Genomic DNA, 113,855 nt, shown 5'->3' on the forward strand with positions numbered 1-113,855 from the left:
GTGGTGTGGAGCAGAAAGTGGCTGGAGGGGCCAAGGCTTAATAAACTGAAGGAAAGGTGAGCATGTGTGTGTGTGTGTGTGTGTGTGTGTGTGTGTGTGTGTGTGTGTGATTTTTGTTTCCTAACGGTAACCTTTGATATTTTTTAAGTATTTATTTATTTATTTATTTACTTATCTGATGCACTAGGTCTTAGTTATGGCTCTCAAGATCATCAATCTTCATTGCTGTATGCAGGATCTTTGATTGCGGCATGCTAACTCTTAGTTGCAGCATGTGGGATCTAACTCCCTGACCAGGGATTGAACCTGGGCCCCTGCACTGGGATAAGGAGTTTTAGTCTCTGGACCACCAGGGATCTCAAGTTCTCTCTTCTTTTTTTTCACTTTTTGGCTGCACCATGAGGCATGCTCAATCTTAGTTGCCCAACCAGGGATTGAATCCACACTCCATGCAGTGGAAGCACCGGAGGGTAACCTTGGAGTTTTAAAAACAATTTATTGAAGTATGATAGGTCTACCATGACTCAAAGAATCTGCCTGCAATGCAGAATCACCCAGGTTTGATCCCTGTGTTGGGAATATTCCCTGGAGAAGGGAATGGCTACTGACTCCAGTATTCTTACCTGGGAAATCCTGTGGACAGAGGAGCCTGGCAGGCTACCGTCCATGGGGTCATAAAGAGTCAGACATGACTGAGCGACTAATGCATCACTGAAAAGTGCACGTATCAGAAAGGTACAGCTCAGATCTTTTCCAACTGAACTCATGTGCGAAACCAGCATTCAACCTCTTAACCCCAGGCCTCCTTCCAGTCACTGCTCCCCAAACACTAATTTAGCCTGCTTTTGTATGTTCTACAGTACACATGGCGTGGCCAAAAATAAGTAAAATTAAATTTTAAAATCTCAGGTAAAGAAACAGGTTTAATGATCCAAAGGAAAAAGAGAATAAAAAATGACCTGACCAGTTTGGCCATGAGGGAATTCTGTTGAGAGCAGTTAAAGAGTTCTGGAGAGTCTGGGAACAATTCATGAAGGGGCACATAGATAACTGAGCAAACAGAACCAACAGAGGAAGGAGGAGGAGGAAGGTGAGGAGAAGCAGGAGGAAGAGGGAGAAGAGAAGCAAAAATTGGAAGAGAAAGAGGAAGAAGAAAAAAATCTGAAAGAGTCCAAGCAGATGGGTTGCTTGGCTGCTGAGTTCAAAAATTAGTTCAGAGTATGTAATCACCATAAGGGGCTACCCTGGTGTCTCAGACAGTGGGTTCGATCCCTGGGTCAGGAAGATTCCTCTGGAGAAGGGAATGGCAACCCACTCCAGTATTCTTGTCTGGAGAATTCCATGGACAGAGGAGCCTGGAAGGCTACAATCCATGGGGTTGCAAAGAGTCGGACACAACTGAGTGACTAACCCTTTCACTTTTTTCACTTTCAATCACCATGAACCACCATGCTCAGTAATGGAGCATACTTACAAAGGCCTAATGAAATATAACCCCTATAAATTGAATAAAAATGATAGTCCCATTCTGCAGGAAGTAGAGGGGAGAGAAAAATGTGTAGGTGTTATATCTGTGTGTTTCATCATAGTAATTCAACTGATGATGTCTCAAGATATTGAAGAATAGACATTTGGGGTTTGTTCCCTGGTGGCTCAGCTGGTAAAGAATCCGCCTGCAATGTGGGAGACTTGGGTTCGATTCCTGGGGTGGGAAGATCCCCTGTAGAAGGGAATGGCTACCCACTTCAGTATTCTGGCCTGGAGAATTCCATGAACTGCATAGTCCATGGGGTCGCAAAGAGTCAGACATGACTGAACAACTTTCATTTTCACATTACATGTTGGTAAATACCAGATGAATGTCTGAGAGTGGAATGCAGGTTGGGGGGAGTTAGGAAGCAGAGAAGACTGCTTGGCTTTCCAAGTCTTATAGTACAATATGTCTTTTTTGGATTTGGCTGTTCACCCTGACATAGGCCATCCTGACTTGACATGGTTTTGCAGATGAATGTGACAGCCCCAGCTTAGGCTGGTCTGGGGAACGACAGGGATGCCTGACCCTGACCATCCAGAGCCACCGACACAACAGACAAGCAGATATAATCTCCTTTCCCGGACACACCCATAACATGGAGCAGTATCCCACAAACAAGTGTGGTCTGTGCAGATACCCAGGGCCACAGACGAAACAGAAAGAGCATTGTAACAGCTAAGGTCAAGGTTAACCATAGACTACCACCTTCATTCTCTCCTTCACTCATTTTCCATAAACCTTCCACGGTGAGTCTCTTGTTGGGTATGAATTTAAAACTGTAACCGCAGATGTCTAAGCAATGTAACTCTATTTTCTTGCATTTGCACAGGTTAGGGTGGATTAAGTCGTGGAAATAGGTGGGTCTTACATAACATAGAACAACATAGTAGTTTATTTTCTGCTCCCATCATGGGATGCGGTAGGGTGGTAGTAATCTTAGAGCGGTAATCTTAGGGTGGTAGTCCCTAAGATTCATGGACTGAGGCAGATGGGAGCTCTTCCATCTCTATAACATGTGACCTTCAAATCACCATGGGTATCATTTGCCCAATCAGCTAGAGGAGGAAGAAAAAGGTAGAGTGCCTGTGCGGGAGATGGGTTAAGGCCAGGGTTACTTGTAGCACACATCACTTGTGATCACATTCCATGAAGCCAAAGACAATCTCATGGCCACACTGGGGAACCTAGGAAATGTAACTGAGTCATGCTCCCAAGAAGAAAAGGAGATGGGTATGGAGAAAGAGTTAGTGGTCTTTCCCCTAGCTATTCAATTTATTTCTACTGACAATTCCCATTCCCCTTGACTGTGGAAACTTAATTCCACTAAGCCTAAGGTTTCTGGGTGTGCATTTGGGGTTGTCTGTGAAGCTAGGGCCCCAGAAGAAACCCCTGAGTGTTGTCGATGGGATCATCCTTGATCTCTATTTTCATTCATTCTGGATGGAGACTGTGTTGTCCCTGGTTTCCCTCTGACAGTCATTGTCATTCAGGCACTTGGCATTCTGTAAGCCTCCACCTCCTCCTCACCAAGCTGGGATGTGAGATATTCTACTTGGCTGTCAGAGACCATTTCTTCCTAGACCTCCACACCATACAGCCTATTTTCTTTGATATCTTAAAGCCTCTGTGGGATTTGTATGTGAAGTGGGAATATAGGTATTAACCAGGGTCTTTGACACCCTGCCCCTTCCTGAGATGCAAGTTATCAGGGGCCTTCTGATGGATATACTGGCATCTAGTCTTTCTCTACTTCCCTATTCCATAAATAGGCAGCCATTTCCATTTCAGGATTGGGGGAGAGGCAGTCCTGATCAGCTCTGCTGGAAATTCAATTATTTCGTTCTTGAGGTCTTTCTTTCCTAAGAGTTTGGCTTTTAAATCTCAAAAGTTGGAGGAGGTTTCTATTTTTCCCTCCCTTCTCTGAGACACTGGAAGCCTGGAATTCCAGTTTGAATGAACCTAGAGAACATTAATTCAAATTTCTAAATATCATTCTATATTGGCAATTATTATATCTATTTTACAAAGAAATCAGTTTTCAGAAAATTATCTTGTTCAAGGATATACAGTTTTTAAAGTGTCAGAAGTGGGATGTAGACTTACATCCACCAGATTTCTATGTCTCTGTGCTTCACCATTAGGTCATTCTGATTTTCACCTGATTTGGGAAACACATAGCCCCTAGAGAAACACAGACAATGACTCAGAAACACACACACGTACACACAGGAGAAGCTGGAACATACCCTTCGATTTTATTGGTTTAAATAAATATTTTCCTGAAAGAGCAGCCCAGTATCAAGGAGCTTAAGGCATCTAGAGCATCAAAGTGAAGATCCCCAAGATGGTAACAACAGAGCTGGAGGCCAAGAGCATAAAGTAAAGTTTTCCTGGGCTAGTGGGTTGCTTGCATGTTGAGCTCCTTGGCTGGTAGGTTTTCTGGCTAGGGAATATCCAGCTGTTGGTTTCTTGCATGGTGGCTGATTTGGCTGGTCAGTGTTTTGGTGAGCTGGTCTTGCTGGGGTGGGTGAACCAGTTGGCTATTGGGCCTGAACTTCAGACAAATAGTACTAAGAAATAAATGATGCCTAAACCGATGAGTATGGCGAATACATCCAGCCAACCAGTTCGGCCCGAGTTGATATAAGCTTCTTCCCATTGGCTTTTCTTGTTGGCCTCTTTGGTCTGTAGGAATGGGAGCTTTAGATTTGGGTTTCTGAGTCCAACCTTGTCAAACCCTGGGTAATGGCTAGACATCTCTCCGGTCAGGAGAGAAAACCCCTCCCCATATCCCAGGACAGGAGCAGATGCAATGGGGACAGCAAGAGTGCACCGTTGAGGACAGCAAGGGGGCGGGTACAGCACAGGATGGGCCCAGGCACTGGTTTACCTTTCCGCTGAATACGAGTGCTGGTATTCCTAGGGGAGGGAATAAAATTAAGGCCACGACGGTCAAACACGTGTACTCCGGGGCATAAAATAACAATTCATCTTTCGTCTGTTTAACCTCTGGTGCTGCGGCATCTGGAGCCCCGGGTGGCGCGCCTGGGGCCCCGGGTGGCGCGCCTGGGGCCCCGGGTGGCTCCCCTGGGGCCGGGGCCGGCGCGCCTGGGGCGGGGGGCGGCGCGCCTGGGGCGGGGGGCGGCGCGCCGGCGTCGGCGGGTATCGGGGTCATGATTTTTCTACCCTAAAAGACTCCAAGTATCTTCAAAACAGAGCCAAACCCACTACACCTCCCCTTGTTGTATCCAGAATCCCAATACTCAGACCCCAGACCATCAAGGGCCAGTACTTCACAATGGAGAAATCAGAGCAGGTCCTGATTGGCTGCCCGTGTGAGGGGGCGTGGTCCCGCTTTACTCAGTTCCTCCAGGGTTCAAGAGGGTGGCTGCGTACTGAGGTGCTTCAGTCGTGTCCGACTCTTTGCGACCCTGGACTGTAGCCTCCCAGGTTTCTTTCACTTTTCACAGGGTGCTCCATCCTCGGTCAGGACACTGACTCCGCCCACCCTGATAGGCATAAATTGCAAGCCGTAAGGTTGGCTTCCGGCTCCTGCTTCCTGCAGATCCCTATCTGCATTCAGGGCTGGAGCGAGTACCAGGGACCCCACCCAAGAGCTGTGGGAGTGAAGAAGTAGACAAACCTCGTAAGAAAACTAGGCGGGGGCCTTCCCTTGGTGGTTCAGTGGTTAAGACTTCCCGGCCTGGGTTTGATCCCTGGTCAGGGAACTAGATCCCATATGCCACAACTGAAGGTCTTTTTTGAGTTTAATGCCATCAAATACATATTGATGGAGTGATGGAAATAAGAAATCGCCATTGTGATAGGCAGAATCTAAGATGACTCCAAGATTCCTGCTCTCTGGTGCATATACCTGCTCCCAGTTGTCATTAAGCATCAATTTGTGTGCTGCTGTAACTAAAATCCCCAATCAGTTAATGGTAAAATAGGGAGAATATCTTCAAAGGGTCTAACCTTATCAGATGAGTTCCTAAAAAGGACTGGATTTTACTGGCAAAGATTCCAGGCAGGAGGCAGCTTAGAGGCAAGGAAGACTCCCCAGCTAGCTTTAACTCAGAAAGGATCACGTGGCAAGAAATGCAGGCAACCTTTAATTCAGAGTGGCCCCCAGCTGAAAGCCAGAAGGGAAATGGGGATTTTAGTTTTACAACAAATAAGGATCTGAATCCTGCTGTAACCATGATTCATTTGGAAGCGTGTCCTAGTTCCAAATGAGAATGCAGGCCAACACCTTAATTTTAACCTTGTGAAATGGTGAGCAGAGAACGCAGCCATTCTGACCTGCACAGAACTCTAAGTTAACAAACTTAACTTTGTGGAAATTTCTTATGCATCATTAGAAAACTGACAATCATTCAAACACCATAGTAACTACTAACTCAGGTGAGAACCATCAATGGAAGCTAATGCCACTGGGTTTTAGCTGATATTAATAGTTCCCTTGGTTTTAGAGGAAAGTGAAAGTGTTAGTCACTCAGTTGTGTTCAACTCTTTGTGACCCCACTGACTGTAGCCCACCAGTCACCTATATCCATGGGATTCTCCAGGCAAGAATACTCGAATGGGTAGCCATTCCCCTCTCCAGGGGATCTTTCCAATGCAGGGACTGTACCCAGGTCTCTGCATTGCAGGCCGTTTCTTTCTCATCTGAGCAACAAGGGAAGAGGGTGTGATTCCAGCACTGGCATGAACCTGTGTGCCTTTCTTCTTTCTGGTTAAAGAACTCTTAGAAGGATAACAAGGACAATCTCAAAAGAATAAGCAGCTGCAGGAAAGCAGATTCTGTTCCACACCATGAGTTGGCCTCATCCAAGTTTATATCTAACCCCAGAAAATTGAACAAACTTTAAGACACTCAGACTGCAACATTATTACCATGTCCTATGACTGTGATTTTTAACTTCAGTGTTCAGTTTTGATAAGACATCTAACTTATTTCAAGTGTCTTAACAATACTTATTTCCTTTTTTTTCATTTATTTTTATTAGTTGGAGGCTAATTACAGTATTGTAGTGGTTTTTGCCATACATTGACATGAATCAGCCATGGATTTACATGTGTTCCCCATCCTGAACCTCCCTCCCACCTCCCTCCCTATTCCCATCCCTAATTTCAAGTGACTTCACAATCGTTGAACTGATATTCTTTATTTCCTGAATGAGAGATGTGCTTTTGAATTTTCAGCTCAGAAGGAGAACTGTACGCATGGTTTCTCTTTTCTCACAAATATGTGAATTAAGAAGAGAAAACTAGTTCTCTCCCACCGAAGAAATACTCCCTAAGAACCCTCGAGAGACCTAGATTTCTTACTGAAATGAAGAGTTTGGGAATCTGAGTCTCACTGAAATCAAGAGTACACTGAATCTCCTATTTTTTTAATAAAATATTTTTATGGAAGTGCATAAGCATGCCTAACCATACATGTATACCAATACACTTTCACACACAGCATACTCATGGAACCTGCACCTGAAAACAAGGCCCAGACCAAAAGACCCCCCCCCCCATGGCCTCTCCCAGTTACTTCTCCACAGATGAGAACCTATACCCTGATTTCCTCTCCCTCTTTTTAATAACTGCTTTGGGGTCATATCAGGAATTACAAACTTTACTATGGGGACCCTCTAGTTGGATATAAAGATGATTTCCATCTGTTGGCCGCCACAAAGAATCCTGCCAAGAACACCCATGGGCATGCTTCTCTGTGCAAGTGAGCAAGTACCACTTGACAATGGGTCCAAGAAGTGGGATGGCAGGGCCAACGTATAAGGACTCTGTGGTCATCATGCGATGATGACTTCTGCAAGGGCTTCACTAGGTCACACTTCCAATTCCAGCGTGTGAAAGGATTCTTTGTCTTCTTGTCAGCACACAATGTGCTGGGTGGGTGAGAAGGTATACAATAGCTCTGTATTGCTTTAATTTAGATTTCTATGATGAATAGGGGGGCTTCCCAGGTGGCTCAGTGGTAAAGAATCCACCTGCAATGCAGGAGATGCATGTTCAATCCTTGGGTCGAGAAAATCCCATAGAAAAGGAAATGACAACCCACTCCAGTACTCTTGCCTGGGGAAATCCCATGGACAGAGGAACCTAGCGGGCTACAGTCCACAGAGTTGCATAAGAGTTGGACACAACTCAGTGACTAAAAGAAGAAGAAAGAGATGAGTAGGGAGTTTGATCATTACAATGGATGGAGTTGTGTCCCACAAAATTGATATGTTGAAACCCTAACCCCTAGTGTGATTATATTTAGAGATAGGAATTTTAGGACATAATTAGGACTAGATGAGGTCATGAGGGTGGGGTAATCCCAGTGGGATTAGTGCCCTTATAAGAAGAGACTGAGAGCTTGCTTCCTTTCTGTCTACCATATGAGGACAGAGTGAGACGGTGGCTGTTATCTCTGCAACTAGAGAAAGCCCACGCAGCAATGAAGACCCAGCATGGCCAAAAATAAATAAATAAAAATTGTTTTCAAAAACAAAGGTTTAAAAAAGAGAAATGAACTTCATACATGCATCAGCTTGGGTGAATCTCTAAGGCATTATGCCAAGTGACAAAAAGCCAGTCTCAAAGGTTCAGTTCAGTTAAGTTCAGGCACTCAGATGTGTCCAACTCTTTGTGACCCCCATGGACTGCAGCACGCCAGGCCTCCCTGTCCATCACCAACTCCCAGAGTTTACTCAAACTCATGTCCATTGAGTCGGTGATGCCATCCAACCATCTCATCCTCTGTTGTCCCCTTCTCCTACTGCCTTCAATCTTTCCCAGCATCAGGGTCTTTTCCAATGAGTCAGCTCTTCACATCAGGTGGCCAAAGTATTGGAGTTTCAGCTTCAGCATCAGTCCTTCCAATGAATTTTCAGGACTGACTTCCTTTAGGATGTATCTCCTTGCTGTCCAAGGGACTCTCAAGAGTCTTCTCCAACACCACAGTTCAAAAGCATCAATTCTTTGGCGCTCAGCTTTCTTTATGGTCCAACTCTCACACTCATACATGACTACTGGAAAAACCATAGCTTTGACTAGATGGACTTTTGTTGGCAAAGTAATGTCTCTGCCTTTTAATAAGCTGTCTAGGTTGGTCATAACTTTTCTTTCAAGGAGTAAGCGTCTCTTAATTTCATGGCTGCAGTCACCATCTGCAGTGATTTTAAAGCTCCCCAAAATAAAGTCTGTCACTGTTTCCGCTGTTTTCCCAGCCATGAAGTGATGGGACCAGATGCCATTCTTAGTTTTCTGAATGTTGAGCTTTAAGTCAACTTTTTCACTCTCCTCTTTCACTTTCATCAAGAGGCTCTTTAGTTCTTCTTCTATTTCTGCTATAAGGGTGGTGTCATCTGCATATCTGAGGTTATTGATATTTCTCCTGGCAATTTTGATTCCAGCTTGTGCTTCATACAACCCAGCATTTCTCATGATGTACTCTGTATATAAGTTAAACAAGCAGGGTGACAATATACAGTCTTGACGTACTCCTTTCCCAATTTGGAACCAGTCTGTTGTTCCATGTCTAGTTCTAACTGTTGCTTCTTGACCTGCATGCAGATTTCTCAGAAGGCAGGTCAGGTGGTCTGGTATTCCCATCTCTTGAAGAATTTTCCACAGTTTGTGGTGATCCACACAGTCAAAGACTTTGGCATAGTCAATAAAACAGAAAGAGGTGTTTTTCTGGAACTCTCCTGCTTTTTTGATGATCCAACGGATGTTGGCAATTTGATCTCTGGTTCCTCTGCCTTTTCTAAATCCTCACTTGAACATCTGGAAGTTCACGGTTCATGTACTGTTTAAGCCTGGCTTGAAGAATTTTGAGCATTACTTTGCTAGTGTGTGAGATGAGTGCAACTGTGTGGTAGTTTGTGCATTCTTTGGCATTGCCTTTCTTTGGAACTGAAATGAAAACTAACCTTTTCCAGTCCTGTTGCCACTGCTGAGTTTTCCAAATTTCCTGGCATATTGAATGCAGCACTTTCACAGCATCATCTTTCAGGATTTGCAGAAGTTCAGCTGGAATTCCATCACCTCCACTAGCTTTGTTCATAGTGATGCTTCCTAAGGCCCACTTGACTTCGAATTCCAGGATGTCTGGCTCTACGTGAGTGATTACACCATCATGGCTATCTAGGTTGTGAAGATCTTTTTTGTGTAGTTCTTCTCTGCATTCTTGCCACCTGTTCTTAAAATCTTCTGCTTCTGTTAGGTCCATACTGTTTCTGTCCTTTATTGAGCCCATCTTTGCATGAAATGTTCCCTTGGTATCTCTAATTTTCTTGAAGAGATCTCCAGTCTTCCCCATTCTATTGTTTTCCTCTATATCTTTGCATTGATCATTGAGGAAGGCTTTCTTATCTCTCCTTGCTATTCTTTGGAACTCTGCATTCAAATGGGAATATCTTTCCTTTGCTCCTTTGCCTTTCACCTCTCTTCTTTTCTCAGCTATTTGTAAGGCCTCCTCAGACAGTCATTTTGCCTTTTTGCATTTGTTTTTCTTGGGATGGTCTCGATCACTGCCTCCTAGACAATGTCATAGATGGACAACCTCCATCCATAGTTCTTCAGGTACTCTGTCCGTCAGAACTAATCCCTTGAATCTATTTGTCACTTCCACTGTATAATTGTAAGGGATTTGATTTAGGTCATACCTGAATGGTCAAGTGGTTTTCCCTACTTTCTTCAATTTAAGTCTGAATTTGGCAATAAGGAGTTCATGATCTGAGCCACAGTCAGCTCCCAGTCTTGTTTTTGCTGACTGTATAGAGCTTCTCCATCTTTGGCTGCAAAGAATATGTCAGTCTGTTTTTGGTGTTGACATCTGGTGATGTCCATGTGTAGAGTCTTCTCTTGTGTTGTTGGAAGAGGGTATTTTCTATGACCGGTGCGTTCTTTTGGCAAAACTCTGTTAGCCTTTGCCCTGCTTCATTCTGTAGTCCAAGGCCAAATTTGCCTGTTACTCCAGGTATTTCTTGACATCCTACTTTTGCATTCCAGTCCCCTATAATGAAAGGACATCTTTTTTGGGTGTTAGTTCTAGAAGGTCTCATAGGTCTTCATAGCACTATTCAGCTTCAGCTTCTTCAGCATTATTGATCAGGGCATAGACTAATAAAAGATTAACACTGTGTGATTCCCTTGACAGGGTCCTCTCACAAAGACAAAACTATATTGTCAGGTCAGTGGTGGCCAAGGGCAGAGGAAGGGGAGGATGACTGTGAAGGGAGAGCACAAGGGAGATATTTTGGGGGTGATGAATCCTGATTCTGATGGTCGTTAAATCCACATCTAGGTGTATAAATGTCATTGAACTGTATACTAAGTCAGCTTTACTGCATGCTAATTTGAAAATTCAATCAAAGTGATAATGTCATTACACACTCATAGCTAAAATTTAAAAACCTGTTTGGAGTCAGGTATTTGGATAATGTCCTTTAATTTGTACTTCAGGTTGGTCTAATGTTTTCATCACACTTAGATGGAGATTATAGGTTTGAGGAAGAACATCCAGAGGTGAGTGTACCCTTCATCACATATTATCAAAGATCATCGTATTAACATGATTTGTCACAAATAATGTTAACCTTGATCATCTAGCCAAGGTAATGCTGACTTTTCCTGGGGAGGACTCTGAACTTTACAGACCCAAGTTGGCTGGGAGGGGGGAAGAATAGGTCCCCAGCTTAGCCCAAGGGCAGAAAACAGACAGGTCACAGCCAGTCACGCCTCATCTCAGAGAATACTCCTGTAAAGGTTGGAAATGAGAGGGCACCTCTCTGTGGCCTGCTCTGCTTGCCCTCACACCCAGTGTCTGCCTTAGGAGGATCTGAGGTTCCTGGAAAATCAAGAACCTGCTGCTCCCCACTCTCCATTCTGCACAGGGCAGCCAGAGTTTCTCCACAACCTAAATCATGTGACACCTGTCTCAGGTTGACATCCTCCCATAGGTTCCCGTGGTTCACAGGATGAAATCCCAATCTCGCACTCCGATGTCCAAGCCCTGATTGATCTGCTTCTGCCCCACCCCCCTCACACTCTCCCCTCAGGTCCCCCCCAACTCCAGCCACTCAAAACTCACTCCCAACTCAGGACCTTTGCACTTGCTGTTCCCCTGCCTGGAGCCCTTTCATTTCCCATAGATCTCTTCATGGCTATCTCACCCAGCCAATCTCAGCTCAGGTGGCCCCTCTGCTGAGAACTCTCTCTTTTTCCACTTGTCCTCAGTGCCTCTCTATTTATTCCCCTCACAGTCATCGGTCCACCCTGAAGCCACCTTGTTTATTTGGCTGTTGATCTCCATCTCCCCTGTGAATTGTGAACTCCAGGAGAGCCACAGTCCTGTCTCCCTTGGCCACCACTTGTTCCCTGGGGGCTGAACATGGGGCCTGGCACACAGTAAGCTCCTAAATTCAAATGCAATCAATGGGGACTTCCCTGGTGGTCCATTGGTTGAGAATCTGCCTTTCAATGCAGGGGATGCAGGTTTGATCCCTGGTAGGGGAACTAATGGGGCTTTCCAGGGTGGCTCAGTGGTAAAGAATCTGTCTGCCAATATAGGAGATGTGGGTTCGATCCCTGGGTGGGGGGGATGCCCTGAAGAAGGAAATGGCAACCCACTCTAGTATTCTTGCCTGGGAGACCCCATGGACAGAGGAGCCTGGCACGCTACAGTCCTTGGGGTCACAAAGAATCAGACAGGGCTGAGCGACTAAACAACAACAAAAAAGGGGAACTAATACCCCACATGCCTCATAGCTACTAAACCCCAGAACCACAGCTACTGAGCCTGCGTGCCACAACTAGAGAGCTATGTTTCGCAAGGATAGATCCTACATGACTCAGTGGAGTTCCCACGCGATGCAACTAAGATCTGATGCAGCCAAAATAAATTAATACTTTTTAAAGACCCACAAATATGTTCAATGGATTAATAAATCCTGCCTTTCACATGCCTGGAACCAATCAGAGGCTCAGTCAGGAATATACTTGTGACTTAGACTCACATTTTCTATATGTTGAACCAGTTAGGAGTTCCAACTGGAGGATAAATGCCAATAACTGAAATCCCACTCAATTCATTGAGAAGTTTCCTGGGTGACAGAACCCAATATTCCTCTAATAGAGCAGAAATCTGGACTAAACATTTGGGACTCTGCCCTTTATATTTCAATCGAAGTCAATATCAGTGATTAGAGCCCGCCCTGATGGCATCACACCCTGAGGTATTCTCCAGTCCTGAGGAATTGGAGGCATGGCCCTTTGGCCTTAATGAGGTAAGCGGAGTGCTATCTAGAAAGAGTGCAGTAAGTTAAGGGGTTGAGCTAGTAGGATCCAGTTTGGACAGAGAAGGGGTTAAGAGGGAAGGGAATTGGTTAGGGAATGTAGAAAAAAAGACTGGCAGGGGACCAGGCTCAAGTTAAGGGAGGACCTGCACAGGGGAATGGAGAGGATTAAAGGGGGAAAACGAGAGTTGTTAGGGTGAAATGCTGCAGGTTTCATGGGAAGGTCATGAGGGGGACAGAGAGAGTAGTGAAGGATGGGGTATTTCAAGGAGATAGATGTCTTTATAGCTGCAAAGTCTAGAGGTCATCAGGGAACAATAAAGCATTCTGGAGGGCAGGGATAAGTTAAAATTCACAAGGGGCAGAAACAGTGTTATGGAGGACATGGATAGGGTCACTGGATCTTGGGAAGAATTGTGGGGGATGATAAGGGGAAATCAAGAAGGGAGAGAAATCAGGCAGCTCTACCTGAACTATATCAAGAGAAGACACTGAGGCAGCATATTGGGGGCAGTGGGGTGATGTGGGGGGCCACTGTGCCCGCATCAACACCTGCAGGGTGGGAGGGAGTTGTTTACAGTGCAAGTACTGCACCAGTTCTCAGCAACACCTGTGTGTCCAGTGGTTAGGTACCAGAGCAGGCATCTGTGGTGACCAAAGCCAGTGGTATGCACACCCATGTATTTGGCAGGCTAGCTGCAGGTGCCTGTGTAGTGGCAGGTATCAGATTGAGACACACACTTGGGGCAGGGGCGAACCATCAGCATTGGCATTTTTAGATATAAGCCTGCAAACCATATGCAGAGACACAAACAAGTTTGAAAATTTTAGTGAAGAAACTGGAAACTATTTGAAGTGAAAGAGATTGGAGAAAATCAAACAAATTCTAGAATTGAGAAATATCAGGAATTGTTCTGCCTGTGCTTTATTGACTATGCCAAAGCCTTTGACTGTGTGGATCAGCACAAATGGTGGGGAATTCTTCAAGAGATGGGAATACCAGACCACCTGACCTGCCTCCTGAAAAATCTGTATGCAGGTCAAGAAGCAAGAGTTAGAACTAGACATGGAACAACAGACTGGTTCCAAATAGGAAAAGGAGTACGTCAAGGCTGTATATTGTCATCCTGCTTATTTAACTTATATACAGAGTATATAATGAGAAATGCTGGACTGGATGAAGCACAAGCTGGAATCAAGGTTGCCAGGAGAAATACCAATAACCTCAGATATGCAGATGACACCACCCTTATGGCAGAAATAGAAGAAGAACTAAAGAGCCTCTTGATGAAAGTGAAAGAGGAGAGTGAAAAAGTTGACTTAAAACTCAACATTCAGAAAACTAAGAATGGCATCTGGTCCCACCACTTCATGGCAAATTGATGGGGAAACAGTGACAGACTTTATTTTGGGGGGCTCCAAAATCACTGCAGATGGTGACTGCAGCCATGAAATTAAAAGACACTTACTCCTTGGAAGAAAAGTTATGACCAACCTAGACAGCTTATTAAAAAGCAGAGACACTACTTTGCCAACATAGGTCCATCTAGTCAAAGCTATGGTTTTTCCAGTAGTCATGTATGAATGTGAGAGTTGGACCATAAAGAAAGCTGAGCGCCAAAGAATTGATGCTTTTGAACTGTGGTGTTGGAGAAGACTCTTGAGAGTCCCTTGGACAGCAAGGAGATCCATCCTAAAGGAAGTCAGTCCTGAATATTCATTGGAAGGACTGATGCTGAAGCTGAAACTCCAATACTTTGGCCACCTGATGTGAAGAGCTGACTCTGGAAAAGACCCTGATGCTGGGAAAGATTGAAGGCAGTAGGAGAAGGGGACGACAGAGGATGAGATGGTTGGATGGCATCACCGACTCAATGGACATGAGTTTGAGTAAACTCTGGGAGTTGGTGATGGACAGGGAGGCCTGGCGTGCTGCAGTCCATGGGGTCACAAAGAGTCAGACATGACTAAATGACTGAACTGAATTGGGAATTGTTATGAATTCCCAGCATCCCATTGTTATGAATTCTCATCCCATGGATGAGATCAACAGGAAATTAGACATAGACAAAGAGAGAAGTGGTGAGCAGAAGACAGGTCAGGAAAAAACTAAATAGACCATAGTATAGAGGGGAAAGAAAAGGAAGAGATTGTGTGCCAGGGCTGATTCTAGGCACACTATCAGCTGCAGGGCTTCTGGCTCCTGGCAAGCACTTGTGGCTGCCAGGTCTTGCCCCAAGTGCATGGCAGTGCATGAGCCAGCAGCATGAACTGACTTGGCTGGAGGGGCTGCCACAGGGGATCACAGACATGCAGGCCAGTGAGAAGAGAGGGTTCAGGGGACTGGGCTGACAAGCAGCTGTGGGAGCCCTGGCTCTCCATGTGCATTCCTGTGGCCGTAGCACCTCACAACAGGCAAACAGTTTCTCCATTCTTGAAGAATATTTTTGCTGTGCTTGATTTTTTTTTTTTTTTTTTTGCTGGCAGTTGATGGATTTCAGACATTGAAGATATCATTCTAACCATCTTCTAAGCTTTGTTTCCTTGCTGTTTAAAAATCAGCCATCAATCTGTCATTTCACTGAAGGAACCTTTTTTAACATTTTCTCTTTGCCTTGGTTTTCTGCAATTCTCCTAAAATATAACTAGGGGTGGATTGTAATTATTCTGTTTGGGGTTCATCAGACTTCCTGTGTCAGTCCTCAGTCTGATGTCAGTCATCAGGTCTGGAAAACTCCTTGTCATTATGTCTTCAAATGTATCCTATATGCCATTCTCTTCTCTTCTTTCTGGGATTCTAGCCATATGTACGACAGACCCTCTTCCTTTTTTCCCCCTCCATTCAGTTCAGTTCAGTTCACTTTAGTTGTTCAGTCGTGTCCGACTCTTTGTGACCCCATGAATTACAGCACACCAGGCCTCCCTGTCCATCACCAACTCCCGGAGTTCACCCAAACTCAAGTCCATCCAGTCGGTGATGTCATCCAGCCATCTCATCCTCTGTCGTCCCCTTCTCCTCTTGCCCCCAATCCCTCCCAGCATCAGGGTCTTTTCCAATGAGTCAACTCTTCCAATGAGGTAGTCAAAGTATTGGAGTTTCAGCTTCAGCATCAGTCTTTCCAGTGAACACCCAGGACTGCTCTCCTTTAGGATGGACTGGTTGGATCTCCTTGCAGTCCAAGGGACTCTCAAGTCTTCTCCAACACCACAGTTCAAAAGCATCAATTCTTCAGTGCTCAGCTTTCTTCACAGTCCAACTCTCACATCCATACATGACCACTGGAAAAACCACAGCCTTGACTAGACAGACCTTTGTTGGCAAAGTAATGTCTTTGCTTTTTAGTATGCTGTCTAGGTTAGTCATAACTTTCCTTCCAAGGAGTAAGCATCTTTTAATTTCATGGCTGTAGTCACCATCTGCAGTGATTTTGGAGCCCCCCAAAACTAAAGTCTGACACTGTTTCCACTGTTTCCCCATCTATTTGCCATGAAGTGATGGGACCAGATGCCATGATCTTAGTTTTCTAAATGTTGAGCTTTAAGCCAACTTTTTCACTCTCCTCTTTCACTTTCATCAAGAGGCTTTTTAGTTCCTCTTCACTTTCTGCCATAAGGGTGGTGTCATCTGCATGTCTGAGGTTATTGATATTTCTCCCGGCAATCTTGATTCCAGCTTGTGCTTCTTCCAGCCCAGCGTTTCTCATGATGTACTCTGCATATAAGTTAAATAAGCAGGGTGACAATATACAGCCTTGACATACTCCTTTCCTGATTTGGAACCAGTGTGGTTCCATGACCAGTTCTAACTGTTGCTTCCTGATCTGCATACACGTTTTTCAAGAGGCAGGTCATGTGGTCTGGTATTGCCATCTCTTTCAGAATCTTCCACAGTTTATTGTGATCCCCACAGTAAAAAGCTTTAGCATAGTCAATAAAGCAGAAATAGATGTTTTTCTGGAACTCTTTTGCTTTTTCGATTGTTGTTGTCATTGTTCAGCCACTAAGTCATGTCCGCATGACTTTGCAACCCTGTGGACTGCAGCACACCAGGTTCCTCATCTCCAGGAGTTTGCTCAAATTCTTGTCCATTGAGTCAGTGATTCTATCTAATCATTTCATCCTTTGCCACTCTCTTCTCCTTTGGCCTTCAGTCTTTCCCAGCACCAGGGTCTTTTCCAATGAGTCAGTTCTTCGGATCAGATGACCAAAGTATTGAAGCTTCAGCATCAGTCCTTCCAATTAATATTCAGGGTTGATTTCCTTTCAGATTGACTAGTTTGATCTCTGTGCAGTCCAAGAGACTCTCGAGAATCTTCTCCAGCACCAAAGTTGAAAGCATCAATTTTTTGGCACTCGGCCTTCTTTGTGGTCCAACATGTGAAAGCAACCCAGTGTCCATCAATAGATAGATGAATAGAGAAGATGTGGTATTATATACACACACACATGGCTGAGTGGTATTCCACTGTGTGTGTGTGTGTGTGTGTGTGTGCATGTGCACGCATGCTGAGTGGTATTCCATTGTGTGTGTGTGTGCACACACACACATACTGGGTTGTGTCCAACTATTTGCAACCTCATGGCCTATAGCCCACCAAGATCCTTTGTCCATGGAATTCCCCCAGGCAAGAATAATACTGGAGTGGGTTGTCATTTCCTTCAAATATATATAGCGAGACAATAGAATACCACTCAGCCCTAAAAAAGAATGAAATTTTGACACTTGCAACAGCATGGATGGACTTGGAGGGTATTACACCTAGTGAAGTAAGTCAGACAAAAAAAGAAAAGTGTATGTCATCACTTATATGTGGAATCTAAACAACTGAATGGTTATAATAAACCAGACTCACAGATACAGTAAACAAAGCAGTGGTGGTTACCAGAGGGAAGAGGAGGGGCAAGAAGGGAGAATTAAGAGGTACAAACTACTAGGTATAAAATTAGGAAAATTTTCAGGGATATATTTATAGCACAGAGAATATAGTCAATATTTTATAACTTTACATGGAGTATAAGCTATAAAAATTTTGAATCAGTATGTTGTGCACCCAAAACTGATATAATATTGTAAGTCAACTATATTTCAATTTTAAAAGATAAAGGAAAAAATCCTATCTGAATTCATTTATATTATAATGAAGCTAGTTATCAGTTGAGGTGATTCAACACGTTGAGGCTTACAGTAAGTCTTCTTACTCATAAACATGGTATTTCATACAGGACTTACAGAACTTTAGCTTTATTATAAATGGACTTTTCTTTCTATTGTATAATCTAACTTGTTATTGGGGTAGGAGAAAGGAATTGAGTTTTTAATGTTGACATTTTGGCTATCTTACTGAACTTTTTGGTGTATAACCCATCATTTAAGAAGCTTGAATTTTCTATGTAAAATTTGAATTTTTTAAAACAATTTTATACTTCATTTTATATTTTTTATTTTAGTTCTTTGGCTAACCTATCTGGTACAATATGAAGCATAAGCAAGCATCCTAATTGCATTTTTATTTTTGCATGAAATTGTTCTAATGTTTTACCAGTCACATAACTAGATTTCTAATAAAAATTCCATCTGTTCAAAACATTTTCTTCTAATCTCAGCTTGCCAAGATTTTTTAAATTAAAAATTTGTTGATTATATCAAACATTTTCCAGCACTGATTAAAATTTAATTCAGCACATTAACAAAATTATAAACCATCCTTGTACTCCTGAAAAAACCTGATTGGTTCACTATCCATTGCAGTTGACCCTTGAACAAGGAGGAAGTTAATCTAAGTATGACTTAAGAGTCAGTCCTCCATATCTGCAGTTCCTCCAATTTGCAGATTCAACCAAACATGAACCATGTAGTACTGTAGTACTTACTATTGAAAAATACCTGCATATCAATGGAGCTGCACAGTTCAAACTCATGTTGTTCAAGTGTAAATTATATTCTTTTAATGCATAGTGGATATCATTTACTTATATCTCATTTTGTGCCTCTATTTGTAAATGAATTTATTACTTTCCATTTTGGGGCCAATCTCTCAAGTTTGCACTGGGGCTGTGCTGGCAATATCACATAGGCTGAAGAGCATTCCAGGTTTTTCTGTTTTTTTGTTTGCCCTCTCTGCATACTGGACCGTCTGAGTCAGTGTTCTAACTAATCCCTGATGGTCTCTGAGCTACTGTTCTACCAGTCTCAGTAGTTATGTGCTTCAGGAATTTTTCGGTAGAATTGGTCCTATTAGGAGACTCTTGGTGTCACGTTTGTTATGTTAAAAGCTGATCCCTTTGCTGAGGCTCTTAATTTTTTGAAAACTTGATGCTATTTCAGCTGAAAAAAATTGGCAAGGCTATTTAAAAAATTGAGGGAAGCCATTTAAGAAATTGAAAAGTAATCGCAAACAACATTGGGTAGTTGTGACTTTCAGTTCTGTATCGGTTGAATTTATGTGCTCTTTTCCCTGTGTACATGGTGGTTCTATTTTTCTCCAATTTTTTTTATTAAAAAAAAAAAAGACTCCAAGGGATCTTCCCAACCCAGGGATCAAACCCAGGTCTCCTGCATTGCAGGTGGATTCTTTACCAGCTGAGTCACAAGGGAAGCCCAAGAATACAGGAGTGGGTAGCCTATCCCTTCTCCAGTGGATTTTCCCGACCCAGGAACCAAGCCAGGGTCTCCTGCTTTGCAGGTGGATTCTTCACCAACTGAGCTATCAGGAAAGCCCCTCCTTGTAGGCTAGCTGCTAGGATCTATTCACAGCTTGGCAAAATTCTCTTGGCCTTTGCCCTCCTTCATTCCGTACTCCAAGGCCAAATGTGCCTGTTACTCCAGGTGTTTCTTGACTTCCTACTTTTGCATTCCAATCCCCTATAATGAAAAGGACATCTTTTTTGGGTGTTAGTTCTAAAAGGTCTTATAGGTCTTCAGAGTGAAGTTGCTCAGTCGTGTTTGACCAAAAGACATTGCTGTCAAGAGCAATATTGCATAGGAACCTGGAATGTTAGGTCCATGAATCAAGGCAAATTGGAAGTGGTCAAACAGGAGATGGCAAGAGTAAATGTCGACATTCTAGGAATCAGCGAGCTAAAATGGACAGGAATGGGTGAATTTAACTCAGATAACCATTATATCTACTACTGTGGGCAGGAATCCCTTGGAAGAAATGGAGTAGCCATCATGGTCAACAAAAGAGTCTGAAATGCAGTACTTGGATGCAATCTCAAAAGTGACAGAATGATCTCTGTTCATTTCCAAGGCAAACCATTCAATATCACGGTAATCCAAGCCAATGTCCCAACCAGTAATGCTGAAGAAGCTGAAGTTGAACAGTTCTATGAAGACCTACAAGACCTTTTAGAACTAACACCCAAAAAAGATGTCCTTTTCATTATACAGGACTGGAATGCAAAGGTAGGGAGTCAAGAAACACCTGGAGTAACAGGCAAATTTGGCCTTGGAGTATGGAATGAAGCAGGGCAAACACTAATAGAGTTTTGCCAAGAGAACACACTGGTCATAGCAAACACCCTCTTCCAACAACACAAGACTCTACACATGAACACCACCAGATGGTCAACACCGAAATCAGATTGATTATATTCTCTGCAGCCAAAGATGGAGAAGCTCTATACAGTCAGCAAAAACAAGACCAGGAGCTGACTGTGGCTCAGATCATGAACTCCTTATTGCCAAATTCAGACTTAAATTGAAGAAAGTAGGGAAAACCACAAGACCATTCAGGTATGACCTGAATCAAATCCCTTATGACTATACAGTGGAAGTGAGAAATAGATTTAAGGGACTAGGTCTGATAGACAGAGGGCCTGATGAACTATGGACGGAGGTTCATGACATTGTACAGGAGACAGGGATCAAGACCATCCCCATGGAAAAGAAATGCAAAAAGGCAAAATGGTTGTCTGAGGAGGCCTTACAAATAGCTGTGAAACAAGAGAAGCAAAAAACAAAGGAGAAAAGGAAAGATACTCCCATTTGAATGCAGAGTTCCAAAGAATAGCAAAGAGAGATAAGAAAGCCTTCCTCAGCAATCAATGCAAAGAAATAAAGGAAAACAACAGAATGGGAAAGACTAGAGATCTCTTCAAGAAAATTAGAGATACCAAGGGAACATTTCATGCAAAGATGGGCTTGATAAAGGACAGAAATGGTATGGACCTAATAGAAGCAGAAGATATTAAGAAGAGGTGGCAAGAATACACAGAACTGTACAAAAAATATCTTCACAACCCAGATAATCATGATGGTGTGATCACTCACCTAGAGCCAGACATCCTGGAATGTGAAGTCAAGTGGGTCTTAGAAAGCATCACTATGGAAAAAAAAAGAAAGAAAGAAAGAAAGAAAGAAAGCATCACTATGAACAAAGCTAGTGGAGGTGTTGGAATTCCAGTTGAGCTATTTCAAATCCTGAAAGATGATGCTGTGAAAGTGCTGCACTCAATATGCCAGGAAATTTGGAAAACTCAGCAGTGGCCACAGGACTAGAAAAGGTCAGTTTTCACTCCAATCCCAAAGAAAGGCAATGCCAAAGAATGCTCAAACTACTGCACAATTGTACTCATCTCACACGCTAGTAAAGTAATGCTCAAAATTCTCCAAGCCAGGCTTCAAGGATACATGAACCAAGAACTTCCAGATGTTCAAGCTGGTTTTAGAAAAGGCAGAGGAACCAGAGATCAAATTGCCAACATCCACTGGATCATCGAAAAAGCAAGAGAGGTCCAGAAAAACATCTATTTCTTTTTCATTGACTATGCCAAAGCCTTTGACTGTGTGGATCACCACAAACTATGGAAAATTCTGAGAGATGGGAATACCAGACCACCTGACCTGCCTCTTGAGAAACCTGTATGCAGGTCAGGAAGCAACAGTTAGAACTGGACATGGAACAACAGACTGGTTCCAAATAGAAAAAGGAGTACGTCAAGGCTGTATATTGTCACCCTGTTTATTTAACTTATATGCAGAGTACATCATGAGAAACGCTGGGCTGGAATCAAGATTGCTGGGAGAAATATCAATAACCTCAGACATGCAGATGACACCACCCTTATGGCAGAAAGTGAAGAGGAACTAAAAAGCCTCTTGATGAAAGTGAAAGAGGAGAGTGAAAAAGTTGGCTTAAAGCTCAACATTCAGAAAACTAAGATCATGGCATCTGGTCCCATCACCTCATGGGAAATAGATGGGGAGACAGTGGAAACAGTGTCAGACTTTAGTTTTGGGGGGCTCCAAAATCACTGCAGATGGTGATTGCAGCCATGAAATTAAAAGATGCTTACTCCTTGGAAGGAAAGTTATGACCAACCTAGAACAGCATATTAAAAAGCAGAGACATTACTTTGTCAGCAAAGTTCCGTCTAGTCAAGGCTATGGTTTTTCCAGTGGTCATGTATGGATGTGAGAGTTGGACTGTGAAGAAAGCTGAGCGCTGAAGAATTGATGCTTTTGAACTGTAGTGTTGGAGAAGACTCTTGAGAGTCCCTTGGACTGCAAGGAGATCCAACCAGTCCATTCTAGAGGAGATTAGTCGTGGGTGTTCATTGGAGGGACTGATGCTGAAGCTGAAACTCCAATACTTTGGCCACCTCATGTGAAGAGTTGACTCATTGGAAAAGACCCTGATGCTGGGAGGGATTGGGGGCAAGAGGAGAAGGGGACGACAGAGGATGAGATGGCAGGATGGCATCACTGACTCGATGGACATGAATTTGAGTAGACCCCAGGAGTTGGTGATGGACAGGGAGGCCTGGTGTGCTGTAATTCATGGGGTCGCAAAGAGTCGGACACGACTGTGGGATTGAACTGAACTGAAAGCACACCTGCATTCCTTGGCATGTCGTCCTGTTCATCTTCAAAGCCTTGAACAGAGAATCTCCCTCCATCAAAACCACACTCATACTTTGTATCTGACTTCCTCTGTCTCTGACCTCTAGAACCACATTTAAACGCTTCATCATGTGTTTAGGTTAGGTCCACCCAGATAATCTTCTTAAGGTCAACTATACCAATAATATCACAGGAATGATATCCCATCATAGTCACAGTCTCAGAGATTCTATAGGATTGTACACTAGGGACAGGAATTATTTTTGCAGTTGGGGGGGCACATTAGAGTTTTGCAAACCACAGTCAGATAATATGATTTTGTATGATTTAAATCCTTTGAATTTGTTAGTTTTATGACAAAGGATATGGTCCATCTTGATGAAGTTCCATGTGCCCTTGAAAAGAATATGATCTGCTTTTGTTGGGTGGAGTGTTCTATAAATGGCAATTATATCTAATTGTTTGATAATATTCAGTTTTTCAATGTACATGCTAATTGTCTGTTTGTTCTATCAGTTACTGAGAGAGGAATGTTGAAGTCTTCAAATATAATTGCAGATTTATTCATTTGTTATTTTTTTCAGGTTTTGACTCATGTATCTTGAAGTTCTGTTAGGCGCACATACAATTAGCATTCTTGTCCTCTCATTGAATTGTCCCTTTTTGCATTACTTAATGTCCCTCTTTATCCATGCTAATTATCCTCACTCTGATATCTCTGCCTGACATCAATATAACCACACATCTCTGTTTTGTGTTTGTGTTGCTACCTTCCCTCCTCCCAATCTTTACTTTTATCCTATATGCATCTTTAATGTTAGTCTTATAGACAGGATATAATTGGCTCTTTTTAAAAAATGAATTCTGAAAATCTTTATAATTTTTGTGTTTATCACATGTGCATTTAATGTAATGGCTGGTGTGTTTGGCATTAAGTCTACCATTTTATTATTTGTTTTATTTGTTCCCTCTGTTTTTTGGTCCTCTGTTTTCCCTTTCTGACTCCCTTTTGGATTACTTGAGTATTATTTTAGTACTCCATTTTAATTGATCTCGTGATTTTTGAGTATATGTCTTTGCATATTTTGTTCGTGGTTGCTGTAGGGAGTACAATAAACATGCTAGCCTAACCAGAATATTTCACAACTCAGGTGGAATATAGCAACCTCCCACCATGTTGGTCCCTTCACCCCCTCTCCTTTATGTTTTAAAAAGTTAGCCATATGTATTACATCTACATACAATGAAAATCTCATCAATGTTATAATTTTTGCTTTCAACTGTAATACACATTTTCAAGAATCAAAAGGTGACTAGTCTATCATGTTTACCCAGATCTTGACCATTTCTATTGCTTCTACTTCTTCCTGACATTCCAAGTTTTCCTGTAGTATCATTTTCCTTTACTAAAGAATTAACTTTGGTTTTCCTTTTAGAGCAGGTCCATGCCAATGTATTCTGTTGGCTTTTTTCATCTGAAACTATCCTTATTTCACCTTTATTCCTGAAGGGCATTTCCCTCAGAGACAGAATTCTAGATTGACAGTTCTTTTCTCTCAGTACTTATAAATAATGTTTCTCTTCCTACTGAAGGTCTGATTTTTTTTTTTCTTTTAAAGAGACAGCCTTTATTTGAAATATTTTTACAGTGAAGAATTCAAAACATGGTAAGTTCTGGAACTTATTGACCTGTATTTAAAAGGAACTGTTAACAAAGATTCATCAGAAATAATCTGAACAAGCAAGAAAATACAGTTAATACTACTGAAACCTACTAAAAATATTCCAGGACATATGGTTTCTCTGACACAATAATACCTCTTAAGTACTGTCACAGATACGAAACTGACTGCTTTTCTAAACACACAGCAGTACAGTTAACAACATTCAATCACTTCTGTTCTTTCTTGACTATATAAAAATTAAAATACCAATTAAAAAACTAATACAGTCTTATCTTTAAATGTTACAGATACAATTTTCATATTTTCAGTCAATAGTGGTGTGGCTTCAGAGATTTATCATTCACGAGCCAAACAACAATCTGCTCAAAGGGAACTGATAGTCTATAGGCTCACAGTGCAAATGAAGAGTTTGGGAATGAAGCAACTGACATTTCTAAAACACAAAACAGACAAAATTCTTAGGAGACACACGGTAAGTTCTTCTAAGCAGCTGGCCACAAAACTAGAACATTGGATAATTTCACTCGTGATTTCAGTGGGACTCCAGATGTTTCCAAACTCAGCTTGAATGTTCACCTTCGGCTTTGTATTTTGCTTTTTCAGTTTCACTAGTGACACAAACATGATTCAAATCCCTGAAGGATTCATTATAGTCGAGGGCACATCTCACAAGGAACTTGTCTGGAATCTCAAATCCAACAAAGTCTGGTCTATATCCAACACTTCGAGGGGTCCTTTTCACCAGCAAGCTTGCAACCTTGACCATCTTTGGATTATGCTGCTTGACCAAAGAAAGGAAAGTTTGCATTGTTTTGCCTGTGTCCATTAAATCTTCAACAATCAAGACATTCTTGCCAGTTAAAGTTGAGAGACCATCTCCTCCAACGACTTTTATGTCACCTGTTGACTGGTCACTACAGTAATTACAGGATTTATCAGTCTGATAAAAATCCACAGTCATAGGAATAGATCTATCACTATTTCTGTTCATGCTTTGATGTAATCCAGCAAGTCAGCAAAAAATTTATAGGCCCCCATTGAGTACACACAGGGCCACGATGTGATGGCATCCCATCTCCATCACAACTCGAGCAAGCCGCTCGGTCCTGTCCATTATTAGTCCACAAGGAATAAACACCCTTTTCAAATCCTCAGCATAATGGCTGGGTATACAAAATAAATCTAGGTCATAACCTGGTTCATCATCACTAATCACGACGCTGGGGCTGCTGGTCGCTGTAACGGAGCCAGCTGGCGCACGGGCTGAAGGAAGTATGGGGAGGAGCTGAAGGTCTGATTTCTGATAAGACATTTCAGTCATTTAAACTTTTGTCACTCCTAGCAAACTATTCAAGAAAGTTTATTATCAAGTTACATCAAATTCAGAACTGTCTTCTTGAAGAAGTATCAACCAAGCAGTATTGGTAACATATGACAACCCATCACATCAAAGAAAAATCATTAAGAGGGTTTGAAGAGGCGATTGTTGGGGCCCAAGGGTGAACTCGGTGGCCGCTTAACGCCCCCCGCCGCCTGCCCCTCCCGGTCATTGCGGCCAGTTGGGGGTCCTGGGGTCCGTGGTCACCCTCGGCTCCAGGTACCGCATCGGGGGTGAGTGGCGACACCAGGTTCATGGCCTCCGCCGCGGCTCCGTCAGCCTTGGTTCTCAGGACCTCGAGTCTGGCGGCGGCGCCCAGCTCCTACGGGGTCTTGCGAGGGGCCCTCCCGCACCCTGCCCACACTGGCAGGTACTTCTGCCTCGCGGGCTCTGTGGGCCTCAACATGTGCTTGCAGTTACGCTTTCAGAAGCCTGATGAAGCCGCCAACATTCCAAACCACCATTATGGCCGACTCCCAGGAAGCGGGGAGCTGAGAGCAACGAGCCGGCTGATTCGCTAGCGTGCCTGGGCTCCCTCTGCGGCTGCGCTCTCCACCCTTAGCAGCGCTCCCGGACTGTCACTGAGACACGGCGAGAGAGAATGAGGTAGGGGAAATGACGCGATTCCGGGAACAGAGACGACTTCAGTTAAGACCCAGTTCAGTTCAGTTGCTCAGTCGTGTCCGACCCCATGAACCGCAGCACGCCAGGCCTCCCTGCGCATCACCAACTCCCGGAGTCCACCCAAACCCATGCGCATTGAGTCGGTGATGCCATCCAACCATCTCATCCTCTGTCATCCCCTTCTCCTCCTGCCCTCAATCTTTCCCAGCATCGGGGTCTTTTCAAATGAGTCAGCTCTTCACATCAGCTCGCCAAAGTATTGGAGTTTCAGCTTCAACATCAGACCTTACAATGAACACCCAGGACTGATCTCGTTTAGGATGGACTGGTTGGATCTCCTTGCAGTCCAAGGGACTCTCAAGAGTCTTCTCCAACACCACAGTTCAAAAGCATCAATTCTTCGGCGCTCAGCTTTCTTTATAGTCCAACTCTCACATCCATACATGACCACTGGAAAAACCATAGCCTTGACTAGACGGACCTTTGTTGACAAGTAATGTCTCTGCTTTTTAATATGCTGTTCTAGTCATAACTTGGTCATAACTTTCCTTCCAAAGAGTAAGCGTCTTTTAATTTCATGGCTGCAGTCACCATCTGCAGTGATTTTGGAGCCCAGAAAAATAAAGTCAGCCACTGTTTCCACTGTTTCCCCAGTTAAGACCCATGACCATATTTAAGAAACTGTACATCCTTAAAACAAAAACGGAATGAACAGTATGTTATAAAAGAGAAGGCTACCAAAAATTTCGGGACGAAAATGTACAAGCTCACGGTGCATATTAATTTAATAAATCAGTATATTTCAGGAACATGAGACTGGATTATAAACTGGACATTAATTGAGTAAGAAGCTGGAGATCTTAAGGATATACTGTGGAAGGCATATAGTTTTTCAACCCACAAGCAAAAACAATGATAGTCAGAAACTTCCAGTGAAAAAATAACAAGGAAACCAAAAATAAAACAACAACTGTACAGGAACTCATCCTTCAAATACCAAACAATGTAAAATGTTGCAAAATTTTGAACAGAGGGTTGGAATGTATGAAAGTGGACTCTATTTCAGGGTCCCAACTAGTAACATGCAGTTCTAGACCTTGGAGCCAACCAGAAGGAAATCTAGTTATAGCGCAAAGCATTGTGATATATTGAGTAACATTTAAATGATCATCATGAAAAAGCTGAAAAAAATCATTAGAAATCATTAACCTTTTAAAAATTGAGGTTAAATACACATAAAATTAGGGCTTCCCTGATAGCTTAGTTGGTAAAGAATCCACTGGCAGTGGATCCCAAAGGTCCGCTGGAAAAGGGATAGGTTACCCACTCCGATATTCTTGGGCTTTCCTCGTGGCTCAGCTGGTAAAGAATTCACCTGCAATGCGGGAGACCTGGGTTTGATCCCTAGGTTGGGAAGATCCCCTGGGGAAAGGAAAGGCTACCCACTCCATATTCTGGCCTGGAGAATTCCATGCACTGTATAATCCATGGGATCGCAGAGTCAGACAGGACTGAACGACTTCCACTTTCACACATAAAACTTGCCATTTTAATCATTTTCAAGTGAAACACCCACTGGCATTTTGTGCATTTACTTTGCTGTACAACCATCACTGCTGCTCAACTTCAGAAGTTACAGATCCCAAACGAAAATGTACCCGTTTAAGTAGTAAATCCTCATTTCCCCCTCCCCATAGTCTCTGGCAACTACTTTCCCCCCCCAGCTTTACTGAGAGATAACTGAGATGAAATTGTGTCATTTTAAAGTGTACAGTGTGTTAGATTGATATCCTTTCTATACTGTAGTGTTAATATTATTACCAGTGTAGTGTAGCTAACAACTGCATCACAAGAGATTATCAGTTCTTTCTTGTGGAGAGAACATTTAAGATCTACTCTCTTAGCCATTTTCAAGTATGTAGTACAACATTATTATTTGTAATCACTGCATTGTGCATTAAATCCTCAGAAATTATTCACCTTCTAACTGGAAATTTGGTCCTTTTGAGCAACATCCATTGACATTTATTATTTCCTATTTCCATATCTTGGCTATTGTGAATAATGTTGCAATAAACACAGGAGTACAGACCTTTCTTCCAGAGCCTGTTTTTATTTCCTTTGACTATATACCCAGCAGTGGGTTGTTGGATCATATTTTTAATGTTTTAAGGAATTTCCAAACTTTTTTCCTTAGTGACTGTACCAATTCATATTCCCACAAACAGTATACTAGGGTTCGCTTTTCTCCACATCCTCACTAACCTTCATTATTCCTTGTCTTTTTGATGATAGCCATTCTGACAGGTGTGAGGTGATATCTCACTGTAGTTTTGACTTGCATTTCCCTGGTATTTAGTGATATTGAACATCTTTTCACGTGCCTGTTTGCCATCTGTACATCTTTGGAAAAATGCTTATTTGGGCCGTCTGCCCATTTTTAAACTTTTTATATTGAGTTATATGAGTTCTTTATATATTTTGGATATTAACCCCTTTTAAGACATATTATTTGCAGATTATCTTCTATTCAGTAAGTTGCCTTTTCATTTCATTTATTGTTTCCTTTGCTATGCAAAAGCTTTTTAGTTTGATTGGGTCCCATTTGTTTATTTTGCTTTTGTTTCCCCTGCCTGCAGAGACAGAGTTTAAAAAAATATTGCTAAGACTTATGTGCAAGAGTGCCTTTTACTTCTTTTCATTCCTTGATTCCTCTACTAGGACTTCCAGCATTATGTTGAATAAGAGTGGTGAAAGTGGTCACTCTTTCTTGTTCCTGATCTTAGAGGAAGAGTTTCAACATTTCACCACTGAGTGTGATGTTTGCTGTGGGCTTGTCATGCATGGTGTTTATTGTGTTGAGGTTATTCCTTCTATACCCAATTTATTGAGAGGTTTTTAAAAGAAAGTATTATTATGAAGGACTGTTGTATTTTGTCAAATGCTTTTTCTCCATGTTTCAAGATTATCATATGATTTTTTTTCTTTCATTCTGTTAATTTAGTCTATCCCATTTATTGATTCGTGGCAACTGCTTTTCTACTTTTGTTCTGTATGATGTTGAATATGTCTTGCTTTAGTAATTGACAGTGATGCTGCTTTCAATGTCTTCTATTCTTCTAGCAACTCTTCTCGTGAAGTGCTAATACTCTTAGATAAATTTATTTCCTCTGGACAGATTTTCTTTTTGCTGCCATCAAACATAATTTTATTAACTCACCATTGGTAAATGCTTTCCTTGCTTGACTCACAAATGAGCCATTCAGAAACCTACTTTGGTTGCAACCTCATTTTCATGTTTTCCTTTTTTTTGTGAAGAAATTCTGCTGTGATGAGATATTCCTTTTTTCATTTTTAAATTTTTCTGAATATTTATTTCCTGTGAGTGAGGGATATTGCATTGAGTACTTAGTCTGATAGTGTCAACATGTAGTGTAATCTTTCAGCATAGTCACATTATCATCACATAATGAACACAATGTTTTGCCATCTATTTCAATAACACAATAATTTGCATTTAAAAGTCGACGCTTGGAACTTCCTTAGTGGTCTAGTAGTTAAGACTCCATGCCACCATGCAGTGGGGATAGAGGGGGGCAGGGGGTTCCATCCCTGATCAGGGAACTAGATCCCACATGCCACAACTAAAGATCCTTCATGCCACAATGAAGATTGAAGATCCCATGTGCATCAACTAAGACCTGGTGCAGCTAAATAAATAAATATTTTTTAAAAAGAGAAGAAATTTGTTTTGTAACTAAAAAACTTCTGAAATAAAAATCTCTAGACCCAGATGGTTTCACTGGTAAATTATTACCAAACAAATAACATAATTTCCACACAATCTTTTCCAGAAAAATAGAAGAGGAGAGAGTATTTCCCAACTCATTTTTTGAGGCCAGCATTGTCTTGATATTAAAAGCACATATAGACTATGGATAAAACACTACAGACCAATACATCTTATGAATATAGATGCAAATTTCTCAATGAAATATTAGAAAATTTAAAATAGAAGTGTATAAATAGAACACACCATCTCCAGCTGAGGTTTCTCCAAGACTGCAAAGCTGGTTCAAAATTAGAAAGTCAATCAATGTAATCCACTCTATGAACTATTGAAAAAAGGAAAACCACATGATCAAGTGATGCAAAAAAGGCATTTGAGGAAAGTCAACATACATCTACAATAAAAATGGCAAACCAGAACTAAAGGAAATGTCCTCATCCTGAAAAGGGCATCTACAGAAAACCTCTAGCTAATATTATACGTGGTGATGAAAGTGGGAAGACTTTCTGCCTTAATATATGCAACAGGTAAGGATGTCCTTCTCACAATCCCTGTTCCATGTCAGACTGGGAGTCCTAATCAGCACAGTATGTCAGAAAAAGAAAAAAGAAAGGGCATACAAATAGTAAAGGAAGAAATAAAAGACTACCCTTATTTGCAGATGACATAAGTGTCTAAGTGGAAAGTCCCAAGGAATCCGTATACACACATACAAAGTTAGAATTGATAAAATGAGTTAAGCAAGATTCAGGTTGCAATACATTTTCAGTAGCCCCCAAATAAGCAATTAGTTGGGTGTGAATCTAAAATGTTACGTTTACAGGCTGTGTGTGTAACTTTGGCTGCTGCTGAAAGAAATCAAAGATGTCTGAGAATTCCCTGGCAGTTCAGTGGTTAGGACTCTGTGCTTTCACTGCTGAAGTTTCAGGTTTGATCCATGGTCAGAGAACTAAGATCCCACAAGCTACGTGGAATGGCCGAAAAAAGGAAGAATCAAAGAAATCCTAAATAAATGAAGAGCCTTTCCATAGTTGTGAACTGGAAGACTCAACATCTCTCCCAAACTGACAGGAAATTTTAATGCAATTCCCACTAAAATAAAATAAAAAAATTGCAAGATTTATAGATCTAGACAAGTGTTGTCAAAACACTTCTGAAAAAAAAGAATAGAGTATTCACATTACCCAGTTTTAAGAATCACTATAAATCTACATTAATAAGAGTGTGGTATTGGCAAATGAATAAACACAGGTCAACAGAACAGAATGAGGGCAGAATGAGACCCACAATTTATTTATTAGCCATGTTTGGTCAATTTATTTAGAAATGTGTCGAAAGGCAACTAACTTATCAAAGAAATAATCATGTTTTATGGTGTTTAATTGGACCACCATATGTAAAACTCAACTAATCCCAATGAAAACTTCACATCTTATACAAGTATAAACTCAATAAGTATCATAGATCTAAATGTAAATTGTTAACCTATCAAACTTATGGGAGAAGACACAAGAGAAAACCCTGAATTAAGCAGAGTTCTTAGGCCTGATACCAAAACACCTCCAGAAAAGAGGAAAAAAGTAACTTAAGCTACACCAAGGGCTTCCCTGGTGGCTCAGCTGGTAAAGAATCTGCCTGCAATGTGGGAGACCTGGGTTCAATCCCTGGGCTGGGAAGATCTCCTGGAGAAGGGAAAGGCTACCCACTCCAGCATTCTGGCCTGGAAAATTCCATGGACTGTATAGTCCATAGGGTCGCAAAGAGTCGGACAGGACAGAGCAACTTTCACTTTCACTTTCAAACTACATCAAAATTAAATCCTTTTGATCTGCAATGGATACTGTTAGAAAATGAGAAGATTAAGCTACATACCTAGAGAAAATATTTGCAAATCATACATCTGATAAAGAATTTTTACACAAAATATACAAATGACTCTCAAACTTAACTGTAATAAAAACAACCCAGTTTTTTTCTTTATGGAAGAAAGACTTGAACTGACACTTCATCAGAGAGGATATGTGTGTTAAGTCATTTCAGTTGTATCCAACTCTTTGCAACCCTATGGACTGTAGCTCACCAGTCCTCATCTGTCCATGGGATTCTCCAGGCAAGAATACTGGAGTGAGTTGCCATGTCCTCTTCCAGGGGATCTTCCTGATGCAGGGCAGGAGGCAAATAAGCACATAAAATGCTATTCATTCTTGCAAAGATCGCCATTTACTGCTGAAGTACCAACTTGTTAAATGATCCCTCTCAAGGTGTCTGAAGCAACCTAAGACTCCTAGGCTCACATCACTCTGCACCAAGTGGTGTCTCTCACTTGCTGGGATTGATCAATCATCAGAGAGAATAGGAGGAGTCTGAACTCCTTCAGACCAATCAGCAGTCAGATGAGAACTGGCTTCCTTAACCCCAACACACAACCTCCAATCAGTCAATAGAAGTAGAATGATAGAATAGGAGGCGGGGTCTATCTGGTCTCCATGGTAATCCCTGGCAGATTGGCTTGAGGGACAGGCCCTATGTTACCTTAGTAGTAGAAGGAGACCCATATATCCTAATGGAGGTGAGGGGGGCAGGGAGAGAATTTATGGGATGACAGGAGGGAGAAAGAGAGCTAGAGGGAGTGGGGAATGAAGGGGCAAGAAGAGTTTAGAGGGTAGAGAGGGGAGGGTGTAGAGAATTATTTAGGGAGAATGGATTTTGAAGAACTGGAAGGTTGTAATTAGTGGAAGGAGAAGAAATTCAAAGGATCACCAAGCTTATTTCAGAGACAGAGGTGTTAGGAGGAACAGGTCAGGTCTTTAAAAGGGGACAGAGAAGAGGCTATGAATGGACAAGCAGAGGACTCAAAGTTTATAGTTGCTCTAAGAAGGTCTCAGGGGAGCCAAGTGAGAGGTTATTGGGGAAGGGAGAAGGGAGGAGTTTAGGGGTGAACAATAAGGGTCAAAACAGGACCATGACAGATTCATAGGGACAAAATGAGTGATATAATTATAAAAGAGACAAGCAAATAGCTAGTAAAGACATTACAGATATTATAGGGTGAAAGTTTTTAAGGAGACAATGGAGGTTTTATACATGAAAAGTGAGTGTGCTAGTGTTGAGTGAGGGTTTTCTTAGTAAGGTGGTTTATAGGAACAAAGAGAAGGTTGCTTGGAAGATGATGGGAGTGTTAATGGAAACAAAGTATGACAGTGGGTCAGTTGAGGTACAAGGAAGCCAAGTGAGAGTCATCTGAATCAGTAGGGATTTTTGTGGAGACAGTGGAAGGGGTCACGTGAGACATCCTGTAGGGACCAGCAAGCCAGTTATAGAAGACAAAGAAGAGCCTATTGGAGATGGGGGAAATGTTACAGAGAGCAGAGAGGGGTTATAAGGCATGAAGTAGGGGCCACAGGCTGAGAGTTCTGGGAACAGGAAGGTATTAAAGAGGATAGGGAGATGCCAAGAGAAGACATGGTGGGAGTTAGAGGGAGTTGGTGAGAGTTTTCAAGGGGGTCAGTGAAATTTTTATAGGAGCCAAGAAGAGACATGTTGAGAGGTCAGAGGAGACATTAGAATTCAGAAGCCATATGAAGCTACATAACCCACTCCCTGCCCCCAGTCATCTGAAATTGAGTCTGAGGAGACCCCCAGGGACCACTTCTTGCTGTCGGTCTTGGCCTGCCATATGTGTTGCCCCTTAGGCACCATAGCCTTGTACTACTCTTTACAGGTGGGGATTCGAATTATGCCAACCCTCGCCGTCCCCTCCCTCTCCATCCTGGCCCCAACCCTGAACAAACTGTATCCATGTCCTCCCTCCTGTTTCTCCAGATCCTACCCTGTGCCCCTACAGACCCATGGCTCACCCCATTCAATAATCCTTTTAAGTCCAACTATTCCTGCTCCATCTCTCCCGTCCAACTCAGACAAGGAACCACATCAATAACAATGAACTTGCCTTGGCCACCAACTCCTCCCAGAAAGCCTTCACATTTGCAGTCTCAGCAATTGTTACAGCATCTGTCTGCCTGGTCTGCGTCGTCCTAGTCTTCATCTCAATTGCAATCCTACTATTCGTAATTTCTCGGTAACCTCCTCTCCAGCTCCTGAAAAAAAAACACCAAATATATTTAAGTGTGACTTACCGTGGCTCTAAGTATCTATTTGGCCAAGTGGGACACCATTTCGTGCGTTTGTGTGTGCTCAGTCACTTCAGTCATTCCTTACTCTTTGCAACCGTATGAACTGTAGCCCGCCAGGCTCCTCTGCCCATGGGATTCTGCTAGCAAGAATACTGGAGTGGGTTGCCACATCCCCTCCAGGGCATCTTCCTGACCCAGGGGTTGAACCCACGTCTCCTGCATTGCAAGAGGATTCTTCACAGCTGAACTACCAGGGAAGCCCACACCATCTCATGGTTGGAAGTAAAAGATGTTGCCAGCCTGATCCAGCACCTTGTGGTGGCTGATAGGGAAAGGAAGTGGGAGCTCAGATAGCTCACTGGACCAGAGATCAACACCAATTCTGGACCCTACCAGGACACGGGCCATGGGAGACAAGAGAGGGCATTCTTTCCCCAGGGCAGCCTCCCCTCCTGCCTACATGCATGCATTCATGCCATAAATCTACTTATGCCAACCAACGGACTTGACTGTGTTGCATGACTCTCGGGACACAGCAGTCATCACTACAGACTCAACCCCATCCCCTCAGAACCGTTAACCAGACAGCGACACTCCAGAGTGGTTTTGTCTCTAGTGGGGGAAACACAGGGAAATGGGTTATAAATGGCCGCACCTAACCTGGGGCACTTGTGGTCTACCAGAAAACCAGGGAGTCAGACATCTATCAGTGAACTGGTTAAAATTAGGGCCAAATTAGGATTGTAGAGAGCTTCTATAACAGCTTTGGTTGCCTCCTCTCCCCACCAACACCAATGCTTGTGATTTAATCATTATTCAACAATACTGTGGGGGCATCCATGATCTACCAGATGCTGTGCTGGGAACTAGGGAACTTTCAAGAGCAAAATAAACAAGACTCCTTTCTGATGGAGCTTACGTTCTAGTGGGAAGAAAATCATAAACAAAAAGATCTTTAAATAAACAAGATAATTACAGTGAATGGAAAATGCTATAATTTTGGAGAAAATAAAACAGGATAATAAGCTAAAGCAGTGCCAGTACTGGTCCACCAACTGCTAATGGCCTGCTAATGGCGTGCAATGAGGTAAGTACTGAAATTGCTAGGAGATGCTTAGAAATAGCAATCTGACATCATCACATCCAAGTATACGATCAAGAGTCTCGTCTTATTTAACAAGGTGTAGACCAAAAGGATCAGTCCATGACAGACTGGAGATATCAAAAACAGATAACTACTTCACAACTGGGCTACTGGGCAATATACAAATAAAAATTATTAGTTTGAGAAATTAATGAGAAATATGAATCCTGCTATTTGCCACAACATGAATGGAACTTGAGTGCATTATGATAAGTGAGATAAGTCAGACAGAGAAGGACAATGTATGGTATCACTTCTGCGGAAACTGAAAAAGCCAAATTCACAGAAACAGAAAGTAGAATACTGTTTTCCAGGAGCTGGGTGATGGAGGAAATGGAGACAGACTGGTAAAAGTATCCAGACTTTCAGTTGTAAGATGAATGAGGGTGTAAAATGTAACACGATGACTATGGTTAACAGTACTATTGTATATATCAATACTAACACTTGCTAAGAGAGTAAGTATCCTCACCAGAGATAACTACAGAGGTAATAGATGTGTTAATTAACTTCTTGCTTAGTTCCTAAGCCATGTCTGACTCTTTAAAACCCCATGGACTATATAGCCTGCCAGGTTCTACCTGTCCATGGGATTTCTCAGGCAAGAATATTGGAGTGGGTTACCTTCTCCAGAGGATCTCCCCACCCAGGGTTGAGCACGTGTCTCCTGCATTGGCAGGCAGGTTCTTTACCACTGAGCCACCAGGGAAGCCCTATTAATTAACTGACTGTGGTAATAACACCACAAAGTATATGCATGTTAGATCACTATATTTTACCCTTTATATATATTACAATTTTATCAGTTATTCCTCAATAAAGCAGGGTAAAAAATTTTAATAAAGCTTTAACCCTAAAGTACCAACTATCACATTTGCTCTCAGTCCATGGGGCAGAACTAGTCTCACGGCCTCATGTGAATGCAAAGGCATCTGGGAAATGTCGTCCCAGACTGGACACCCAATGCACACCTTCCTAAGATGCTCCTTGAGCTGAGATACAGAAGCCACAGTGTGACAGCTGTTCCAAGAACTGTGAGAACAGAGTTCCCACGAGTGGGAATAGCAAGTGGAAAGGTCCATAAGCTGGAATGAGCTTGGCAATTCAAGGAACACAAAGGAAGCTAATGTGGCAGTAAGTAATGTCACACATCTCCCACTCTCCAATATAGGTGGGACTCTCTCCTCCTCCTGGTAAGAATCCTTGTAAGTGCTTATGAAAGTCCCAAAGATGTCCCGCATCTCCACTTCTCCTGAAGAGGAAACTCAACACCGGTTCTCACAGATATGCTCACAGGAATATTTACAGACATACAGCCACCCACCTGCAGGACTTCCCAGCTCCCCCCACGTCTGGTTCTGTGATGGATGATGCAGGAGACACAACAGTGACCAAGACAGACCTCAACCTTGCCCTCAGGAAATCCACAGACCAACGAGGAAGGCAGGGCTATGGGTTGTTCTTTCATTCAGCAAACTTTTATTGTGTAGCTGTTGTTGTGCCAGGCACAGAGGACATATTGCTGCACAAAACATTTCTCCCACGAGCTCCCTGGTATGATTCAGCCTTGTCATCATCTGCCCTGGTCCATGCCATGGTCTGTCTCTTCCTCTGGTCCACCCTCCACAAAAACATCAGAGTGTTCTTCACTTAAAAAAAATTAATTTCTGACTTTATTTAGATAAAGTTTTCAAATTTACAAGCTGTATAGAAAGAGTCTGACAGACCCCCATGTACCATCTGGATTTAACAGATGCAAACATTTTCCTATATTTGCATCAGATCTTTTTTCTTAGAAATAAAATGTTGTTGGTATAAATTAAGTTCATGTCCTCCCCTTCTCTATTCTATTCTTCCCTCCCTCCATATCTGGAAGAAACCACAGAACTCCTGCTGCTATAAATCCATCCTGTGTGTATTTTGCACTTTGACTTCATATGTGCAGGTACACACACACATTTCGAGACAAGATGACAGAGTAGAAGGATGTGTGCTCATCTTCTCCTGAGAGAATGCCAAAATTGCAACTCACTGCTGAATATCCATCAATAGGAGAATGTTGGATCCCACTAAGAAAAGATACCCCATGTCCAAGGGCAAAGGAGAAGCCATAACAAGATGATAGAAAGGGTGAAATCACATTTAGAATCAAACCCCATACCTGCCAGAGATGCTCAGAGGGCTCAAACAAAAGTTTGTGCACACTGGAACCCAGAGACCCCACAGAGACTGAGTCAGGCCTGCTTTTGAGTGTTTGAGTGTCTCCAGAGGAGGCATGGGTCAGCAGTGGCCTGACACAGGGATAGGGGTTCTGACTGCAGCAGACCTGGGACATGCTGTGTGTGGCATAAGCCCTCTTGGAGGAGGTTGCCATTAGCCTCACCACAGAGCCACCAAGCAGACAACCTACAAATGGCACAACAGTTATACCAAAGAAATTCTCTAGGACCCACAACAGATTTCCCAACCTGGGGATCCAGCAAAGAGACTGAGAATCCCCAGGGAATTTGACTCCAGAGGCCAGTGGCATTTCACTACAGAACTTCCACAGGACTGGGGAAACAGAATCTTGGAGGGCACAAACAAAACCTTGTATGCACCAGGACCCAGGTGAAAGAAGCAATGTCCCCACAACAGACTGAGCCAGACTTGCCTGTGAGTGTCCAAGAGTCTCCAGCAGAGGCATGGGTTAACAGTGGCTGCTGCAGGGTCAGGGGCACTGAATACAACAGTGCAGGCATAAGCCCTTTTGAAGGAGGTCACTGTTACCACCATTACCACCATTATCCCCACCATAGTTTGGCCTCAGGCCAAACAACAGGGAGGGAACACGGCCCCTCCCATCAACAGAAAATTGGATTACAGATTTACTGAGCATGGCCCTGCCCATCAGAACAAGACCCAGATTCCCCCACAGTCTCTCCTATCAGGAAGCTTCCATAAGGCTCTTATCCATATCCATCAGAGGGCAGATAGAATGAAAATCACAGTCACAGAAAACTAACCAAGCTGATCACCTGGACCACAGCCTTGTCTAACTCAATGAAACTATGAGCCATGCCATGTAGGGCCACCCAAGACAGATGGGTCATGATGGAGAGTTCTGACAAAATGTGGTCCACTGGAGAAGGGAAACTGCTTCAGTATTCTTGCCTTGAGAACCCCATGAAAAGTATGAAAAGGCAAAAAGATATGGCACTGAAAGATGAACTCCCCAAGTCAGTAGGTGCCCAGTATGCTACTGGAGAAGAGTGGAGAAATAACTCCAGAAAGAATGAAGAGACAGAGCCAAAGCGAAAACAACACCCAGTTGTGGATATGACTGATGATGGAAGTCAAGTCTGATGCCATAAAGAACAATATTGCATAGGAACCTGGAATGTTAGGTCCATGAATCAAGGTAAATTGGAAGTAGTCAAACAGGAGATGGTAAGAGTGAGCATTGACATTTTAGGAATCAGTAAACTAAAATGGACCAGAATAGGCAAATTTAATTCAGATGACCATTATATCTACTACTGTGGGCAAGAATCCCTTAGAAGAAATGCAGTAGCCCTAATAGTCAACAAAAGAGTTCAAAAAATGCAGTCTCAAAAATGACAGTGACCTCTGTTTGTTTGCAAGGCAAACCACTCAATATCAGTAATCCAAGTTTATGCCCCAACCACTAATGCTGAAGATGCTGAAGTTGAGTGGGTCTATGAAGACCTACAAGACCTTCTAGAACTACCACCAAAAACCAAAAGATATTCTTTTCATCATAGGGGACTGGAATGCAAAAGTAGGAAGTCAAGAGATACCTGGAATAACAGGCAAGTTTGTCCTTGGAGTACAAAATGAGGCAGGGCAAAGGCTAACAGAGTTTTTCCAAGAGAACACACTGGTCATACCAAACCCTCTCTTCCAACAACACAAGAGATGAGTCTATACATGGACATTACCACACAGTCAATACCGAAATCAGATTGATTATATTCTTTGCAGCTGAAGATGGAGAAGCTCTATATGGTCAGCAAAAACAAGACCAGGAGCTGACTATGGCTCAGATCAAGAACTCCTTATTGCAAAATTTAGACTTAAATTGAAGAAAGTAGGGGAAACCACTAGATCATTCAGGTATGACCTAAATCAAATCCCTTATGATTATACAGTGGAAATGACAAATAGATTCAAGGGATTAGGTCTCATAGACAGTACCTGAAGAACTATGGACAGAGGTTCGTGATGTTGTACAGGAGATGGTGACTAATACCATCCCCAAGAAAAAGAAATGCAAAAAGGCAAAATGGCTGTCTCAGGAATCCTTACAAATAGCTGAGAAAAGAAGAGTAGCTAAAGGCAAAGAAGAAAAAGAAAGATATACCATTCTGAATGCAGAGTGCCAAAGAATAGCAAGGAGAGGTAAGAAAGCCTTCCTAAGTGACCAATGCAAAGAAATAGAGGAAAACAATAGAATGGGAAAGACTAGAGACCTCTTCAAGAAAAACAGATACCAAGGGAACATTTCATGCAAAGATGGGCTCAGTAAAGGACAGAAACAGTATGGACCTAACAGAAGCAGAAGATTTTAAGAACAGGTGGCAAGAATACACAGAAACTATACAAAAAAAGATCTTAATGGCCCAGATAACCATGATGGTGTAATCACTCACATAGAGCCAGACATCTTGGAATGTGAAGTCAAGTGGGCCTTAGGAAACATCACTATCAACAAAGCTAGTGGATGTGATGGAATTTCAGTTGAGCTATTTCAAATCCTAAAAGAGGATGCTGTGAAAGTGCTGCACTCAATATGCCAGCAAATTTGGAAAACTAAGCAGTGGCCACAGGACTGGAAAAGTCAGTTTTCATTCCAATCCCTAAGAAACGCAATGCCAAAGAATGTTCAAACTACTGCACAATTGCACTCATCTCACACACTAGCAAAGTAATACTCAAAATTCTCCAAGTCAGGCTTCAACAGTACCTGAACTGAGAACTTTCAATTGTTCAAGCTGGCTTTAGAAAAGGCAGAGGAACCAGAGATCAAATTGCCAACATCCGTTGGATCATCAAAAAAGCAAGAGAATTCAAGAAAAACGTCTTCTGCTTTATTGACTATGCCAAAGCCTTTGACTGTGTAGATCACAACAAACTGTGGAAAATTCAAGAGATGAGAATACCAGACCTCCTTACCTGCCTCCTGAGAAATCCGTATGCAGGTCAAGAAGCAACAATTAGAACTGGACATGGAACAACAGACTGGTTCCAAGTCGGGAAAGGAGTACGTCAAGGCTGTATATTGTCACCCTACTTATTTAACTTATATGCGGAGTATATCATGCAAAATGCTGGGCTGGATGAAGCATAAGCTAGAATCAAGGAGGGAGAAATATCAATAACCTCGGATATGCAGATGACACCACCCTTATAGCAGAAAGTGAAGAGGAACTAAAAAGTCTCTTGATGAAAGTGAAAGAGGAGAGTGAAAAAACTGGCTTAAAACTCAACATTCAAAAACTATGATCATGGCATCCAGCCCCATCACTTCATGGCAAATAGTTGGGGAAACAATGGTAACAGTGACAGACTTTATTTTGGGGGGCTCCAAAATTACTGTAGATAGTGACTGCACCCATTAAATTAAAAGACGCTTGCCCCATGAAAGAAAAGCTATGACAACCCTTGGCAGCATATTAAAAAGGAGAGACACTACTTTGACAACAAAGGTCCATCTAGTCAAAGCTATGGTTTTTCCAGTAGTTATGTATGGATGTGAGAGTTGGACTATAAAGGAAGCTGAGCACCGAAGAATTTATGCTTTTGAACTGCAGTGTTGGAGAAGACTCTTGAGAGTACCTTGGACAGCAAGCAGGTTCAACCAGTCCATCCTAAAGTAAACCAGTCCTGAATATTCATTGGAAGGACTGATGCTGAAGCTGAAACTCCAATACTTTGGCCACCTGATAGAAAGAACTGATTCATTTGAAAAGACCTTGCTGCTGGGAAAGATTGAACACAGGAGGAGAAGGGGATGATGGAGAATGGCATCACTGACTCGATGGACATGAGTTTGAGCAAACTGGGAGTTGGTGATGACAAGGAAGCCTAGCATGATGCAGTGTTGTTGTTTTAATGTGTAGTAGTCCTTAGCTCCCTCTGCAAATGTTTACAGCTCTTCACCTTCCAAGACTCACCTTCTGGGTCTCTCAGTTGGTCCAGCTGATCTCTTCCTCCATCTGCAAAAATTGGATTGGCCAAAATGATCATTTGGGTTTTTCTGTAAGATGTAAGATGTAATGAAGAAACCCGAATGATCATTTTGGCCAATCCAATATATTCTTCACCTAGTTTCTGGGGAAACACTCTCCATTCTCCTCCTAAACGCTGGCAGCTCTTTCACAGTCTCTTTTACAGGTTTGTCCCCATCCTCTGTACCTGGTCCCCTTGAGGAACAGAAGGTAACCCAGAATGTAAACACCACTGGACCCAGACACTTTATAACAAGAGGGCCACAGAACCCAGACACCTCCAGACCAGGCCTCTGTTGGAGGAAGTCATCAAGAGGATGTGACCACCAGGTCAACTCCAAAATAAACTTGGGCAATCAGAAGCTCTTTATCCCCTCTTCTGTCCTAGGAATATATACTTTGCCCACTGCTGCCACAGTGGGAATATTTCCAAGGACGGTAGCCTTGGGAGAGTAAGGTGTTGTTGAGGCCATCTGGACTGAATATGTGACTGAACCCAGTTGAGGTCTCTATTTAAACTTTTAAGAAGGTGTCCCTGGTGGTTCAGTGGTAAAGAACCTACCTCCCACTGCAGGAGGCACAAGTTCGATCCCTCATTGGGCAGGATCCCACATGCTGCGGAGCAACTAAGCCTGGGCACCACAACTACTGAACCTGTGCCCTAGAGCCTAGGAGCCGCAACTACTGAAACCCATGTGCCCTACAGCCCATGCACTGCAACAAGAGAAACTACCATAATGAGAAGCCCGCACAGCAATGAAGACCCAGCACAGGCTAAGTAAATAAATAAAATTAATTTTCTAAAATAAAAATAGATAAACTTTCAGGATTCTGGCAGGCAGGTGCAGAGACCTACTCATCCTCCAACTGCCCAATACCAGCCTGGTAAGTAAGTTTCTTTGCCTATCAAAGCTTCCACCGGACTTCCCTGGTAGTCCAGTGGTTAAGACACAGTGCTTCCAGTACAGGGGTGGCAGGTTTGATCCCTGGTCGAGGAACTAAGATCCCACATGCTGAGCAGCATGGCCAAAACAAACAAAAAAAATTCCACTCCACAGTCTGGAGTGGCCTGCCTCTTTCTTCAGCCTGTCCTCCACCTATGGGGGCGGGGGTGGGTAGGGGGGCCAGGTTCAGATTTCACTTGGGCAACTCCTGAGGTTGTGACCCAACAGACACCCTCAAAAATGGGTTAATTCAGGCACCACTGAACCCTGATAACTGAAGAACCCAGAGCTCAGGGACCTCTGTACCTGGACACCCTTGTAAAACAGGAGTCAGCTTGGGGCACTTGGGTACCTCCAGATCTGTGGTGATTTAGTCGCTATGTCATGTCCAACTCTTATGACCCCATGGACTGCAGCCCCCCAGGCTTCTCTATCCCTGGGATATCTCAGGCAAGAATACTGAAGTGGGTTGACATTTCCTTCTCCAGGGTATCTTCCCGACCCAGAGATCAAATTCAGGTCTTCTGCATTGCAGGCAGACTCTTTACCAACTGAGCCACCAGGGAAGCCCAGAACTTAGTGACCTCTGGACCTAGTCACTTTTGTAAAACAGGAGTCAGCTTGGGCACCTCCAGACCTGGACACTCTCAAATCAGAAGGCCATCCTGAAGTTTACTCTCCTTCAGACATCCACCAACATCCTTGACTCAGCTCTGTACTCTTGACATTCAGAACCTGGAGCCCCAGGAATGCAGAAATAGGCCTGGTTGCTGCATATTCTAGGGCAAGTCCAAGAACGAGGTGAGGACTGGCACTAAAGAGCCACCCCCTCAAGAGATGTGGGTCAATCAGGATGCTAGACAGAGGGCTGGCCCAGAGGTAAGGTGGGCAGAAGCTTTCCTTTGGGGTGATTTTAACCTTGTGCACAATTGCTAGGGCAGTGAGGCTGTTATTTACGGACAGAAACACAGGTGCAGTGATGGGGGAGCCCCTCGGAGAAACAGAGCATGACAGAGGTGATGCAGACAGCAGGATCTATTGAGAAGGGAGTATTGGGATATCCATGGATGGAAGAGGACAGGAAAAACATGTTATCAGAGGAGACAGGGGATCCAGCAGCATTTAAGGAGTCTAGTTCATGACAGTGAGGAAGGATTGAAAGGACACTGTGGGGAAAATAAAAACACTTGGGGTTATGGAGGAGACAGAGGGTATAACAGGACAAAGCAGTTATGTCAGGACAGAGGGCCCATGTCAGGAAAGACTGACTATGTCGGGGCAGGTGGGCAGTTAAACTGGCTCAATGAGGGCTGTCATTGGAGGTCAGCGGCCTTTTTAAAGAGAAAGTACAATCTAGGACTTCCCTGGTGGTCCAGTGGCTAAGAATTCACCTTCCAATGCAGGGGACATGGGTTTGATCCCTGTTTGGGGAACTAAGATTCCACATGCCACGGAGCAACTAAGTTCACACACCACAACTACTGAGCCTGTAGGCCACAGCTAGAGAGTCCAAAAGCTGCAATGAAAGATCTCAAAGGATGCAGCAAAGATCTCAAGTGCCACTACTAAGACCCAATGCAGCCAAATAAATAAATATTAAAAATAAATTTAAATTACTTCTCTGGTGGTCCAGTGGTTAAGAATCCATGTTGCAATCCTGGAGAAATAGGTTTGATCTCTGGTCCAGGAAGGTTCCACATGCTGTGGGGCAACAAAACCTGTGTGACACAACTATTGAGCCTGTGCTCCAGAGCCCAGAAGCTGCAACTACTGAGCCCACATGCCTAGAGCCTGAGCTCTGCAACAAGAGAAGCCACTGCAATGAGAAGTCCACGCACTGCAACAGAGTAGCCCCAACCTGCCACAACTAGAGAAAGCCTGCATGCAACAGCAAAGACCCAGCACAGCCAAAAATTAATTTATTTTAAAATAATTATTTTTTATTAAAAAGAGAAAGTACAAACTAGATGGTCACTGGGGGTGTTCTGAATGATCAGTGGAGAGCATTCATAGAGAGTAACAGTCAGGGGTAATTGTGGATTGCAAAGACTGTAGCTGCCAAAGAGATGTTTGATTGGTGTGCAAAACTCAGAGGTTACTGACAGGGAGGCTCTAGGGATGTGTCACCAGGACTCACTTGTCCCTATTTGGTTTAGCAAGTCAAGGATGTCAGTGTGAAGGCTGTGAGCAGGGACCAAGGCAGGCGGTGTGGCCTTGGTGGGCATATTACAGTAAAGGGAACATCTTACAGGAGGTCATTGTGGGGTGACAGGGAAATTGTGCCAGGTAGCATCAAAGGTCATTGGGAGGTACTATGACTGGCTCTTTGTGAGGCTGTTAGTGAGTCAGCTGAGATTTCCTAGGAGCTGGAGAAGAGCTTCATATATGATGCCATTAATGAATTCCCCGAGATTAAAATATAAGAAGATGCATCTTGCAGGCTTTTCTAGCTAAGATGTTTGGAGAGGTTTTTGTCACTGTCTTGAGATGTGTCTTGTTTTTCTGTTATGTACCTGGATATTTCTGCCTAAGTTTACCCCAAAGTTCTTGTAGCAGCTAGAAGGTGTCCACCAGAAATCATCCAGGAATAGGTACACCTCTTGTGTTAGCTTGCTAGGGCTGCCAGGAAGAAAAACACCACAGATCAAGAGGCTCAAACAACAGATGATCATTTGCTCATGATTTCAGGGGCTAGAAGTCCAAGATCAAGGTGCCAGCAGGCTTGCACCTGGGGCTTACAGATGGCCACCTGATAGCTGTGTCCTCACATGGCTGTCCTCTGTGATGTCTGTATCCTCATCTTTTTTTTAAAAAAATTCTTTATTTTTTAATTGAAGGATAATTGCTTTACAGAATTTTGTTGTTTTCTGTCAAACATAAACAAGAATCAGCCATAGGGATACCCATGGCCCCTTCCTCCTGAACCTCCCCCCCATCTCCCTCCCCATCCCACCCTTCTAGATTATCACAGAGCCCCTGTTTGAGTTTCCTGAGTCATACAGAAAACTCCCATTGACTATCTATTTTACATCCGGTATTGTAAGTTTCCAGGTTACTCTCTCCATACGGCTCACCCTGTTTCTGCCCCCGCCCCAGGTCCATAAGTCTGTTCTCCATGTCTGTTTCTCCACTGCTGCCCTGCAAATAAATTCATCAGTACCATCTTTCTAGACTCTGTATATATGTATTAGTATACAACATTTATCTTTCTCTTTCTGACTTACTTCAGTCTGTATCATAGACTCTTCTTTTAAGGACATCAATCATTCTGCATTCAGGTTCACCCTAACAACTCCATTTTAAATTAATTATCTCTTTAAGGACTGTACAGTCCATGGGGTCACAAAGAGTTGAACACAACTGAGTGACTTTCACTAAAGGCCATATATCCAAATCAGTCACAATCAGAGGTACTGGGGGCCACAGCTTCAACATATGAACTTGAAGCGGAAACAACTGCCTAGAACAGCTCTCTGAATCCTGGGGACATGCTTTCAGAATTACAAATAGGAACTATAAAGTGGGGGCAGACCCGGTTTCTGCACGGACCTGTATGTGTGTCTCTTTAAGGAAGGAATGTATCTGTGGCTACACGACCCTATGTGGCAGTTTGTGAGTGAAAAGGCTAGAAGAGAGGATATTGAAGATTTATACAGTATGAGGCAAAGAAATTCATGGAGAGAGAAACTAAGGGAACCAAACATACAGCCTCAACTGAGCAGGAAAGCAGTCCTCTGAGCCTTAGCCTGTCTTTCCTGTGGAAGAAGCCACCACAGATCCACAGAACCTTCCCAGACCCTAAGACACAGCCCAACTGAAGGATGTCCAGATGCTGGCTGAGAAGCCAGCAGCAGACAAGGACCCACAGGCTCCACAGACGTTGAAAATCCAGGGCAGCCTCTGGCTGAGGATCACACAGGCTCCTCTGCTGCCCCCGTCAGCTTTCCATCCCTGGCATCCTGGCTTGCCTCACCTCTCTCCAAATGCCCAGCACACCGCACCCACTGTGTCCCAGCCTCAGGGCCAGCACCAGCCTCTGGGGAGCCCTCGTGCGAGTCAGAAGAGGTGCCCATTCATCTGGGCAAGCGAAGCAGCTCCCATGCGCCCCCTGCCAGGTCAGGTCATGGGCAATGGGTACAAAACCGAAACAGCTCTAGGTGGCAGCCCTGCCCAACCACTGTCACTGACCCCCATGTGCTTCTTCCTCCCCACCCCACCCCACAACCTGCAGACCCAGAGAGCCACCCTCCAGGGAGACGTGTTCTGAGCCCTGGTCTGCTCTCCCACCACCCTCTGCTTCAATGCCTGTTCTGCCATCTGCACTTCCATCACCTTGTTCTTGATCGTTTTCCATTGCGGCTGTGGTCATGGACCAGGAGCAGGACTGGCAGGTTCAAGGGTCTCCAGGGCTTCCCACCCACTCCCTGTCCTTGAGAAGAACTCTTAGCCCTTCTAGTGACATAGATAAGAGGCTAGGGCTCATGATCTCCCCAAGGAAAGTGACACCACACTTCCAAGGTGGCTGCAACACTCCTTTCAGCCACCCATTCCAGGATCTGGATCAAATAGCTTATGGCACTGTCTTAGCTCCTGAGGTGAGGATTTTCTGCACTAGCAAGAGTGAAGGGAGGGAAGAGAAGAAAGTGCCTCGAGTGGGACTAATGCTGCTTGGCCTGGTTGGTCCTCCAGCTCTAGGCACGCATTCCAGTTGCCTGCCAGTATGGGAACTGCCTGCCAGCCTGCACTCAAATCCCGAGTCAGGACCTGGTGCTGAAGCTAATGAACCTGACTTTGCCTCCGTTTCCCCAACTGTACAATGATAGGACCCTCATAGATGCTGTAGGGATTAAGTGGGTTGACAGAGCTCACAGAGCCGCAGCAGCATATAACTACTGTGAAAGCGCTTGGTGTTAAAATAGCTGATTGCAGCGTGACAGAGACAGCGGCCCCTCCTGCAGAGTGAAGGCGGTCGAGGCTTTCTCTCTGGTTTGATTTTTCCCCTTGGCATGACAATGCTCAGCAGCTCCACAGCATAGCCAGCTCTGCACTTGCCTGAACACACCTGGGCTGGACTCAGAGGACCTCTCCTGGCAACAGAAATTGGCAAAAGAGGCCTCTCCCTGTGATGTAGAGCACCAACCAAGCCAGCAGGACTTCTGAACTACGGGGGCTTCACCCTAGAGTTCACAGCCAGTCTGTGTCCTCTTTTCCCATCAGACATGCAGCCCTTCCCTGGAGAGGGACTCATTCAAGTTCTTACGTAGCAGCAGATATGCCATGGACCAGAAAACATGATCAGTCAAAGCGATGTGTCTCTTTATCTATACAAAGGAGAAATTATAACACGACGGGGCTGAGGACACAGCTGCAGGTATGAGACCAATTCAAGATCATCTGCAGAAAAATATATTAGTTACTCCTTAACAGAGATATGTAAGATCTCACTTATGTGCCTCCCTTTGTGGAAAATAAAAAATTGTTAATTGGTAAAATACTTATACTGGGTTTTGTTTGTGCCAGACTCAATCATCCAACCTCTAGAAGAAAATTAGCACCCTCCTACTGCAAGTGACACTTGTCACATGTTCCCTCTCATGAGCTACAGTTTCAACCTAGCAAATTAGGGTCTTGTTTTTTTTTTTTCATTTCTTTTCCTCTCTTAAAAAATTATTTTCTTGAAGTATAGTTGATTTACAATGTTGTATTAATGTTTTGGTTGTTGTTCAGTGGCTCAGTCATGTCTGACTCTGTGTGACCCCATGGACTGCAACATGCCAGGCTTCCCTGTCCATCACCACCTCCCAGAGCTTGATCAAATTCATGTCCATCGAGTTGGTGATGCCATCCTCCATCATCCTCTTCACTCCCTCCCAGAGTTTGCTCAAACTCATGTCCACTGAGTCAATGAAGTCATCCAACCATCTCATCCTCCATTATCCCCTTCTCCTCCTGCCTTCAATCTTTTCCAGCATCAGGGTCTTTTCCAAGGAGTCGGCTCTTTGCATCAGGTGGTCAAAGTATTGGAGGTTCAGCTTCAACATCAGTCAGTGAGATATATATATATATTCTTTTTTGTATTCTTTTCCATTGTGGTTATCACAAGACATTGACCATAGCTCCCTGTGCTAATCAGTAGGATTTTGTTGTTTTTCCATTCTGTATGTAATAGTTTGCATCTGCTAATCCCAAATTTCCAATCCATCCCTCCCCAACCCCTTTTCCCTTGGCAACCACAAATGTGTTCTTTGTCTCTGTGAGTCTTGTTTCTGTTTCACAGATATGTTCATTTGTGTTATATTTTAAATTTCACAAATAAGTGATATTATATGGTATTTGCCTTTCTCTTTCAGACTCACTTCACTTTGTATGATAATCTCTAGGTCCATCCATGTTGCTAGCATTATTTCATTCTTTCTTATGGCTGAGTAGTGTTCCACTGTATATATATATACAACTTCTTTATCCATTCATCTGTTATGGACATTTAGATTATTTCCATATATTGGAAAGTTAAACCATCCTCTTACACTGGAAAAAATCAAGATTGTTAAAATGGTCATACTCTCCAAACCAAACAAATGTTACTACAAATTAATTTGATCCCTATCAAATTACTCATGATGTTTTGCACAGAATTAGCCCTAATAAAATGACCATAAATGACACAGAATTGCCAAAGCAGTTCTGAGGGAAAAGGACAAAGCTGGAGGCATAGCCCTTCTGGAAGTCACACAATACAACAAAGCTATAGTAATCAAAACAGCATGGTGTTGGCACAAAAAACAGACATATGGATCAATGGAACAGAATAGAGAGCTCAGAAATAAAGTCACACACCTACAGTCTATTAATCTTTGACAAAGGAGTCAGGAATATACCATGGAGAAAAGACAGTCTCTTCAGCAAGTGGTGCTGGGAAAACTGGACAGCCACTGTAAATCAATGAAGTTAGAGCATTCCCTCACACCATACACAAAAATAAACTCAAAACAGCTTAAAGACTTAAATAAAGGCAGGACACCATAAAACAGAGAACATAGGCAAAACGTTCTCTGACATAAATTGGAACAATCTTTTCTTAGATCAGTGTATGAAGGCACTAGAAATAAAAGCAAAAATAAGCAAATGGGACCTAAGCTTTTGCACAGCAAAGAAAACCATAAACAAAACTAAAAGACAATCTACAGACAGGGAGAAAATGCAAACCAATGCAACTGGCAAGGGCTTAATTTCCAAAATATACAAATAGCTCACGTAACTCAATAAGAATAAAACAAACAACCAAACAACCCAAACAAAAAATGGTCAAAAGACCAAAATGGACATTTCTCAAAGAAGACATACAGATGGCTAATAGGCATGTGAAAAGATGCTCAACATAGCTAACTATCAGAGAAATACAAATCTAAACTACAATGAGGAAGCATCACACACCAGTCAGAGTAGCCATTATTAAAGTCTACAAACAATGAACGCTGGAGAGGGTGTGAAACAAAGGGAACCCTCCTATACTATTGGTGGGAACGTAAATTTGGTATAGCCACTATGGAAAACAGCATGGAGGTTTCTTAAAAAACTAAAAATAGAGTTACCATATGATCCAGCAATCCCACTCCTGGTCATATACTCAGACAAAACTCTAATTTGAAAACATACATGCACCCCTATGTTCATAGTGGCATTCTTTGCAATATCCAAGATATGGAAACAGCCTAAATGTCCACTGACATGTGAATAGCTAAAAAAGAAGCAATAAATATACACATACAACAGAATATTACACACTCATAAAAAAGGGATGGAATAATACCATTTGGAGCAACATGGATGGACCTAGAGATTGTCAAACTAAGTGAAGTAATTCAGACAAAGACAACATATCATGTGACATCATTTATATGTGGAATCTAAAATATGATGCAAGTAAACTAATTTACAAAACAGAAAGAGACCCACAGACATAGAAACCAAACTTAGAGTTACCAAAGGGGAGAAGAGGTGGGGAAGGATAAATCAAGAGTTTGGTATTAGCATATACAAGCTGCTGCTGCTAAGTCACGTCAGTCATGTCCGACTCTGTGCAACCCCACAGACGTCAGCCCACCAGGCTCCTCCGTCCCTGGGATTCCCTAGGCAAGAATACTGGAGTGTGTTGCCATTTCCTTTCCAATGCATGAAAGTGAAAAGTGAAAGTGAAGTTGTGTCCAACTCCTTGAGACACCATGGACTGTAGCCCACCAGGCTACTCCGTCCGTGGGAGTTCCCAGGCAAGAGTACTGGAGTGGGCTGCCATTGCCTTCTCCGCCTATACAAGCTACATACATGAAATAGATAAACAATAAGGTCCTACTTGTTATAATATATATAATATATAATCTAGCACAGGGGACTCTATTCAATATCTTGTAATAACCTATAATGGAAAATAATATGAAAAAGAATATAAATATTATACATATAGGTATATATATATATAACTGTACCTTCTCTGCTGTATAGTGGAAACTAACACCACAGGCTTCCCTGGTGGAACAGTGGTTAAGAATTCCCTTTGGGACACAGGTTTGATCCCTGGTTCAAGAAGATCCCACTTGTCACAAGGCAACTAAACCAATGTGCCACAACTGCCGAGCTCATACACTAAAGCCGGCAAGACAGAACTACTGAGCCCACGTGCCCTACAGCCTGTGCTCCAAAACAAGAGAAGCCACTGCAGTTAGAAACCCACACACTAGAGAAAGCCCTCACATAGCACAGAGCCAGCAAACTATATAAATAAATAAATAAATATTTTAAAGTAACATGACATTGTAAATCAACTACACCTCAAAGAAAAAAAGCTTTGTGAAAATTCCTAATGGTTGAGATGAATAATCATATCAGTCTTTTTGCTTTCTTTTTAAAAAAAATGATTATGGACCATCTTATACTGAAATCTAAAGAGAACAGATATTTTGTGTTTTTATCCCCATAATTTATTCTCCACAATGTATGATACTTTATGACCCAAACCCATGCACCAGAACTGTAAGGTGGATTGACTACATTATTTAGGTTGAGGGTCAGTGCCACAACCTAAGTATCACACACAGACACAGACACAGACACAGACAGACAGACACACACACACACACACACACACACACCCCTATTCTGCTCCCATTGCATTGGCCAGAATTTAATCACATGGCCTCTGACTTTCTCTCAGAGAACCTGGAAAATGCAGTCTTTACTATGGGTGGCCAAGTGCCTCAATAAAATGAGAATTTCAGGATTGGGGACCACGCATATATACCACCTTAACTCTAGTCTAGAGGAATAAATACATCATGATATATGAAAACTGAACAAATACATCTGTGATTTTATGAAGATTGAGCATCAGTAATGAGAAGAAAAAAATTAAAATGGCAGTCGGAGAAAGCGCATTGGGATGGATCTGACCGACTTTCAATTAATCTAATGAAAAGCCAAGATGAAAGTGTATGTGATTACCACATTGAACACAAAACCTTGTGCTGGTCTGATTTTATCTGGCCTCGGGTGTTGTCTGTAAACAACATTCCATGACTTGATGTTGTGTTAGGAAAGATTCCTTCCTGTTAACACAAAACAAATGAAAAGGCTGAGGTGGACAAAATTCTTCTCTCCCCTCTGGTACATTTACAGAGTCCATGTACTTCTCAACATGTCCAGTTACAGCTGGAATTGCTGTTATCTGTGTTGACTGAGAGGACTGAGAGTTACTCAGGTTTAAAGCTGGCTGCACTGTTCTTGAAACATATCTGGAGGGCCTTCCCTGGTGGTCCAGTGGTTAGGACTCCAAGCTTCCACCGCAGCAGGCACAGGTTCAATTCCTGGTCAAGGAATGAAGATCCCACATGCCGAGCAGTGTGACCAAAATAAATAGATAAATAATTTTATTAATGTATCTGGAATATTGAATCAGTGTCTGTGTTTTTTAAATACAGGATGAATCATTTACAATCTGGGGTCAGGGAAACAGAGCTGTAGTCTTCACCTGGATGTGCAATATCCAAGCATTTAGCTTCTTACGCTCTAAAGAAAGAAATTTAGTTTTGCCTTTAATATCTCCTTTCTTATGGCTGATTCATATCAATGTATGACAAAACCCACTGAAAAATAAAAAATTAAAAAAATTAAAAAAATATCTCCTTTCTTTCAGAAATTACTACTCTTTACTAATTTAGGGGGGATTTATTGAGATATAATTCACAAAACTATAGATATTTCAAGTATACAGGTTGGTAAGTTTTGACATATGTATACACACCCATGAAACCATCACCACAATCAAGGAAATGAAAATATCCATCACCACCAAACTGAAAATAGCCCTTCTAGTAAAAGAAAAAATTAGAGGAAATATTTCCAAAATCATTTCATTAAGCCAGCATGATCATGATACTAAAATCAGAAAAAAATGTACCAAAGATTACAGATCAATATCTGTTATGAATATAGATATGAAAATTATCAAAGAAATAATAGAAAACCAAAAACAAAAGTATATAAATTGAATACAGCATCATCCACTGGGATTTCTCCGAAGAATGCAAAGTTTGTTCAATATTAGAAAATCAATGTAATCCACTATATGAACTGTCTAAAAAAAGGAAAAGCACACGATCCATCGATACAAAAAAGGCACTTGAGAAGAGTCCATATCCATTAAGATTAGAAACTCAGCAAACCAGAACAGGAAACTTCTTCATCCTGATAATGTCTACAGAAAACCTATAACTAACATCATATATGGTGGTGAAAGTGCAAAAGCATTCTTCCCTCATATATGCAACAAGGCAAGGGTGTTCTCTCATCACCCCTATGCCGCACCAGACTGGAAGTCCTAATTAGCACAATAAGTCAGAAAAAGATGAGGGGGTGGCGAGGAAAGGGCATAGAGGACTTCACTGGTGGTTCAGTAGTAAAGAATTTGCCTGCCAATGCAGGAGACACAGGTTCAATCCTTGGTGCAGGAAGATTCCACATGCTGCAGAGCAACTAAGCTCACGTGCCACAACTACTGAGCCCACATGCCGCCACTACTGAAGCCTGTGCATCTAGAGCCCTTGCTCTGCAACAAGAGAAGCCACCTCAGTGAGAAGCCTGTGCACTACAACTAGAGAGTAGCCCTCGCTTGCCACAACTAGAGAAAGCTCTCATGCAGCAAAAAAGACCCAGTGCAGTCAGATAAATAAACTTTAAAAGGGCATACAAAAAGATATTAAAGCTACCTTATTTGCAGATGACATGATTCTCTATGTAGAGAAGCCCAAAGAATCTGAAAAAAAAAATTAAAATGAAATAAAAACTCCTAAATTTGAGTTTAGCAAGATGCAGGTAGCAATATCAATATTCAAAAATCTACTGTATTTCCATATGCTTGCAATAAACAATCAGAAACCAAAATTAAAAAGTGTTTTTAAAATACCATTTCCAGTAGCTCCCAAATAGGCAAGTAGTTGGGTGTAAATCTGAGACTTCCCAGGTGGCGCTAGTAGTAAAGAACTTGACTTCCAATGCAGGAGACACAAGAGATGCGGGTTCGATCCCTGGGTTGAGAAGATCCCCTGAAGTAGGAAATGGCAACTTACTCCAGTACTCTTGCCTGGAAAATCCCATGGACAGAAGAGCCTGGCAGGCTACAGTTCGTGCGGTTTCAAGAGTCGGACACAACTGAGCACACACACATTGGGTGTAAACCTAATGTATCATATGTATAAGTTGTGTGTGTAACTAGATGGCTGATAAAAAAAATAGAAGAACTAAACAAATAGAGAGTTTGCCCACAGTTGATAATTGGAAGGTTTGACACCTCTTTCAACTCATTCTGAAATTCTTATGGAATTCCTTAATATATATATTTTTATTGAAGTATGGTTGATTTACAATGTTTCAGGTACACAGCAAGGTGATTCAGTTATACATATACACATATATTATTTTTGAGATTAGGCAATTCCTATTTAAAGACAAAAAAGATTTGTAGATCTAGACAAGCATAGTCAAAGCAATTCTGAAAATTAAGAATAAAGTTGGAGTACTCACATAACCCAACTTTAAGAATCATTATAAAGCTACATGAATAAGACAGTACAGTACTGGCAAATGAATAAACACATAAGTCAAAAGAACATAATAAGGAGTGCAGATAGAGATCCACATTTAATACAGCCATTTTATTTAGAATGGAGTGCAAAGGTAATTTACCAAAGAAATAGAAACAGTTTCAAAGAAATAGAACAGTGTTAGGTTAATTGGACCACCATATGCAAAACAATGTCAACTAAAACTTCACATTTGAAACTCAATATAGAGCATAGATTTAAATGTAAATTGTATTATAAATCTACTAAACTTTAAGATTAAAACACAGGAGAAAATCTTCCTGACCCTGGTTAAGCAAGTCTTAGACATTATACCAAAAGCACCTTCATAAAAAAAAATAATTTCGATTCCATCCAAATTAAAAATATGATCTGCAGTGCACACTATCAGAAAAGGAAAAGATGAACTACAGAACCAGAGAAAATATTTGCAAATCATACATCTGACAAAGGACTTGTATCCAAAATATATAAATGACCCTCAAACTTAACTGTAATAAAAACAAAGCAATTATTTTTAAATGGGCAAAAGAGATGAACTGACCCTTCATCAAGGGGGATATATAGATGTTAAGTAAACACATGAAAAGATGTTAATTCTCCCAAACAGCAGCCGCCACTGCTGCAGAACCTGACTCAAATCGTTAAATGACCCCTCTCAAGGTAGCTGAAACAACCCAAGACTCCTAGGCTTACATCACTCTTTCCTCAAGCGGCGCTTTTGCCCTCAAGGCACCTTGGGAATTGATCAATCACCTGAAAGAGTAGGAGGAGCCTGAACCCCTACAGACCAATCAGCAGCCACTTGAGTACTGGGTTCCCCAGCACACACAACCTCCAATCAGCCAATAGAAGTGGAACTACAGAGGCGGAGCCTGCCTGGTCTCCATGGTAATCCCTGGCAGGGCGGAGTGGGAAAGAGGCTCTATGTAGTCTTGGTAGTACCAAATCCAGGTGCCCTAAAGGAGGGAGTTGGGGGGGGATTAGAAGAGGTAGGGAGAGAATTTATGGAGTGACAAGTGCCAGGAAGAGAGTTAGGAGGGATAGGGGAGAATCAGGCGGAAGGAGAGTTTCATGAGCGGGCAGAGAGGGTTTATTAAGAAGAGAAGTATTTAGAGACAGTACCAGTTTAGCAGAACAGGGGGGTTGTGTAATTAAGAGGAAGAAGGAGTTCAAAGCTGGTTTCAGAGGTAGAAAGAAGACGTTAGGAGGACGCAAGGCAGGTCTTTATAAGGGACAGAGAAGAAGCTATGAGGGGATAAGAAGAGACTTCGAGTTTACAGTTGTTTAAAGAAGGTCTTAGAAGAGCCAAGTGAGAGGATACAGGTGTGGGGGATAGATGAGGGGAGGAGTTTACAGGTGAACAACAAGGGTCATAACCGGACCGTGATAGATGCTTAGGGGCAAAAGAGTGATATTATTATAAAAGGGACAAGCAGAGAGCTATTAAAGACATTAAAGTATTATAGGGTGAAAGTCTTTAAGGGGACAATGGAGGCTTTACACATGAAAAGTGAATGTATTAGTGCTGAGTGAGGGTCTTCTTAGACGGCTGGTTTATAGGGACAAAGAGAAGGTTGCTTGGGGGACAATGAGGGTGTTTATGGAAACAAAGTATTACAGTGGGTCAGTTGAGATACAAGGAGGTCAAGTGAGAGTCCTCAGAGTCAGAAAGGACTTTAGGGGGACAATGGAAGGGGTCAAGTGCTGTAGACAGCAGCAAGGCAGTTGTAGAAGACAGGGAGTAGCTTACAGGAGATAGAGAAAATGTTACAGAGAACAGAGGGGTTATAGGGCATGGGGGTGTGGAGAAAAGAGGGTCTGGGAGTTACAGGGTAAATGGATTTATTAAAATGGATAGTAAGGTTCGAGGGAATACAGTGTGAGTTTGAGGGAGTCAGTGAGTCTTTTAAAGAGTGTCAGTGAAGATTTTATAGGAATCAAGGACAATCAAGGAAGGAAGTTATAGGGAATAGTAGGGTCCAGAAGCCATACTGAGCCATAACCCACTCCCTCTCCCCAGGCATTTGAAATTATGGCTGAGAAGCCCCCCAAGGACTACCTCTTGCTGGCGATCGTGACCTATCTCCTGTGCTGTCCTTTAGGCACTGCAGCCTTGTACTATTCTTCCAAGGTGGGAATGCGCATCGTGTCAGTCCTCACCCTCCCCTCTCTCTCCATCCTGGTCCTGTGTGTGTGCTGGTTGCTCAGTCGTGTCCAGCTCTTTCCAACCCCATGGTCTGTAGCCCACCGGGCTCCTCTGTCCACGGAATTCTCCAGACAAGAATACAGGGGTGGGTAGCCATTCCCTTCTCCAGGGGATCTTCCTAATCCAGGGATCAAACCTGGGTCTCCTGCATTGCAGGCAGATTCATTACCATCTGAGCCATCAGGGAAGCCCTGACCCTGGATAAATTTCATCCCTATTCTCCATCCTGTTGGTTCAGACCCCACCCTTGCAGTGCCTTCACCCCTCCAATAACCCTTTTAAGCCCATCTCTTCCTGTTCTGTCTCTCCTATCAAACTCAGACAAGGAGCTACAACCGTAGGAATGACCGAGCCTTGGCAGTCAAGTTCTCCCACAAAGCCTACAATTATTCAGTGGCGGGAATTGTTATGGCATGCATCGCTGCTATCGTTGTCTGGATTATATTTGCAATAGCCACTTTTAAACGGTAACCTCATCGCCGGCTCATGAAGAAGACCACAAAAATATACAACAGTATTACTTATCAAGGCTCTAAGTATCCATTTGGGCCAGTGTCTGGCATGCCAGGTGTTTTAACTTGGATCACCTTGAGGTGGTTGATGGAAGTAGGAAGTGGTAACTCAGGCAGCCTGTTGGACCGAGCTCAAACCAACCCTGGGACCCTGTCAAGGGGGTGGGGCTCATGGGAGACAGTGTGGGGCTCTGTTTCTCCAGGCAGCCTCCCCTCCTACCCAAATACATGCCACAAACCTGTTCATGTCAACCAAGGGCCTTGACTGAGCTGCCTGACTTTGGGAATTCTGCAGTCAACTTCAGATCAAATCCCCACCCTCTCAGAACTTATAAACCAAAGAGGGAAGACATATCACCAGATAGTGACCATCCACATTAGAACCATCTGTAATTGGGGAAATCCAGTGGTGGGTATTGGAGGCTGAACCTAATCTGCACCTAATCTGGGGTACTTGTGGTCTATCAGAAAATGAGAGAGTCAAGCAGCTGTGGGTGAACTGACTGGAATTCAGGCCAGGTGGGATTGTAGAGAGTTCCCATAACAGCTCTGGTTGCCTCCTCTCCCCACCAACACCACTGTTTGTGGTTTAGGCATCATTCAGCAATGCTTTATGAGCACCTACTGTGTCTCGGCCACTAACCGGGAAAGCGACAGAGCAAAATAAATCAGACCTCTTTCTAGTGGAGCTTATGCTCTAGTGAGAAGAAAACCATAAACAAATAGCCCTCTAAATAAGCAAGGTAATTATAGGGAATGTAAATACTATGGAGAAAAATATCACAGGGTAACAAGCCAAAGCAATGCCAGTACTGGTCCACCGACTGTTAGTGTTAATTACACAAGATAGGTGCAGAAATTGCCAGTTTAGTTCAGTTCAGTCACTCAGTCATGTCCGACTCCTCGTGACCCCATGGACTGCAGCATGCCAGGCTTCACTGTCCATCACCAGTAATCGCCAGTAGGTATTTTGAAAGTGAAAATGTTAGTTGTTCAGGCCTGTCTGACTCTTTGTGACATCCATGGACTGTAGCCCACCAGGCTCCTCTGTCCATGGGATTCTCCACTCAAGAGTACTAGAGTGGGTTGCCATTCCCTTCTCCAGGGAATCTTCCCAACCCAGGAATTGAACCAGTGTCTCCTGCATTGTAGGCAGATTATCTACTTTCTGAACCACCAGGGAAGCCATACGTTCAAACTTACAGCAATTTGACATTGTCATGGCATCCACGTATAAGATCAAGAGTCTTGTTTCAATTAAAAACTAAAAAATAAAAATAAAGAGTCTTGTCTGGTTAAACCAAGTATAGGCCAGAGTACGGGTGCAGCGGCCTTGGCCCGGGAGCACCGGGGCAGGAGTGGGTGGCCTGGCATGTTGGGCTGGGAGGAGCTGAGCGGGTCTGCATAGGGCGAGAGGCCCGGCTAGAGCCGGAGCTCCGGTGGCAAAGCAGCTGTGTCCCTCACGATGAAAGGTCTGGGGATACCGCTCTCTCCTTTGTATAGTTGATAGTTTAGGCAGTGACGAAATGGCTTACGGTGTCAAAACCTTTCTGCAGGACCCTGCCAGGGGAATCAAAACCTCCATCTGGGGAATTTATACCATCTCAAAGCTAGATGCTCAAATTCAACAAAAGAGAGAGGAGCAGTGTCCAAGAAGGTCAAGCTGTGTCCTGCCTCAGAGAAGAGCCCAGAGCACTGAGAGGAAGCAGGAGAGTGAACCACATGTTGTTAGGAGAATTTTTCAGTGCTGCGCTTGGAATGGTGGAGTTTCCTGGTTCAATCTCCTCTTGTTTCATCAAGTGTTTATTCCTGTGCTTCAGTCAGTAGTGGCCCGGATTATTGGTGATCCCATCACTACATGGGGATATTTGGTCATGGCTGGAGATTTTCCCTGGATCAACTTTCAGAGCTTTCTCGTGCACTCCCTCTTTGCACTCACCAAAGGCATAAGCTCAATTTGGTGCCATGATATAGCTGACTTGGCATCAGAGGTATCAGGAAAGAAGCCTCCCACATTCCCTAGTGTAGCACAATAATTGCTGACATGCTCTTCAGCCTTTCGCTGCAGGCTCTCTTCTTCCTCCAGGGGATGTCTGTGAGTCTCTTTCCCATCCAGTTGGTTAGTCTGGTTAGTCTTCTGCATATGTCTCTTTTCTACTCACTACTCACAGTCCATGGAATTCTCCAGGCCAGAATACTGGAGTGGGTAGCCTTGCCCTTCTCCAGGGGATCTTCCCAATGCAGGGATCGAACCCAGGTCTCCCGCTTTGCAGGAGGATTCTTTACTAGCTGAGCCACAAGGGAAACCCAAGAATACTGGAGTGGGTAGCCTATTCCTTCTCCAGCAGATCTTCCTGACCCAGAAATCAAACCGGGGTCTCCTGCAGATTCTTTACCAACTGAACTATCAGGGAAGCTCTACTCACTATACTGCTTCAGTGGATGGTTCAATAAAGGAATTGAAATGCACCAGCGGTTGTCAAACACAGAAAGGAATTGGCCTTGCTTTGGATTTGGTTTGCCCCTGGCTTTCCTCACAGCATGGCAGTCCTCCAACATTGTCAGTGGCTGCCTCTTCTCTGTCCTCTTCCCTTTATTCCTTATCAGCGCCAATGAAGCAAAGATTCCTGGCAAAGTATACCCCTTCCAATTGCACCTCTTCTCCTTAGTAATTTTCTTAAGCAGCAGACTCTTCCACAAGATGGGTGAACCTGCAGTAATTTCCACTTCTGCAGAGTTTCTTCACCATACCCATCTCCTGCCCAAACTGAAGGCTGCTGCAGGCCCCTGAGTCCATCACCCGCCATCTGGAGGAGATGGGAGGGATCAGAAGGACTGACGCCATGGCAGCTCTTTTCCTGGTTCACCTCCATCCCCTCCCAGGGAAGGCGGGGCCCACCATGCCAAAGGCCCTAGACACATTCCCTTCCCTCTGAGGAATCCAGACTTTTGTCTCTGGTGCACATAAGGCAGAATCTTCCTGACACCACTATGGACTTTAAACACCGGTGAGTCTGAAAGGACCTCAGGTTTTTCTGCAGCTCTTCTCTAACACTTGCCAGCCTCATGCCTGGACTGATTTGAATACTCTTTCTCCTTGTGCCATTTCCCCTTCCACTTACCCTTCCTGCCTCCCACCACCCTTGGATGAATGGATTTTTGTGATTCTTGCTGCTGTATTTTGTGGATCTATTATTTTTGTTTTTCTGTGATGCACATATATTGGCTGTGGGAGGGACAGGAGGCTCTGCTGCTCCTGGTTACTCTCTTTATAGCCATCACTGTCTTTTTTCTTTAACTCAAGTTAGATTTTGGTCTCTTGCTCCACTGCAAAAAAAAGAAAGGAGAAACAAGCCTGAAGAGATGGGACAGGGAGAAAGACTGCACAGCCACATTTGCTGGGTTTTGAGGAGTGATTTTCTTTCTTCCCCTTGAAGGAGAAAAGCTTTTTTCACAGGTACATTTAAAGCTCACTCAACGATAGGGAGGTACCAATTTTGGACAAGTGCGACTGCAACATGGAATAAATACTCAGAGAATCTGACTGTTGGCCACTGCGGTTCTGTCTGGTATTTCAAAGAAATATTGGGTGCTGCAAATAGGAACTGAACGGGTAAACTTATTAAACCCATTAAACCTGAAAAAAAAAAAAAAAAAATTACCGCCCCAAAGGATCAATCCATGACAGACTGGAGAAGATAGCAAAAACAGATCCTATACTACAATCACAAATAGTTTGAGATGCAGTGGGCTAGCGGGCACTGAGGTCTAGAAAGTATGTTGTTTTGGGTCATGCTAGTGGCTGTAGTAAATATACTGGCTCACAAAATAGAAGTATATTTCACATTCCCAGAACCTCAAATTTGGGCATTTCAAGTGACCCACAAATAATTCAGGGATCCCATCTCCTTCTATTTGGTAATTCCACCATCCCCAGAGGACCGAGTCCTTTGAATTCAGGTAGAAGTAGACAGTGAGATCCCCAACTTGATTTTTTAAAAATCCCTGGCCTGCAAGTGAGCACTTGTACATTGTTGGTGAGAAGGTAAACTTGGACAACCACTATAGAAAAAAGAATGGAGGACCCTCAAAAGTATAATTTATAGATTAATTATGATTGTCTATCAACTGATGCAACAATTTCACTTTTGGGCATATGTCCAAAAGAAAGAAAATCACTGCTTCAAAGACATATCTGTTCGCCCTTGATTACTGCAGCATTATTGACAATAGGCAAGATAAGGAAACAACTCAAGTGTCTGATAAAAGACGAATGTCATCCACATAAAGAAGATGTGATACATGTACAGAAAGGAATATTATTAAGCTGTGAGAAACATGAAATTCTGCCAATTAAGACAACACAGATGGATCTTGAGGGAACTTCCATAAATGAAACAGGTCAAACAGAGAAAGATTAATACTGTATGATACCACTTACATATGTAATTTTTTAAAATATATTCCTGTAGAAACTAAAAGTAGAATGATGGTTGCCAGGGGCTGGAAAGTGGGAGGGAAATACAAGCTGGTAAAAACTTTTTAAAAAGTAGAAAATTTCAGTTACAAGGGGAATAAGATTTGAGGGTCTAATATATAACATTGTAACTACCATTAACAATACTATATTGTGAACTTAAAACTTGCTAAGAAAATAAGTCTTAAGCATTCAACACCCCCACCCAAAAAAATAAAGAGGTAACTGTGTGAGCTAGCAGATGTGTTAATTAATTTGATTGTGGTAATAATTTCACTAAAGATATGATACGAATGAATAATCATAACAAAACAGAAACAGAGTCATAGATACAAATAGTTGCCAAAAGGAGGATAAGTGGAACAGATGAGGGAGATTAAGGGATCCAAACTTCCAGTTAAAAAATAAGTGAATCACATTTATGTACATCATGGGGAATATAGTCAGTAGTAATGAAAATATCTTTGTATGGTGACTGATGAAACTAGACTTATCACAATGATTATTTTGTAATGTATAGAAATATCAAATCACTATATTGTGCACCAGGCATAGGTCAATTATGCTTCAAACAAACTCATAAAAGAGATCAGATTTGTGGTGACCAAAGGATGGGAGTGGGGGAGGAGGAATTGGATGAAAGTGGCAAAAGGTACAAACTTCCAGTTATAAGACAAATCATTACTAGAATATTATGTACAATGTGATAATATAATCAATACTGCTGTTAAGTTCTATACGTAAATTGTTAAAAGAGTAAATCCTAAATCCTAAGAGTAAATCATCACAAGGCAAAAAAATTTTTTTTCTGTTATTTTGTATCTGTATGAGATGATGGATGTTCACTAGATTTATTGTGGTGATCATTTCATGACACAGCTAAGTCCTATCATCATGCTGTACACCTTAAACCTATGCAGTGCTATATGTCAATTATATCTCAATAAAAATTGAAGGAAAAACACACACATACATATATATTCCTAAAATTGGTAACATGCATTTAGAAGATCACAGGGTACAATATCAACAAGCAAAATTCTAAGACATTAGCAAATGCTAGCAATGAACAATAAGAATGCATACCTTTTTAAAATACCATTTTAAATAGTTTAAAAAAAACTAGTACAGTGTATATCTAAGAGATTATGTGTATGCACTGTCTATTTAAAAAATAGCAGCTGATGAAAGAAATAAAAGAAGACTTAAAAGTGTTCTCAGGTTCGTTAGTTGAAAGGTTCGACATCTCTCAAGTAGATATGAAATTCTAATACTATTCCTATTAAAAGACCAACAAAATTTGTATATCTAGACAAGTATATTCAAAACAATTATGAAAAATAAGAATAAAGTTATAGAACTCATGTTACCCAATTTTAAGAATCATTATAAAGATACATTAATAAGACAGTGTGGTATTGGCAAACAGATAAATACATAGGTCAACAGAATAAGGAATGCAGAAAGAGGCACATAATAAATATGGTCAATTTATTTTAAAAAGAAATCCAAAAGTAATTTATGAAAAAAATGGGTATTCATGGTGTTTAATTGGAGCACTATAACCAAAATATAATTAATCTCAATGAAAACCTCATATATTATACAGATATACTCAATACAGATCATAGAGCTAAATGTACATTGTAAATCTAACACTTAGAAGAAAACATAGGAAAAAAATCCTCCTGAGTTAAGCAAAGAGTTCTTAGACATGATACCAAAAACACCTCCATAAAAGAAAAAAAGTAATTTAGACTCCCTCAAAATTAAAAACTTTGCTCTGCAATGGACACTGTTAGAAAATAAAAAGATTAAGCTACAGACCCAAAGAAAATACTTTCAAATCACATATTTGATATCTGGATTCAAAATATATATGACACTCAAACCTAACTGTAATTTTAAAAAAAAAACAACTATTTTTTAATGGGAGAAAGACCTGAACTGACACTACGTCAAAGGGGATGTACAGGTGGCATATAAGCATGTGAAAAGCTGTTCATTCTTGCAAAGATCACCCTCCACCTGCCACTGCTACATGATTCCTCTCAAGGTGTTTGAAGCAACCTAAGACTCCTAGGCTCATATCACTCTTGCACCAAGCGGTGTCTCTCCCTTGCTGGGACTGATCAATCATCAGAGACTAGGAGGAGCCTGAGCTCCTTCAGATGAGAATTCAGCCAGATGAGAAATGGATTCCTCAACCCTAACACACAACCTCCAATCAGTCAATAGAAGTAGAATGATAGAATATTCTAGGATAGGAGGTGGGGCCTGTCTGGTCTCCATGGTAATCCCTGGCAGATTGGAGTGAGGGGCAGGCCCTATGTTACCTTAGTAGTATCAGATCCATATGCCCTAATGGAGGTGAGGGGGGCAGGGAGAGAATTTATGGGGTGACAGGAGGGAGAAAGAGAGCTAGAGGGAGTGGGGAATGAAGGGGCAAGGAGGGCTTCATTAAAGGGCAGAGAGGGTGTAGAGAATTTTCAAGGATAATGGATTTTGGGGAACTGGAAGGTTGTAATTAGTGAGGGAAAAGGAATTCAAAAGATCACCACGCTTATTTTAGAGGCAGAGAGAAGGTGTTAAGAGGAACTGGTCAGGTCTTTAAAAGTGGACAGAGAAGAGGCTATGAGTGGACAAGGAGAGGACTTGGAGTTTATATTTGCTCAAATAACATCTTAGAGAAGCCAAGTGAGAGGATATGGGGGTGGGGGAAAGGGAGGAATTTATAGATGAACAATAAGGGTCATAACAGGACCATGACAGATGCTTAGGGACAAAATGAGTGGTATTATTATAAAAGGGACAAGCAGAGACCTATTAAAGACATTAGAAGTATCATAGGCTGAGAGCTTTTAGGGGGACAATGAAGGTTTTACACATGAAAACTGTGTTAGTGTTGAGTGAGGGTCTTCTTAGTAGGGTGGTTTATAGGGACAAAGAGAAGGTTGCTTGGGGGACAATAAGGGTGTTAATGAAAATAAGCTGTAACAATGGATCAGCTGAGGTTCAGGGAGGTCAAGTGAGAGTCCTCAGAATCAGTAGGGACTTTAGGGGAACAGTGGAAGGGGTCAAGTGAGACATGCTGTAGAGAGGAGCAAAGTAGTTACAGAAGACAGAGAGGAGCTTGTAGCAGAAAATGTTACAGAGAACGGAGAGAGGTTATAGGGCATGGGGGTGGGGAGAAGAGAGGATCTGGGAGTTATGGCGTAAAGGTATTTATTAGAGTGGGTAATAAGGTTTGAAGGAAAATGGTGTGAGTTAGAGGGAGTCAGTGAGACTTAAAGAGTGTCAGTGAAGATTTTATAGGAATCAAGGATAGTCAAGGAAGGAAGTTACAGGGAATGGTAGGGTCCAGAAGCCATGCTGAGCTATCACTCACTCCCTGTCCCCAGGAATCTGAAAGTGTGTCTGACGAGGCCCCCAGTGACCACCTCTTGCTGGCGATCTTGGCCTATCTCCTGTGCTGTCCTTTAGGCACTGCAGCCTTGTACTATTCTTCCCAGGTGGGCATGTGCATCGTGTCAGTCCTCACCCTCCCCTCTCTCTCCATCCTGGCCCTGACCCTGAATCAATTTCATCCATGTTCTCCATCCTGTTGGCTCAGACCCCACCCTGAGTCCTTGCAGCGCCTTCATCCCCACCCCCACCCCCCGCAATAACCCTTTTAAACCCATCTATGCCTGTTCTGTCTCTCCTCCCAAACTCAGACAAGGCGCCACAACCGTAGGAATGAACGAGCCTTGGCAGCCGAGACCTCCCACAAAGTCTTCAGTTTTGCACTGGCAGGAATTATTATGGCATGTGTCGCTGCTCTCAACAGCTGGATTATATTAATAATAGCCACTTTTCAACGGTGACCTAATCTTCAGCTCATGACGAAAACCACCAGAATATACAACAGTTATTAACCTAGACTCTCAGTATCCGTATGCGCCAATGTCTGGTGTGCCAGGTGTTTTGACCTGAAGCACCTTGGGGTGGCTGACAGGGGAAGGAAGTGATAACTCTGGCCAGAGCTCAAGACCAACCCTGGGACCCTGCTGAGGGGTGGGGGTCATGGGGGACAGACAGCACACTGTCTCCCCAGGGCAGTCTCTGCTTCTGCCCAAACACACACCACAAACCCATTTATGTCAGCTAAGGGTCTTAACTGAACTACCTGACTTTGGGGATACAGCAGTCAACTTCAGGTCAAATCCCCACCCTCTCAGAACTTATAAACCAGTGGGGGAAGACATATCACCAGATATTGACCATCCACAGTGGACCTATCTGTAATCAGGGAAATCTAGTAGGGGATAAAGGAGGCTGGACCTAATCTGGGTACTTGTCATCATATCAGAAAACTAGGGAATCAAGCATCTGTGAGTGAACTGGCTAGAATTTAAGTCAGGTAGGATTGTAGAGAGCTCCCATAACAGTAATGGTTGCCTCGTCCTTTTTCCACCAACACCATTGCTTGTGATTTAGCCATCATTCAACAATGCTTCCTGAGCACCTACTATTTACCAGGCATGATAACAGGAACTAGGAATGCAAAAGAACAAAAGAAATCAGACCCCTTTCTGATGGAGCTTACAGACAGAGCTTTAAATAAACCAAGATAGTTACAGGGAATGTAAATGCTATGGAGAAAAATTACACAGTGTAATAAGCTAGAGCAGTGCCAGTACTGGTCCACTGACTGTTAATATTAATTACAACAAGCTAGGCATAAATTTACAGTAGGTCCATTGAAATTTACAGCAATTTGACAGTGTCATGGCCTCCAAGTATAAGATAAAGAGTTTTGTCCTCTTGAACAAAGTATTACCCAAAAGGATCAATATGTGACAGACTGGAGACGTAAAAAACAGATCCAATGCCACAACCAAAACTAGTTAGAGATGCACTGGGCTAGTGGGCACCAAGGTCTAGAAAGTATACTGTTTAGAGTCATGCTAGAGGCTGTAACAAATAAACCCCCTCAAATCAATAGCTCACAAGATACAAGTTTATTTCACATTATCGCAACCTCAAAACTTGGGCATTTCAAGTGACCCACATATAGTTCACAAATCCTTCTCCTTGGTGATTCCACCATCTCCAGAGGGCTCAGAGTCCTTTGAACTCAGGTAGAAGAAGACAATAAGACATTTGCTTTTTAATTTTATTTATTAAAATAAATTAATGTGCTGGATCTTCATTGTTGCACATGGGCTCTCTCTACTTGTGGTGCATGGGCTTTTCATTGCAGTGGCTTTTCTTGTTGCAGAGTAGGGTCTCTAGGGTATGCAGCCTTCAATAGTTGTAACGCACAGGCTTAGATGCCCTGTGGCTTGTGGGATCTTCCTGGACCAGGGACAGAACCCATGTCCCCGATCTTGGCAGGTGGATTCTTAATCATTTGACCACCATAGAAGTCCTCCACTGGCTTTTTTAAAATCCCTGGCCTGAAAGTGAACCCTTGTACACTCTTGGTGGGAATGTGAACTTGGACAACCACTATAGAACACAGGACTGAGGACCCTCAAAAATATAATTTAAATATTAACTATGATTGTCTATCATATGATGCAGCAATTTCACTTTTCGGCATATGTACAAAAGAAATAAAACCACTGCTTCAAAAAGATATCTGCTCTCCCTTGATCATTGCAGCGTTTGTCACAATAGGCAAGATAAGGAAACAACTCAAGTGTCTGACAATGGATGAATGGACAAAGAAGATGTGTTATATGTACAGAAATGAATATTATTAAGCCTTGAGAAATATTAAATTCTGCCAATTAAGACAACACAAACGGACCTTGAGGGAATTACTATAAGTGAAGTAGGTCAAATCAGAAAAATAGAAATACTGTATGATATCACTTATATATAGAATATTAAAAAAAACATAGAAACTGAAAACAGAATGAAGGTTGTCAGGGGTTGGAAGGTGGGTAACAAGCTGGTAAAAAAAAAATAGAAACTTTCAGTTATAAGGTGAATTTGGTCTGAAGGTCTAATATATAACATTGTAACTATGGTTAACAATACTGCATTTTGTACTTAAAAATCTGCTAGGAAAGTAAACCTTAAGCATTCAACACTCCCCCAAAACAATCAAGAGGTAGCTGTGTGTGCTGATAGATGTGTTAACTAATTTGATTATGGTAATAATTTTACTACCAACATGATACAAATGAACAATCATAACGAAACAGAAAAAGAATCATACATACAGAAGAGGGTGGGGGAATAAGTGGAATAGGTAAGGGAAAACTAGCTAAAGTCCTAGCTAAAAAATAAATGAATCACATTTATGTACAGCATGGGGAATATAGTCAGTAATAATGTAATATTTTTTATGGTGATGGGTGATATCTAGACATCACAGTGGTTATATTGTTCTGTATAGAAATATCAAATCATGATATTGTGCACCAGGGATAGGTCAACTATACTTTAAACAAGCTCATAATAAAAAAAAAAAAAAAAAAGGAAACCAGATTTGTGGTGACCAAAGGAAGGGAATGGGGGAGGGGGTATTGGATGAAAGTGGTAAAAGGTATGAACTTCCAGTTACAAGACAAATAATTACTGGGATATAATGGTGCTGCTGTTTTCAGTCGCTCAGTCATCCGACCCTCTGCGACCCCATGGACTGCAGCACACTAGTCTCCTCTGTCCTTCACTATCTCCCAAACTTTGCTCAAACTCATGTCCATTGAATCGGTGATGCCATCCAACCACCTTATCCTCTGTCGTCCCCTTCTCCTCTTGCCTTCAGTCTTTCCCAGCATCAGGGTCTTTTCCAATGAGTCAGCTCTTTGCATCAGGTGGCCAAAGTATTGGAGCTTCAGTTTCAGCATCAGTTCTTCCAATGAATATTCAGGGTTGATTTCCTTTAGGATTGATTGGTTTGATCTCCTTGCTGTTTAAGGGACTCTCAAGAGCCTTCCCCAGCACCATAATTCAAAAGCATCAATTCTTCAGAATTCAGCCTTCTTCGTGGTCCAACTCGCACATTCGGTATGTGACTACTGGAAAACTGATACATTTGACTATCCAAATCTTTGTCAGGAAAGTAATGTCTCTGCCTTTTAATACGCTGTCTAGGTTTGTCATAGCTTTCCTTCCAAGTAGCAAGCATCTTTTAATTTCATGGCTGCAGTCACTGTCCACAGTGATTTTGGAGCCCAAAAAAATAAAATCTGTCACTGCTTCCATTTTTTCCCCTTCTCTGTGCCATGAAGTGATGGGACCAGATGCCATGACCTTAGTTTTCCAAATGCTGAGTTTCAAACTAGCTTTTTCACTCTCCTCTTTCACCCTTATCAAGACACTTTTTAGTTCCTTTTCACTTTCTGCCATTAGAGTGGTATCATCTGCATGTCTGAGATTGGTGATATTTCTCCTGGCAGTCTTGATTCCAGCTTGTGATTCATCCAGCCCAGTATTTTTCATGATGTACTCTGTATATAACTTAAATAAGCAGGGTGACAATATACAGCCTTGACATAGTCCTTTCCCAATTCTGAACCAGTTTTCCCATGTCCGGTTCTAAATGTTGCTTCTTGACCTGCATACAGGTTTCTCAGAAGACAGGTAAGGTGGACTGCTACTCTTATGTCTTTAAGAATTTTCCAGTTTGTTGTGATCCACAGTCAAAGGCTTTCAGGTAGTCAATGAAGCAGAAGTATGTTTTTCTGGAACTTCCTTGCTTTCTCCATGATTCAACAAATGTTGGCAAATTGACCTCTGGTTCCTCTGTCTTTTCAAAACCCAGTTTGTACATATGGAGGTCCTCAGTTCACATACTGCTGAAGCCTAGTTTGAAGGATTTTGAACATAACCTTGCTAGCATGTGAAATGAACACAGTTATACAAGTAGTTTGAACATCCTTTAGCACTAGCCTTCTTTGGAACTGGAGTGAAAACTGACTCTTTCCTGTCCACTGGTTGAGTTTTCCAAATTTGTTGACATATTGAGTGCAGCACTTTAACAGCATCCTCTTTCAGGATTTTAAATAACTCAGCTGGAATCCTGTCATCTCCACTAGCTTTTTTTGTAGTAATGCTTACTAAAACCCACTTGACTTCACACTCCAAGATGTTCAGCTCTAGGTGAGTGACACACCATCGTGGTTATCCAGGTCATTAAGACTTTTCTTGTATCAGTTCAATCACTCAGTCGTGTCTGACTCTTTGTGACCCCACGGACTGCAGCACTCTAGGCCTCCCTGTCCATCACCAACTCCCAGAGTTTACTCAAACTCATGCCCATTGAGTCGGTGATGCCATTCAACCATTTCATCCTCTGTTGTCCCCTTCTCCTCCCGCCTTCAATCCTTCCCAGCATCAGGGTCTTTTCCAGTGAGTCAGTTCTTCACATTAGGTGGTCAAAGTATTGGAGTTTCAGCTTCAGCATCAGTCCTTCCAATGAATATTCAGGACTGATCTTTAGGATGGACTGGTTCAATCTCCTTGCTGTCCAAGGGACTCTCAAGAGTCTTCTCCAACACCACAGTTCAAAAGCATCAATTCTTCACTGCTCAGCTTTCTTTGTAGTCCAACTCTCACATCCATCCAAACTACTGGAAAAACCATAGCTTTGACTAGATTGACCCTCAAGGCACTCCAAGAATTGATCAGTCACCAGAGAGAGTAGGAAGAGGCTGAGCTCCTTCAGACCAATCAGCAGCCACCTGAGTATTGGCTTACCCTAGTCATCACACACAACCTCCAATCAGCCAATAGAAGTAGAATGATAGACTAGGAGGCGGGGCCTGCCTAGTCTCCACGGTGATCTCTGGATAGTGAAGGAAAGGCTCTATGTAGCCTTGGTAGTACCAGATCCAGTTGCTGTAATGGGGTGTTTGAAGGGGCAAGGAGAGAATTTATGGGGTGACAGATGGGAGGAAGAGAGTTAGAGAGGGTGGGGGGAATAAAGAGGGGAAGTTTCATAAGGGGACAGAGACAGTTTTATAAGTAAAGAAGTATCTAGAGGGAGCACAAGTTTAACAGGGAGGTTGTAATTAGTGGTGGGAAAAGGAGTTCAAAGGATCACCAAGTTGGTTTCAGAGGTAGAAGATTTCAGTGGCGGACAGGGCAAGTCTTTATAAAGAGATAGAGAAGAGGCTGTAAGTGGAAATGGAGGGAACTTTAGTTCACAGTTGGTTAAATAACAGAGGAGCCAAGTGAGAAGTTATGGTGTGAGGGGGAGAAGGGAGAAGTTTATGGATGAAAAATAAGGGTCATAACAGGATCATGACAGATTCACAAGGACAAAATGAGTGGTATTATTATAAAAGGGACAATGAAATGAAATGTTAGTTGCTCAGCCATGTCTGACTCTTTGCAATCCCATGGGTTGTAGACTGCCAGGTTCCTCTGTCTATGGGATTCTCCAGGCAAGAATATTGGAGTGGGTTGCCATAATCTTCTCCAGGGGATCTTCCCGACCCAGGGATCAAACCTGCATCTCTTACATCTCCTGCATTACAGGCAGATTCTTCACCGTCTGAGCCAGCAGGGAAGCTATAAAGGGGAGAAGCAGAAAATTATTAAAGACATTAGAAGTATTATAGGGACTTCCCTGGTGGTCCAGCGGCTAAGACTCCTTGCTCCAAACGCAGCGGGCCTGGGTTCGATCTCTGGTCGAGGAACAAGATCCCACATGCTGCAACCAAAAATCTGAAGTGTCAAAATTAAGACCCAGCACAGCCAAACAAATAAATGTTTTTAAAAAGACATTCAAAGTATTATAAGGTGAAAGATTTTAGGGGGACAATGGAGGTTTTACACATGAAAAGTGTTAAGTGAGGGTCTTCTTAGTTGGGCGGTTTATAGGGACAAAGAGAAGGTTGCTTGGAGGACGATGAGAGTGTTAATGGAAACAAAGCATGACAGTGGGTCAGCTGAGGTACAGGGAGGCCAAGTGAGAGTCCTCAGAATCAGTAGGGAATTTAGGGGGACAGCGGGAGAGGTCAAGTGAGACAAGCTATAGAGATCAGCAAGCAATTATAGAAGACAGAGAGGAGTTTACGGGAGAAGAGGAAAATGTTACAGAGAACAAAGAGGGATTCTAGGGCATGGGGGTGTGGTGGGAGGTTGCTACCAGGTCTAGTGGTCAGGGAGGTATTAAAAGAGAGAGGGAGATGTTAGGGGAGACAGTGAGCATTTGCAAGAGCTAAGGGGGTGGTCAATGAATTTATAGGAGCCACAGAGAGATGTGTTGGTGTAAAAAGGGAGGAGGTCAGAGAATAGGAGAGACCAGAGGCCATACTGAGCCATAACACACTCCTTCCCCAGGTGTCTGAAATTATGTCAGAGGCGTCACCCAGCGAGGACGACATCATGCTGCCATCCGTGGGCTGCTTCATGTGTTGTCCCTTATGCACGGTAGCCATGTTCTACTCTTCCCAGGTGGGAATCTGCATCTTGCGAATCCCAGCCCTCCCCTCCCTCTATCTGGCTCTGACCCTGAACCACCTTCCTTGTCCTTCCTCCTTGGATTCAGGCCCCTACCCTGGGTCTGTACACTCCCAGTGGCTCACCCCCATTCAATAACCCTTATAAGCTCATCATACCCATTCTGCCTTTCCTCTCAGACTCAGACAAGATGACTCAAAAATAAAATGAACAGTTTTGCGGGAACAGTGGAAGGGGCCAAGTGAGGAATGCTGTAGGGGCGTGCAAGGCAGTTAGAGAAGATGGTGAGGAGGTTGTAGGCGGCAGGGAAAGGGTTATAGAGAACAGAGAGGGATTAGAGGGTGTGCGGGTGGGGTGGGGGGTAAATGAGTTCTAGGGGACATCAAGGTATTATAGTAAGGTTAAAGGGGGTACGGTGCAACTAGTGGGGGTCAATGAGACATTTTTAAAGAGTGTCAGTAAAGATTTTGTAGGATCCAAGCAGGGTGAAAGGTAGGAGGTATTGGGAAACATAGAGTCCAGAAGCCACACTGAACCATAACCCACTCCTCTCCCCAGGCTTTTGAAATTAGGTCTAACAAGCCCCCAAGTGACCACCTCTTGCTGGCGATCTTGGCCTATCTCCTGTGCTGTCCTTTAGGCACTGCAGCCTTGTACTATTCTTCCCAGGTGGGCATGTGCATCGTGTCAGTCCTCACCCTCCCCTCTCTCTCCATCCTGGCCCTGACCCTGAATCAATTTCATCCATGTTCTCCATCCTGTTGGCTCAGACCCCACCCTGAGTCCTTGCAGCGCCTTCGCCCCCTCCATGAACCCTTTTAAACCCATCTGTTCCCGTTCTCTCTCCTCCCAAACTCAGACAAGGCGCCACAACCGTAGGAATGAACGAACCTTGGCAGTCAAGACCTCCCACAAAGTCTTCAATTTCGCTGTCTCAGCAATTATTTCGGGATGCGTCATCATACTCCTCGCCATGAGTGTATTCTTAACAATCTTACTTAAGCGGTAACTTCATCTCCAGGTCATGAAAAAGCAACCAAAAAATATACAACAGTGTGTCTTACCTTGGCTCTAGGTGTCCAATGGGGCCAAATGAGACTCCTGCCTCTCAGTGTCTGGCGTTCTGAGTGCTGCCAACCTGAGCCAGTACCATGAGGTGGTTGTTGGGAGAAAGGAAGTGGTAGTTCAGGCAGCCCCTTAAACCAGAGCTCAAGACCAACCTAGGGACCCCGCCAAGATGTGGGCCATGGGAGACAGGGTAGCATACTGACTCCCCACAGCAGCCTCCCCTCTGTCCACATTCACTCATTGATGCCATAAATCTACTTATGTTGACGAAGGACCTACACTGTGCTGCATGACTCTGGGGACATAGCAGTCATCACTTGAGATCAAATCTTACACCTTCAGAACCTCATAATCTAGGTTGGAAGACAGACATATCACTAAACAATGACAGTTCATAGTGACCCCATCTCTAAGGGGAAAACTTAAAGAGAGGGATTGTAGGAGGCTGGACCTAATCTGGGATACTTGTGGGTCTATCAGAAAACCAGGGAGTCAAGCAGCTATGAGTGAACTGGCTAGAATTCAGACCAGGTAGGTCATAGACAGCTTCCATGACAGTCTCCTCTCCCCACCAACACCATTGCTTGTGATTCAAAAGTCAGCAATACTTGGCTGATTCATGTCAATGTATGACAAAACCCACTGAAATGTTGTAAAGTGATTGGCCTCCAACTAATAAAATAATATTAAAAAAAAAAAAAAAAAAAAAAAAAAAAAACAAAAGTCAGCAATACTTTCTGAGCACCTACTATGTATCAGGCACTAGACTGGGAAGTAGGAAGGCAACAGAGCAAAGTAAACCAGACCCCTTTCTGAGAGCTTAAGTTCCAATGGAAAGAAAACCATAAACAAATAGACCTCTAAATAAACAAGACAATTACAGGGGACAGTAAATGCTACAGAGGAAAATAGCAGAGTAATAAGCTAAAGCAGTAATGTAATGAACATTAACAGCTGGCCCATCAAACTGCTAACGTTCATTATAAGTCAGGTGCAGGAATTGACAGTAGGTACTTTGAAACTTATAGCAATTTGATGTCATCATGACATCCAAGTATAAGGTCAAGAATTTTGTCAGACAAAGTATAGACCAAAAGGATCAATCCATGACAGATTGAAAGTGAAAGTGAAAGTCGCTCAGTCATGTCCGATTCTTTGCGACCCCATGGACTATACAATCCATGGAATTCTCCAGGCCAGAATACTGAAGTGGGTAGCCTTTCCCTTCTCCAAGGGCTCTTCCAAACCCAGGGATCAAACCTAGGTCTCCCCCTTTGCAGGCAGATCCTTTACCAGCTGAGCCACAAGGGAAACCCTGGAATACTGGAGTGGGCAGTCCATCCCTTCTCCACTGAATCTTCCCGACCCAGGAATCGAGCCTGCATTGCAGGTGGATTCTTTAGCTATCAGGGAGGCCCTCCATGACAGATTGGAAATACCAAAAACAGGATCTATGCCACAGTCACAAATAGATTGAGATGCACTGGGCTAGTGGGCACTGAGGTCCAAAAGGCATATTGTTCAGAGTCATGATAGAGGCTCTGAAAAATAAACCCTCACCAAATCAGCAGCTCACCAGATACAAGTTTATTTCACACTATCACAACCTTTCCACGTGAGTATTTCTAGTGACCCTTAGATTAAGCCAGGGATCCATGCTCCTTTTATTTGGTGATTCCACCATCTCTTAAGGGCTCAGAGTCCTTTGAGTCTGGGCAGAGGATGAAAGAGTTAAAACCTCCACTTGTTCCTTAATATCCTTGGCCTGCAAGGGAATCCTTGTCCACTGTTGGTAGATTGTAAATTTGAACAGCCACTATGGAAAATAAGACATGTGTGTGTTTAGTCGCTAAGTTGTGTCCAACTCTTTTTCAACCCCAAGGACTGTACTCCACTAGTCTCCTCTGTCCATGGGGTTTCCCAGGCAAGAATACTGGATTAGGTTGCCCTTTCCTTCTCCAGGGGATCTTCCTGACCCAGGATTCAAACCCAAGTCTCCTACACTACAGGTGGATTCTTTACCACTGAGCCACTAGGGAAGACCAGAAAATAGGATGGAGGTCCTCAAATATTAAAATTATAACTACATATGATGCAACAATCTCACTTCTGAGTATACATCCAAAGGAATAAAATCACTATCTCAAAGTGATATCTGGAGTCCCATATTCATTGCAGCATTATTCATAATAGACAAGACATGGAAACAAACTAAGTGTCCATCGTCAACTTAAGAAATAAAGAGGATTTGGTATCTACATACAAAGAATAATTATTAATCTGTGAGAAATATGAAATCCTGACATTTGAGACAACACAGAAAGACCTTGAGGGTGTTATGAAAAATGAAAAAAGTCTGACAAAGACAAGTACTGTATGATATCACTTACACATGGAATCTTAAAGAAAACAAATTCATAAGAACAGAAATTAGGTGTGGAGAAAAGGGAACTCTCTTACACTTTTGGTGGGAATGCAAACTAGTACAGCCACTATGGAGAACAGTATGGAGATTCCTTAAAAAACTGGAAATAGAACTGCCATATGACCCAGCAATCCCACTCCTGGGCATACACACCAAGGAAGCCAGAACTGAAAGAGACACATGTACCCCAATGTTCATCACAGCACTGTTTATAGTAGCCAGGATATGGAAGCAACCTAGATGCCCATCAGCAGACGAATGGATAAGAAAGCTATGGTACATATACACAATGGAATATTACTCAGCCATTAAAAAGAATACATTTGAATCAGTTCTAATGAGATGGATGAAACTGGAGCCCATTATACAGAGTGAAGTAAGCCAGAAAGATAAACACCAATACAGTATACTAACACATATATATGGAATTTAGAAAGATGGTAACGATAACCCTATATGCAAGACAGAAAAAGAGACACAGATGTATAGAACAGACTTTGGACTCTATGGGAGAAGGCGAGGGTGTGATGTTCTGAGAGAATAGCATTGAAACATGTATATCATCAAGTGTGAAACAGATCGCCAGCCCAGGTTGGATGCATGAGACAAGTGCTCAGGGCTGGTGCACTGGGAAGACCCAGAGGGATAGGATGGGGAGGGAGGCAGGAGGGGGGATCGGGATGGGGAACACATGTAAATCCATGGCTGATTCATGTCAATGTATGGCAAAAACCACTACAATATTGTAAAGTAATTAGCCTCCAACTATTAAAAAATAAAGGAAAAATATAAAAGAACAGAAATTAGAGTAATGGTTGCCAGAGGGTGGAAGGTGGTGAGGAAAAACAGATAGGCTGGTAGGGAATTCCCTGGTGGTTCAGTGGTTAGGACTCAGTGCTTTCACCGCATAGGCCACGGGTTCCATCCCTGGTCAAGGAACTAAGATCCCATAGGTGAGGCCACACAGTCTCCCAACCGAAGAAAAAGAATAAGCTGATAAAAAAAAAAGTTTGTATCATATACAAACTTTCAGTTATATGATAAATATGGTCTGAGGGGCTAATAGATAATATAGTAACTGGAGCTAACAATACCATTTGGTGGTATACTTATAATTTATTAAGAAAGTAAATCTTAAGTGTTCTCCCAATCCCCCCCAAAAAAAGGTGAAAAAAGGAAACTGTGAGCTGATGGATGTGTTAATTAACTTCAGTAGTTAAAAATTTCACTATAGACATGTATATCAAATCACCATGTTGTACATTTTAAATATATTACAATTTTATCTGTCTCATATACCTCAATAAAGCAAGGGGAAGGGTTTTGAAATAAAACTTTGGTCTTAAAGTAACACGCATCACTTTTTTTCTTAATCACTTTTGTCTCAGTCTTGTACAGAAGTAGTCTTATGGTCTCAACTGGATGTAGGGGCCCCTGAGATAAAGTCCCCAGAGAGATCCTGAGACGTTCCCAGACCCTGAGACAAAGCCCAACTGCAGATGTCCAGATGCTGGCTGAGAAGCCAGCAGCAGACAAGGACCCACAGGCTCCACAGACGTTGAAAATCCAGGGCAGCCTCTGGCTGAGGATCACACAGGCTCCTCTGCTGCCCCCGTCAGCTTTCCATCCCTGGCATCCTGGCTTGCCTCACCTCTCTCCAAATGCCCAGCACCCCACACCCACTGTGTCCCAGCCTCAGGGCCAGCACCAGCCTCTGGGGAGCCCTCGTGCGAGTCAGAAGAGGTGCCCATTCACCTGGGCAAGCGAAGCAGCTCCCATGCGCTCCCTGCCAGGTCAGGTCATGGGCAATGGGTACAAAACCGAAACAGCTCTAGGTGGCAGCCCTGCCCAACCACTGTCACTGACCCCCATGTGCTTCTTCCTCCCCACCCCACCCCACAACCTGCAGACCCAGAGAGCCACCCTCCAGGGAGACGTGCTCTGAGCCCAGGTCAGCTCTGCCACCACCCTCTGCTTCAAGGCCTGTTCTGCCCTCTGCACCTTCATTACCTTGTTCCTGATCATTTTCTATTGCAGCTGTGGGCATGGCCCTGGACCAGGACTGACAGACTCAACTTCATCTCAGACAGTAGGACAGAGAAAGAGTGGGGGGGAAATGAAATGCTTACTCCATTTTAAGACACTTTCAGGAAATTTTACACACACACTTATACACAAACCTATTCTGCTGCCATCACATTGGCCAGAATTTACCTACAAGGCCTCTGGCTACCTCCCAGGGAACCTGGAAAATACAGTCTATTCCAGGATGCCAAGTACTTGGATAAAATGAGAATTTCAGGTTTGGGGACTACCTATGTATGACACCTTAATTCTAGTCTGGAGGAACAAGTGTACCTGTGATAGTTTTTGTTTGGAAGACTGAACATCAGGAATGAAAACTAAAAGAATTAAAATGGCAGTTGGAGAATATGCATTGGTATGAGTCTAACCAACTTCCAATCAGTCTCATAAAAGCCCGAGATGGAAGTGTATGCGATTACCATGCTGAGTGCAAGACCTTGTACTGGCTTGATTTTACCTGGCCTCCAGTATTGTCTGTAGAACTGTCTGTCCATGACTTGATGTTATGCTAGAAAAGATTTCTGCTGGTTAACATGAAACAAACAAAAAAGCCAAGAAGAACAAAGTTGTTCTCTCCTCTGCGGCACATTTACAGTGTCCATGTGCTTCTCCGTGTGTCTAATTACAGCTGGAATTGCTCTTAGCTCTGTCAGCTGAGGAGGAGGGCAGGGCAACCCACTCCAGTATTCTTGCCTGGAGAATCATATGGACAAACAAACCTGGCGGGCTACAGTCCCTAGGGTCACAAAGAGTCAGACGTGACTGAAGGGACAGCACAGCATGGCACATGGCGCATGAGAGGGTTGAGAGTTACTCAGGTTTGAAGTTGGCTGCACTGTTCTTAAAATTTATCTGGAACATTGAGTCAATGTCTGTGTTTTTAAAATATAGGATGGATCATTTACAATCTGGGGTCATGGAAATTTGGATTTATAAACACGAAGTATAATTCCCAGGCATTTTTTTTTTATTTTTCATTGGCATATAATTGATTCAAAATATTGTGTTAGTTTCAGGGGTACAGCAAAGTGATTTAGTTATTCATATATATTTTCTTTTTCAGATTATTTTCTCATATAGGTTATTACAGAGTATTGAGTACAATTGCCTATGCTATACAGTGGGTCCTTGTTGGTTATCTATTTTACATATAGTAGTGTGCATAAGCCATTTATTTTTTAAACCCTAAAGAAAAAAATTATCTTGCCTTTAATCTCTTTTTTACTTACAGAATTTACCCTGTTGCTCTTTTATTAACTTAATCTTTCAGAACTTTATCAAAGTATAATTGACAAGACTACATGATATTTTAAAATACAATGTGATGAGTTTTGACACAAGTAATACACCCATGAAACTATTACCACAATCAAGATAATGAACATATTCATCACCTCCAACTTATTTCTCCAGCCACTTTGTCATCCCTCCCTCCCACCTCTCCCCAGGTGACTACTGGTCTGTTTTCTATCGCTATAGATTAGTCTGTATTTTCTAGAATTTTATGTAACTGGAATGACAAAGTATGTGCCCTTCTTTTCTCTGATATCTTTCAGTCAGCATAATTATTTTGAGATTCATCAATGCTGTTCCATTATCAACAGTTCATTCTTTTTGTTGCTGACTACTTCATTATATGATTATGCCACAGTCTGTTTATCTGTTAACCTGTTAGTGGACACTACAATGGCTTCCAGTTTTTGCTAATACAAATAAAGCTGCTGTGAGCATTCAAACACAAGTATTTGTATGGGTGTGTGGGTACATGCTTTCATTCCTTATAGATAAATAACTAAGAGTGGGATGGCTAGATCATATGTTACATACATATTTAGCTTTTAAGAAATTACCAGTGTTTTTCCAAAGTGGTTGTGCTATTTTACATTCCTATAAGCCATTCCAGTTGCCCCACATCTTCGCCAAGCCATGGTATGGTTAGTCTTTTCATTTTAGCCGTTCTACTAGTTATGTACTGATATCTCACTGCCTTTTCCTAGTGACTAATACTATTGAGTATCTTTCTGACTACTTATTTACCATCAATACTTGGTGAAGTGTTTGTCAAATGCTTTCCTTTTTTTTTTTTTTGCTGCAACAAGTGGCATACAGGATCTTAGTTCCCTGACCAGGCATGGAACCTGTGAGCCCCTGCAGTGAAAGCATAGAGTCTTAAGCACTAGACTACCAGAGAAGTCCCTTGCCCATTTTTATTGGATTGCTTCTTTTCTTTTTTAAAAAAATATTTATTTATTTGGCTGTGCCAAGTGTAGTTCCCTGATCAGGGATCCAACCTGGTTCCTCTGCATTGGGAGTGCAGAGTATTAACCACTGGACCAGGAGGGATGTCCATGTTTCTTTTCTTATTATTGAGTTTTAAGAGTTCATGATATATTCTGGAATCAAGCCCTCTATCAGATTTTCCAGCCTGTACCTTGTCTTTTGTTTCTCTCAACAGTGTCTTTTGAAGAGTGGAAATTTTAACTTTGATGATGGCCATTTTGTCAATTTCTCTTTTATTACAGATCACATTTTTGTTGTTGAATCTAAGAAATCAAGGATTTCTTAACCCAAGGTTTATCTTATCCTCCTCTAGAAGTTTTATGGTTGTAGTTTACATTTAAGTCTAGGATCCGTGCTGGGTTCATTTTTATTAGATGCAAAGTGTGCATCTGAGTTTACTCTTCAGCATGCACGCATGTGCGTGCTCAGTCATGTCCAACTCTTTGTGACCCCAGTGATTGTAGCCAGCCAGGCTCCTCTGTCCATAGGATTTTCCAGGCAAGAATACTGGAGTGGGTTGCCATCTGCTTTTCCAGGGAATCTCCCCGACCCAGGGATCGAACCTGAGTCTCCTGCATTAAAGGCAGATTCTTTTACCACTGAACCACCAAGGAAGCCACATATAGATGTCCAATTATTCCAGGGACATTTGTTGAAAAGATTGGCCCTCTCGACTGAATTGCCTCTGCATATTTTTAAACAATTCAAATGCTCAGATATGTTAAGATCTAGTTCTGGACTAAAAATAGGTTGCACCCTTCCATTGATCCATTTCTCTATCTTGAGATTAATACCACACTTTTTAATTTTCCATGCCTTATAATAGGACTTGAGGTCAAGGAGTGTGACTTCTTCCATTCTGTTCTTCTTTTTCAAAGTCACTCTGGATATTCCAGTTCTTTTTTATTTACATCTGAATTTATGAAGAATCTTATAAATTTCTAAGACAAATTTTAAAGGCCTGTGAGTATTTTCATTGAAATTGCACTGACTCTATAAATAAATTTGAGGAGAACTGACATCTTGGCAGGGCTTCCCAGGTGGCGCTAATGGTAAAGAACCTACTTGTCAATGCAGAAGACGTAAGAGACACAGGTTGGATCCCGGGGTCAGGAGGATCACCTAGAGGAGGGCATGGCAACTCACTCCAGTATTCTTGCCTGGAGAATCCCATGGACAGAGGAGAGCTACAGTCTATAGGGTCACAAAGAGTTGGACACGACTGAAGCGACTTAGCACACACACACATCTTAGCAATATTTTATTTCTTTCTATCTATGAGCATGATATATCTCCCCTTTTACATAGGTCTTCTTTTAAATCTCTCAGTAATATTTTGTAGTTTCCAATGTACAAATATGGCATATCTTTTGTCAAATTCATCTCAAATTATTTAATATTTTTGACACCAGTATAAATGGCATTTTTTAACTGTGGTAAAATATATATAACACAAAATTTACCACCTTACAAATATTAAATGTACAGTTCAGTGGTGTCCAGTACATTTCATATTGCTGTTCAACCAATCTCCAGAACTGTTTTCATCTTATAAAACTATATCTCTATACCTATTAAACACAACTCCCACCCTCTCCTTGCCACCAGCCCCTATAAATCACCATTTTACTTTCTGTCTCTACACATTTGACTACTCTAGATTTTTTATATAAATGAAAATCATAGAGTATTTGCCTTTTTGTAACTAGCTTATTTTGTTTGTTTTTTGCTTGTTTGGCTGCACTGCATGACTTTCAGGATCTTAATTATCTGATCAGGGATTAGTTCAAGTTCTAAGCACTGAACATCCAGGGAGCTCCCTGTATGAACTAGCTTACTTCACTTAGCATAATGTCCTTAAGGTCCATCCATATTATAACATTTATGAGAATTCTTTACCTTTTTAAAGCTGGATTTTGTGTATATGGAGAAGAATTTTTGTGTATATTGGAGAAGGCAATGGCAACCCACTCCAGTACTCCTGCCTGGAAAATAGATTGGACAGAGGAGCCTGGTAGGCTGCAGTCCATGGGGTTGCTAAGAGTCGGACACGACTGAGCAACTTCACTTTCACTTTTCACTTTCATTGCATTGGAGAAGGAAATGGCAACCCATTCCAGTGTTCTTGCCTGGAGAATCCCAGGGACGGGGGAGCCTGGTGGGCTGCCATCTATGGGGTTGCACAGAGTCGGACACGAGTGAAGTGACTTAGCAGCATATATATACATATACATAAATGTTTTATGTTATATATACATGAAATGTATATATAAATAAATGTTTTATGATTATATATACATGTATATATACATGTTTTATGATATATATAAATGTTTTCTGATATATATACATGAAAATGTTTTTATCCATATAAAATACATGTATTTTATATATATCCAGGTTCTTCTTTCCATGGAATTCTCCAGACAGGAATACTGGAGTGGGTAGTCATTCCCTTCTCCAGATCTCCCTGACCCAGGGATTGAACCCTAGTCTCCTGCACTGCAGGCAGATTCTTTACCATCTGAGCCACCAGAGGAGTCCAATATAAATATACATGTATGTACATGCATGTGCGCCAAGTTGTTTCTGTTGTTTTCTTACTGTTTGTGACTCCACGGACTGTAGCGTGGCAGGTTCTTCTATCCGTGGGATTCTCCAGGCAAGAACACTGGAGTGAGTTGCCATGCCCTGCTCCAGATCTTCCCCACCCAGGGATTGAACCCTCATCTCCGGCAGCTCCAGCATTGCAGGTGGATTCTTTACCCCGAGCCACCCACATATATTATCATGTATTATAAATATGTTCTTATATATATATATGCAACAGTTTGTTTATCCATTCATTCATCAGTGTATACTTGGGTTGCTGTCAACTTTTAGCTATTGTGAATAATGTTGTTATAAACATGGGTATGCAAATTCTTTTGAAAACAGGAGTGTTTTTAAGTCTTTTGAACATATGCCCAGAAGTGAAATGGTTGGATCACATAATTCAATTTTTAATTTTTGAGGAACTGCCATACTGTTGTCCATGGCAGCTGTGCCATTTTGCATCCCTACCAACAGTGCATAGGGGTTCCAATTTCTGCACAACCTTGTCCTCACTTGTTATTTTCTGGGGTTTTCTGAGAGTAGCCATACCGATGAATATGAGGTGATAGATATTTCATCATGGTTTTGATTTTGCATTGGGAATGACTGGTGATGTTGAGTACATTTTCATATACTTATTGGCCTTTTACATATCTTCTTTGAAAAAATATCTAGTCCTTTGCCCATTTTTAATCAGATTATTTTGTTTTTATGAGTAATAGGGGTTCTTTATATATTCTGGATATTAGCCCCTTATGAGATTATATGATTGGCAAACATTTCCTTCCATTCCTCCATTTTCTTCCATTCCATCCATTTCCTTCCATTCCAGGTTGCATTTTCACTGTTAATGTTTTATGATACATACAAGTTTTTTTATTTGTATGTAGTCCATTTTATCTATTTTTGCTTTTGTTGCCTACCCAAGAAATGACTGCCAAATCCAGTGCCATTAAACTTTCCCTGATGTTTCTTTCTATGAATTTTGTGGTTTTAGATCTTATGTTTAGGCCTTTGATCCAGTTTAGTTAATTTTGGTGTATGGTGTACTTCATTCTTTTGCACATGGATATCCAATTTTTCCAACACCATTTGTTGAAATGACTCTTCTGCTTGGTTTTATTGTAATTTGATCTCCTTTTTTCAGATACTCAAAGTGGAAGCTGACATCATTAATTTGAGATGATTTGCTATAGATCAAATGTCCATGTCTTCCCAAAATTCACATGCTTGAAGCCTAATCCCCAGTGTTATGGTACTTAGATGTACAGCCTTTGGGAAGTGATTAAGTCATGAAGGCAAGTATTAAGGCAAACTATTGAGCATAAGATAGGCTCAAAGATGTATTGTGCAACATGAGAAATACAGAAAACATTTTGTAATAACTGTCAGTGGAAATGAACCTTGAAAACTGTTTTCAATTTTTTTTAATTTTTAAAAAGAGACCATATCTTTGATCATAAAACTAACTTTAATGAATTCAAACAATTTAAATCATACAAAATCATATTATCTGACTGTGGTATGTATGCAAAACTCTAATGTGCCCCCCACAACCACTAAAGAACTCCAGTCCCTGGTGTGCGATCCTGTAAAATCTCTGAGATTGTTACTATGATGGGATATCACTCCTGTGATTTTATGAAACAGCTGACCTTAAGAGAAGAAGATTATACGGATGGACCTGACCTAAACACATGATGAGGCACTTAAACGTGGGTCTAGAGGTAAGAGACAGAAGTCAGACACAAAGCGTGAGAGTGATTTTGATGGAGGGAGATTCTCTGTTCACAGCTTTGAAGATGAACAGGACCACACGCCAGGGAATGCAGGTGTGCTATAGAAGCTGAGAATAGATCCTGGCCGCTCACCTGCAAGGAGGAGGATGGCCTCAGTCCCCAAGCCACAGGGAACTGAATTTGGTCACAACCACATGAGTTTGGAAGAGTATCCAGAGCTACAGAGGAGACCACATTTCAGCAGACACACTGATACCAGCCTTGTGAGAGCCTGAGCAGGGAACTCAGGCACACCATTCCTGGATTTCTCATCCTCAGAACTGTGAGCCAGTTATATGGCTGTTGTTTTAAACCACTAAGTGTATGTTGATTTGTCATATAGAAACAGAAAACTAATGTGCTGACCATAATAAAAGTAATGCAGAGATAAATAACTGAAAGTTAACAGGAAAATCTTCAAACACTTGGAAAATAAATCCTGCAAGTCAAAATAACTCATGAATCAAGGGAAATTAGAAAATGTATTTAACACATCAGAAAGGAAGTATAGGGCTTCCCTGGTGGCTCAGCGATAAAGAATCCCCACACTAATGCAGGTGACATGGGTTCCATCCCTGATCCCGGAAGATCCCACAAGGTGAGGAGCAACTAAGCCAGAGAGTGGCAACTACTGAGCCCATGCGCCCTAGAGCCAGTGCTCCGCAATAAGAGAAGCCATTGCAATGAGCAGCCTGCATGTCACAACTAGAGTATAGCACCGACTCCCTGCAACTAGAGAAAAGCCCACGCACGAAGACCAAGAACAGCCAAAAAAAAAAGAAGTATAGACCTTATCAAAATATGTGGATGCACCTAAAGCAGTGCTTAGAAGTAAACATATTACACTCAGATGCTTATTATATTAGAAAATAACATGTCTCAAATTAACAAATATATAATGTAAATCTATCAAACACTTGGAAGAAAATATAGGAGAAAATATTTCTGACACTGGGTTAGACAAAGAGTTCTTAAACATGATACCAAAGCACGTTCCTAAAAGAAAAATATGTATATATACTCTATCAATATTAAAAACTTTTGCTCTGCAAATGACAAAAAATAAAAAGATAAAGACCCAAGCATAATAATTGCAAATCGCATATCTGACTAAGGGCTTGTATTCGATACAGATAAATAACTCTAAACAAAATAAAAAGAACATTAAAAAAAAAAAAAAAAAAAAACCCTAAACTGCAGTAAAAATAACTCCTAGAATTGATCAATCACGGGAGAGATTAGGAGAGACCCGCACTCCACGAGACCAATCAGCATTGGTGTCCCCAACCCAACACGCAACTTCCAATCAGCCAATAGGAGAAGGTACAGGGTAAGAGGCGGAGCCCGCGTGGTCTCCATGGCAATGTGGAGTCAGGGAGAGGCTCCATGTAGCCAGATCCAGATGCCCAAATGGGGGTGTTTGAGGGGGCAGGGCGGGAATTTATGGGGGGACAGGGTGGGAGGAAGAAAGCCAGCATGGGTTGAGGGGAATGAGGGGACAAAGAGTGTTTCATAAGGGGAAGGGAGGGTATTAAGCATTTAGAGGGAGGCACGGGTCTAGGAGAACAGGAAGCTGCTGTCATAAGTGTACAGGAATACAGGAAGTTCACAGGGTCTTGAAGCTGGTTTCAGACATAGCGAGAGGGCATTAGAGGACGACATGGCAGGTCTTTATATGGGGACAGAGAAGAGGCTAGGTATAGACAAGGGGAGGACTTAGAGTTTATAGTTGCTCAAAGGTCTTAGAGGAGCCAAGTGAGAGGTTATTGGTGCAGGCGGGGCGGGGGGTGGCGGTGGGGAGGATTTAATAGGTGAACAATAAGGGTTATAACAGGATCATGACAGATTCATAGGGACAAAGTGAGGAATATTATAAATGGAGCAAGAAGAGAGCCACTAAGGTCATTAGAAGTTTTTATAAGTTGAGAATTTTGCAGGAGCCTAATGAAGGTTTTACACATGAAAAGTCAGAGTGTTAAAGTGTCGAATGAGGGTCTTCTTAATAGGGTGGTGAATAGGGACAAAGAAAAGGTGGCTTGGGGAATGATGAGGGTTTGTTTTATAGGAACAAAATGCTCTTAGGGGGTCAACTGAATTTTCAGGGAGGCCAAAAGAGAGTCCTCGGAGTCAGTAAATGATTTTGTGGGGACAATGGAAGGACCAAGTGAGACGTGCTTAGGGATCTGAAAGGCAGTTATAGAATATGGTGAGGAGTTTACAGGAGATGGGGAAAGCCTTACAGAGAACTGAGTGGGATTATAGGGTAGGGGGGATGGGGGTGGAGTGAGGGGCTTACATTTCTAGAGGACAGAGAAGGTATTAAAGGGAATAGGGAGAGGTTAGAGAGAATGCAGTAGGAAGCAAATGGAGTCAATGAGAGTTTTAAAGGGTGTCAGTGAAGACTTTACAGGAACCGAGGAAGGTCAAAGGGAGCAGGTCAGAGGGGATGTTATAACCCAGGAGCCATACTGAACCATAATTCACTTCCTACTCCCAGACGTTTGAGATTTTGCGTGATGAGCCCCCCAAAGACTATATGTGCCTGTCCATATTGGCCCTCTTCCTGTGTTTTCCCATAGGAATTGTGGCAGCGATCTTCTCCATCCAGGTGGGAATCTGAACCATGCCAATCCTTGCCTCCCCTCACACTCTCCATCCTGGCTCTAACGCTGACTAAAATTCTTCCTTGCTTCCTGCCTCTGGGTTTAGGTCCCCACCCTGTGTTCCTATAGTCCCATGACTCACCCCTCTCCCATACAAGAACCTTTTTATGCCCATCTATTCCTGTTCTACTTATTACCTCCAATCAGACAAGGCACTGCAACAGATGGAATAATCGAGCCATGGCAGCCGAGACCTCCCACCAAACTTTCTACATTGCAGTCCTGGGGATTGTTATGGGAAGCGTCATCATACTCATCATCTTGATTTTCTTCATGACGGACTTATTTTCTCGGTAACCTCCTCTCCAGCTCATGAGGAAAAAAAAGCACCAAATATATCCAAAACTGTTCCTTACTTTGGTTCTAAGTATCCATTTGGGCCAAATGAGACACCTGCCCCTCAGTGTCTGGTGGGTCAAGTATTGTCAACCTGAGACAGCACCTTGAGGTAGTTGATGGGGGAGGAAGGCCACTGGACCAGAGCTCAAGGCCAATCCTGGGACCCCGCCAAGATGTGGACCATGGGAGACAGGGTAGAACACTGTTCTCCTCTGCCCATATTCATGTATTCACGTCATAAATCTATTTATGTTGACCAAGGGCTTTGAATGTGTTGCCACACTCTGGGGACAGAGCAGTCACCACTTAAGTACCACTGGTACCTCCTGTGAACTTATAAACCAGGCTGAAAGACAGTTATATCATCAGACAATAACACAATAGAGGGTCCAGTCTCTACTGGGGGAAACCTAGGGAAGTGGGTTGCAAGAGGTCATGTTGGGTGCTGTGGTTCACCAGAACACTCAGGTGTCAGCAACTGTCAGTGAACTCGTTGGAATTTGGAATTTTGATTGTAGAGCCTCTGTAATAGGTAGATTACCTCCTCTCCCCTCTAACCACCAAGTATGAGGCTTATTCATCATTCAACAAGTACTTATTCTGTTGAGTAGGTTGAATATTCTGAGCACTTATGATGTAGCAAGCACTGTACTAGGTACTAGAATCACAACGCAGAGCTTACATCTAGGAAGTTTTCCCCACATTCTAGTGGGAAAAAAAACCACAAATAGAAATAAATAATTACAGGGAATGGTGAATGTCACAAAGAAAAATAAAACAGGGTAATAAGCTACAGCAGTGATAACACTGGTCTACCACTATTAACAGTTTGCAATAACGTAAGTGTGGAAATTGCCAGTAGGTGCTTTAGACTTACAGCAATTTGACCTGTTATGACATCCAAGTATTTGAAACAGACTTGTCTCATTGTGTAGGGCATAGGACCAGTCCATGACAGATTGGGAGATATTAAAAAAAAAAAAAGAGGTCCTATTCTACAATTACAAATAGTTTGAGACGCACTGGGATAAACAGCAAAAGTCTAGAAGGTATATTGTCTAGGGTCATGCTAGCAGCTGTAACAAATAAACCCCACCATTTAGTAGTTCACAAAATAGGAATTTATTTCTCACTCACAGAACCTGCCAAGGTGGGCAAAGGACCCAGGATCCTTTCATGTGGTGATTCCACCATCCCCTCAGGACTCAGAATCCTTTGAATCCAGGCAGAAGATAAGAATGGAAAACTGCCACATGTTTCTTTAAAGCCTTGACTTGAAAGTGAACACTTGTGCACTGTTGGTGGAAAGTAAGTTTGTAGAGCCACTATGAAAATCAGGATGGAGGCTTCACAAAAATTTAAAAATAGAACTATCATATGAATCAGTAATCTCACTTTTGAGGGTATATCCAAAGGAAATAAAATTACTATCTAAAGGAGATATCTGGACTCCCACATTCAGTGCAGTATATTCATAACAGCCAAGATATGGAAACAACTTAAGTGTCCATGAACAGATTAAGGAATAAAGAGGATTTGATATCTGTATTCAAAGGAATATTATTAAGTCATGAGAAATACAAAATCCTGCCATTTGCAACAATATGAATGAAACTTGATGGCATTATGCTAACTGAAATAGGTGGAGAAAAACAAATACTACATGATATCACTTATATGTAGAATCTTTTATAGATTTGTTTTCAAACTCGTAAGAACAGAAAGTAGAATGGTGGTTGCCAGGGACTGGGAGTGGTGGATATGAGGACAGACTGGTGAAAGGGTAAAGACCTTCGGATATAAGATGAATAAGGTCTGAGAATTTAGCATATAACAAGGTGACTGTGATTAACAATACTGTATTGTATACTTAAAATTTGCTAAGAGAGTAGCTCTTAAGCACTCTCACCAAAAACAGACAAAAACAAAGGTAACTCTGTGAGGTGATGCTATTTAACTTGGTTGTGGTAATAACTTCACAATGATACATATATCAAATTACTATGTTGTACATTTTAAACCACATTACAATTTTGTCATTTATACCCAATAAAGCAGTATAAATCTTTTAGTAAAACTTTGGCCCTAAAGTACCAACTATCACATTTGCTCTCAGTCCATGGGGCAGAACTAGCCTCACGGCCTCATGTGAATGCAAAGGCATCTGGGAAATGTCGTCCCAGACTGGAAGTCCAATGCACACCTTCCTAAGATGTTCCTTGAGCTGAGATACAGAAGCCACAGTGTGACAGCTGTTCCAAGAACTGTGAGAACAGAGTTCCCACGAGTGGGAATAGCAAGTGGAAAGGTCCATAAGCTGGAATGAGCTTGGCAATTCAAGGAACATAAAGGAGGCCAATGTGGCAGTAAGTAATGTCGCACCTCTCCCACTCTCCAAAATAGGTGGGGCTCTCTCCTCCTCCTGGTAAGAATCCTTGTAAGTGCTCATGAAAGTCCCAAAGATATCCCCCATTTCCACCTTTCCTGAAGAGGAAACCCAGCACTGGTTCTCACAGGTCTGCTCACAGGAATATTTTGCACATACAGTCACCCTCCTATAGAACCTCCCAAATCCCCTCCATGCCTGGCTCTGTGCTGGGTGATGCTAGAAACACAGCTGTGACCAAGACATACCCCATCCCTGCTTTCAGGAAACCCACAGCCCAGTGGGCAAGGCAGACTCACCCCTACACAGGGCTGTGAGTTGTTCTTTCATTTCTTTTCTCATTCAGCAAATTTTTACTGTGCATCTATTGTTGTGCCAGGCACAGGGCACAACAGAACAAACCAAAAAACTCCTACTTCATGGATCTCATGTTCTTGTGGGGTGTGAAAGGTAATAAATATAGTAAATAATGAAATATTAAGAGAACTGTGGGGAGAAATAAAGCAGATTAAGGGTGATTGGAAGTAACCAATCATCAAAACAACAACCAAAATGACAGTGAGGGGCTGTCATTCTAAATAGGGAAGCAGGTAATGCTCCAATGAAGATCTGACTTTTATTTATTTTTGGCTGTGCTGGCTCTTCATTGCTGCACATGGGCTTCCTCTAGTTGCAGTGAGCAAGGACTGCTCTCTAGTTGCGTTGCTCAGGCTTCTCATTGCAGTGGTTTCTCTTGTTGTGGAGCACAGGCTCTAGAGCGTGGGCTCAGTAGTTGTGGCACATGGGCTTAGTTGATCCGAGGCATGTGGAATCTTCTCAGATCAGGGATCAAACCTGTGTCCCCTGCATTAGCAGGAGGATTCTTATCCCCTGGACCACCAGGGAAGCCCCAGATCTGACTTTTGATCTAAGTCCTGTAGGACTTAAGCGAGGAAACTAGGCAAATATCTAAGTGAAGCTTATCCCAGGGAGATGGAATGCTAGTTCAAAGGTCTGGAGGGAGAAGTATGTCTGATATTTCTGAGATATATTGAGGAGGCCAGGTGTAGCTGAAGGGCAGAGGCAAAACAGGGAATGGTTAAAGGAGAAATCGGGGAGGAAACAGGAAGTAAGATGGAAGTGAGCTTACTTCACTCTGAGTAACATGAACAGCCTTTGAACAGATGAGTGACAAGAGCTGACTCAGGTGTTAACAGGCTCTCCATGACTTCGGAATGGAGCTGACTGTGGGGGAAATGTAACGGCAGCAGACTTATGTGAAAGTCTAGACGGGATGTGATGGAATATCAGGTCAGTGTAAGGGAAGTGTAAAAGGAAAAGCCTTGATGAATTTTAAAGGTAAGGTAAATAGGATTACTGATGCATGAGTATAAGAGAAAAAGAGGGATTTGGGGCCCCAGAAGCTTGAAGGAGAGAGCTGCCCTCATCTGAGCTGGAGAAGAAGGTGAGAAACACCTCTGGGATGTATGGTGTAGTGATCATTATAAGTGTGGGGAGTCATAGTCTGGCTCAGAGATTGCTTCAGTAGTGGGCATGTGACCCTGCTTGAGTCAATGAAACTTAAATAAATGGCTTCTAGAGCTTATGGAGGGCTTCCCCAGTGGCTCAGTGGTAAAGAATCAGTCTGCAATGCAGAAGGCACAGGAAACTCGAGTTCGATCCCTGGGTCAGGGAAGATCCCCTGGAGGAGGGCATGGCAACCCACTCCCAGTGCTCTTGCCTGGAGAATCCCATGGACAGAAGAGTCTGGTGGGCTACAGTCCACAGGGTTGCAAAGAGTCGGACATGACTGAAGCGACTTAGCACGCACACAGAGCTTACGGAAGAAAGCAGAGCACCTCTTCCAAATTAGCCTCTAACCACATCTTTCTCTCTTACCTCGAAGGAGCAGGGAGAGTCATTCTACAACCACATGAAAAAGCCTGGGGCTTTCAGGATGAAGGAAGGGCCAAGGAAAAAGCAAGTACTAAGAAGTGGAGAAGCAGGGAAGTGGGTCTTGCTCATCAGGACCATCACCATCACTATCATCAACATTGTAGCTACCAAGCAGTCAACTGTGTCAATCACAATTCAAGGAACTTAGGCATATTACTGCATTTAAATCCCACTCACTAACCTTAGAGTACCTGCCAAATGGTTAGGGACCTACTGGAATTCTCTCCAGGACTGAAGGTTCCAGCAAGCGGCACTGTCTGATCCCCCAGGACTCCCCACAACTTATGCCTGCTCCAGTTCCAGCTGTCTGCCAAGGCTCCTACAGCATGACACATCCCTAGACTGCTCAGTCCACGTGTGCTCCAGCTCCAGCTGTTCCTCAAGAAGACCTTGGCACAACATGCTCCAGGGTTTCCTCTGGTCCCAAAATAGCTTCCAGGTATCTATCAAGGACACCAGCACAGTGCCCTGGGACTAACCCCAGTCCCTGCCCAGTTCTCCTCCAGTAAGCCTGCCAAAGCCACTGGGTACAGGCAGTCTACACCAAGGATGCTCCTACACAAGGCTGCTTTTTCCAGACTGAAAGAGGTGCTGGTTCATCTAATTAACAGAAACAAACACAGAAAGTCAAACAAAATGAAAAGACACACAAAAAAATAACAAGATAAAACCCTAGGGGGAAAAATCCCTAATGAAATGGAATTAAGTAATTTATCCAATGGGCTTCCCTGGTGGCTCAGACAGTAAAGAATCTGTCTGCAATGTGGGAGACCTGGGTTCAAGGCCTGGGTTGGGAAGATCCCCTGGAGGAGGGTATGGAAACCCACTCCAGTATTCTTGCCTGAAGAATCCCCATGGACAGAGGAGCCTGGTGGGCTACAGTCCATGGGGTCACATAGAGCCAGACACAACTGAGCAACTAAGCACAATTTATCCAATAAAGAGTTAAAAGCAATGATCATGAAGATACTCACTGAACTCAGAAGAAGAACGGATGAACTCAGCAAGAACTTCAACAAAGAGTTAGAAAATATAAGAAAGAACCAAACAGACTTGAAAGATACAATAACTGAAATAAGAAATACAACAGAGGGAATCAACAGCAGATCAGATGATATAGAACAGGTAAGTGATATGGAAAATATAATAATGGAAATCACCCAATCAGAACAGCAAAAAGAAAAAAATTTAATGAGGACATTTTTAAGGGACCTCTGGGACAATATCAAGCACATTAACATTCCCTGGTGGCTCAGATGATAAAGAATCTGCCTGCAATGTGGGAGACCTGGGTTTGATCCCTGGGCTGGGAAGATTCCCTGGAGAAGGGAATGACTACCCACTCTAGCATCCATTGCCTGGAGAACTCCATGGACAGAGGAGCCTGGCAGGCTACAGTTGATGAGCTCACAAAGAGTCAGATATGACTGAGCAACTTTCACTTCACATCACTTCAGAAGGATAACAGAGAGAGAGAAAGGGACAAAAAAAAAAAAAAAAAAAACTTATTTGAAGAAATTAGAGCCAAAAACTACCTTTGCCTGAGGAAGGAAACATCCAGGTCTGGGAATCATAGAGTCCCAAACAAGATGAGCTTAAAGAGATCTGCACCAAGACACAATTAAAATGGCAACAGTTAAAGAGAGACTCAAGGCAAAAAAAACAAAAAAAAAGAAAGAAATTCCATTAAAAATCACATCAAAGAATAAAGTAAAATACCTAGGAATATACTTAACCAAGGAGATGAAAAACCTATACTCTGAAAACTATAATATACTGATGAAGAAAAATGAAGATTATTCAAAGAAATAGTAAGGTATCCCATGCTCTTGGATTGGAAGAATTAATACTAAAATAGTCATATTACACAAAGCAATCTACAGATTTAATACAACCCCTATCAAAATATCTATGATAGTTTTTACAGAACTAGAATAAATAAACTTTATATATAACCACAAAAGACCCCAAATTGCTAAAATGATCCCAAGGGGAGGGGGGAAAGTTGATGGTATAACCCTCCCAGATTTCAAACTATATTACAAAGCTACAGTAATCAAAACAGCATGTTGTCACAAAAAATAGATCAATGGAACAGAATAGAGAGCCCAGAAATAAACTCATATCAGTTCAGTTCAGTTCAGTCGCTCAGTCGTGTCTGACTCTTTGCGACCCCATGAATCGCAGCACGCCAGGCCTCCCTATCTATCACAAACTCCTGGAGTTTACTCAAACTCATGCCCATCGAGTCGGTGATGCCATCCAGCCATCTCATCCTCTGTCGTCCCCTTCTCCTCCTGCCCTCAATCCCTCCCAGCATCAGGGTCTTTTCCAATGAGTCAACGCTTTGCATGAGGTGGCCAAAGTATTGGAGTTTCAGCTTCAGCATCAGTCCTTCCAATGAAAACCCAGGACTGATCTCCTTCAGGATGGACTCGTTGGATCTCCTTGCAGTCCAAGGGACTCTCAAGAGTCTTCTCCAACACCACAGTTCAAAAGCATTAATTTTTCGGCACTCAGCTTTCTTCACAGTCCAACTCTCACATCCATATATGACCACTGGAAAAACCATAGCCTTGACCAGACGGACCTTTGTTGGCAAAGTAATGTCTCTGCTTTGTAATATGCTGTCTAGGTTGGTCATAACTTTCCTTCCAAGGAGTAAGCATCTTTTAATTTCATGGCTGCAGTCACCATCTGCAGTGATTTTGGACCCCCCAAAAAATAAAGTCTGACACTATTTCCACTGTCTCCCCATCTATTTCCCATGAGGTGATAGGACCAGATGCCATGATCTTAGTTTTCTGAATGTTGAGCTTTAAGCCAACTTTTTCACTCTCCTCTTTCACTTTCATCAAGAGGCTTTTTAGTTCCTCTTCACTTTCTGCCATAAGGGTGGTGTCATCTGCATATCTGAGGTTATTGATATTTCTCCCGGCAATCTTAATTCCAGCTTGTGCTTTTTCCAGCCCAACTCATATACCTATGGTCAATTAATAGAATATGCAATAGAAAAAAGACAGTCTCTTCAACAAGTTGTGCTGGGAAAGCTGGACAACTACATGTAAAACAATAAGATTAGAGCATTCCCTCACAACATATACAAAAACTCAAAATGGTTTAAAGACCTAAATGTAAGATGTGAAACCATAAAACTCCTAGAAGAGAACATAGGTGGAACAGTCTTTGACATAAAGCATAACAATATTTTATTGGATCAGTCTCCTAAGGTAAAAGAAATAAAAGCAAAAATAAAATAATGGACCTAATTTAACTTAAAAGTTTTGCACAGCAAAAGAAGCCATCAACAAAACAAGACAACCTATCCAATGGGAGAAAATGTTTGCAAATGAGGAACTAACACTTCATCATAAGTACTTAATATCCAAAATATACAAACATCTCACAGAACTCAATATCAAAAAAAAAAAAATCCCAAATGGAATCAAAAAGTGGGCAGAAGACCTAAATAAACATTTTTTCCAAAGAAGACAAAAGATGGCTAATAGGCATGTGAAAAGAGACTCAATGTCACTAATTACTAAAGCAATGCAAATCACAACCACAGTGAGGTATCACTACACATGTGTATGAAGGGCTATCATCAGAAAGTCTATACATAACAAATATTGGTGAGAATATTGAGAAAAGGGAACTTTCATACATTATTGGTGGGAATGTAAATTAGTGCAGCCATTATGGAAAACAGTGTGAAGTTTCTTTTAAAAACTAAAACTAGAACTACGATTCAGAAATCTGTTGCATTTCTATACACTAATAATGAACTATCAGAAAAATTAAGGGAAAAATCCTATTTACAAAGGCCTCAAAAAGTATAAAATACCTAGGAATAAATTTAACCGAGGTGAAAAAAACTGTACTCTGAAAACTACAAAATACCAAGTAAAGAAATTGAAGATGACAAAAGAAAAGCACACCATGCTCATGGATCAGAAGAATCAACATCTTTAAAATGTCCTTACTATCAAAAGCAATCTACAGATTCAATGCAATCCCTGTCAAACGCTCAAATGCCAATGGTTGTTTTCACAGAACTAAAACAAATAATCCTAAAATTTTTATAAAACCACCAAAGACCTCAAATAGCCAAAGATATCTTGAGAAAGAAGAATAAAGCTGGAGGTATCATGCTCCTGGACTTGAAACTATACTACTACAAAGCAATAGTAACCAAAGCAGTATGGTACTGGTAGAAAAATAGACACTTATCAATGGAACAAAATAGAGAGTCCAGCAATAAACCCACTCTCATATGGTCAATTAATCTAAAACAAAGTAGGCAAGAATATAAAATGGGGGAAAGACAGTCTCTTCGATGATGATGATGGGAAAATGGAACAGCTACATGCAAAATATGGGCTTCCCTGGTGGCACTACTGGTAAAGAATCCTCCTGCAATACTGGGGCTGCAGGAGACCCAGGTTCAATCTCTGGGTCAGGAAGATTCCCTAGAGGAGGGCATGGCAACTCACTCCAGTATTCTTGCCTGGAGAATCCCATGGGCAGAGGAGCCTGGGGATACAGTCCATAGGGTCATAAAGAGTCAGACCAGACACGACTGAAAAGACTTAGCACACACACACATGCAAGAGAATGAAACTGACAACTTTCTTTCTTTTTGGTGAGAATAAAAGTTTATTGTTTGATTTATTGTGACAGGTGGTTTTACCTAATTGGATACTATCACTAATCTTAAAATTTTGCTATTGTACTAACTGAAAGCAAAACCTCATTTCATGCTTAATGTTACTCTATTTTTGTTAAATCCATGTCATTCTATTTGTTAGGAATTTCATAAAATACCTAGTTCAGTTCAGTCACTCAGTCGTGTTCAACTCTTTGCGACCCCATGGCTTGCAGCACTCCAGGCCTCCCTGTCCATCACCAACTCTCAGAGTTTACTCAAACTCACGTCCATTGGGTCAGTGATGCCATCCAACCATCTCATCCTCTGTCATCCCCTTCTCCTCCTACCTTCAATCTTTCCCAGCATCAGGGTCTTTTCCAATGAGTCAGTTCTTCGTATCAGGTGGCCAAAGTATTGGAGCATCAGCTTCAGCATCAGTCCTTCCAATGAATATTCAGGACTGATTTCCTTTCAGATGGACTGGTTGGATCTCCTTGCTGTCCAAAGGACTCTCAAGAGTCTTCTTCAATACCACAGTTCAAAAGTGGTGAACACAGTTAAAAAGTTCAACAGTTCAATTCTTCAGTGCTTTAAAATACCTAAGTTTCTTAAAAAGCCCACCTAGTCTGCCTGCCAATGCAAGAGACACAGGTTTGATCCCTGGTCTGGGAAGATTTCACAAGTTGCAGAGTGACTAAGCCCATGCATCACAACTATTGAAGCCCAAGTGCTCTAGAGCCCACACACCTCCACTGCTGAGCCCACTAGCTCTAGAGTCTGTGCACTACAATGAAGAGTAGCCCCTGCTCGCCACAACTAGAGAAAGCCTGCTGCTGTTGCTGCCACTAAGTTACTTCAGTCATGTCGGACTCTGTGTGCAACCCCACAGACGGCAGCCCACCAGGCTCCCCCGTCCCTGGGATTCTCCAGGCAAGAACACTGAAGTGGGTTGCCATTCCTTCTCCAATGCATGAAAGTGAAAAGTGAAAGTGAAGTCACTTGGTCATGTCTGACTCTTAGCAACCCCATGGACTGCAGCCCACCAGGCTCCTCCATCCATGGGACTTTCCAGGCAAGAGGACTGGAGTGGGCTATGCCTTCTCCCTTCATTGGGAGTGCCATTGCCTTCTCTGAGAGAAAGCCTGCACAAAGCAACAAAGACCCAGCACAGCCAAAGTATTAAAAATAATTAATTAAAGAATGAGGAGGTGGTAGCCTTTGAAGATAAGAAAGAAGGGTAATTGAGTTAGGGGGCAGAGCAGGAATAAAAGCTCAGATGTGAGAGGGAGGGAGTCTTGACAGGTACTATCCCAAAGAGAAGAGTGCTTTCCTCTCTGGGAAGGTCTTAATCTTAGAATCAGTTCCCTCCAGTTAGCCCTATCATCAGTCTCACCAGTCCCTCACGAAGCTTCAGTTCTATCATCCCCTGCCCTAGTTCCCTGCCCTGGCCTCAGTCTCCTCCTGATATCAGGGTTCAATTAGAGAGACTGAACCAATAGTGGAGGATAGATAGGTAGATAGACAGACAGTCAAACAGACAGACAGGGATTTGACCTTATGCAACTGATGGAGACATTAAGCAATCCCTAATATTATTGTCTTGGTGTCTGATGCTGCCACTCAAAGTGCAGAGGACAGGCAGTTGTTAGGAAGGGAAGACAGATGTAAATGGGGGAAAGCTAGCACAAGCTGGAACAAACTTGCCTCTGACCTTATTGGTATGAATGCCCACAGGAGAAGCTGAAGCTAAACACAGACATGGCCCAGGAGTTGCAGAAGTTGCAGGAAGAGCCAGGAGAAGGTGAAACAGTTGCTGACCTGGCTGCTACCCTATGCAAACATGGTGTGCCAGCAGCCAGCCAGGGACAACCTGCATGGCTGGCAAGATGTAAGTCGCTTCATTTCTGGATTTTAGACATTCTAATAGATATGTAGAAGTATTCCATTATTGTTTCAATTTCCAACTCCCTGATGACATCGTGTTGAACAAGTTCTCATATGCTTACTTGCATTTATCTGTATATTTTCCTTGGTGAGACATCTGTTCATAATTTTTGTCCATTTTTAAACTGGATTATTTTCTCATGGTTGAGTTTTAAGAGTTCTTTGTATATTTTGGGTACAAGTCAATAATCAGATATGTGTTTTGCAAACATTTTCTCCCAATTGGTGATTTGTCTGTTTATTCCTTTAACAGTCAATACTTTCTAACACCCCTTGAAAGGTTCAGAGATCCATGGCAAATGTGCTGTCTAATTGCTTTTTTAAATAGCAAAACAACCCACAAAAGTTGGAAGGGTGGAGATGTTTGAGAGAAATCAAAACTGTTGAGAAATCAAAATGGTGAAGTAGAAGCTGTTAATCTTTCCTCCAGGAAGCCCATCTGGATTTTACATCAGTCCAGGCACCCTCTTCTGCATTTCAGCCCATAAGAAACATTTGAAGCTCAATTCAGCTTCTCCCTGAAATCTGCTATGTCAATGGAGACCTTGTAGTCCCCTTGTTCCTGGAGCAGACTCGGCTGACCCTTGAACATTTCCTTGACTCCTCACACCCATGGAGTCTGTTGATAACATTGTTGTCAGCATCTCCTCCAAAGCTGTCCCTTCTCTTATCTCCCCATATCAAGGTCTGTTCCACCTAATCCCCAGCCTAGAGTGCTGTACTTCACCCTTCTACAGCCAGTCAACTTCACATGAGACCCACTCAGGTACCTCTCTACTCAACATCCCTACAGTTGTCCAGCACTGTCCTCAACACCCTCCTCTTCCTCATCCTGCTCCATCCTCTACCCTGGGTTCCCAGCTTTTAGTCTCACCCCGCCATCTTTCTCTCCCATTTGTTTATTCAACAACTATTTAGAGATTCAGGCTCTGTATTGAAGACAGTGATTAATGACACAATCACATTGCATGAGAGGTCCCTGAATGGTACCATTTCTCAGGACCGTGTCTGAGGCTGAGTGGGCTCTCCAGGACTCCAGTCCTAGTATTTAGCGCTTTCTGGGGGCACTCCACAGACCTCTCAAGTTCCTTGACCCCAAAGTGACCCACCCCTGCTGCTTATGTCCTATCCATTCCTACCTGGTGATGCGTCTACGTCCCTCACTGAACTGTAAGCTCCGTGGCATGGAGACTGGGGCTGTCTCAGCCACCAGGGTGTTCCCCAGCACAAGGTCAGCTCACGAATGTTACGGATTGGTTAGGACGAACGAATACCTAGAAGAAAGCATGCCAGGGAAATATTAGGCTCATGCCAACTGCCCCCGCCCCTCACTCAGACCTGACACCCTGTTTCTGAAACCAAAGGGCAGTAATTTTGGCATCCCCTCGCCTGATTGTCATCCTCCTAGATGAAAGTCCCATTGTGCCAAGAAAATGAAGGGAGGCATTAGGGACCTTTAGTTTCTTAGGGAACAGCTGGTAGTAGGAAGGAAGACGCAGAAGGCAAGCGGATCCCACCGTTTCTTCAAGTTCCTTTCATCTTCGCTCACAGGAATCCTGAGGTAAGAGAGCTGTGGGTCGGCTCTGAGACCCAGCAGAGCAGGAAATCCCCCATCTTCCTGGAGACCGTGGCGTTACTTCCGGCGCGTGCGTGACGTCAGAGAAGGACGCCACACTTGAAGAAGGGGCGGGAGGCAGCGGCCTGGTTACTGTCATGGAGTCAGCGCAGCAAGCGCGGGAACTGGGTTGCTGGGAGGCGGAAGAGATGGAGGTGCCCGTGGCGGCCCGGGTCCCGGAGTCGACGCTGCGCAGGTGAGAGCAGCTCTGGGAGTTAGGACTTAGCACCCTGGAGATGGAATCTCCCGGGATGAGACCTACATCTTCATCCAAAACGCGCCATCCTCCCCTTCCCCCTCTGCTCCAGTGAAAATAACCTTTGAGGGCTCTCCTGCCGCAGTGCAGTTAACCCTTGAGGGCGCTCCTGCCCTGCCCGTAGTAAATCCAGATAGAGGATCCTGTATTGAGTGAGGGCGTCCTGGTGGTGACAGTGACACTCCCACCACCATCCTCTGAGGCCACCCAAAGTGGGGTCCCTTGCACTAGTGGGGATCCTCCATGAGTTAGTAATAAAGCAGTGTGAAATTATCAGTGTGAAAATTGGATCTCCAGGGTAATGCTGTCCCTCAGTACATCACCACCCACCCCAGCTAGTGAGGACACTCAAGTCAGCAAAAACCGCCCCATTCAAGACTGAATGTATAGGAGTGATGGCCCACAACTGATCATGAGAGGGCCCTTTCTGGCAGTGTAGTCCTCACCCCACCTCTGGAAGTAACGAGATAATCCTTTGCCAGGAGAAAGGGAGCACTCCACCAGGGAATGAGAATACCCCTACCCCCAGTGAGACACCCACCCTCTCAGTGGCTAAGAACTCCCCAGGAGGGAATACCTTACCCCCGAAAGTATGGACCTACCCCCCGTACAGATGAGAATTCCCTAGTAAAGATCTTACCTCCTCACCACTGTGCTAGTGAGGATCCTCCATCCTGTGTCCCAGGCATACCTTTACATGCTGTTCCCACAGGCTGTGTCTGGGCCAGGGGGCCGACATCTGGGCCTACGTTTTGCGGCATGTGCACAGCCAGAGGTGAGCCTGGCCACAGAAGGGAAGCTGTGGCAGAGGAGGGGACCCAGGAGAGCCCCCCTGTAACTCCCCTTCCTCCTACATCTCCATTCAGGAACGTCAGGAAGATCCGGGGAAACCTGCTCTGGTAACTGGTCCTCAAAGCTGTCCCATCCTGTCTTCCCCAGCCACATCCCTGCTCCCAACCTCATACCTCCCATCTCTCCCCTGGAAGTCCCCATCATCCTCTCACTCTGGTCTCATTTCCTCAGGTGTGGCCACCAGGACAGTCCAGAGGTGAGAAGCATGTGCTGCAAGGTTTTATTTCATCCAAAAAAAGGACTTACAGATCTTCTGCTCTGGGCCCAGCCTTGGGCTGGGTGATGCCAGGGGTCACTGTGTCACAAGACAGTCCGATCCCTGCACTCACTTGCAGTCTGGGGGGAGGAGGCGTGAGCTGTGAGGGGGCGGACAGGGATATGAAGCATCAAAGCTGGTGAGGTTGATGGGAGAAGAGATGGGCTTGGGAGAAATGCTGAGGCCAGTATGGGACCCAGCGTGACATCTCAGAGGAGGCTTCCTGGAGACCTCAGGACTCCAGGTGTGGGGCTCCAGGCAGTCCCAGAAGGAAGGAGGGGAACAGGATAGTACCCTGGTGCTCTTCTTCAGGCACTGAAACTCCCTAGGGAAAACCCTGTGCCACATTAACTGGGCAGGAAAGAGCCCACTGCCCCACAGAGAGCAGTCAGGCCATGCATCTGACCCTGTACCTGATTCCACCAGGCCCGCCGGAAGCTGGAGTTGGAAGCCGCTGTTGCCCGCCTGCGGGCAGAGTTCCTGGAGTTAGACCAGAGCCTGGAGCTGATGGAGCAAGAGACTGAGGCTCAGGGTGACCCATGGGGCTGGAGAGATGGGCAGCAGAATGGGGTGAGGGAAAGTGCTGATGGCCACCCCTGTTCCTCTCACAGATATAGCCATGGAGCAGAACCTACAGAGCATGCAAGACACCCAGCGCCGTGCTCTCCTCCTCCGGGCTCAAGCTGGGGCCATGCGAAGACAGCAGCGTGGGCTCCAGGATCCCATGCAGCGACTGCAGAATCAGCTCAAGCGCTTGCAGGACATAGAAAGGTGGGCCTCAGGTATCCAGGGAGCATCCCTCACCAGACTGGGCATAGAGACATCCTTAGAGACCCAGTGCTTTGCCCAGACCCCTTCTGGGTACTAGAATTCTGAGCTCCACTCCTTAGGATTTAATGTCCATGGAGCCAGGAAGTTTTGCCATCTCAGCCACCTGTTGTTCCAGTGCCTAGAATGCTGCCAGCTGTATGTAGAACGCCAGTGCTGGGGGGAAGAAAAAAAAAAAAAAACAGTAAACGGGACAGTCCTGCCCTCATGGAGCTCACACTCTGATGCAGAGGAGACAAATGGTTTACTTGTAAACTTGTCCAAGTTTACCACTAGGACACAGACAAACCCCTATAATCATAGGTGGAGATGAGCGCTATGAAGAAAAGGGGATATAGAAAGGGAGAGGGAGATGCTATTCTAGGTACAATGGTCAGAGAAAACCTCTCTGAGGATGTTAACATTTGAGTTAGGGGAGGAGTTTCCATGGAGAGGAACGGCAAGAGCAGAGCCCCCTGAACCTGGCATGTGGGAAAAACAGCCCAGATGCCAGTTCAGCTTAAATTTTGAAGGCAAGAGGCAGAGTAGTAAGGGGGTAGGTTGGAGAGGTGGACAGAGCGCTGTGGAGGCATTGGAGTTTTATTGGGAGGCTGGGTTCATGCCCTGGCTCAACCACTTAGAGCTGTGTAACTTTGGGCATAGTCTAACTGCTTTGTGCCTCAGTTTCTAAGTTCTGTAGAAGGGGATAATATTATCTACTCTAAAGGGTAGGTATGATAATTGAGTTAAATCACGCAGAGTGTTTAGAAGTGTTCTAATTGTTATTCTGTGTGTGATGGAAACCTATCACGTTTTCGAAGGTTTTGAGCAAAACAGGGATGTGATCTGTCTGAGGTTTTAACAGGATCGTTGGCTACTGCGGGGTGGAGAAAAGACTGCAGAGGGTAAGAGCAGGGAGATGGATGAGGAGATTAATGCAGTCATCCAGCCAGATGACTGTGATCTCATTTGGGGGTTGGCCTCTGAGATCCAGGCTCAGTGATCCCTGTGACTGGCTTTGCTGGCAGCAGGAGGGAACACCAACCTCTGTGCTGCCAGCCACCTCCTCCCAGGAACCCCAGCCCCAACCTCACTCCTCCTTCCAGGAAGGCCAAAGTGGATATAAACTTTGGACCCTTGGTATCAGCAGCCCTGGGCCTGGAGCCTGCGGTCCTGGTAAGAGTCCTGGGCCAGGGGGCAGAACGGTGGGGTGTCCGGGGTTAGATGGACCTCTGGGCCCCCCTCATACTACACTCTCTTCTTCACAGCACGATGTCCGAACAGCCTGCAGCCTCCGGACCCAGTTCCTGCAGAGCCTCCTGAGTCCTCAGGCCCAGGGAGGCGGCGTTCTGTGAGTAGCCCTCGGCCACCAGAGACCCTGTAAAGAACCTTGTTACAGACACTGTACCTCTGGGCTCTGTCAGCCCCAGGCCCTGCCCTGACAGGGCTCCCAGGCTGGGTAGAGAGGAAGCAGACCTTTAGAGATAGTGACGACCCAGGTATTTAGGGCTCTCAGAGGGTGGGCAAGCCTAGGAGGCTCTGGGTTCCCAAAGGAGACACCTTACCCAGCTAAGGAGGCAGAGAGGATGGGTGCTTTGGTGAGGAGGAGTAAAAGGTTGAGAGCGTGTTCCAGGTAAACTACACACACGAATGGGTCCAAGGCCAAGGCATTGATATGCTGTTAAGTGGGATGCTCAAGTCTAGCTGGTATAGAAAAACCAGGTTTCCAATCTTTAACATGGGGACAGTGACAGCCCCTACCTTACAGAGTGGCAGTGATCATTAAAGGGTGAATTAATGGTTCTTGTAACATTCTTTGTCCTCTTCCCCAACTCCACAGAACCCTGCAAGATGACCACTTTGGAACTTCCTACCAGCAGTGGCTTAGCTCAATGGAGGTAAGGGGCACTCTCAAGAAAGGCTACACCCCCTGCCCCATGATTAAACCTCAGGGTGCCAGGACCTCACTCATCATCCCTACCCCTTCTCCATGGAGCCCCAGCTTGCAGCCCTGCCACCATCCTGCCCTGACTTCACCCCTCTCCCCACCAGAGCCTACTGACAAACCACCCACCAGGCCACGTCCTCACTGCCTTGCAGCATCTGGCTGCAGAACGGGAGGCAGAGATCCAGTCCCTGTGCAGTGTGGATGGGCTCCAGGATACGGAGAGAACCAGGTGCGGTGTTGGTGCTCCCAGTCAGCACAGGGCAGGTGGCTGGGTGATCTGGGACAGGTCAGGACCAGGGAGGGTGACCTGCCAGTGGGAACTGAGGCCCAGTAACCAGTCTGGCAGGTAGGCTGACATTGGTTACCTACAAGGGGACAGGGCTCCTCCCACTACAGCTCAGCCCTTATTCTCAGGTCCCAGGCACCAGACCAGTCAAACTCCAGCCAGACCCTGCCATCCATGGTACATCTCATCCAGGTAACACCCCAGGACCCTTCCCAGGACTCCATCCCCTTCCCAACCCAAAACATCTCCATGCCCTCCCTGTCAGGGACCATGTCACCCTGACTTTGTGCTTACTCCAGGAGGGCTGGCGGTCTGTGGGTGAGCTGGTCACCCAGCGGGACCCCCTCCTGAAGGAGCATCAAGTCCTGACCCTGCGCCTCCAGGGCCTGATGGAGAAGGCAGATAGATGTATACTGGGATCCAGTGAGAGGTGAGGCGTCTCCAAGGGCCATGGCCTCGGCCATGTCTCTCCAAGGGGTCTCAGAATATGGACTTCTGCACCCTGGCTCCTGTTTCAGCCTCCCTGCTTGCTCTGCTGGGTCGTCTCCCTATGCTTATGGCTCTTTGTGCATCCTTGCGCGTCTGATCTCGCTCCTCTGCTGAGAGTCTTAGTCACTTTCCTTCTCCTTTGCTCTTTTCTACTTGGGCCGCAGGCAGACTGTGGTGCTGGGGCTCCGGGTCTGTGCCCTCTGGGCCGAACTCAAGGCCCTTCATGCCCTGAGCCAGGAGCTGGAGGAGGCCACTGGGCGTCGGCAGATTCTGCTCCAGGAGCTACAGGCCAAGCAGCAACGGATCCTGCGCTGGCGCCAGCTAGTGGTGAGAAGTGGGACTGCAGGAGAAGTGGCCAGGCCTGATGGAGGGCCTGAGTCAGCCTGGGAGCCCTAAGGAGCCAGAACTGGGCCTCCTGGTGAGGGGAGGGGGCCTCGGTGAGACTCCCAAGAGGAGTCAGGGCCTGTGCAAAAGGGGTGAGCAGGGGCAGAGGCTAGGAGGTAAAACAGAAAATTAGGCCATCTCCATGGCGTCTTGGTTACCTAGGAGGAGACACAGGAGCAGATCCGCCTGCTCATCAAGGGCAACTCAGCCATCAAGACACGCCTGTGCCGGAGCCCCGGGGAGGTGAGATGGAAGCCGGGGCCAATTCTGGGGAGGGCTGGGCCTCCTCGGGAGGGGACTACACAGCCTTACGCTGTCCTTCCCATCCCTTTCCTTCCCCACAGGTGCTAGCTTTGGTTCAGCGAAAAGTGGTCCCCACGTTTGAGGCGGTGGCTCCACAGAGCCAGGAGCTGGTTCGGTGTCTGGAGCAGGAAGCCCAGCACCTGCCCCATCTTCCTCTGGGCCCCTTGCTGCAGCACCGCCCAGGAGGGTGAGATAGGGGTTGCCACATACCCTGTCGTGGATGACTGCTACTCCCTGGGCCCACTCCTAAAACACAATCCTAGGGTTCCCAGGCTGCCAGACCTCACCCTCAGCCCCACCTCCAAGTTCCTGGGCCTCTAGAACCTGGCCTCCCTCTCAGTGCCCCTCCCAACCTGGACTTCACTCCGCAGATTGCAGCCCCTCCCTACGGTCCTGCCATCCATCCACCAGCTGCATCCCGCATCCCCAAGGGGCTCCAGCCTCATAGCGCTGAGCCACACGCTGGGGCTGCCTGCAGGGAAGGTGAGTGCCTGTTGCCTCGGACCTGTCTTCCAACCCGACCTCCGCCCCAAGTGATTATCCTTCCTCCTCCCTCCAGGCTCCGGAGCTGCTCCTCCCGAAGGCTGCCTCTCTTCGGCAGGACCTTCTGTTCCTCCAGGACCAACAAAGTCTCCGACGCTGGTATCTGCTCCACATGAAGACCAGCCTGCCGCCAGGACCATCCACCCAGGGTATGCTGCCCCACTTCCTTATCCAGCATCCCAGCCCCTTCCCAGCACCTTTAGCCTCCAGAAGAAATCACAAATGCCCACTGCTTACACAGTGCGCACTGTGCATTGAGGTCTTTGAGCATGCTCACTAGTGTCATCTGCACGGCATCCCCGGGGGTTCTCTCCATATTACAGAGGAGGGAACTGAGAAGCAGAGGGCTTGGACGCTGCCCAGGCAGCAAAGCTAGATTTGAACCCAAGCCATCTAACATGGGTCTGTGCTCCTAACCACTAGGTGACACTGCTCATCAAACTGCCAAATATTCATCCATCATCAAACAGCAGTATACTTGAGTAGTTACAAATCAGGCTGTATAGTTGAACTACTGGATTCTTTTCTCAGCAATCCCTCTTCCTTGCTGCATGGTCTTCCTCTGCCTCAGTTTCCTCTGAAGTGGACTAGGCATAATCGTATTAATAATACCTTACAGAATGGCTGGGAAGACTCAGTCAGGTGACCTGAACAGGGTATTGAACTTTGGCTGGCTGCAATTAAGCATTCTGTGTCCCTTGTGTGATTCCAGTCTCTGCTATCTGCACATGCACAGTCTCTTCTAGTCCTTACCATGAGGGAAGGGAGTGTAAGACTACAATTTACAGAAAGGAAGCTAAAACTCAGAAGTCCTTTATTCCTGGATTCACTAAGCAAGTACTCACTGCTTATATGCCATGTGCTAGCCCCCGAGAATTCAACAGGGAGAGAGGCGAGAGCTATCCAGCCCCAGGGTGTCCCAATTGTAGAAGTGAAAAATTCAAGAGAGAAAAAGATGGAAGAGATGGCTTGAAGAGAAGTGAATCAGTGTACTATCAGCAAAGCAGGAAGAGACCATCTTCAGGCCTTTGAGTTTTGAGCTCCTTACCACCCCGACTCTTCACTGGGTGAGGAGCAGTGTGAAGGAACGGCAGAAAGAGCACAAGACGTGGCACAGCATTGTCATACCTCGTGGGCATCAGGGACTTTTAACACGTCTATAACTGGAACTCAGCTCCCTTTAGTCCAGAAAGCAGTTCTGTTTTTTTCCCTCCTGGTTTCCTTCCCTCAATAAATGACCCCCCTGCCCTCATGCAGGTGCTAAAGCCAGAAACCCAGGAGTCATCCATAATTTTTCCTAGTCCTCTGAACCCCTACCTTCAACCTGTCAGTAAGCCCTGTGGGTCCCCTCTCCAGAGTGCCCCCATCTGCCCCCTGTTTCACTAGCCTGTGGCTCAGATAATTCCATCTGTCCCTAAGAGTGCCCAAAGAAAGGGCAAGTGTCATGCCTGAGGTTACAAGGCCAGGAAAGGGTTCAGGCCCGAAGGGTCTGACCACACTGCTGATCTGCACTTACTCTGAGCTGGGCTTATTCTGAGTCTTTGGAGAGAGACTAGATGAGTCATAGTCCCCAGGGAAGACACCAGTGGAGTGAAGGACTGCAGCAGTCTGAGGAAGCAGCTGGGGTGAGGAATGCTGGGAAGGGCTGCCAGGAGGAAGGATGGTGTCTCCAGTGGGCCTGGGGGACAGGTGAGACTTTTGCTCCAGAATAGTGAGCAGAGGCCACGTGATGCATTCCTCAAGTACTAGGCTGAGAGCTTGGGCTCGGTCTTGGGGTGCTGAGGAGCCTTGGAGGGCTCTAAGCAGGAGAGGGAAAGGATCAGGTTTGGGCCATGAGATCACTCTGGCTGCCACGTGAAGGATGGACCAGTAAGAGGCCGAGGCTTGGAGCCTAGGAGGGAGGCTGGGGGACAAGCAGGGAAGCAGGTAGGACGCTGAGGGAGGGACCATGGAGACTGAGGGGGAGGGAGGAACGTATTCAGAAGCATACCTGGGGCATGGTGGGCTTGCACCTGGTAAGAGGACCTGAGAGGAGAGAGAGGTTTAGGAGAGATGCTGAGGTGAAGACTAGATGATTGGAGACTTGGTGACTCATTAGCTGTGAGGCACCCGGGAGCCCGAGGATTCAGTGCTGCACCCTGGGTTTCTAACCTACAGAGCTGCTGCAGATCCAGGAATCCCAGGAAAAGGAGCAGAAGGAGAGCCTGGGACAGGCTCTGAAGCGGCTGGAGAACCTGCTGAAACAAGCACTGAAGCGAGTCCCCGAGCTCCAGGGAGTTGTGGGAGACTGGTGAGAGGGGGACGTGAAGAGGTGGGGGCTGAACTGGCAGCAACGGGCAGAACTTAGGCCGGGGGAGGCGGTGGGGGGCTGATGACAAGCAGACCATGGTGTTGAGGGTTGGCTCGTGAAGGTCTGGAGGTCCTAGACCTTCGCCTTTAACCCCATCCCCTTCTCCAGGTGGGAGCAGCCAGGACAAGCCGCCCTCTCCAGGGAGCTCTGCCAAGGCCTGTCACTGGCGCAGTGGCAGCTGCGCTGGGTCCAAGCCCAAGGTGCCCTGCAGCAGCTGTGCAGATGACGAAGTAGCTCAAAAAGAAGTCAAGAGCTTCGCACTTGTTCATCCCAGCACATCACTTCCCTTAAGACCTCTGGAAAAAAGCATCGCCTGGACACATCAGCCCATGGCCTCTACCACACCTGCCGCCCGCATCCCCGGCTGTTCTCGGTTCTCTCAGTTGCCTTGCCCTGTCCTGTCATTGCACTAAAGCCAAGATGAACATGATACTATGGGCCCCACCCTAGCTGAAACTCTCCTCATCACTTTTACCCTCAGTAAGAAGTAATCAAGTGCCTGCTGCAAACACTGAGGATCCAGCACTGAAAAAAATGGACAGAAGTCCCAGTCTTCAGGGAGTTGTTGTTTCTAGGACAGGAGAACAGACCACTGACAAGATAAGTAAGCAAAATATCTAGTACGTGGAAGAACCGCTATGAGAAAAAGCGATTGCAGAGGTGCAGTGTTACATAGAGGGCTAACAGCAAGGTGACACTGTGTAAAGGCAGTGGGAAGGAGGCACCCAGGGATGTGGGGAGGGCCTGCAGAGGGGAGACTGCAGCGAGTGCAGAGGCCCTAGTTCAAAGGTATTGGTGTGAGGGCCGAGGAGGCAGTGTCGCTGTTGGAAGAAGGGAGGGTTTGAGAGATGGGATTGTCTTTGAGTTTCTATACAATTTTTTTTGTTTTGTTTTGTTTTTTTACATTTAAATCTTTGAGCCATTTGGAATTGATCCAAATGGACTCCATTCTGTCTTATTTTAAGCACTTACTAAAATTCTCATTCAGAGCAGTGGTCACCTCTAAGGGAGGGTTGGGTGGCAAGGAGGAGACAAACTTTCTAGAGTTAAAAATATGTTGTATGTTGAAGGTGGTAAGTGTTACACAGGTGTATGGATTTGTCAGAACTAGTCTGGCTGTACTCGTTAGATCTGTGTATTTCACTGTGAACTATCTTCAATTTGTAAAGTAAAATTTTACCCACCTAAACTTTATAAAGTAGACTTAGATATTTTTCATACACTAAAATTCCATGGCTAATTGGGTTGTATCTGGGTTGTATTGGTTGTATCTGGCTGTATCCAAGACCATCTGTCTGACTCTTGAGTGCCATCCCCACAGTGTTTTAATTTTAAAGGCTGTGTAATATGTCTTAACTGCAGTGACTGGTTGCCATCTTGCTCTTACTTGTCAGTGTTTCCCTGTCTCTACTTGCTGTCTTTTTCTTTTAAATGAAATTAACTTTATACCAAATTTGACTGGATCCGGAAGAAATACATAGATGGGAGTTTTACTGGGGTTGCAGTTAGTACCAATTAGGGATATTTGACGTCTTTGAGATTCTAAACCTGACTTTCCACCTGCCTTCCCGTAGCTCCTCTCTTGACCTCCGGAGCCCCCTCCCTCCCAGTGCCCCTCCTGTCCCTAGCTGCTCTTTCTCAGTCCTCACACATTTGCTTTCCCACGTGCCACCTTAGTGTTCCCCTCCTTTGTCTTCTCTTCGTCTCACTTGCCAGTCACCTCCCTACTGAACAAGGTGATCCTTACCCTGTCCTTGCTTAATTTTTTTCTGTAACATAGCTTCTAACGTATACAATTTTAGTTTATCTTTATTGTCCTCCTCAAACAAAATGTGACCTCCATGAAGGCTAATTATTCTGTAAACTAGAAGCTGGACAAACTTGCTTCAGTATGATTTGAAATCCATATAAGGGGAAATAATACTAACAAAAACAGAAAACAAATTTTTACATGATTTAAAAAAGGCCAAGTTAACAAGAAATGACTAATTAGGGGGAAATGTTTGCAGTTTATACTATAAAAGGATGTGTGTGTGTATGTGTGTGTAGTGTCAAAATGGAAAAGAAAAATTCCAAGTCCATAGAAAAATGGACAAAATATATGAATGGATAGTTTTTAGAAAATATGCTCAAACTCAATAAGAAAAAAGCTAATGAAAACCCCACTTTGATACATTTCCCACCTATCAGACAGGGAAGAGGAAACCTGTGATTTTGGCAGCTCCCTCTGTCAACAAGGCAGAAGGAAACAGCATTCTGATGTATCAGTGGGTGTGCCATATGAAACACCTGTGAGATAATCTCCAACAAAACTATATGAGGACATACTCTTTGCCAAAACAATGCTACCAATAGAAATCTATCCCAAAGACGTACTGGGTAAAACATAAGTTGTGGGACTTTGTACAAAACTACTAGATCACATCTTCAGAAAGTCAGGGGGGGTACAGAGAGGACTGTTTTGGATTAAAGGAGACATGACAGCCAAATGTAATGCAAGATATTGATTGAATCACAGGCTGTTATGATTTTTGTGTTTGGGATTGAAAGTACACTTTTAAATCAGTGGGGGAAATTTTCATATGAGAAATGGAAAATATATCTTTATTACATTTCTTTGTGATAATGGTATTGTGCTTAGGTGAGAGAATGTGTACCAAGTATTAAGGATGATGTCTGCAACTTACTTTCAAGTAGTCTTATTGTTCATAATACTGATTTTTTTATTTTGATAAAAGTTTAAAATTTTGAGACCCAACATCATATATTTTGAAATTATATATATTAGACTAAAGCATATAAGTATCTATGCTAACATTACTGGGGACCAAGTTTCTAATGCAAGTGAAAAGAAATACAAATATAAGAAGTAATACCCTGTGACCTTTCATTTGAATTGGAAATACCAGAATGAATTAATGGGTTTTCCTCTTTCTTAAACAAACAAACAAACAAACAAAAATATATATATAGTTCCTTAGCTAAGTCCACAGAAAAACTCTACATACAACAACCCAGTAATGCTCATGCCTAGGTTGTGGTCTCTAAATACCACTTCTGACTCAAAGGAACCAAGGATCCTTGGGGAAATAACTGATTCTAGTCTGGGACAAGAAATGTGCAAAATGAGTATGAAGCATTTTGTGCCAGCAGCAAGGAAGTACTCTAAAACTACTGGGATTGAGTCGAGGGACTCAGAAGTCAAAATGAAGAGGTTGTTGATGCTTAGTCACTAAGTCATGTCCAACCCTTTGCGACCCCATGGACTGTAGCCCACCAGGCTCCTCTTGTTCATGGCATTTCCCAGGCAAGAATACTTGAGTGGGTTGCCGTTTCATTCCCCAGGATATCTTCCAGACCCAGGGATGAACCTAAATCTCCTGCATTGCAGGTGGATTCTTTACCTCCGAGCCATCAGGCAAGCCCATTAAGTTTAATACTCTATCTTAATAGAAACTTCACTTACCTTGAATCTACAATTTGTAGTTGGGCCCACATACTCACACTGTGCTTTTACAGTATCCAGAAGGATGATAAATTTTGAAGCATTCATTGCAGTAGTTTGCACTACAGTCCATGCAACTTTTGGGGGATTCTTGAGGCGATGGTTTACAAAGGTCACACATACTGGCTGTGGCTGCCCTGGCTGCCTGCCATTATCTTTCAACAATAATTTCCCAAGTGAAATTTCAAAACAGACCATTGATTCCCCGTTTTCCAAGATCCACATCATGCTCACAACCGGGACAAGGAAAAGTAGTCATCCTAGGGGTCAATGAATCGCAGTTCCAGCCTGTGTATTCAGTAAATCTTTGTTTAGTTACATCAGTAGGAAAATGAATAAAATGAAAGAAAAGGAGGGATCATGTTTCGGAAAGATACATATCTAAATATGTGTATTCCAAAACAATACTCAATATGGCTCCATATGAATCAATTTGTTTACTAAAAAAAATTTTAATGACTTTTCCTTGGCATATGAAAGATAAGCCAAAGCTACTAGTTATTAAAAAGAAATTATTCTATAATAAATCTCATAAAAACCACATTAACTCAAACAGATATGTGAACAAAACATATAATGCAATAGTACACAGGGTCAAGATCTTTTGAAAGTATACAGCTAACCTTTATAGTTATTTTTATATGTCATACCCAAAGGAATTTGACTTGCATTTAAATGAAAACATCCTTGACTGACTGATAGGAACTCAGTTTATACATAGAAGAGCAGGAATCCTTACCCCAGCCATGGTCCATGGATTGACTCCAGGAAGATTCAAATAGTTTAGTAGACCATTTGAAATTGTATGGAAAATTTTGCATCTATGTATCCATACATATTGGCTAAAGATGGGACATTTTGAGCCCCAATTAGAATAACTTGAAGCACATAAATATATGTTTGAAAATGTAAGTTTATATTGATATTCATACACATATACCTCATTGGGCCTTTGAAAGGTGCTAGTAACTAACTCATTTCTTCCCTCCTCCCCATAAAATAGGGAAAGAATCAGGCATTTTCTGTCTTCTTTCCTGTTTGTGAAAAAGTAACCCAAGTTCTGAAAAGAGAAAGTTTATAAAAGTCACTAATGATTTTAGAGAGAATGATAAAATTTGAAAACCACTATCTTCAATACATTAATGAAGTAACAGATACAGGTGATGATGATCAAGTACTGTTAAAACTTAATGAAGGGCTGATTGAGCTTTTTTAAATGGATGAACAGGATGACACGCCTGATCAATCTCGGCATCACTGAAGCAGGACAACCAGACACCACCCGCTCCTGACAGGACAGTGGTAGTGGTTTAGTCACTAAGTCATGTCCAACTCTTGGGACCCCATGGACTGTAGCCTGCCAGGTTCTTCTATGGGATTCTCCAGGCAAGAATACTGGAGTGGGTAGCCATTTCCTTCTCCAGGGGATTTTCTCTCCTGCATTGCAGGTAGATTCTTTACGGACTGAGCTACATGTAGGATTCGATGGCTACTTTATACCAGCACTACTTAAGCATTCTTTTACAAAATTAAACCAAAATCTAATCAAGCTTCTGTCAAGAAAGGGAGAGGAGCCAGTGAGGAACAAGTCAAACAATGTAATCAGTTAAATCCAAAATGTGAGAAATCCAACAGGACAAGTGATCAGTTTCTCCAACAAATAGGGGAAAAGAGAGAGAGAGGATCTGGGGGAGAAAGAGAAAAGAAAAAATGAGAAAGATAAAGAGGAGGACATTTTTCAGGTCAAAAAAAAAAAAGACTTAAAATTTGAAACAA

General features: G+C 43.3%; 1 protein-coding gene, 1 long non-coding RNA gene and 2 pseudogenes across 5 annotated transcripts; 2 read left to right on the forward strand and 2 right to left on the reverse strand.

Annotated features, from left to right (window-relative positions):
* Positions 1–4,125: 4,125 nt before the first annotated feature.
* LOC136161288 (uncharacterized) lies at positions 4,126–100,120 on the reverse strand. 4 transcript variants are annotated; one of them, XR_010661699.1, is made up of 6 exons: positions 100,003–100,120; positions 99,625–99,759; positions 53,862–53,908; positions 34,102–34,249; positions 4,425–4,453; positions 4,126–4,219 (listed from the first exon to the last, which is right to left on the reverse strand). It is a non-coding gene; the product is annotated as an uncharacterized lncRNA (long non-coding RNA). The 4 variants fall into 4 exon arrangements; XR_010661698.1 differs by lacking the exon at positions 53,862–53,908; XR_010661701.1 differs by lacking the exon at positions 53,862–53,908 and having other exon boundaries at positions 99,940–100,093.
* LOC136161252 (hypoxanthine-guanine phosphoribosyltransferase pseudogene) lies at positions 24,356–27,029 on the reverse strand (annotated as a pseudogene).
* On the forward strand, positions 58,982–60,124 carry LOC136161253 (etoposide-induced protein 2.4 homolog; annotated as a pseudogene).
* A 19-nt stretch (positions 100,121–100,139) lies between the features above and the next one.
* Positions 100,140–111,189, forward strand: HAUS5 (HAUS augmin like complex subunit 5). Its single transcript, XM_065925836.1, has 19 exons — positions 100,140–100,296; positions 101,069–101,131; positions 101,223–101,255; positions 101,380–101,404; positions 101,891–101,996; positions 102,076–102,235; positions 103,378–103,447; positions 103,540–103,622; positions 104,112–104,169; positions 104,324–104,448; positions 104,634–104,697; positions 104,805–104,935; positions 105,159–105,321; positions 105,541–105,621; positions 105,723–105,868; positions 106,053–106,164; positions 106,241–106,373; positions 108,382–108,514; positions 108,683–111,189. The coding sequence occupies exons 1-19, from the start codon at positions 100,199–100,201 to the stop codon at positions 108,798–108,800; spliced, it is 1,902 nt and encodes a 633-aa protein (XP_065781908.1). The 5' UTR covers positions 100,140–100,198; the 3' UTR covers positions 108,801–111,189.
* Positions 111,190–113,855: the final 2,666 nt, after the last annotated feature.

This window comes from Muntiacus reevesi, chromosome 2, assembly GCF_963930625.1.
Source record: "Muntiacus reevesi chromosome 2, mMunRee1.1, whole genome shotgun sequence".
NCBI lineage: Eukaryota > Metazoa > Chordata > Mammalia > Artiodactyla > Cervidae > Muntiacus > Muntiacus reevesi.

Bases quoted from the DNA above. Each gene is read 5' to 3' on its own strand.
- HAUS5 (XM_065925836.1), top strand. From the start codon at position 100,199: ATGGAGTCAGCGCAGCAAGCGCGGGAACTGGGTTGCTGGGAGGCGGAA. The intron at 103,448-103,539 runs GTAAGAGTCCTG...TCTTCTTCACAG, and splicing joins GCCTGGAGCCTGCGGTCCTG to CACGATGTCCGAACAGCCTG. The intron at 106,374-108,381 runs GTATGCTGCCCC...TCTAACCTACAG, and splicing joins GCCAGGACCATCCACCCAGG to AGCTGCTGCAGATCCAGGAA.